Below are 140,958 nucleotides of genomic sequence, written 5' to 3'. Positions count from 1 at the left end.
ATACTGGGGTGGGTTGCCATTACCTTCCCCAGGGATCGCATTTAGTCTGACCTCTCTGTCATGACCTTCCCGTCTTGGGTGGCCCTTCACGGTTTAGCTCATGGCATCATTGAGGTGCTCAAGCTCCAGCACCACGACAAGGTAACGATCCTTTGCTGAAGGAATTTATTCTAGCATGCATATTTCCCTTCTTGAGAAACCCTATTGTAGGGCAAGTTGAGATCATTGAGATCATTCTATCGTTTTTGGGATTGTATCCAAGCACATATCTCTGGTTGTACTGATCCATTTAGTTTTCACGGCAAGAATACTGGGGTGGGTTGCCATGACCTTCCCCAGGGATCGCATTTAGTCTGACCTCTCTGTCATGACCTTCCCGTCTTGGGTGGCCCTTCACGGTTTAGCTCATGGCATCATTGAGGTGCTCAAGCTCCAGCACCACGACAAGGTAACGATTCTTTGCTGAAGGAATTTATTCTAGCATGCATATTTCCCTTCTTGAGAAACCCTATTGTAGGGCAAGTTGAGATCATTGAGATCATTCTATCGTTTTTGGGATTGTATCCAAGCACATATCTCTGGTTGTACTGATCCATTTAGTTTTCACGGCAAGAATACTGGGGTGGGTTGCCATGACCTTCCCCAGGGATCGCATTTAGTCTGACCTCTCTGTCATGACCTTCCCATCTTGGGTGGCCCTTCACGGTTTAGCTCATGGCATCATTGAGGTGCTCAAGCTCCAGCACCAGGACAAGATACCTTCTGGCAAAAGAAGGAGAGAGAAAGGAAAAGCTCAGAACAGAATTTCAGGAAGAAGCTTAGCATAGAACCAGCAGCCACAGAATCCCTTTTTCATTCCCGGTTTGAGCCTGGAAAACAAAGCCAAGCCAAAATCCAGAGTCTTGGCAGGGAATCTCAGCATTTCTGGCAAAGGTGCTTCCCCTGGCTTGCTACCGGATCTGAGCTGGGAATGCCAAATGCTGAACCTGACTCACATGTGCTGCCAAGCAGGGGAATCTGGGCTGGCAGGGAGCCCGGAGGTCCTTCCCCACACCAAGGCCAGACAGCAGTGCTCCTGCAAAAAGTCTCTCGGTGCCTGTTGTGGCTTTGCACAGAGTTTTACAGTCTACACAGAAGGGCGTGCCTTCCCCATCCCAGGCTGGTAGAAGGTCAGCATTAAATTTAAACAGCGACTTCCTACCTAGATTAGAGGAAGCCACCTTTCTGCTTCCCTATGGCCAACACACCCACCCACTGAAACATTTTGCAGAGCAAAAACCAAACAGCACTTCCAGAACAGCTTGTGATAGCTATCGTAGACCATTCAGGTGAGAGGATAATTATTTTCATTTCTTGTTGATGTTTCCTTCCCCCACCCCACCCCCACTCTATTTTCCAGGCTTTAATGGAAGGGAAGCTACCAAAAAGAGCTTAATGCTAAGCCAGAAGCAGGAGAGGACCACCAAAGGAACACAGGGAGCTTAGATCCACTGGATTCAAACCTACATCTTCCCCACCTAGTTATAGGGATCCCACAGGGAAGAGAATTATGCCCAGAGAATCCACCCACCCCAAGTGGGTCTGTCCCAGCAAGGAGTCTCCTCAAATATTGGTAGACTGCTCACTATCAAGAGGAGCTCATGGCAAACGTCAGGACCAGGGTTACTTGCACAATTCACAGTAACATACTCAAAGCACCTGTATGTTTAGATTGTACAGGAAATGGAGGCAGGAAAAACAAGTGAAGATAAAATTGCCACTGATTCCCAGCAGGAACAGGCTGGCTGGAAAACTGGATTTTAAAAAAAAATTGAAAAGGTTTTTAATAATATCCTTTTTACTTAAACCAAGGAGTATTAGGTATGTTCACCGCCTTGAGTTATTTATAAAAACAATAAAGGCGGGATAGAAAATGAATAAATAAGTAAATAAGTAAGTAAGTAAGAAAGAGTCCCCCTTTGGGGGGAGATGGGCGGTGACAGAAATTTGAAATAAATAAATAGATAGATAGATGGATAGATAGATAGATAAATAGATAGATAGATAGATAAATAAATAAGAGAGAGCGAGCGAAGTTTACTGCAGCCGTGTGCTACGTACACATAAAAATGGGCGAAGCTTCAATTACACCACTGTGGCCACCATCTTTATTTATTTATTTTTTTTACCATACCCTGCAGACCCCTGCATAGCAGACACTGGACAGGGGGGTGTTATGAGCTTTGCTCCCAGCCCAGTACAGCATGTGGAAGGGCCGCAGAAGGGAGCTTTGTAGCCAGAGGCAGACGTGGCAGCCCCTTCATTTTTCTTAGGCATTACGGTTCCTTTTAAGATCTTTATCTGATCTCCAACATCTCTGAATAATAAATTGATGGGGGGGTATGAGAAATAAACGAAAAAGTGTTCAAGAGTTCACACAATTTGCACCCGATTCTTGAAAAAGCTCACTTTCTGGGTTCCCTAAATATGTTGACCCGTAAACTAATGAAACAAGCTGGATCCATGCAGCCTATTAACCACCACCTCCCCCAACTAACCTAGTTTCACAGTCACCAAGCTTCACAGGTTGCACAAAAACAGCTGCCCAGTTGTGAACCAACAAGTGGTACTTGCAAACCAACAAATGCTCAGAGTCCCTCGTTGGGGGGAGATGGGCGGTAGTACAAATTTGAGAAGTAAATGAAATAAATACTTAAAAATAAACAAATGCTGTTCAACCATTTATGTCCTATATACACATATACAAAGTATCTTGCAGAAGACAGATTGTTCATGGCCCGTGGCCAAGTCTGCACAAAGATTTGGCTTAAAGAACGCATCTTTCTGATCTCCTTTTCCTAAGGTTTAATTTATGTCAGGGGGGTGAAGAACTTATGCCTTTCTGGTAGGACTACAGCTCCCATGTTCAATGACTATTGGCAGTCTTGGCTGAGGTCCATAGGATCAGAAGTTCCACAGCATATTTTATTTTATAGTTTTTATATCCCAACCAACTCAAAAGACTCTGGGCAGATTACAAATCACAATTATAGAGGCAAACGAAGAAATATGTCTAAATGGTCAAAACAACAGTAACAATAAATCAGGGTCCCTAAAGTGGTCAATATTGACCCCTAAGGGTCAATGGGACTATCCAAGGGGTCAGTTACTATTATTATTATGAGTAATACTATTAGTTCAAGTAGTATTTATTAAATTATTTTCATATAATAAAAGTTTGGGGGTTGATGAACAATTTGAAACTTCAAGAAAGGGGTCAATGAGCCAAAGAGTTTGGGGACCCCTGCAATAAATCAATAATAAATCAAGCGTCCCAACAATGGGTACCAAGAAAACTGCTAGCGTTCATGGGACAATGCAATAAGATCTTCTTAAAACGAGGGAAGGAGCTTTATGGACTTCTGGGGGGCAGGGAGTTCCAAAGCATGGGGGCCACCATGGAGAAGGCCTGTTGTCCATGTCCCCCTCCCTTCAGAGAGAGGTGGCCCTCTTAATGGGCCTACGGGCAGATTCAATTCCCCCCAGGCAGTGCCTGATGTAAGCGGGTGTGACATCTTAGTGAGTGAGGCTTGCTCCTTGAAGTTCGAAGGCCTCCAGGGGATGGAACTTCACTCCAGATGTGGACTGCTTTTCTCCCAACCTCAGTTTCTTCTCTATAAATCAGGTATAAAAAGTAAATGAAATCTCCTGGTGACTTCAGGGCCACGTCTGTCCACTTTTCTTGGCAACAGAATGGAAGTCGCCCGCCTTTTTTCAACGTCTCAGGCTAGTCCTGGGATTCCCTGGTGGTCTCCAGGGAATCCTGCAGATGCCAAGGTCATCTAGCTGCTGCTGTAACAGCTGGGCAAGAAGGGGACTCTTAGCGTGAAAGAATGGATGGCCGAGGCGAGATTTGCTCTCAGCCATTCAACTCTCCTGAATCCAAAGGTCTTCCGGACCAACCACCTCCCCGCTTCGCTGGCGAACTTCCTTCCTCTCCGGCGCCACGTCCCCGCTTCTCCTCTACTCCCGCTGCAAAAGTCTGAGGGTCCCTTGAGCTGACTCCGTCCGTGCACAGCCACTCACCCCGGTGCTGATCTTCGTTACCCCGCGATGGTCCATAGCGGCTCCTTCACATGAAGCGTCTCCGCGCGGCCCCCGGGTCGAAAACGAAAGTGACAGCGGCCAGAGGACAGAACCCTCTGGCCGCAGCGCCTCCCGTGGCCTCCAGAGGGCGCGCCAGCCCGACAATCTGCCCCGGGAGAAGCGCCGCGACGGTGGACGCGGAGCGGGAGTGGGACTACAGCCGCCATTATCCCCAGCCAGTTTACCCGAAGGGAGGGGGCGAGGCGCGGGGAGGGTCGCGTTGCTACGGCTGAGGCGTCGGTTCCCCCCGCGGCTTCCTCCCGCGCTGCCTTGGCCGGGAGTCCGCCTCTGGGGCGCACAGCCAGAGCCTGACCCCGCGCTCGGCTGTAGAAGCCGGTCCCCTTCCGAGACCGGCCTTTCCGACGCGCGGAGGAGCGGGAGCCAAGGAGCGCTTTGCGTTGGGGGGGCGCACTTTCCGACCGCTGGGAAACGCGGCGCGCCTCGCGTCCTGCCCCGGAGCGCAGAGCCAGAGCGAGGCTCCGGGTGCGCGGCTGGGAGGTTGCCAAGTGCCTCCACGGCTGGACTAGAGAGGCCGGCGGGGCGCGGTGGGGGCGCCGATCCAGCAAAGAAACGCTCAGCGGTGTAACCGGTACAGCGTTTCTCAAACGTCGCGACTGTAAGACGGGTGGACTTCAAGGGAGCTGAAGTCCACCCGATCTTAAAGTCGCGACGTTTGAGAAACGCCGCGCCACGTGGACCGGCGACTAAAATGCCCCCCCCGTGCCCCCCCCCGGCTTCTCCCCACTGTTCCCCGACAACGTTCCTGCAGAGCTTTCACGGGCGCCAGGCCACGTTTTTGGTGCGGTGAAGCCTCGCCGGCTCAGCGACCGCCTGCCCGGCAGGCAAGATCCAGAACCGCCCCGCCCCCCTCCCTTTCGCCGCCGCCGCCGCCGCCTTTCGCTTTCGGATTCCCGGAATCTCCCCGCCTTCTGCGAAGCGCCGCGGCCGAGGTGCTTCCCAGGCGGGCGAGCCCCGCCCTCCGGGGCGGCGCCATCAGTGCAGAGTAAGCCCGCCAGCCTGCGAGAAGGCGCCGGGCGGCTGGACTCTCCAGAAACTCTGCCGCCGCCGCCGCCGCCGCTCCTAGCACAGCCGCCCGACTTGGACGCGGCTTCCCGCCGCGCCTCTTTCCGCTTTGCTAGCCGTCCTCTCGTTCGTTCTCCTCCTCGGCCGGCTTCTTCCAGCACGAAGGCGCGGCTCGCGGGGCGGCGCGATCCCTCGCGCGTCTTGGCGGGTTGCGCTAGAACCGGACAGCCGCCTGCGCGATGAAGCCCGGCTGGGCGTGCTGCTGGGTCGCCCTGGGGATGCTGCTGGACTTCCTGGCCCTCCACCTGGCCTGGAAGTGGCGGCCCGCGCTCTGGGGGACGCCCCTGGCCTTCTCCTGGGCCGTCGCCGGGGGGCGCTACGTGTCGCTCGCCCTCGCGGCTTGCGCCCTTGCCCGCTACGGCGGGGGCAAGCTTCGTGCGCTGCTGCTGCAAGGCGCCGCGGTCCTCTCCTCCCAGGTGCCCGTGTACATCAGCCTGCAGTGCCTCTTCCAGCCTACTGGGGGCGCCCCGGAGCTGGCCTACAGCTGGGGCAGGAGCGACGTCCTTGCCCTCAACTACCTGGTGGCGGGGCTTGTGACTCTGCTGTGGCATCTGCTCCTCCCTGGGGGGGGCAGAGGATCGGAGAAGAGGTCCTCGGCTTCCTTGGGGCGCCTGGTCTCCAGCATGAGGCCAGAGGCGCTGCGCTTTGTGGCCATCACTGTGCTTATGGTGCTCTCATCCATGGGTAAGTGGACCCCGTCCATGGGGCTTACAATGTGGTCCTCCCCCTAGCCCTCCAAATCAACCTAGAATTTTGACAATACCTTGTAGTAAGGATTTGTTGCAGGGGGGTCAAGAAAGTCAAAATGGTGGCCACGGCCATATGATCAGAGTTCTGCCCCTTTTTTAATGTGTGTTGCATGAACAGCATCTGTGAAAAAGGGGCAGGGCTTCAGTGTTCTGGCCTTCATCTTGACTTTTTTGACCTCTTGGCAGGTGCCCCTCCTTGCATTAGATGTCTTGCTGTATCTACTTAAAATCCTAGTGAAGGACGTCCCAATGTAGACATTCACAGAAAACTAAAAATTCTCTTCTAAATTGACTTCAGCCCTCCTGTTATATGGCTGCATCTGCTGTTACTTTCATTAGATTTCAAAGAGTCATGTTTTGCTTTTCCAAATACAAAATCAACAGGTGTCATCATACAGATCTCTCTTCTGTGGGTATTTAGGAATGTCAAAGAATCGTGGGGAAAACTGAAGAAATGGGTTCTTCTGAAACAATCAAAAAGGGGCTAGAGGGTTACTGGAGCTACGCAGTGAGGGCAGAGGTGTCTGTCACGTTGTGACTGAGACTTTTTAGGCCCCTCATTTTGGTTTTTTTTCCTGTACCGTAATGGATTGTGGATTTGCCTTTGTTTTCATCTTTGTTGGCTGCCTGGAGTGCCTTGGTAGATGAGCAGCCATATAGATATGCTTAATAAATACATCAATAAAATTAAAAAGTGGGATTTGGAAGAAAAAGGTATTAGCAGATTCTTACAGTCCACTCCGAAGTAAGAGCCACGTGCTGTTTTAGCTCAGACTCCTCTGCAGAAATGTCTCAGGATCTGATGGTTTCATCAAATGAGAAAAACAGCAGTGCCCCTTTACAGTGCAGGCCCTGCGGCTTTCGCTCACGCAGGTAATGTCGTAAGGCACATATAAAAGGGACAGCATTTGCATTGTGACGGGTGCAATGCTGCTGCTGTTGTTTGATTCCCCCGCCCAGACACCTCTGCTTCTCTTACATGGGACCCTCCAAACATGGAGACTACAGTTCGCAGAGTCCACAGCCCACCCTCTTCATTTGTTGGTTGTGTGGATGACTTTAATCCAGAGCCCAAAAAGCTCCTGATGAGAAGGGCAGCCATACAAATCAGATAAATAAAAATAAACACAACCAGGGAGAATTGTAGCTGCAGCATGATATTTACTTAGCACATTAAGAGTCAGAAAAGGCACCTACAATTACGCACAGTTAAGACAAAGGTAATAGAAAATGGTTTTGCTCTTTTTAGGCTACGGAGCAAGGGTGTCTACAAAAGTCAAGATGGCGGCCATGACGGTGTGATCAAATTTTGACTTTTTTTTTTTTTTTTTACAATATATGTGCAGGCATCCCTGCACATATATGCCGAAACTTGGTATAGGGTATTCAACGGATGGCTTTTGTTGTGTTAAATTGGGAAAATTGTGTTTTTTAGGTGTAGCAAAACTGAACATTCTGACACATGCAGAAATCACTCAAGGTCCCTTCTAACAGTTGTCCTTTGTATCTGGCTTGTAATCTTGTATGCTTGTAATGTGACCCTCGCTATCTCTGACCTCATTCCTGTCTGAGAATATACTAAGGAAAAGAATGGGTAGCATATTTGCACAGACAGGACTTGGTCCTAAAGACCAGGGGATGGGTGGCTGAAGTGGGCCCAGAAACTTTGGAATAGCCAGCTTGCTAAAATGGATCTTATGGAGGAAGAGGGTTTTATAAAGAATAGTAAGGATTTTTGTAAAGCAAAAGTTCTTTCCTCCCCAACGAGTGCTTCAGGTCCTCAATTCCCTTTGAGAAAAGGTCAGCTGCCATCCCAGCGTCTTGGGGGTGGGGGGATAGGTTGATTATTTATGGCGATGCCGTTGCAGTCATCAAGACTCTGCGCAGCTTGCTGCAACAACTGAATATGCAATAAAACAATAATCCTATAAATCAGAATAAATAGTGACATGATTAAACTGTCACTGCATTCTGTGTTTCATAGGATAATTGGAGAGCATGCAGAGTAATACTTTTTTTCTTCCCTGTTCCTCTTCTGTTTTCATTTTTCTGGTACTCACCACCCCTGAATTTTTTAATACATAAATGACCAATGTCCTCCATATTCTCATTTCAGGCATTTTTCCTATATCAAATTACTTCCGAAGGCACCACCATTGGATTCCACAGGACCTCATTTAGAGTGGACCTGTTTTATTTATTTATTTTATTTGTTATTCAAATTTTGTTACCACCCATCTCCCCCAAAAGAGGTACTCTGGGTGGTGTACAGGGTTGTGTCACTTGTGATTTCCTTTTTATTCCAAACTGGACTTTTGGAATATGATTTTGGGTGTTTTTCAATCTTAGCAATTATAACTAGTGTGGACTTCATCTCCCAGAATTCCTCAACTAGCATGCTGGCTGGGGAATTCTGGGAGTTGAAGTCTACCCATCTTAAAGTTGCCGAAGTTGAGAAACACTGGTCAGTTTTTTGGATTTCTTTCAAAGCAACATTTGAAACAGAAAAAAAGCACTGGTATTTTTACAGGGATTTATTTCTGCTTTTGTTGGGAAAAACAAAGGAAATACAACTGTAGTTTGAGCAAAACTAATAAAAATAGCAGTGAAATTTTCAAGGTATCCATAGCAGGCTGGCAGGAAGCTACATTTTTAATAAGGCGCTGCACATTTCCAGAAGGGTTTTTAAAAGTGCTTTGGACCTCATACTGTACGTGGGTGAGTCCAGCCCCATTTTGTTATTAATTAAAGCGGCCTGACATTTTTCCACCTGCCGCTTCTCAACCCTGAAAACCATACCGCAGTTGCCTTAAGCAATCTTCACAGCTCATTCCTTGGTCTTTGCTTAATATTGTTTTTATTCAGGATTGCTGGTTTTTTATATTGTGCATGGATTTATTGCATTATTTATTCTGTGTAAGGCACCAAGGATCCTTTTGATTCCTGTGGGATAGAAATGTGTTAAATAAATAAAGGACTCTTAAGCCAGGTGCAAGATTTCTTTTCAGGCTGGTGCAAAAGCCTGATAAATGACCCGTTGCTTTAATGAGGAGGAGGGACATCTTGGAATTGTGAGAGGGCCACAGCATTTTTCCTAATTGTTGTTTTTTTTAAAATAATAACTTGAGATGGCCTGTTAGGAGAATGCGCTTGCTTGCAATTCTCTCCTCCTTTCCCCGCCCCGGGTCTTATCTCTAGTTTTCATTGTACTTTATTACAAACAGAAAGCAAATATGCTGTTCACGTTGCTACTTGGGACGGTCCAACCTGACTGGTTAGCTTCTGCTGCAGCTCCCGGTGCTGACATCTCTGGAGTCCGTGGTGCTCTCTGAGCTTGGTTGTTTGCTTGCAGACATTTTGTCGCCCAACTACTAACATCATCAGTGGTAGTGAGGGTAGGGGTGGCTCCCTTTTTCTATACTGCAGCTTGCCCTGCCAGCGTTGGTGTGGTTGTGGTTTTCTCCTTGGTAATTCCTCGATCAGGGTATTGTTGTCTGCTTGATTGTTTGTCTGGTGTTAATCCCTGCTTATCTGGGTGTTGGCTGCCTACACCCAGATAAACAGGCATTAACACCAGACAAACAAGCAGAAAAAAATACAGGTAGTCCTCACAATGACCACAATTGGGACTGGAATTTAGATCACTAAGTGATACGTTCGTTAAGCGAGATGTCATGGGACTGCTTCGTTTAGCAACCACAATTCCTACCACCGAGGGCTGCTATGCAGGGTGGCCAAAAGGGTGTAGATTGGGGGGGGGATAGGTGGGGGGAGCGCTCCTGCAGGCATAGGTGCGGGCGGGCAGCCAAGTGCCTGGATTTCGATTGCGTGACTGTGGGGGAGCTGCAGCAGCCCTACCTTCAGGCACGCATCATAAGTCCATTTTTTCAACACCATCGTAATTTCCAACGGTCACTGAACGAATGGTCGTTAAGCAAGGACTACCTGTACCCTAACCACGCAGACAGACAGACACCCTACTCAAGGAACTGCCAAGGAGAAAACCACAACCCCACCAACATGGGCAGGGCAAGCTGCTGTATAGAAACAGGGAGCAAACTCCACCTTCCCTCGCACTGACGATGGTACCTAGTCTGGCCATGAAATGTCTGCAAGAAACCACGAAGATCAGAGAGCACCAAGGACTCTCCACAGTTCAACCCTGAGCTACAGATGTTCTCTTTGATTGGACCCAACATATCTCTCTCTCTCTCCCCCCCCCCCCCGGGTCTTTCAGGGGAGATGGCAGTTCCGTATTACGCCGGGCAAGTGACAGACTTGATTGTAAGCAAGAAGGAAGCCTCGGCCTTCAAGCGGGCTCTGTGCCTGATGTCTTTTTTCACTGTGGCCAGGTATGAAGTACAGATGAGGAGAAACTGGCTGGGTTTGTTTTTAAATACAACTTACACTGACCTAATTTTGCATGTCCAAACCTATGCATGAATCAACCTGCATTATCATTTGAAGTTCACAAATTTTGCAGTGCATTTTAGTAACAACAGTAGGGGAAAATTTGATCAAAAATTAATGCACTTGGAAATGCATTATATGTCTGTGTCTCTTTATATATGAAGAGAGAAAGTGAGAACAGTATCATATTATTAATAATTTATTAATAATACTTATAAGCATATTAATAATTCTGTTATACTAAATTCTGTTAGTATTTCCAAGATTCATAGCGTGTTAGGCAAGAGCTAGGCAACAGGAAAGTTATGTTTGAAGTAGTGTGCACCAAAATGCATAACCTTTTAGCGCAAACTAAACCCAAATCTACTGTTGTGAGAAAAACGCCCACTTAAAATTAGGACCCAAAGCCATTGGAGATGGGTGCAGCGAAGTATCTTTTATTGGCATGTACAACTACGATAATTACTGGGCTCCTCACCAAAGGCATGCAGAAGAGGCCTGAAGCCTTCAAGGTTGCAGGTTATATTTCCCCTGAAATGATACATAAGGTTGACACATTATAGCCAGAATATAGCATCTGGTAGGAACATGAGGTCACCTTAAAATGGCCTGACCTGGAGCCTCTAAATCAGTGTTTCCCAAACTTGGCCACTTTAAGACATGTAGACTTCAACTCCCAGATTCTGGGAGTTGACGTTCTCATGCTTTAAGTTACCAGGTTTGAGAAACACTGCATTAAATTCTGTTTCTAAGGAGGCTCCAAGCCCTTCTGGTAGTAGCACTTTCTAACATAATGTCTTTCATTATGCCCACCCCAAGGAAAAAACAAAGACCTGGATTCTGTTATCTATCGCCTTCCCCTCCAGGGTCATTAGGCAGTTTCAGCTTGCCTGCTCCTTCTGCTGTGCAATTCAGAATCCCTCACAGCAACCACGTATGTAAGGATAGAATATTATTTGTCCCCCACTTCTACATATTTGCAGAAAATGTGACCCTGGGATTGCAAAAAAACAGAAACGGAAACCGAGGTTGCCCTTCTCTTGCACACAGGAGGGGATGAAATGTGGTGCATGAGTGGGGGAGTGGAATGAAAGGCATGGCAGGTAGAAGAAAAGGATTGAGAGGCCTAAAGATGGGGTTGTGATGCTCCCTTTCTGATTCCTGCCAGTGCTGCAGCAGAGTTACTCTGCGACTACCTGTTCCATACTGTTATGAACCGATTTCACGCCTGCCTCCAGGGCTCTGTCCTCAGGTCCATTCTACGCCAGGAGATTGCGTTCTTCAGCGGTAACGGAAAAGGTAAAGGATCCTGGTATTTAATTCATTATTTCTCCACTTAGAGCCTGTCTTTCCGATCCAACCTCCCAAGGCTACAAACAAAAATACAAGAATAAAAATGTTATAATGTATTCAAGTATATGATATAATATGATTCAGTTGATCTAGCTATGATTTAAGAGTTAGGGCATTAAAGCATCTATTAAAAGCCATTTGAAAGAAAAGGATTTTGGGGGAGGGGGGTGCAGTAGATTCAGGAACCTGTAGGCTAACTGGAGATTCTTAGTACTCTCAAAACAAAAGCTTGATCCTCTCCACTGAGAGGCAGAGGAGTGGGATTCGGGGTTGGGGTGGAGTTAGGAGAAGCAAAAAGTTTAAGGAACAGATTTCATTTGATCAGGCCTAGGGATTCCAGCTGTTTCAAATTTGAAATGGTTGTTTTAGGTTCCAGCCATTCTGGAAGCCTTTTGAGCTCTGCACTGTTCTCCAAGAGTGGGTGGGGCCTCAAAAAAGACCCCAATCATGGTTAAAACTAAGCTTAGCATGTTGTATGAATGTGCCTGCAAGGTCTTTCATTGACTTGTTGAGTGCAGAGGCGTCCCCGGCATCTGATGCTTTTGTCAAAGTGATGCTATGAGCATTGCACAGCCACGCAAGGTCCATTCTTTTGTATGCATGTGTAGCCTCATGACACATGTATGAAAGGGGTGGAGCTTGCATCATCATGGCACAACATCTGTTTCTTGACACCCCCCCCTGCAGTCACCTCTGTGTGTGTGGTGCAAGTCCAGCCATGCAGAGGACACCAGGCCGGGAGCGCTGCTTTCAGTACTGAGGGTCAGTTGACCTCTCCATACTCAAGGTTGGCCCAGGAGATGGGGCAGTCAGTCCTGTAGTTCCCATTCTACAGATGGACACCAAAAGGACTGGGAAGTCAAAGAGCACAGTTAGTTTACACTTCCCCCCAATTGATTTCAAATAGGCTTCTTCTGGTTGTCATCCTTTCTCCCAGGTGATATAACTTCTCATGTCTCATCTGACATCGATGCCATGAGTGAGGCCCTCTCAGAGCAACTGAGCCTTCTGATGTGGTACCTGTTCCGGGGCCTCTTCCTCTACGCCATGATGCTGTGGCTCTCTGTGCCCTTGACCCTCTTTGTCACCATGACCCTGCCCTTCATCCTGCTGTTGCCAAAGCTCTCCGGGACGTTCTACCAGGTGACCAAAGGGTGGGATGGTTCAAAGGTCCCTTCCAACCCAACTCTAGGATTCTTTGGTGGATTAGGCCCGAGGCCCAAAGGCCTGAGGAGTACCCCATCTTCATTTCTACCAAGCAGATCAGACTTTCCTGGAGATGAAAGCCCAGTGCATCTGGTGGGCACCAAAGTAGGGGAAGATTCTTGGGGATCTTCTCGGATCTTCTTGGGGATCTTCTTGGATCCCTATTGAAGAGGGTTTTTTTTTCACTGCTCTGAAATGTATGGAGAAATTAGCTTTCCACTGAGGACAATGCAGCTGTGACTTGTCATCAAAGAATGAAATCAGAATCTCTAAAGATGGAAAATCAAGTTTGGCATTTCATCTCACTCAGAAATGCAGCACTTTTGGGGGGAGTCAAGGAGCAGGTCTGGTCAGAGTCATATTTTGTGAGATGGGTGGCTATCTATCTATCTAAATAAATAAATACAAATAAAAACCTTTATTTATTTATATATATGCACCAGGGATTCCACCCCAAAGTGTGGGTCCGGGAAAGAATCCAAGGATGATTTAATTTAAGGAGAATTATATAGGTTATATTGTTGCTAAGGACTTGTTCATGTAGACACCAGGAGCTGAGCCCAACTGAAGGGGGACTTTTATCTTATTTAACTGTGATTAATATGGTTTTAATAATTTTCCCCTTTGGTCACATCCAAAGTTGCCTCCAGAATTTAATTTGTATATAGAGTCTATATACAAATTTGCAGGGGGGCGGGCAGATTGAGCACCTTCTGCCTAACCCATATCTGACATAGTTACCTTTCCTCTTTCTCTTTCTCTTTCTCTTTCCTCTCTCTCCCTCCAGAACTTGGCCACTCAGGTCCAGCAATCCTTAGCCAAGGCTGATGAAGTCGCAATGGAGACCTTCCAGGCCATCTCCACAGTCCGCAGCTTTGCAAACGAGGATGGGGCTGCTCAATGCTATGAAGAGAAGTTGCAGGAGACCTACCAGCTCAACAAGAGGGAGGCCGTGGCCTATGGTATCTTCACATGGATCCCTGAGGCAAGGAATCAAATGTGGCTTAGTCAGATGGTGGACCTGGAAGAGAAGTTGAGAGCGCTGCTTTGGGCTCCTGGGAGGAGATGGTGGTGCGGGCTGCAGGGATACACAACTTCCATCAGTGCAAGGATAATGCCAGATTTTGTGTGGCACATCAAGCGTTGTGCTCCCAGAGTGACTGGGGCTGACCATTTTGGCCTGATATACGAGATGTTTGGGGCAGGAGTGTCTGCAGCATATGGTCAGAAAAGTCGAGAGTGCCGCCAGAGCTCTGTGTGTTAACGTGGTTCTGGCCACCATCTTGACTTTTTTACCACACCCTGTGGACCTGCCAGTGAGGATTTCCTTAAGACGCTTACTTTCCCTCTTAAACGCACCAAGCCATGCTAAAATCTTTGGCGCTGTCTATGGTGCAGTGGCTTAAGGCACTGGGGTAGAAATCAGGAGAGAGTGAGTTCTAGTCCCACCTTGGGCATAAAGCCAGCTGGGTGGCTTTAGGCCAGTCCCCCTCAATCGGCCTTAAGGCGCAGGCAATGGCAAACCACTTCTGAAAATGTTGCCACAAAAACGGCAGGGGCTTGTTAGTTGCCAGGAATCAAGGCTGACTGAAAGACACACACCAAAACCGCTAGAATGGTGTGGGGGCCTCAGAACGTATGGAGGCAGGCCACATAAAACCACAAGTGACATATTAGAGTTTCACACTAACCCCCATTTTTTCTCCTCCAGGTCTTAAGACTGGCCCTCAAAGTGGGGATTCTCTATTATGGGGGACACCTAGTCACTCAAGGGAATCTGACCAGTGGGGCTCTTGTTACCTTTGTCCTGTACGAGAAGGAGCTTTCTGAAGTAGTGCAGGTAAGTTTTGGGGCAGGCCCAGTTCTGGGGGCAGAAACCCAGCCTCTGCCTGGAAACCCAGAGCAGTGTGAAGACTCTTCCCCAAAATCTTTCCCTCCTCTCACAGTGCCTGTTTCCCATGTCTCCCAGGTCTTCCTTTCTTCTTGCCCCCGTGTGCAAAAAGCCATAGGTTCATCACAGAAGGCTTTTGAGTATATGGACCGGACACCCCAAATCATGCCCTCGGGGACTTTGGCACCCACACATTTAAGAGGACACATGATGCTTCAGAATGTCTCATTCTTCTACCCCAACAGTGGCAATTCTCTGGTGCTGAAGGTATGTGCTGGGAATTGGATTCTGAGAAGGGAATTAAAATCTCACGGTGGGGATGGGACCGGGAATGGATATGAAGAGAACTATCCAAGACTGAGCGCCTGCCATCCTGTGACCACTTAACTCTGTTACTGAAGAACCCTGATTTTCTGGGTTTGCACAATACGTTAAACCACAGACTAATCTAATGGGTTGGGTTCACAGAACTTATTAAGCCAAGCTTAAAGGTAACCAAGCTTTTCATCTTGTGGGTCGTTCACTGACTTGGTCAAGTATGTTGTGTGAATGCAGCCAGAGAAAACCAACGTGTAGTGCTGATGTCAGGAGGTGAAACTCCATTCTTTCTGACTGGACTATTGAGTGAAACCTGTATGGAAGTCTAGAAGGTCTTTAAAAAATAAAGCTTCCTTAAAGATGAACATAACTCATAGTTACTTTATAGATACTTTCAGACTGTTTTCTTGGCAACAACATGGATGTGGTTTGCCATTGCCTTCTGGGATACTTTTTCAGCTTTCCAGTCTAGTCTACAGCCCTGGGATTTCCTAGTGGTCTCCTACCCAAGTACTGACCAGGTCCAGCCTTTTTGAGATCAGCCAAGGTGGGCTAGGTGACGCCATCTAACTTGGCCTAAGGGGATTTAGCTCAGTTTAAATGGTCAGAGACACACAATGCCCAGTCCTGCGCCCAAGACCACTCCAAACCATTTTGTGGTCTTGCCTATCTCCATGTTCAGATGCTGGCCAAATGGCTCCTCCGCTAATGCTGGCCAAAGGAGAGCACCAAGGAAGGCAAACCAAGGCCAAGGACTAACTTAGGAAGTAAAGGGTGGGAACTGTGTGGCATCTACAGCTCTGGCTTCACACACTGCTCCCCATTTCCAAGATTTAGCCATTTGAAGCATCTCTTGCTTGACCTAATGGTAGGGCCAGCCCTATATGGACCCCCCAGGCTCTTGTGCCTTTCCATTGCAAGTTGTTTCCTTGCTTGGAGAGGGCCAGAGGGGAAGGGGGAGGGGGAGGAGTTTGATAGAAGGTGGTATGCAGTGGTCTCTTCTTCCAGTAGACAAGATCCGAGGTGGCTGATGGCCTTCTTTCTCTCCAGGGAGTGTCTCTAGAGCTGCTCCCTGGTAGGGTGACTGCCCTGGTGGGCCCCTCGGGGTCCGGGAAGAGCACGGTGGTGGCTTTGCTCCAAAGGTTCTACGAGCCTCAGCAAGGGCGGGTGCTGCTGGACCACCTAGAGCTGAGCGACTATGACCATCACTTCCTGCACCGAAAAGTAAGGGATGCGATACAACGAAGGCGCATCGTCAACGCTTGTTTCCAAACTTGGGGGAATGAATGTCGCTCTTGATTGGGATCCCCATAAGTTCTGCTTGGAATAACAAAATGTCCTGTTATTTTGCCTTCCTGGTAGGTCGTGGTGGTGAGCCAGAATCCAGTCCTCTTTGCCCGATCCTTGCATGCAAACATTGTGTACGGCTTGGAGGAGCAGAGTCAGGAGAAGGTGGTCCAGGCTAGTCAGCGAGCGGGAGTTGATCGATTCATCTCCAGAATGAACCACGGCTACGATACAGGTAGGAGTCTGCCTCCTCCAGCAGAGCCATGCTTCTGGCAGCAGCTTGATTACAGGGGGTCCAAGGTTCAGTCCTGGCATCGCTGATTAAAGGGTGCCACGTGGCAGATGATAGGAGGGAAGAACGCTTGTCTGGGCTCTGCGGAGCTGTGACCATATGGAGGAGGTGGGACTAGGCTGAGTTTCCGTGTTCCACCACCTGCCAGCTATCGGACGGGATGCTGAAAAGGTTGTAAAGGAACAATGATCTGATGTAAAAAGGGATCACTATTCCAGACTTAAGCTACTGAGGGATTAACGAAGCAAAAGCAGAATTAAAATGGATAAGCAGGGCCAGGGCCTGACTGCTGATAGGAGAGTTTGGAAAAATCTGAATTATTGAAGAATTCCTCCATGTCTGTCTGTTCCTGCAGATGCTGGGGAAGCAGGGGGCCAGATTTCGGGGGGGCAGAAGCAAGGGATAGCTCTTGCCCGGGCTTTGATCCGAGACCCCAGAGTGCTGGTTCTGGATGATGCCACCAGTGCCCTGGACACAGAGAGTCAGCAGCAGGTGAGAGAGCTGGGCGCGAAGGGAAGGACTTTTCTGAGAGGCTGAAGCTAGAATTATGGATGGAATTTAAGAAGCAGATGCGGCAAAGGGAAGAGAAAATGGCACAAATGTCGAGGAGAATTTCTTTTGAGCCACTTGAGTTGTGAAAATCTAGAACCGGAGAACTCTTTCTGCTTGGCCCAACTGGAGTTGGGGTAGCAGGTGGAATTAAGTCAGACCCCCTTTCCAATTTCCCTAGGAAGATCTTTATTGGGTGGAGGGAAGGGAGCGGGGTGGATTGTGCTTGCCAGGAACTGCAGGAGCTGCGCCCCAATGCACCTGAAGCCCCCAATTTGGGGAAAGCAGAGCTTTGCTTACTCTTACCTGGCTTAAGTTCAAAATGAAACTTCCTCATCTTGATTTTCTTTACACCAGGAGAGTGATACCTTACCTGCTGTAGGAGGGCTGGGCTGCCTTTCCTCTTTCAAGGGCTGCCTTCTCCCAGGGTCCTTCTACATGGAGGGCATATGGGAGGAAGGGTGAAGCAAGCATGGGAGGAGCCAGGGTTATAAGTGGGTGAGATCAGTTTTTTTTTTTCTGATGCCCAACTTCTTCACTTTCTCTCTGACCCAGCCCAAGTCTCTGTGGTTCCCCTTTTGTCTGCCTCTCTCTCTTTCTGACACCCCATTTTTGGCCTCCTGCAGCTGGAGGAAGAAATCTACAACGGAGCAGCTCGCCGCACACGCTCCGTTCTCCTGATCTCGCACCGGCTTCGCAGCGTGGAGCGGGCTGATCGCATCCTGGTCATGGAAGATGGGGAGATTTGTGAGGAGGGGACTTACGAGGAGCTGGTGCAGAAGAAGGGACTCTACTGGCAGCTCTTGCAGAAGCAGCAGAATGGGGCAGAGGGGGGTAGCAACGGCATCCTCAATGGGAACAGTAGGCATTGATAACGGGGCTCAAATCAAGCGGGCATCCTGGCCTGGGTCCCAGTGTACCACCTGTTGCTCCCTGCTAGCTTGGCACGGTGGAGGGAAGTCTCAGAAATACAGAAGGTCTAAAGAAATGTACAGGTAGTCCTTGCTTAACAACCACAATTGGGACCAGAATTTCAGTTGCTAAGCGAAGTGGTCATTAAGCGAATCACTGCGGTCATTCAGCAAGCCATGTGGTCATTAAGCAAATCACATGGTTCCCCATTGATTTTGCTTGCCAGAAGATGACTGGGAAGGTCGAAAATGGTGATCACATGACCACAGGATACTGCAATGATCGTAAATGCAAACCAGTTGCCAAGTACCCAAATTGCAATCATGTGACGGGGGGGACACGGCAGTGGTCATAAGTGTGAGGACTGGTCGCAAGTTGGTTATTCAGCACTGTCGTAAGCCTGAACCAAATGAATGGTCGTTAAGCGAGGACTATCTGTACTGTATTTTCTCTCATTTATTGACAGTTTAGCATTCCAAAAATTCTAAAATGCTGTTCAGAAATCTTGCTTTAAATGATGTGCCCATCTGTGCCAGGAAAAAGGCTTTTGGGGGGAGGTTCACAGTTTAAGCAAATGGCAGCATCGAGCTGACCTTGGCTGGAGCCAAAATAAGTTACTCTGTCCTGGGGCTTTGGCCAAGACTGTGAAGTCGAATCCACGTTGCAGAGGAAGGCCATGGCAAACCACAGTGTTAGTACTGTCGCCCATAAAACTCAGGCACCCAAGTTGGTGTGGAGCCGGAAAGAACCTAGTACCTGAATTTGAGAGAGAAACATCCAATACCTTTGCAAAGTGGCTCCCACCCCCCAACAATGTGAACCGCAAGTACTTCAGACAAAGCAAAAGGCCTTTATTAAGGGGGCAGTCAAGTCTTTATATAGGGTACAGAAACAAATTTGATATATGAGATACATCAGAAAGCAACAAATCAAAGACATTGATTAGATGAACGCCCTTAAAGTATATTGCATCTCTTCCTTTCCCACCCAGACTTGCTTCTTTAACACTTGCAACACTCAAGGACTTCAGAATACAGCCCTGTTGCTTAGTTTCTTAATATGCTGGTTTTTGCACATGAAAGGAAATGGCTTTGTCTGGAAGGAAAAACATGGTTTCCTAAACTTCAAAAGGAGGCATGGATGTCATGCTAGAATGCTGATAATCACCTTTATTCAAATGCTAATAATAAAGCATAAAATTCTATGTAACAATACCATTGCAAACCCCGTGAAGTCCCCAGGAGTCAATCTCATAGCACATGGTTTACTTGGAAAAAGTGCATACAGATTTGGAAAACTATAACGATGAGCATTTTTGGAAGAACGGGAAAAATGTGCAGATTCAGGCAGACTTCAAGAAATCCATGCGCTGATAGGAGTTTGAGATGGAAGCTAAAAAAAGTCAAGGAACTGAACACAATTTTAATCTCCAATGCCAATATTTATTGTAAGGGGCAGCCATCTTTGCAAGTCCCCATGGGGACATCAGAACCCCCCCTAACTTCATGAGGTGTCAGGATCTCCATCCTGATATTAAATGAGATCTTGCAAATGGCTAGCCCAAACCTGTGAAATTTTGGTGATCCTTTGAGAGTGCTGTCATTTTATTGTATTATTTTTTAATATAATTTGGGGGAGTTGAAGGTGCTGTTTTCTGGAACAATGAGAGGCCTGTGGAAGCCCATGTGCGCTGTCGTGCTTAGCCCTTCTTTAGCGTTCCTTAGTGAACAGACCTTGGTGCTATGACCCTGGGAGGTAAATGCCTCCTTGAGATCAGCTTGGACAGAATATGTCTTCTGGGAGACACCAGACAGGCTCCCACTCTTGTGGGTTTGCATCTAATTCAGGGCTGGCTCTACTGTTAGAGGGAGACAGCTTCCTGAATTGAAAGATTCGGCAAGGCAAGATGTTAGAGGACTTCGCTGTCGAGCCAGGCAGTGGTGTCTGCTGGGAAGATGAAAAAGTCAAGATGGCATGCACATATTTGAAGCCCTGCTCCTTTTCTTTCCTTGTGGCGTGGATGCCACTGAAGCTGGGTACGGCTGGTCCACTGCCACCTTCAACTCTGGCAGAAGATGCTGCTGCTGGACTTAAATCCAGCTACCAACTTCACACTTAGACCGCGTTGTTCTCTGCCTCAAGTTGTGAAATGTCTTGGATTTTTGCTTTCCTCCCCGCCCCCAGCTGACCAATTCATATGTGGCTGCCTTGGGACCTCCCAGTCTCTGGCTCAGGGATGGGAGTTGCAATTCAAGCCAAGCCATCTGGAGGGCCTCGGGTTGAGGAAGAGTCTTAAATTGGTCCAGATTTTTGGGTAGATGATACAGCGATGAAGTGGCTGAGCTGGGCTTAGACTTAAATAAGTCCACAGGTTCACAATTGCTTTGTGAAAGATTCTACTGTTTTTTAGAAGCCCTGTACGCAGAGGCAGAAATGTTTGTGATTGTATATATTAAAATAAATGCATAGGTAACATTTGCCCTTTCTTTATTGGCTCCATCGCCTCCTTGGACACAATGTTTCTACAAACTAATGGGACAGTTGATTACACAGTTTCTCCAGCCAGATAACCACCCAAAAACATTAGAAACTGTATCCTAAAATGGAAGCACCAAGCTGTCTGGCTTTCACTGTTGGCAATCACCTTGTAGTTGAATCTTGTATAAGCACCAAAAGGAGTATTGACAATACTTTAGGGTCGCTGGGCTGGTTGGGGATAATGGTAGGTGTAGTCAAACGGCTGGAGGGCACACTGGGCGCTTTAGGGCAGTTCAGTGTTTCTACCATACAGGTAGTCCCCACTTAAAGCTAATGGGGACCAGAAACTCCGTCTTTAAGCAACACAGTTGTAAGTCAAAAAACTACATGACTGTGCTGCTAAGTGATGGCAGTTCAGGCAGTCCTGGTTGCCCTCATTAAGTGAGGACTGCGGGGTTCTTAAGAGGGCCTCACGTGACTGTACTTGCAACTTCCAGCTGGCTTCCCCATTGACTTTGCTTGTCGGAAGCTGGCAGGGAGGGTCACAGATTGTGACCACAGGGATGCTGTGATGGCCATAAGTACAAGGACCAGTGGTAGCTTCCACTCATTCATCACCGTCATAAGTTTGAACAGTTGCTGAAAAAGTGGTTGTTAAACGAGGACTACCTGTATTCTACCTTCCTGAGCACTTGTAATCAAACACAAGTGCTTGCTCCCTGCAGCAAAGGGATGATAAATAGATCCTTGCCTTGAGTATCTACGCCCTTAATTGTTATATGATAGGAGAATTACCCCTGGTGTAACTGTTCAAGCAACTGCGAGCCCTTTATTTTCTCTCTGCGATAGTGAAAAGGACGGGAGCTCACCTTGGCAATCCTCTGATAACCAAGGTGTGGGTGCAGATACTATACGCGAAGGCTCTCCAATGTACAGACTGAGCCAGAAATGCCTTCTGTTCAGCAATCAGATCTGTTCATCACAGATTGCTTGTAACACTGAATATATACAGGCAAGTTTTTGAAGGATAGCTTATACAGAGGGGAGATTAGTTCCTTACGCTAACATACGGGCAAGGGGTGGCTGGCAAGTGCACTGGGTGCACATTGATTGATTGATTATGTGCCATCAAGTTGTTTTCAACTCCTAGCAACCACATAGATAGATCTTCATGATGATCGGTCCCCGACCTGTTCTTTCAAGCCTCCCGATGGTGCACTCATCACCTCTGAGTCCATCCACTTTGCTGCTGGTCATCCTTTCCTTTCCTTCCACCTTTCCCAGCATTAGGACCTTTTCCTGAGAGCTGGGTCTTGGCATGGTGTATCCAAAGTAGGATAAGTTGAGCCTGGTCATTTGTGCCTCGAGTAAGAACTCTGAGTTGATTTGTTTGATGATCCGTCAGTTTGTTTTCTTGGCTGTGCAGTATTCTCAGGAGACTTCTCCAACCTGAAAGTTCAAAAGCATCAAACTTCTTATCCTGCTTCTTCAAAGCCCAACTTTCGCTTCCACAGAGTGTCACAGGGAATGCCATGGCTTGCATGATTCTGATCTTTGTAGGCATAGATACATCACGGCATTTGAATATCTTTTCCAAGGCCTTCATGGCTGCTGTACCGATTGGTAGTCTGCAGCGTATCTCTTGACTGCTTGTTCCTTTACTGTTGAGGGTTGATCCTAAAAGGCAAACGCTGTTGATATCACTTTGATATCTTCACTGTTAATTCTAGTGGTTAAGGCCACCAGACTAGAAACCAGGAGGCTGGGAGTTCCAGTCCCACCTTAGGCACGAAAGCTGGCTGGGTGACCTTGGCCCAGTCGCGCACTCTCAGCCCAACCCACCTCACAGGGTTGTTGTGGGGAGAAGAGGAGGAGGAAGGAGTATTAGGTATGTTCGCTGCCTTCAGTTATTTATAAAAATAATAAAGGTGGGATAGAAAATAAAATAATTCTAACACTGGTTGTTCTACCTATTTTCATTAGTTTGGTGGTCTTTATAATTAATTTTAATCCCATTTGTTCACTGTGCTCCTTGACTTTTATTACTGGAGCTTGCAGATCATTTATATTTTTGGCTATCAGGATAGTGTCATCAACGTAGCACAGGTTACTAGTGTTTCTTCCTCCAGTTTTAAAACCAGACGCATCTTCTTCCACGGTGCACTTTGGCACCAGAGAAACGGAAAAACCAGATCTTAGATCACTGAGGATCGAAATCTAGAACTTAAATCACTGAGCCAATGGCTGAGGAGGATATCATATTCGTCATCAGTTGCTAAGTAGATTCAGTTACGGAGGTGTAATAGCTGGCAGGGATTCCCGCCAGCTCTGTGGGGAAGCTTAGTGGCGCCCCATGGAGGTGAAGAGGTGCAACGAGTGGCAATGGCTGGAATTTGCTTTTCGTAGGAAAGATGACCGCCAGCAAGGTGGATGGACTCAGCTACAGTGGTGACGGGGGTGGGGGCACCCTCGGAAGAGCTGAAAGTCCAGGTTAGGGAGGGATCGCCATGGAGAAAATCTGTCTATGTGGTTGGTAAGAGTTGATAACAACTTGACGACACATAATCTATCAATTTCTCAATCAAACCCTTCCGGCTCCAGCTTTGTGATGGAGACTGGAGAATAGGTGCCTCTCCCTTTTTGGGTTGGAGACAATTACCCCCATTTTAAAATTATAAACTCTGGTAGTGGGGCTTTATGTGAATGGTGAAGTCTCTGTCATGATGGATGGATGATATTCTAGAGGTGACGGACTCGTCCCTGGGGGAGCTGGGGGTGTTGACGACCGACAGGAAGCTCTGGCGTGGGCTGGTCCATGAAGTCACGAAGAGTCGGAAGCGACTAGACGAATAAACAACAAACTGTCATGATGCTCCTGCTTTTCCACAGCAAGAAAAACTTAACCAGCTCCGGGGGGTGGGAAGGATGCGGAAAAGCAGAGGACCCCGTATTCTCCCCTCCATCGAGCTCAGCTGCATGGCTAAGGCCTGCAGCAGCCATTCCCAGATGCGTCAGAGTATCGTTCGCAGCCAGGGCAGCATCATATCCCTATCGCCATCCTATGCAGGTCTTCAGGATTGACTCGTGACACGCAGGGATGGACAACCGTGAGGATCTGCCTGGATGCAGGGCGCGGGCTTACACGCAGCCCCGGGGGTTCCGGCCCTCCCCGGGTAGCCCCTCACTTTGGCTCACCCGCCCCCTGCCTCTTTCTGCTTCTGGGGCGTAGCCAGCCCTGTCCCCGAGGACGGCGGGGAGAGCGCCCGTCCCCCGGGCAAGCTAGCCCGCCTCGGTTCGGGCGTCCTCCTAGCGGGCCTCTCCAGGGGCCCCTTTGCCCGGCCCCGGCGTGGGGCGCGGGAAGGCGAAGCCCCGGGCAGGAGGCAGGCGCCGCCGTCGCTTGCTCTGCGCCGGGGAGGGAGAGGCGGCGAGGGCGCCCCTGGGTGTCTGCGGACGGCCCTCCGGCGCCCGGGACGGGACTCTGCCGCGAGCAGCGGCGGCCGCGGCCGCGTCCCCGCTTTCCGGGCGCGGGAGCCCCAGACCGCTGTGCCCCCGGGCATTCAGGTGAGGGCGCGGGGGCCCGGCGAAAGATGGAGGGGTGGGCGCGCCCAGGGACTAGCTTTTGAGAAGCGCGACGAGGTGCACCTGAGCATATGCAAAGTGCTTTCCCACCTCGCCCACCTCGCCGCATCGTTTGGCCTGCTTCCCAGGAGGTGAGGTCAGCCTCCTCGGTAGTATTTTTCCGGCGAGAAATTCCACACAGAAATTTTAGCACCGGGATGAAACAGCAGTGGGGTGGGGGAGGAGGCACGTCATCCATCCATCCATCCAGCCATCCAGCCATCCATCCAGCCATCCGAGAGAGCAACTCGGCCTGATTCTGAGCACTTGGGGGCCTTTCCTTGGCCACCTCCCACCCTTTTCCCACTGAAGGCAAAGGGAGGCCTGAATGCCTTTGGACCTGTGTGTGTGTGTGCAGCCAATGCCTCCAGTACCCGCCTCAGTCCTCCTGGGGCCCTTTCTCTCCTGCCTGGCCTTCCCTCCCCAGAGCCCACCAAATCCCTGAAGACCGAGGCGAGGGGAGGCGAGGCAAGGGAAGGGAAGGGAAGGGAAGGGGACTTCTTGATGCTTAGGCATCAGCTTTAGAAGAGAGGGTTGGGGGTTATCTGGTAAGGCAGAGGTCCCAAAAGTCTGGCCCACATGTAGCCCACGTGATCATCCCTTATGGGCCCTAGAGCCTCCCAGAGCGAGGGGGTCCAAAATTAAACCTATTTCCATTTTGGGAGGGGAGTTACAGGGTTTTTAGAGGGTTGGGGTGCCTTGTCCATGTTGCTGTCTTGGCAGCAATACATAAATGGTTTGCCATGGTCTTCTTCTGGTCTGTTACTTTTACTTCTTAGTCTAGCCTGGGAATTTCTTGGTGGTCTCCCATCCAAGAGCTTCCCCATCTAAGAACTAAACAGGTCCAACCAAGGATCAGCCCCAACTGGCTAGGCACTGCTGTGGGTTATTTTTAAAATGCGGTGTGTCCTGCCTATGCTCAAACACCCCTTGGAGCAGGGAGTGAAGATGCTGCTATCCAGCCAGAGCTCAGCTGTACAATCTATCAGGGAGGGCAAACAAAGGCAGAGCTGCTGGGAGTCACGATTCTGTCCCTTTTCAGGGTCCTGGTCTTTACTACATTGATGATAGAGGACTACGGCTGAGAGGCCCCCTTTTTTTCAGAGGAAGCAGAAACTCATGTGCCTGTGGAGTTTTGGACAGTGGCCACCAGCCTGACCTCATCGTGGATGAAGCTTACAACCTTGGCCAAAGGGCCATCTCCTGTGGAGCAGAGGCTAGTTTTGCACCATTCCTGACTGACGTTCTGCTGGTGTCGGTATCCTCCAGCGTATCGCAGGAAGGAAGACGGCTGGATCCAGGTTGGACGGACGGACACCAGCAACCTGCTCCACCAGTATTCGGAGGCCAAGGAGCGAGACAGGCAGGTGGCCACAGGCATGGGAGGTCTTCTGACACTCAGGGCTCGAGGAGAGAAAAGGGACAGGGACGTCTCCACTGTCTTTTCACAGGGCAACAATAAACACATCTGAGCTAATCGTTCTTTTGGCTCTGATTTGTAATTTAAAGGTTGGTTGGATGTCTGCAATATAGGAGAACATATTATGGTGGGGAAAAAAAAAGACTGAGATGGTGCTGTTATTAGAAATTCCTGTTCTGAATCTTCGGAGAGAATTTTGGAGGAATTTTCAAGGGCTACAAATCTCTCTTTACAGGTTTAATCTTGTATCAGTCTCCCCACCTCATCAGGCAAGATATTCAACTCGGATTTTTATTCTTACCAACCACCCCACCCCCAACTGCACTAAACAGAGTTTTCTCCACCGATTCTACCTCCAAGCGTTTCCTGGCAAGTTGCTCGAGAGTCACTCCTGATGAATTCAAGCAAGCAAGTAAACACTGGATTGCAAATTAGAATCATTCATTCTTAAAAACTGAATGCAGCCTTGCAGATGTTGGTGGCCAGAGGATGAAAGGAGAGGATCGCAAGTGTTCCAGGAACAAGAAACGGAGAGCAGGATTCTCTCCTTGGGGAGAAGTAAATGGGGTCCCTCGAGGATCATGATAAAGATGTGTTTTTTAATGGTGTATAATTGGTTCACCGCTTCCTACTCTTTAGAGGTTTCAAGGGTTCGTGCTTCCACCCTGAGTTCTGCAATTCCCTTGCAGGAACCTCAACTGCAGATCTGCTAAGGAAATACCAGGGAGACTGTCACTTTGGCTTGTGTCGGGATATATAAATAGAGCAAATAAATACATAAACTGGGGCCCTTTTTTATGTTTGGAATTGTAGAAGGTTTTAGTTTAATTAAGGGGTACAACGCATGCCTGAAGCACAGTAAATGTCCCGCTTCCCCCTTAGAACTCCTGAGCCCCTCCCCAAATTGGCTTTGGCTCCACCTAATTTGGGAAAGCAAGTCCCCCATGACACGCAGCCCCTGCTGTACTACACAATTTGTAATTTAAATGGAAGAGCAGGTGCAACCCTTGAAGACAGAGTCCCCCCATGTGGGGGAGATGGGCAGTAATGAACTTTGATAAACAAACAAACCTTTGAAGACACCCACAGAGGAGCCAGGATGATGGAATTTGGAAGAAATGGAAGCAAATCTGGAATAACAGAAGAGCTGGGTGAGAGAAGGCGGGCAAAATTTTTCATGCATGCATGCATGCATGCATGCATTCATTCATTGGATTTCAAGGCTGCCAATTCCAAAAAGATTCTGGGCAGCTTACAACATTTAAAAGACAATTTAAAAGAAACATGACTGCCCAGACAAAACTACATAAATAACATCCAGGGGAAAAAAATCAACAGGGGTTCCACAGACACCCCAACCCCAGGCCTGGGAACAGTGTCAGATCTTAAGAGAGCATTTGGAGTGTGGGCCCCATAAGTATCTCTGGGGAGATGCTGTTCCAGAGGGCAGGGGCTGCGACCGAGAAGGCATGCTTCCTTGGTCCCACAAGATGATACCATTTCTCTGAGGGGATCTAGAGTGCATCCACTCTTCCGGAACGCCCTGGATAGGCAGAAGCAACTGGAGACAGGGGGTCCCTCAAGGAGCCAGGCCCCCTGCTATGAAAGGCTTGATAGGTGACGACCAACACCTTGAATTGCCCCAGGAAGCCCATCAGTAACCAGTGCAGCTCATAAGAAATCAATGACACATGGACATAACAAAGAAGCGCATGTGACTGGCCAGGCCACTGCATTTTGGATCAGCTGTAGCTTCCGGGTGGTCCTCAAGGGCAGCCCACGTAGAGTGCACTGCAGTAGCTCACCGTGAGGTAACCAAGGCACGTGTGACTGTCCAACTGGCATGTGGAAGCACAGCAAGTTGTGCTTTCTTCGACAGATCCTGGTTAAGGAAGCCATGGGATAGAACGATGAACAGCACGACATATGAATCAGTCACAGCCAGGGTTTAAGGCTCAGTATGATTCGTAATGATCCAAGGCTGGAGTTAAAATCTCTGGAAGAAACATTAACAAGCTCAGATATGCAGATGATACCACTTTGATGGCTGAAAGCGAAGAGGAACTGAGGAGCCTTATGATGAAGGTGAAAGAAGAAAGTGCAAAAGCTGGCTTGCAGCTAAACCTCAAAAAAACCAAGATTATGGCAACCAGCTTGATTGATAACTGGCAAACAGAGGGAGAAAATGTAGAAGCAGTGACAGACTTTGTATTTCTAGGTGCAAAGATTACTGCAGATACTGACTGCAGTCAGGAAATCAGAAGACGCTTAATCCTTGGGAGAAGAGCAATGACCAATCTCGATAAAATAGTCAAGATCAGAGACATCACACTGACAACAAAGGTCCGCATAGTTAAAGCAACGTTGTTTCCCGTAGTAACATATGGCTGCGAGAGCTGGACCATAAGGAAGGCTGAGAGAAGGAAGATCGATGCTTTGAACTGTGGTGTTGGGGGAAAATTCTGAGAGTGCCTTGGACTGCCAGAAGATCAAACCAGCCCATCCTCCAGGAAATCAAGCCAGACTGCTCACTGGAGGGAATGATATTAAAGGCAAAACTGAAATACTTTGGCCACATAATGAGAAGACAGGACAGCCTGGAGAAGATGCTGATGCTGGGGAGAGTGGAGGGCAAAAGGAAGAGGGGCCGACCAAGGGCAAGGTGGATGGATGATATTCTAGGGGTGATGGACTTGTCCCTGGGGGAGCTGGGGGTGTTGACGACCGACAGGAAGCTCTGGCGTGGGCTGGTCCATGAAGTCACGAAGAGTCGGAAGCGACTAAACGAATAAACAACAATGATGCGTAAAGAAAAGCCAGCTGTGCCTTATTCAACAAATTGATTCAACAAATTACGAGTAGGAAGCGAACTTACTCTTCAGCCACTGTAAAAATAAAAGTAATCGGTCGCCTCTCGGTCCGCCAGCAGCGACCCCCAAAGCGGAACGCGGGCGCCCTCTGGCGGTCACAGTGGAGGAGGAGGAGGAGGAGGAGGAGGGGGATGGAAAACGGGAGTTCCCGTCTGAAATCGAAAGCACAAGTGCCGCGCTGGGGATTTTGACTCCGCGGAGCCAGCGGCAGCGATCTTTTGTGGGAGAGAGATCCCGGCCCGGGCGGAAAGAGGCATTGAGATCGAGAAGGACCAAGCGCTCGCGATCTGAAGGACTTTCCCGGCCGCAGCAGGAAGGTAAGGGACTCGAGAAAGGACGAAGGGCTGCATCGATCTGGAAGACAGAGCTGCTCCGGAGGGGCGAGGACCTCCACTCCACTCCACTCCCCGTCATTCCCATCCAGCCCGGCTGCTCATGTTGGCTGCGGATTACGGGGAGTGTAGTCCACTGCCTCCTTGAGTAGTCGGGGCACGGATCTCCGATTTCCTGCCCTCCCAAAAACGTCCTGCCTTACCGGCGACCTAACCATTTTGGTTTCTCTTTCGCGTCGTGGCTCTACTCCAGCCAGCCTAAGGAACCGATCTGCCAAAGCTCTGGCGTTTCTTCCCAAGGGAGTCCCTTGATTTTTCGGCCTCCACGATCCGGGCTGGGGTGCCATTGGGACTGGAAAACGCTTTGTGGCGGCTAACAAAAGCAACCAAAGCTAGGGCGAATTTGATCTTTCCCGAAATTGCCACGAGGCTTGCAGCTCTCCGAAGAGGGATATTTAGGCTGCAGCCATGGAAGCCTCTGTGGGGAAGTCAGCTGATTAGATCCAGCAGATCAGCTCCAGGATCTTGGGAGGTCCACTATTGGGAGGCAGTTTCGTTGAATTAAGCGGACCAAAGGGCTTCTGCAGCTCTCCCCCTCTTAAATCCATAATCCCCTGATTCCCGTGACCGGTAATCCCTCCCTCTCTTCCCAGAGCCGTCAGCAAGATGCTGGTCCCTGCTGTGTTCCAGGCTGCCCCCCTGATTCTCTGTGACCGAATCCTACTCTCCTCCCTGGATGGATGGTGCCCCTTCCTGGCCCCCCTGGGGGTCCCAGCAGCTTGGCTGGAGGCTGCCCTACGCCTGCTGGTCCTCTGGGGGCTCAGGGGCCTGCTCTCTGTGGGTCGCTCCTCCCTGATGCCCTCTTCCACTGTGGCTGCTGTCAGCATCCTGCCCCCTCTGTACCTGTTGGTGGGACACTGGCTTGGAAACCCTCCCCTCCTGCTCTCTTCGGCCCCTTGGTCCTGGTGGCTGGTGAGCTACGGGGCGGTGGGTTTCTCCCACTTTCTCTGGGGGATCCTGGTGGAAGGACGAAGCCCAGAAGAATCCCAGAGAGAAGACAAAGCCACCCTTGGGAAGTTGCTGAGCCTTTTCTGTCCGGACAAGCTGTATCTCGCTGGCGCTTTCTTGTTCCTCATCCTGGCAGTGATTGGTGAGTTGGTGCTGAGTTAAGCCATTCTCTGCATTGCAAAATACACTGAGCCAGAAACAGTCGACAGGGCCGGGTTCTCACCATAACGCTAAAGAAAACTAAAAGAAACCAAGTGGTGAGATGGCCACCAGAAGGTCTTAGTGGACCTGATTTCAGCCTTTGAAATCCTGCTGCACTTTTGACATCCTCCCCAAATCTGTCTGATGCCCTTTTGGGTTGCCTCCTGCCATGGAGCAGTTACAGCCCACGTAAAATGTGGAATTCTGGGAGGCTTCGGCCCCTTGCTCTGAGCTTGCTTTCAGCGTGGTGTGTCTTGTGTCCCAGGATGAAAAGAGACCCAGGCCCTGGATCTTCCAAATGTTCCCACTCAACCCCTTTTTGTGTCCAATTCGAGCGTCTTTTCCTTATCTCCCACTTTTCTTCCATCCTGAGGGGCTGCCCCATTCTTTCCATAGCTCGCTCTGGTGGGGCCGGAAAACTGAAGCACAGTCCAAGGCCTCTTTGCATTTCACAAAAAGGATGTTCAGAGAAAATTTGCAGTGGAGTGGGGGGGCTGAGCTTACGTCTCCCCCTCTGTTCTTTGCATTCCTGCAGGTGAAACGTTTCTGCCCTATTACATCGGGTGTTTGATTGACATCCTGGGCACTAAATATGACCCGGAAGCCTTTTCTGCAGCCATCTTTCGTCTCTGCCTGGTCTCATTTTTAAGGTGAGTTTATTCCAGCTCCACCCGCCTACTGCTGTGGTTGTCCTTCAAGATATAAAGAAGACCCAGGATTACGATTCTATTATTGCCTGGCATCATGATCACAATGGGGTAGTGTGGCACACTGGATGAGGTTGTCTTCATGGAGATACTGGGGCGCTTTTTTTTTTTTGCCAACTCTAAGGAAACAGTTGACCGTTGCTTTTTGACTTCCCAGTAACCTCTGCTGTGGGATTTCCTAGTGGTCTCCCATCCAGATGCCAGCCAGTTTCGATGCTGCTTAGCTTTTTAAGATCAACCAAGCTCAGCCAGATACCTGCTGTAGATGTGGCTTTGATCCTGGCTTCACCCATTTCTTGGCTCTGGAGCTGCCTACTTTGGGGAAGATGCCTCTTCCTTCCCGGCTCACCAGTCGAAGTCCAGGTGGGGCCCAAAAGAAGCTGCACATGCCTGATGTCAACACTTCAGGAAAGGTCTGAAATCAGTTTGTTCTCTGGAGTCCTCCTGAAGCAAAACTTGGTCCTTGGTTCCTCCTGAAGTCACAGAGAATCATAGAATCATAGGGTGGAGGAGACCTTGGAGGTCTTCTAGGCCAGAATGGAGCCTCCTCTCCCTTTTTCTGGTGTGAGAAATGTATCTGCTGAGTTATGGCTCCTAAATGCACACGCCTCAAAGTCCCTTTGGTTCTCGTCCTCCCAGGAATGGGGTGATGATAGTTACTATTGTAACTGTCCTTTGCATCATGCTTTTAAAGGAGTGCAGAACTTTGCACCAAAGAACAAGAAAATAATCTGCATAAAAGACCCGTAAAGACCCAAATAAATAATGAATTTAAGCTAAGGTATATTAATATTTTGGAAGGTAGTTTGGACCCAGAGCTGTTTCTTCCCCATAGATGTCCAAGTAAATGAGCTTGTCACAAATCATGACAGGAAAAGAATTCCAGAATTGGGGAGGAACCACTCAGGAGGTCCTGTGCCACATCACCGCAATCCAGGCCAAAGCCATTGGCCTCCCCACTGATTTTAATGGATGGGCTGGGTGATATTCCAGGAAGCAGGCATTTAAGGATTGGGATACTTGGGGCTTTATAGGCTAATATATTCTCCATTCTTATTATAGCCTAATGTCGATACCTTGAATTGGTACCAATCGAAGCAAATATTTGTAGCTCAGGGTTGAACGGTGGAGTCCTGGGTGCTCTCTGAGCCTTGTGGTTTTCTTGCAGACGTTTCATGGCCAGACTGAGCAACATCTTCCGTGCAAAGAGGGAGTGGGCCTTGCTCTCAGTTTATATACCGTGGCTTGCCCTGCTTGTGTTGGTGGGGGGGGTTGTTCTCTCCTTGGGAGTTCTTTGGGCTGTTGTTGGCTGCTGGGTTGACTGCCTGAGTTAATAGTTCCTTGATTAGGGTGTATATTGTGCTGTTTGATGGTTCATCAGACCCACTCCCTGTTCACACTGAAGATGTTGCCTAGTCTGGCCATGAAGCATCTGCAAGAAAACAACAAGGCTCAGAGAGCACCAAGGACTCCACAGTCTTCAGGCCTCTTGGGCAACTAATGCTGGGCTGGTGTTAAGGGAACCCATTTAGCTGTCCTGTTTTGCAGCCTGGCAGCAGTGCAACCAATTGTGATCTGTACCTCTCTTTCACTGAGATATGAATCTCAAAGAAAAGCTTTCTTAAGGAACATCCATTGTTGGTGGATTAACCCGTTAATTAATGATACCTTTGGGGGCAGGCAGATGAAGTGTGCTTCATCTGTCTCAGAGCTGGGACTTGTATCAGAGATCCTGCTGCTGCTTTTAATTCAAAACAAAAGCATTCCTGTGCTTTTTCAAAATGGGGGAATAGCACCAGTCAGAAATCATTTCATCTCAAGCAGCTGGGGTAGATTTGTCCTGTGTGAATATTTCTTTCCCTTTGCACCCTAGTCAAATCCAGTATGTTCTCATACATGGAGCTGCCAGTTTCCATTTGTGGGCAGGAACTAACTCCTCTGCCATTTCCCATCTAGTTCCGCATTTGCCAGCTGCCGTGGGGGGCTCTTCACATTCATCATCTCCCGGATGATCATCCGGACTCGTAACCTGCTCTTCTCTTCTCTGGTGCGGCAGGACCTGGCCTTCTTCCAGGAGGTGAAAACAGGTGAGGCTCCAAACAGGCAGCTGCTGTTTCTGTAATTGTGTAAAGGAAAAGATTCTCTCAAGTCAAGCTTGGCTCTGATGACTCCACAGATCATTCATTTGACATTCTTGGGAAAAAGATGGAAATGCCACTGCTGCCTTCTTTTTTCACTTTCCCCCCAACTGGGGATTTCCTGGTGGCCTCCAATCCATATACTGACCAGGTCTAATTTTGCTTAGCTTTCCAAGCAGAACTAATGCCATGGGTGGGCTTTCCTTTGTGATGCACCCTGCTCCTGGGGAGAACGTGGTCTTCCCTCCAAGTACTACCCAGGCCTAAGCTTGCTTCATTTTTTTCAGAATTGGCAGAAATTGGCTGAGAGGGAATCTTTTACCTGCCCAAGAGAAGGCAGCCCTTTTCTGATTTCAGAAGACTCAGCTCAGAGGTTCCTTGGATGGGAGGCTGTCAAGAAACCCTAGGGGTGTAGGCTGGACTTAGGTGGGCATGGTGGCTCTAAATATAAGAGTCAACTTAACTGATACTTTAAAAATAGGATACTCTTTGGTATCATTGGATCTCCTGAATCCCCAAGGTCCCCTATTTTTCTGTCCCCATCATGAGATCCTTTTAGCATTCCAGAGGGAATCTTGGACCTTGCACAGAGCACATTTGCCATGTCAATGATTTTTCCCTCTCCTTCCTGGGGAGGATTATCCCCTGTAATCCCACAGTAGTGGAGCAACTTTTCCTGTGTGGCCTGTGTGGCATTTGTCGAGCAATACCTCTTTGCCCGCAGGGGTGCTGGCCTCCCGCCTCTCTGAAGACATAGTGAAGATGAGTGAGTCAGTGCCATTGAACGCCAACATCTTCCTGCGCAGCCTGATCAAGGCCGTCGGGCTCTACGGATTCATGCTTGGCCTGTCCTGGCACCTGACGCTGCTGGTGCTGGTCGAGACCCCATTCAAGATGGCCATCCAGAAGGTCTATGATGCCCGTCGCAAGGTAGGGACCATGGAGGCAGATGGTAGCCTAGAGGGAAAGGCGGCCACTTCTCGGTTTCCAGGACCAGTTGCATGTGGGGAAGGAGCCCCAACTTGCCTGAGGGAGGGAATGGGCCAGCCTAGAGAAAGGAAAGGCAGGCTGGAAAGGGGAAGGAAAAAGAAACCACAAGAGAGCTGAGCAGCGCTGAACACAGTGGCATCTCCAGAAGGTCAGAAAAGGCAAGATGGCAGCTCTGCGATCAAAACCCACTCCTTTGTCTGTGTCGCTTATACAAAAGGATGGGCTGTTGGTTGTGTGGCCTGGTCTCCCCTTTTCCTGGGCCCAAAGGGAAAGGATTGTGCGTTTGTGTTCATGTCCATGTCCTCAGGTGAAGAGTGGAAAAGGGGGACGAGAGATCCACCTGCTGGCAGCTGCAAGGAGAGACAGAGAAGGAGCTGGGAAAAAGGGTGACAGGCCAGCTTGAAGGCAGAGACCACCAGAAATACAGGGAAAGAGCAGGTGGACGTCCTAATAGGATTACGGAAATGGTTCTGAGAAGATAGGCATGAAAATAGGAAGGATTAACAGAGTGATTGGCAGGCCAATGGTGGAATCGGAGAGGCATAAGACTCAGCCATAGGACAAGAGCTGCATAGACTTCGGTGAATTTCAGGGATGCAGAAATAAGATGAAGAGCAGGGTTTCTCAACCAGGGTTCTGTGAGAGTCACTACATGTTCCCTGGGAGATCACAATTTATTTAAAAAATTATTTCAAATTCAGGCAACTTCACACATTAAAGAGGTAAGTTTCATTCTTTATGTTTAGTTTAAGAACACTCTTAATGCACGTATACAGGCCTACCCATGAAATGAATATAATAATTTTGTACCTTCTGGCCCATATTTGAGCCTGAATGTGCAGGGGTTCCCCAAGGCCTGAGAAATATTTCAAGTTTCCTCCAGGGTCAGAAAGTTGAGAAAGGCTGATCTAGAGCAAAGCTTGTTAGAAATAAATGTAGGGCTGTACAATGAGCAGGACTATAATTTTTTATTTATAAAGGCAAAACTTCATTTTGTGTAATAAAATTCTCCCTCCCTCTGAAGGGAGAGAAAATGAAAAACAGCTGATGCCTGAGACTGTCTGGGTTTCTTTGACTCTTGGATCAACCCAACTCTTAGAGTAAAGAGTTATTTAATTAGAGTAAATAAACCCCCCTCCCTGGAAATAATAGTGGGAGGGTACACCTCCCTCTTCGGCTTGCACTCTGACAGCTGGTTTGCTGCAAGTGGATAAATGGAATAATATGGGTGAAGTGGAGCAATCTAAGAGGAGCATTTTCGGGGTTTCCCCCCAATGTGAAGCCACTGGGCTTTGCTTTGGGTACCCCACCACCAGCAAGATGCCTGGTCCAAGGCAGCTTCCAGAAGGCTCACTTTGCTGCTTCCTTCGTGGTCCATCCAGGCTTTGCTGAAGGCGATCCAGGACTCAATGGCGTGCTCAAAGGAGGTGGTACGTGAGGCAGTCTTTTCTGTGGAGATGGTGCGCAGCTTTGCCACTGAGCAGAAGGAGTCACAGCGCTACGAGGCATCCTTGGAGGAGATCTGCCGGCTGAGGAACCAGAGGGACTTGGAAACAGCTGTTCATCTGATCATCATACGGGTAGGTCCTCTGGGTCCTCTAAATCAGGGGTCCCCAACCTGTGGGAGTTCCTGTTGCAAGTGTCAAAATAAAAAATAATTTCAAAAGATGGCTCAAATTTCAGGAGAGTACCATGTCTTGCAAGTTTTTCTCACCTTGCTCCAAAGGTTGTGAGAATTTGGTGTCTTTGTCCTCAGTCTTGCAAGTTTTTATGTACTCCATGTCATAATAACAATCCTTAGCATTAACTTGACATGTTTTGGGTCCTGTCAGCTGCCTTTGAACGCCTGTTTCAAGGTTTTCCAACTGAAATCTCTTAATTGCCAAAGGTCAAAGAGCAAAGAGCAAGTGAATGCCAAAGGTCAAAGAGCAAGTGAATCTCCAACCCAGTGAAATCCCAATTTTAGATCGTCTGTCACGGTTTTTTTCTTTGAACCCCCAATAACCAGACTGATTGATTGATTGATTGATTATGTTCCATCAAGTCATTTTTGACTCCTAGTGACCACATAGATTTTTCCAGGACAATCTATCCCTATCCTGTTCTTTCAAGTCTCCCAGTGGTGCACTCGTTGTCTCTGTAACTGAGTCCATCCCCCTTGCTGCTGGTCGTCCTCCTGTTCTCTTTCAATTTTTTAAACAGTGGATCCAGGAAACTACAGACCAATCTGCTTGACCTCAATACCTCATGGAAAGGTTAATCAAGCAGTGGGTTTGTGAGCACCTAGAAATGAACAAGGTGATTACTAGAAAGCAGCGTGGGTTTGGTAAGAACAGGTGAGGCCAAACAAATCTTGTTGCCTTCTTTGATAAAGTGACTAAATTAGTGGACCAGGGAAATGCTGTGGATATAATGCACTTAGATTTCAGTGAGGCATTTGATAAAGTAGACCACAGCCTGCTTCTTGGTAAGATGGAACAGTGTGGGATGGACAGTACCAGATCTGCAGTTGGCTGACCAACCGCACTCAGGGTGCGGTCCTTAATGGAACTACATCTACGTGGAGGGAAGCATGCAGTGGGCTGCCTCAAGGCTCTGTCTTGGGCCTGGTGCTCTTCAACAGCTTCATTAATTCAATCCCCTCGTAGATGAGGGAATTGAAGGGGTGCTCATCATATTGCGGGGTCTTGATATTTTCCTTCGCCTTTTCTGCTTCTTTGTTCTTGGCTGGGCTTCTTGATTCTTCTCCTCTTTTTCTTTAGCTCCAACTGGCCAGAAGAGCTTTTCCCTCAGGCCAAGTCTGTGGGAAGGAAATGGCGCCTCTCTTTCTCTGCTGCCTGCTTTCCTGTTGCCTCTCATCCGGGCTATCTAACCTCTAGGTTGCCTCTTCTGTTTGACTCCTGGGCTTTGGCTTTGTTTTTTCAGCCTATGCTTCATGAAGCCTGTGGTGGCAGAGCCACCAGGCAGCCAACTTGTCCTCCTTCCTCCTCCCTCCTGCCCAACACTGTTGTTTGATTGGCAGCTGGGTCCTCGTGACAATGGGGGAGGGCCAAGAAGGCAGGGGGAGGAAGGAGCACCGAGGTTTATAATCTGCTCAGGCAGCCTGTCCTTCCACCTAGTCATTGTTGCATTTCCTGTTCATGCTTTTCTTTTTGGATTGGTTGTGCAAGATCACTGTTCCCCTTTCCACATGATATATGGGCTTGGCAGTCAGTAATTGCCCTCCAGAGCTATTTGCTATTGTCAGCTTTTAGTACACCGCTTGCTCTGTGTATGCAGGTACTGTGAAGTACCTGCATACTTCAAAGATTCAGCTTTCAGCCCTGATCCATTTTCATGAACTGGCTGACTGATGGTGGATGCAGGGACGTGGCGGTGGATCACCTGGGGTGGACATCTGCTCATCCCAGGTGGTCTACAGGCCACATGAAAATCGCTGACATAAAGGAAAGGTGGAGACTGTTGCTGTAAAGGAGAGAGATCCCATTGTTTCTAGCATGTTGGAAGGCACACCTGTTCACAGGTGACACAGCAAAACAGCTGAACGCTGCAGGCACCTCCACCATCCAAGGCCCTTTAACTGTCTTTTAAGTGGAAGGTCCTTCAGGGACTCTGGGCCCAGGGCCACAACTGGGGGTGGGGCTAGCGGGGCATGTGCCCAGGGCGCCGCACTGGGGGGGCGCCAAAATGGGCGCGGAATCCATGTTTGCTCTGGGTGACACAGACCTTAGTTGCGGGCCTGTCTGGGCCAGTCCCTTCCTCTCAGCCCCAGAGCCAGGCTGGGGTTCTGGGGAAGGTGCAGATGGGAAGTGGGGAGGCCCAGGCTTTTGCTCCCCGATGGGTGTTCTTGGGAGGAGGGGGAATGTTGTAATGCTGCCTTGAGCTCCTGCATGAAAAATAAGAGAGAAATTCATAATGGGCTGGTGCTATTGCTGTGCGGACCCTATTCTGATTTTTATTTTTCCTTTAAAATTGAAATGAAATCCCCTTAACCTCGAGATACCTCTCCAGGATTTGTTGGCTTTGCTTGCAAACCCTCTTCTGGTCCCCCCTCAGCCATGGCAGCTCCTGGGGGACCCTGGGCCAGTCCCTTTCTCTCGGCCCAACCAACCTACAGAGTTGTGGTGGGGGCCAAAAAGAGAACAGACTATAATATATACCACCCTGAGCTTCCAGAAATAAAATGGAATAGCCAACAAATAAACAAACTGTTGAGTTTCACCCCCATAGAAGGAGGCAGTAAAGGAAGGGTGTCCTGCCCCATTCCAGGCTATAGAGGGCAGGGGTGGGAAGGAAAAAAAATCCCATCCCCGCCAAAAGCAAGGAATGAAAATGCATAAAACGTTCCGTATTTGAAATGAAAAGGGCTCCACATTAAGTAGGGAGCCCCCTCAACCCATCCAGAAAAGAGAGAGGAGAAAATGGTGCCCCAAAGGAAGGTGCACATCTCATCCGCTGTCCTCTGTTTCTCTCCCTCTCCAGCTCTTCCGGTTGAGCCTGACCCTGATCCTGCTCTACTGTGGGTACCAGCAGATCTGTGCTGGCCTCATGACCAAAGGAAACTTGGTCTCCTTCATTCTCTACCATGCAGATGCAGAGCAGTACGTGGAGGTCAGTGAACACTTAGATTTGAAAATGACTTTTTCTGTAGCACTTCAGGTTCTTTGGCGTCTGTGACCTTCCATGACCCTCTTCGTCTGACCCATCCTGCATTCATCACAGCCTGAAGTTGGATTCCTTCTTGATTTCTTTTTTCTCACTCTCCTTTTCTAGAGCTAAAGTGCATTTCCTTCCAGCAGTTCCATTCACTACTTGGTGCCTGAATTTTTGTGTTGACTATATTTGATTTTATTGATAGCTCTAGGCTGCAATTCTGGGCCTATTTATGGGAGTAAGACCCATTTCACTTGATGGAAATTACTGGTGTTTGTATAGGATTGTGCAGTATATATTGAACGATGTGCAATGATTGTTCTAATGGCATTTGGACAACATTTGACGTGCACTGGAGGTATGTATTTGCAGCTGTTGTTGAAAAGGGATTGAGATGGAGCTGCTGGTAAACACCCAATTGTCACTTCCTTTACAGTTTTTAAAAGTTTGCTTTGATTTTCTTTGGATGGAAGAACACTGGATGTTTTGCAGAAAGATTTGCATTATACATAAATCAACAAGTAGCAAATAAGTGGAAATGAGAAGAAACAAGTCCTTTACAGACATGTTTTTAAAATGCTGCTTTTCCTTTGAGGAAATGGCTGCCGCACATTATCAATATGGTTGGTGCTTCTGGTTTCATTCAAATCATTCCCTCCCCTGTAAGTCATTTGCCCTCAGAATGCTGTTTCCCAAAAATAGCCCTTTGGAGGGGCATCTACAAGGTGAAGGATTTTGTTGTTGTTGTTCTGAATTTCCATAAGGAGTATGAAAACATTCCAGATTTCAAATTGGATTCCCATAGCTTCTCGTTTAGAAAGAAGTGTGGCCACTTTAAACCATGGTGAACTGAAACCAAGAATTTGCACAGAGGTTGGTTCAAAGTTGCAAGGTGGACGTGGCTGAAACTGGAGGTGCATCCCCAGGGAGCAAAACAATTTGTTTTCTAAGATTCTGTTGCTTTCAGAAGGCGCTTGAAACAGTTATAAGGTACACCATGAAAAACACTTTTTCCCTTTTTGTTTTGTTTTGTTTTTTTCTTGGACTTTCCATTTCTTGTCCAGCAGGAGGCAGCATCTGCTCTCTGGTTTCAGAAAGCAAAGCTGGGCCTGGTTAGTTGGATAGGAGACCACCTGGGGATCCCTGAGGAAGTAAGCTGAACTGGGAAGTCATAAAAACCGTCCACAGAAGGCACAGGCCAAGCTCTTCTGCGTTGTTGCCAAGGAGACAGCAGGGACACACCTGCATGCTCAGCAAGAGTCCAGTTGGACTTGGGCGTATTATTAATCTTGATCCTATCCCCAAAGCAGCTTCCTTCAAACACACGAACAGACTCCAGGCTTACCTTTCAAAGGAATCATTAATATCCTTAAGATATTCTATGTATAATGCTCCCGACAAATGCACTGAGAGAGATTTCTGACTGTAAAGAAGTTAAATTTCTCATTCAAACAGGGCTTTTGAGTGTTGCCGTAGACTTTGATACTCACAAGTGGAGTCACGAGCTGCATTCCATTCTTTGCAGATCCTGTCATGTCTTAATGCTGCTGTCCCTTTGTTTTCCTCCCACAGAACGTGATCAGGATGTATGGGGATGTCTTGAGCAACGTGGGAGCTGCAGAGAAAGTCTTTGAATACCTTGACCGGGAGCCGTCCATCCGCACAGAAGGGATGTTGTCTCCGGAATTCCTCCAGGGACGCATCTCCTTCCAGAATGTTTCCTTCTGCTATCCCTCTCGCCCCAATATCCAAGTCCTGAAGGTATCTTCTGGGAAGCTGAAAAGCACACGGGCTGCTTTGCATAGCACCCTAACAGTACATCACTGAAATGCAGTTCCTAAGGCTCTAACTATCTTGGTTAAGTCAGTTGTACACACCTAACCAGAATCTTTTCACTTTCATAAAAAACATTGGAACGTAGAAGGTTGAGTCTTTAAAAGGTCTTTAAGACGAAGCAAGTTTCTGTACTGAACCAGACTGAGGCTGTAGGAGCTAGATCGGCATTAATTAACATTGCATGTTCCTGCTTCATTTTGCATCCCTTTGCGTAGAATGTCTCCTTTGAGCTCTGCCCTGGAAAAGTGACGGCGCTGGTGGGCCTGAATGGCAGCGGGAAGAGCAGCTGCGTCAACCTCCTGGAGCACTTCTACGAGCCCCCGTCCGGGGAGGTCCTGCTGGACGGAGTCCCGGTCAGGGAGTATGGGCACAAGTATTTCCACAGGCAGGTGAGTGGGGGAGCAGCCTGGTTGGGAGCAGCAGGGCAGGCGGGCAGCCTCCAGTTCTCTCCTCTTCTGGACTGAAAGCTTTGGGGCTCCTGGTGCCAGAATGGGGGACCCGTTCAGGGAGAGAGGAAGAGAAGACGGTTGGGAGACTGAGGGGGAAGAAACGTTCGGCCGCTCAGTTTGGGTGAGACATCCGACTTCCATCGTGGTTGTTATCACCTGAAGGATGAGGCCAGGGTACCTTTGGGTGGTTGAAGGACTAGACTTGGTGATCTTGGGGATGGTGCTGCAGAGTGGCCAAGGCCACATGAGGTAAGAGGAGATACAGGTAGTCTTCGCTTAACAACCATTCGTTCAGCGACTCTTTGAAATTATGGAGGTGCTGAAAAGATGGACTTCTGATCTGTGCCCAAAGTTACAACTGTTGCAGCACCCCTGCAGTCACCCCTGCGATCAAATTTTGGGCACTTGGCAGCAGGGCCGCAACTAGGGTCTGTGTCACCCGGGGCAAACATGGATTCCATGCCCATTTTGGTGCCCTCCCAGTGCGGCGCCCAGGGCACATGCCCCGGTTGCCCCCCCCCCCCCCAGTTGCAGCCCTGCTTGGCAGTGCTGCTCACACTTAGGACTGCGGGGCTGCCTCACCTCCCCCCACCCACCTATCTTCCCCCCCGCCAAATCTGCCTTTTTGGAAGCCCGGCACCCCGCCTTGCGGGGCAGCAAGCCTAGCCATGCCACGTGAAGCTGCCCAGCCACACTGCATGAAGCCTCCATAGCAAGCTCCAGCCTCCCCAGCCTCTGAGGAAATAGCGTAAGCTTCCCAAGACAGCATTCCGAAGGGAGCCACATGGAGGAAATGTTTGCCGGAGAAGCTGGGTCCAAAAAGGACTCAGGAAAGGCAGCCAGGCGCTTCTGCTCCACCCATGGCGGCTGGGTGAAAAAGTCAAAAGTTGGGAACTGGCAGCTGGGTGAACGAATGTGGGCTGGGAAGGCTGGAGCTTGCTGTGGAGGCTTCACGCAGCACAGCTGGGCTGGGTGGCTTCGTGTGCAGGGCTTCCAAAAGGGCAGAGGTGCGGGGGAGATAGGTGGGTGGGGGGAGTGGAAGGCAGTGTTCAGGGCTGGGAGGGACCAAGCCCAGAACGGCTTAGATTGGGGTGGGTGCTCAGGCTAACGACTGGTAAGATTCACTTAACGACAGCAAGGGCAATTACCAGGACTGCCGTCACTAAGTGATGACATCTCGCTTTACAACCGCATTGCTTAGTGATGGAAAGTCTGGGCTCAATTACCATCGTTAAGTGAGGACTACCTGTAGTTGGAATTGTCTGGGGTTTGGGAGGCATTGCAGTTTTCTTTGTCTGCTTGTTTCAAAATTCTAATCCTTATGGCATACATTATGCATTTCCTGCCTCAAAACAGCAGGAAGAGCCGCTAATTTTCCGAGATCGTGCTGCTGACATCCAAAACTGCCCTTAGAGAAATGTGAATGCAGTGCCATTAAGGCAACTTCGGGAGCCACAAAATTGGGGCTTGGAGTCCCCAACTCTGCAGTAGGTAGCAAAAGTGCGTGGAACGAAAGCCCTTTGCTTTCTTTGGTTCCTTGATGGTTAAAATGGTGCTGCCTTTGGGAAATTCTGCACACATGATTCATATCCTGAGATAGAAGATAGAGTCCCCTTTGATTCTTGCCAGAGAACCGCGAATGTGGCCATACAGTTTCTCTGGCAGCAGTGTAAAAGCTGCCTACTTGTGTGATTTTTTTTGGTGACCTTCCTGTCTAGCTGCAGACCTGGAATTTCCTGGTAGTCTCCCATCTAGGTACCAACAAGGTCTGACCCTACTTAGCTTTTCAAAATCAGGCAAGGTTGGCTGGGTGCTGCCACTTAGCCTCCAAAAAGAGCCAGTTTGGTGTAGTGGTGAAGGCACCGGGCCAGAAACCAGGAGACGAGAGTTCTAGTTCTGCCTTAGGCACGAAAGCCGGCTGGGTGACCTTGGGCCAGGCCCTCTCAGCCCAAGAGCCAATCAGGCACAGTAGGAGAGTTCTAGTCCTGCCTTAGGCACGAAAGCCGGCTGGGTGACCTTGAGCCAGGCCCTCTCAGCCCAAGAGCCAATCAGGCATGGTAGGAGAGTTCTAGTCCTGCCTTAGGCACGAAAGCCGGCTGGGTGACCTTGGGCCAGGCCCTCTCAGCCCAAGAGCCAATCAGGCACAGTAGGAGAGTTCTAGTCCTGCCTTAGGCACGAAAGCCGGCTGGGTGACCTTGAGCCAGGCCCTCTCAGCCCAAGAGCCAATCAGGCATGGTAGGAGAGTTCTAGTCCCGCCTTAGGCATGAAAGCTGGCTGGGTGACCTTAGGCCAGGCCTTCTTTCTCAGCCCAAGAGCCAATCAGGCGTGGTATGAGAGTTCTAGTCCCGCCTTAGGCATGAAAGCTGGCTGGGTGACCTTGGGCCAGGCCCTCCCTCTCAGCCCAAGAGCCAATCAGGCATGGTATGAGAGTTCTAGTCCCGCCTTAGGCATGAAAGCTGGCTGGGTGACCTTGGGCCAGGCCCTCCCTCTCAGCCCAAGAGCCAATCAGGCATGGTATGAGAGTTCTAGTCCCGCCTTAGGCATGAAAGCTGGCTGGGTGACCTTGGGCCAGGCCCTCTCTCTCAGCCCAAGAGCCAATCAGGCATGGTAGGAGAGTTCTAGTCCCGCCTTAGGCATGAAAGCTGGCTGGGTGACCTTGGGCCAGGCCCTCTCTCTCAGCCCAAGAGCCAATCAGGCATGGTAGGAGAGTTCTAGTCCCGCCTTAGGCACAAAGCCAGTTGGGTAACCTTGGGCCAGGCCCTCTCTCTCAGCCCAACTCACCTCACAGGGTTGTTGTTGTGGGGAAAATAGGAGGAGGAAGGAATATTGGGGGTGTTCACCGCCTTATTTCTAAAAATAAAGGGATAAAAAATAAAATTAAAAAGAGCAGGAAACCGCTCAACATCTACAGTTGGGAGATGTAGTGAACCTTACGCCTGGAACAGCTGCGCCTCGAGTGTCGCCCAGCCCCAACCTGGAAAGGTGCTTGATGAGGAGGATCGACGGAGTTTCTCCCTCAGCCCAGCCCTGTCCTGACGGGCCTCCCCGTCCAATTGCAGGTGGCACTGGTGGGCCAGGAGCCCGTCCTGTTCTCTGGATCCGTCTGGGAGAATATCACCTACGGCCTGCAAGGCTGCAGCGAGGAAGACGTGAGGAGAGCAGCCGAGGAAGCGGATGCCTTGGGATTCATCCGTGAGCTGGAAGGAGGTTTTGTGGCAGGTGGGCAAAATCCATCCCCCTCGGTTCATCCCATAAAGGCCCACTTTCCTTGCAGGAAACCCACCGCTCTTGGTTCTCGGCTCCCCTGAAGTAAAATCCTGCTTGCCTCTGTTGCCGCTTACAAAGCTTCAGGTACACTGGTGGTTCTAACTTAACGGTATCACTAAAACACTAGTGCGGCAGAGAAGATTCAGATGAAGCTTATTGCACTGGTGTGCCGTTTCACAAAACACCGGTCCTGAAATCTCCCCCACAGCTGTTAAAGGCGCAGGGGGCTTCTTCCCTCCTCCAGACCTTTTGCACTGAAAGTAAAAGTTCCCCTCCTCCCAGTTTGGAGAGCGCAGGGCTTCGGGGTCCGCCTCTTCTTGTCTGCCCCCATCCCTGTTTCTCAGCTGATGGCTTTGCCGACCCTTTGGGGCAACGAGGTTTAGGGGTCGGCCTTGACTCCACTCTTGCTGCCCCCGTCTTTCTTGCCTGCCTTCCTGCAGACGTGGGGGAGAACGGGGAGCTGCTCTCCGTTGGGCAGAAGCAACGGCTGGCCATCGCCCGGGCCCTGATCCGCAACCCCAAGGTCTTGGTGCTGGACGAAGCCACGAGCGCCCTGGACCCCAACAGTGAAGCCGCAGTGAGTGTGAGGGACCTGGGGAGGGGCGGGAGGGGCGCAGCTGGTCCACGCTGGGATGAGTTCTTCAGGAGCCCTGATAAAACTTAATCTGGGTCTTTGTGGCAGTGCAGTGAAACTAGGTTTATTCAACCAGCAATGGCGTAATTTCTTCCAAGTTTACATTGGTGGTAAAGAATGTTTAACATCTAGCTGTTGCCACCCACATATGATAAATTTCAAGTTCTTAGACTGATGTTATTTTCCCTTTTATTAGCTCATCTTCTGGGGGTTATTGTGATCTGTCTCAGTTCCTCAGAGGGCTACTGGCTTATGGACAGTGAAAACTTTATTTAACAATACCACTGTATGGACAGATGATATGGATCTAAGGGAACGTTGTGCCTATTTCCACAAGAATCGTTTATTTCCACAGATACAAATATATTTATTGATTTCACCAGCCTGACATGCCGCTCCAGTTGTCAGCCAACTCTGAGCAGCTGACAACCCTACCATATGTACACGAAACAGCAAATATAACCAAGCAACAAACAGTATTACAGGATGAAATAACATCAAATATTTTTGATATATAATATTCCTGGCCAGTGGCCCCCACAGGATTGTGGTCCTGGGGAGGGAGGTGGAAGTGGTGGGGAGCTCTCCTCTGTGCCAGTTACAGATTATTGACTACAGATTACAGATGATGGCTACAGACTCCCTTCCCTTCCCTCTGTCCCCTGCCTCTTTCCTTTCCAAGAAAGAAAGTTTGGGAAACGAAAAAAGACTCCAGATGAGGCAGTTGCAAGCCACTTCCATCCTCTTGCCAAGAAAACCACAAAGGGTCCAGAAAAAGGAGTTAAGAAACAGCTGGTGATAGCACCCAGGGACTTGGCTAATCTGGAAAAATGCGAGGCAAAATTGGGCCTGGTTGGAATTTGGATGGGAGACCAGCAGGAAATGCTAGGGCTCAGGCCATACTGATGTGTCACCAGGAGTCAAGCTGACTCTGGAGAACCTTTGCCTTTCCTAGCCTGGTTTTAGTGCCATGAATGGAGGGGCAGCTTTTATTGTTTGCAGACCACCAAGTATTGGGGGCCAATCCTCTCTGCAGCACAGTTGACTCTATTGCAGAGCAGGAGAAGCGCCTCTCTGTGGAAACGGGAGGGAGCTTCTCTGGTGCTTCTAAGGAACCCACCCAGGATCTCCTCCAGATCGTTGCTTCCTTCCCCAGATCCAGCAGTCTATACGGAACGGCCAGGGCCGGACGGTGCTGGTGATTGCTCATCGGATGCAGACGGTGGAGAATGCAGACAAGATCGTGGTGCTAGAAGGCGGGGAGGTTGTGGAGGAGGGGACCCACGCCAAGCTGATGGGCCAGAGGGGCCCCTACTACAGTCTGGTGGAAAGGACCCCGGTGGAGTGACTTCTGGAGCTGCAATGGAGGAGATGCTCAGCCACAGGATCAGTCGCTCTTGTAGATGCCAAATGCATGATTGGCCAGGGAGGTGGACAACAGCGCCCTCCTGTGGAAAGAGGGTGACCCAAGAGGAGAACGTGGCCTGTCTAGCAGCTCTCAGGCAGTCAAGAGTTGCTGAATTGCAGCCATTTGCAGGGAGTGGTTGTCCTTCCCATCGTGACATAATTCTTGTGGGGTTAAGTAGCAACTTGGGCACTGGAAACTCCACTGTGGAAGGTGTAAAATCCTGTTTCAAGCAACTCTCTTGTTTGGTAAATGCACAAATACTCCATTTTTTCACTTTGTTTAAATGAGCATGTGAGAACTTTATATAGAACCTGCTCTTTTATTAAATATTTTGATAATGATTGCAGCAGATTGGCCTCTTCTTTATTTCATAAAAGAAAGTCTCTGTGTGATCACTTTTAGCTCTACCAAATCTGTATTTGAATGAAAGTCACAGTAGTGGTTCCACAGGGTAATTATTACATGTTAATCGTGCAAAATTAAATGTTAATATCACCTTCTCTGGTCAGTAATTATACCTTTCTTTGGGAGAAAATATACAGCAACAAATGGCGCTGCGGGTTAAACCGCTGAGCTGTCGATCGGAAGGTCGGCGGTTCGAAACCGCGCGGCGGGGTGAGCTCCCGTTGCTCGTCCCAGCTTCTGCACACCAAGCAGTTCGAAAACATGCAAATGTGAGTAGATTAATTGGTACCGCTTCGGCGGGAAGGTAACGGCGTTCCGTGAGTCATGCTGGCCACATGACCCGGAAGTGTCTATGACAACGCCGGCTCCAAGGCTTTGAAACGGAGATGAGCACCGCCCCCTAGAGTCGGACACGACTGGACTTTACGTCAAGGGAAACCTTTACCTTTACCTAGAAATGCCTTGTCCATGACTTAAGCAGGAAGCTATTAACTAATGGGGCAAAAGCTACTTGAAAAAAGAAACATAGTACAGAAAAAACTACTAATTAAAGAGGGAGGCTTTCTTAAGATTTGGCCAGTTCAGCTATCACTGCTAATTTTAACTTGTTAGTTACATTTCCTAAAAATTATTTTAAAAGGTCAAGACAACACAAATTTCATGGGAAGGAAAAACAGGAAGACTATACAGAAAACCCTGAGATGAAATGGATTGGTACTTAACATGGTGTTGCTGCTAATTTGTGTGTCAACACTTAATTGATGGAGTTTTGAAATGTTAACGCTGTATGCCACCCAGAGTCATGTTTTTGTGAGATGAGAAGCTATATAAATATGCCAAAAAGTAAATAAATTTAGGTTTTGCAGGATGGATACCAAAGAACAAGGGAGATGCCAGGATGGTGACAAACTTTGAAGAACATTTATTAAGAGATTGTCCCCAGATTTACTCAGAGCCAGGGGGTCCATCCTCAAATGGCTGGGTGGGCCCAAACAGCAAGGACGGTCTCTAGAATTTGGCTCACAAGGAATCTGGCTTTGCAGGGCAAATGTTCTAGCCGTTTTCTCCACTTCCCCACTCTTTGGAATGCCCTGGCACTGGGATGATTAGCAAGAAGGAAATTAATATTCCTATATCCATTGATTGAGGAGGAAGGGATTATGAGGGAGTAAAGAGGCCCATAGTGGGGCACAGACATTAAGAGGAATGTGCCAGTGCCTGCCGCTTGCCTAGCAGCGTGTAGCTGACTCAGTTTCAGGCAGCAGCGGAGGTGGGCAAAGGGTACTGATCACTTAATGAAGGTCACAGAGCTGAGCTTGTTAACTTGCGCTTAGCCCTTGTTAGGGAAGCCCTGCGCCACAGAGGAAAACGGTTCAAGAAGAGAGAGCTGTCTAAGCAGTCCTTTTGCTCTGCAAGGGGGAAAAAAGAAAAAGAAAAGACGGGTCAGGCACAGGACACATGGGGATTCTCTTTAACACAGCATAAAAATACTGTGTCCTTTTTGTCCATGGCCCCCAAGCACCATGAATGGCTTGAGCCCAGCCACATGAAAAAGAAGTCAAAATTCTCCCAGACATGAGGAAAAAGGTTTCCCTGCCTTCAAACAAGGAGCAACAAGACCTTCAGCATCCATGAAAGGGACCCCTTTGCCCAACTGGGGCACAGACTGTTTTCCTCCCGGAAGCTCTAATTCACTTGTCCCTCATGAGGACTAGGAGGCTGTTCTCTTTTGCTCCTTCTTTAGGAAGTAGCCTTTGGGGTGGTGGAGGCTGCTCTGTCTCCCCTCAGCTTCCTCCCCTTCCCTAGGGACAGGCAACCTCTGATTGTGTGTGTGTGTGTGTGTGTTGTTTCCACAGGGTGAGTGTGAGGAGGCTCAGCCTGTTCCTGCCACCTGGTGCTGCAGAAGCGAAACTTGAACCCTCCTGCAGCGTCCTCAGTCTAGTTTGAACCCTTCTTCATGGCTCAGATAACCCTTTAATGAGGCGAATGGCAGACAAGCAAGACTAGATGGCTGTTTCACGCACTGAAACTAGGTTAATAAACTGCAAGGGCTTACAACACCCAACAGGCAAGCAGAGCAGCCACCTTCCGACCAAAGAAATGGCTCTGGCTCTGGCCCTGGGCCCCCCAGGGTTCCCCTCCATCCTGCCACAAGGGCTGACTCCCGCCCGCGACCCCAGATACCAAGGCCCTTCGCTTCCCGTTTGGCCCGGAGAAGTGCCCAGATCGTCTCCCCGGCTTTTCCAGCAAGGATCCCCCCTTCCGGGATTGCAGGGGTAGCTGGACCCCAGGGATCCCTCTACCCGCCCTTCCCGGGCCTGACTGGGGCTAGAGGACGCCCACAGACCCCCGAGTGCCTCCCTGGCTGTGGGGCTGCACCTCCCCACCCGTCTGCACCCCTCTCCAGGCTTAGACCCAGGTGCTGCTCCTGGGTGCTTCCTCCCTTTAAGTCCCCCACTTCCAGCCTATGCCCCACCCCCCCAGGGACCACCCCCAGCTCAGCTAGAACCCAGGAGAAGCCCTGGACCTCTGGCCCTGCTGGGTCTTGTCCAGAGAAGGACCAGGCGCCCCTTCGGAGTCCGGCAGCCACAGCCTGGAGTCCCCCACCCCACCCCACCCCACCCCGGGGCCTGAAGAAGGCTTCAAAGGGCATCTAGTCCACCCCCTACAGGCACGCAAAGAAAAAGCCTGGCTGAGAGTTGTGGGGAGAGCAAAGGACGGGGAGGTCCCCTCTGGAGCTGGCAGGGACACCCCCTAGACCTGCAGCCCCCCAAGACCGAAAGGATCCCCCTCCCTCCCCCTTTCTCCACTTCTTTCTCTGCTCCGAACTCTCTCCTCCACGGAGCAAAATCAAGAGAGACTCCACCCAGAGACTGATGACGCTTCAGAAGGGAGACTTCCTATTGGTCCTTCTGCCTTTCTGGGTAGTCCCAACTCCAAAGTCTCAGAAAAAACGCTTCCTCCCCCCAGTCCCATTTAGTTTTCACGGCAAGAATACTGGAGTGGGTTGCCATTACCTTCCCCAGGGATCGCATTTAGTCTGACATCTCTGTCATGACCTTCCCGTCTTGGGTGTCCCTTCACGGTTTAGCTCATGGCATCATTGAGGTGCTCAAGCTCCAGCACCACGACAAGGTAATGATCCTTTGCTGAAGCATATCTCTGGTTGTACTGATCCATTAGAAAATTAGAAACATCGGAGGTAAATTCCAGGCAAAAATGGGTATGATCAAAAACAAAGATGGCAAGGACCTAACAGAAGAAGAAGAAATCAAGAAAAGGTGGCAAGAATATACGGAACACCTGTATAGGAAGGATAACAATATCGGGGATAGCTTTGACGGTGTGGTCAGTGAGCTAGAGCCAGACATCCTGAAGAGTGAGGTTGAATGGGCCTTAAGAAGCATTGCTAATAACAAGGCAGCAGGAGACGACGGCATCCCAGCTGAACTGTTCAAAATCTTGCAAGATGATGCTGTCAAGGTAATGCATGCTATATGCCAGCAAATTTGGAAAACACAAGAATGGCCATCAGATTGGAAAAAATCAACTAACCCATCCTCCAGGAAATCAAGCCAGACTGCTCACTTGAGGGAATGATATTAAAGGCAAAACTGAAATACTTTGGCCACATCATGAGAAGACAGGACACCCTGGAGAAGATGCTGATGCTAGGGAGAGTGGAGGGCAAAAGGAAGAGGGGCCGACCAAGGGCAAGGTGGATGGATGACATTCTGGAGGTGACGGACTCGTCCCTGGGGGAGCTGGGGGTGTTGACGACCGACAGGAAGCTCTGGCGTGGGCTGCTCCATGAAGTCACGAAGAGTCGGAAGCGACTAAACAAATAAACAACAAAGGTTTCATGAGCTGCAGCTTTCCCAACTATCAAATTTTATTGAAAGGCCTAAGATGTCATGAGCTGATGGAGGATTTAAATTGGGATGAGGTGCGGGTGGGTCAGGTCAGGTACAACAGAGTAATTACAGCCACCCCGCCCATCAGGTTCACACTGCAGGAAGCAGGGGAGCGAACAGGTTCTTCATGTGCTTTACAGACAACTTCATTGTCCGAAAAGTGATGGAGTGAAGTAGGGGATCAGCTATACTGGACTTAATGCTTAGTAACAAGGAAGAAATGGTTAAGAAAGTGGAAGTTGCAGGTATCTTGGGAAAGAGTGAGCCTGTCTCATCCTAGAATTCACCGTACTTATCGCAGGCACATTATGTCCTAGATTTCCAGACAGCTGTCTTCAGCAAGCTGAGGGAAGAAGTTCAAAGGATTCCATGGATGGAAATGTAGAAGGGAAAAGCAGTTCAGGAAAGTTGGGAAATTCTGAAAAATGAGATAATTAAGGCTCAAACACAAACAATACCAAGGAGAAAGAAAAATGGAAGACACTTGAGGAAACTGGCATGGTTACATAAAGAGCTCTCTGATAAACTGAGAAACAAACAACAAAAAAAGTTTAAAAAATGGAAGGAAGCGCATATACCAACCCCCCCCCCCCAATTATCAGCAAATACCCTGAATCTAGAACAAGGAGGTCAGGAAGGCTACAGCTCAGAATGAGAGGCGGCTTGTTAAAAATGCCAAAAAGAATAGAAAAGTATTCTTTGGGTGTGTGTAGAAGAAGAGGAAAGTCAAGGAAGCTATCAGTCCTCTGGCTGGAGATGATAGGTAGTCCTCGACTTACGATGGTTTTTGGCACAGGAATTTCCATCGCTAAGTGATGCGGTCATAAAGCACAACTGCTTCACTTAGCAACAGCAATCCCTTCAGTCCCAGTTGCCATTGCATACTTTACATCTTCACCCCGGGTTGAACACAGGATGATGTCCAAGCCATTCAAATCCTGATGTGGGAACAAATTGGGGCTAAATCCCAGGAAAATGGAGTGGCTCTAGGTGCAGGAGCCATCTCATTTCAGAGACTCGGTATTCATTTCTGGATGGTGTCACATGAACCTGCACTGAACTGGATTGTACATTGGGGATCCTTTTGGACTCCCAGCTCATTGATGAGCAGACAGCAGTTAACTGCCTCCTCTTCCCCCACCATCCTATTGTCTTTCTTTCATTGATGAAGTCGTTTTCCAGTTCTTCCCCTCCATCTTTTACCCAAAAGGAAAAAACAGCTGCATGTCACTGACACTTTTTCAGAATCTGCATCTTTCGTTTTGATGGTCGGAGGGCAGGGCCGCTGGTGGGAAGGATGCTTCCAAGTGGCTGGATGGGGTTCCTTTCATCCCCCCAGTCTTCCTTCCCCTCCCTCTAAATATGCCATGGGGATTTGACTGTCCCCCCAGCCTTACCAACCCATTTCCTGCCAGGTAAGGTGAAGATCTCTATTTGCTTCATGGACACAACCAGGAAGGTTTCTTCGCAATAGTACAGAAGTGGCAAATCATGCCTTCTTTCAGGATGTTTTTTGAGTGCCAGCTGTCATCTGGAATTTTAGGATTATTACCTTCTTAATACAGGTAGCATTTTAGCATGGCATCCATGCCTCCTTTTGAAGTTCAGGAAACCATGTTTTCCTTTCTAACCAAAGCCATTTCCTTTTTATATGCAAAAACTAGTCTATTCAAAAACTAAACAATATGTATTCTGGAGTCCTTGAGTGTTAAAAAAACAAGCCCGGATGGGAACGGAGAAGATGCAACATATTCTAAGGGTATCTGTCTTTTCTCATGTCTAACAAAACAAAGCCTTTATTGCATATCATTGTCTTCCATTGTTTGGACTTCCAGTGGGAATGGCGGCTTGAGCAGCATCTCTTTGCAATTTCGCTCCGCAAGTAGACGTAGCAGGCATCTTTAGGGTTTGGGCAGGATTCCCTGGAGCCCAGAAGTGTTCCCTAGATAAAGGAGAACCCTAGGAATTACCCCATGTCCTCTGGACGACTGGTCATAGCCAGAAGATTATAAAAGGAGTTTATAGATCGAGCAGTGAGTGATCAGCTGGGAGGTGGGGCTGTCATCCTTTCCCAAGCTGTGCTGCAGCCATTTGAACAGACTTTAAAACTGACCACACCATTTCTTAATGCATCAATTTGTTTCCCTTTTCTTTGCTTAAGAGAGGCTTTTTCCAACACAGAGATGGGATTTCTCTTGGTAATTTTTACATTACTTTTGAAACTTAACTGTTGAGCATTTGAACTTGGTTTTGTATTTTAAGTTTTGGGCAAAAACACCCCTAGTGACAAGACTTGCTTTTGAGTGATCTCAGTCTCTAGTATTTTTCCATTGATGTTAAGATTTGGCTGTATTGGCTGATTTTAACCACTAGAGGGAACTAATTATGGCTTCTAGGAGGCCCCCTCATCGTGGTTCTGATGATGTGGAGCTAATGAGAAATATGATTGATGAAATTACTAATACCTTTAAACAATCTTTTGATGCCTTTGAAAAGATTCTTAAAGTGGACTAACAATTGAAACCAGAGCTGTTCCTCTTGGGATTGATGGATCAACAGTTTGAGAAGCAGCATGGGCCCCTGTTCTTATATAGTAGACTCTCAGTTAACCAGAACTCAAGCAACCGGCACAAAAATCGAACCAGAAAAAAATCAGCTCTCTCAAGCAACCAGGAAAAAAAAACCCGGCACTCTCAAGCAACCAGCAAAAAAAATCTGTATCTCGCTGCTGCCATCTAGTGGGCATTAGCTATACATCTTTTATTTCCCAAGCTCAGGCTTGCTTTCTAATCTCAGCAGCTTTCTAAAGATCCAAGCCTGTAACTAACCACGTGCAACTAATGGGGCAAACCCAGCTCGGGGGTCAGCTTCTGGTTCAGTAGGTTGTGCAACCTCTCAAAATTGGACTGAGTAATCTGGGAAGACCGCTGCATGGAAAAGAAGGGAGAAACAGAGAAACAGATGGGGCCAACAAGGATGAAAGCAAGAAAAAAGACAGGAAGGTCTCCTTTACAGCCTGTTTTTCGCAGTGCTCTGAGCTTAGGGCAATCGGCACCCAAGCACAAATCATGTTTTCGCCTTCTGTTCCAGCAAGGCTTGCTCAGCACAATGGCTCAGACGAGGGAATCGTTGTATCCACAGACTGTGCGTAATTTGAACTCTGTGGGGCTGGTCGATTAGAAGCTTCTTAAGAGGTATCCACTGACTGCACGGAGGAAGCCTTGCTAGAACGCCTTAAGCTCAGAGAACTGAAAAAAAGGTGCGTATGATGGACCCACCATTATCCCCAGAGATCCTTAACAACAACTTTCTCTTCCAATGTGAATTCCTGACCCCTTTTCTCTGATTGACTGCCAGGACAGAGGAAGCACCCAGGTGCTTTTGAGAAATTTAGGAAGAAATTTATTTTATTATTCAAATTTCTATCACCACCCATCTCCCCCCAAACCGTATATACAAACCAAAGATCTTTGCAAGTTCCATGCAATAATAAACTTCCTCCCATGTCCAGATCCTTAGATGATGAATGAGTTGAATGTTTCAAATTCAGCTCATTCCATGGATTTATATGGTTCCTCCTATGTGCATCCTTTGATGAGAAGTAAGTGCACTATTCTCAATAAAGACTGTTCCACATTCCATGCATTTATATTTTTCTCCAATGTGGATTCCCTTATGGCAAATAAAGCTCCTGTAGTCATTAAAGCTTTTTTCACACTCTGTGCATTGATAAGGTCCCTCTCCTGTGTGGATCCTTTGGTGGCGAGTAAGGTCTCTGTTGTCAATAAAGCTTTCTCCACACTCCATGCACTTATATGGTCCCTCTCCTGTGTGGATCCTTCTATGAGAATTAAGTTTTCCTTTCTGAGTAAAGCCCTTTCCACACTCCAGGCATTTATATGGTCTCTCTCCTGTATGGATACTTTTATGAGAATTAAGTTTTCCTTTCTCAGTAAAGCTCTTTCCACACTCCAGGCATTTATACGGTTTATCCTCTGTGTGGATCCTTTGATGACGAGTAAGGTCTTTGTTCCCAAAAAAGCCCTTTCCACACTCCAGGCATTTATATGGTCTCTCACCTGTGTGGATCCTTTGATGGGAAGTAAGTTCTCTATTCTCAATGAATCTCTTTCCACACTCCCTGCAACAATATGGTTTCTCACCTGTGTGGATCCTCTGATGGCGAGTTAGATAAGAATTTCTACTGAAGCCCTTTCCACACACTGTGCATTTATAAGGTTTCTCCCCTGTGTGGATCCTTTCATGACAAGTAAGATGTTCTTTCTGAGTAAAGCTTTTTCCACACTCCAGGCATTTATATGGTCTCTCCCCTGTGTGGATCCTTTGATGAGAATTAAGTCGTCCTTCCTCAGCAAAGCTCTTTCCACACTCCAGGCATTTATATGGTTTCTCCCCCGTGTGGATCCTTTCATGACGAGTAAGATGTCCTTTCTGAGTAAATCCCTTTCCACAGTCCAAGCATTTATATGGTCTCTCCCCAGTGTGAATTCTTTCATGATGAGTATAGGTGCTATAGTCAATAAAGCTCTTCTCACACTCCATGCATTTATATGGACTCTGCTCTGTGTGGATCCTTTCGTGGCAAGTATGGTCTCTGTTGTCCATAATGTTCTTTCCACACTCTGTGCATTTATGTGGTTTCTTCCTTGTGTGGATCCTTCTATGAGAATTAAGTTGTCCTTTCTGAGCAAAGCTCTTTCCACACTCTGTGCATTTATATGGTTTCTCCCCTGTGTGGATTCTTTCATGATGAGTAAGATGACCTTTCTGAGTAAAGTGCTTTCCACACTCCGTGCATTTATATGGTTTTTCCCCTGTGTGGATCCTCTGATGGCGATTAAGATTACTCTTGCTACTGAAGCTCTTTCCACACTTCATGCATAGTTTCATCTTTCTGCTCACACTGAAACCCTTCCCAAATTTTACAAAGGTATGTGGTTTGTGTTTCCTATACAGTTTTGTAGGCAAAGCAAGAGAGAAGAAATGATTGACGTATTTTCCATACTGTCTGGAGCGAAACTGTTTTCCTTTACTCTGGCTTCTGCCATATTCATGTAAATCAAATTCATTTTTCTCTCTTTTGCCATATTTTCTCTTTCTCTTCCCTTTCTGATCTTGCTGAGTCAGGAGGCCATGGATTTCAACAGGGAGAGAAGTGGAGGACTTCTCCCCTCCATCTTCTGACTTGCTTCTCTCTTGCCTTTTTGGATCCCCTTGGTGGTGAAACATCGTTTCTTCTACTTCATGCTTCACAATTTTCAGTGGCATTAACCTGGCCTGCTTGTCATTCTCATTCTCTGGCCCATCACCTGCTTGCAAAAAAGAAATAGAAATTCTCATTAGAATTTGGAACGTGAAGGGGGGAAGTTCCCCCTCTGAAAAACATTCACATCAAAGTTTCAGGTTTGGCACCAGCCATGTGTCTAGCTAGGTGGTATCAGGTGCAAATTGCTATCTAAGCGACTGACGATATCCAAGGGATTTTTCAGCTGGGAACCAGATTAAGGCTTTGCTGTTGATGGTCAACCTGCCCAGGCACTTTCATGAAGTGCTTAGGGCGTTTCCCAAAGCTAATGGTGATCATTTCTGTCCAGGCCTTTGTTGTCTGCTGGAAGACAGGCTGTGATGATGCCTTTGGACAAAATTGCCCCTTTAGTGCCTCTGCTGGTTCATGATCCAGTGGAGCTGTTGCAGCTGAAGGGAATCACGAGAAAGTGGATGGTGGTTTTTGCAGCAGTGGCTCTGCCATTGGATATCGGCTGAATATTAAACATGTCTGATCCTGATATCTTCCCTGTTTACCTCCCTTTGAAAAAAACCTTCCCCAATGACCAGAACCCAGAGCAGAGAGCAGCCTTACCCAGAGTGGCAAAATTCCTAGAAACCTCCAGCATGACTTCCCTGCACAAGGCCCTCTGGCCAGAATCCAGCAGTGCCCACTCCTCCTCCGTGAAGTCCACAGCTATTTCCTCAAAGGAACCAGAGCCCTAAAGAAGGAGAAAGAAAATGTTCCTTAGCAGGCAATCCCAGGAAAGACTTGTAAGTTTTCTCTCTCAATGCACAAAACAGAAAACAGAGCTTTGCAAGGGACCGGATGGACATTTTTTTGCAGGGCAGGTTTATGTCTGCATGTCCAGATAGTCCTTATGGCTGTGAAGCCACCTCCCTCCCTGGCTGGTGCTGTAACTGCACAAATCATGGCTTAGGTGCTGCCAAGTTGTACAATGGCAAAACATTATCCCATTATCTCAGAATAACTTAACAAGGAGGTTTGGGAAGCAGAATCCACTGCCATCACCTGCCTGAGCAAATTCCAAATTCCTTAGAAAACAGGACACACCCACTACAGATTCCTTTCCTGACCTATATCAAAATGTTGGCAATGAGCCTGCAAATCCCAAGTCACTTGACCAACAGTCTTACTGTTGCAGCCACTTAGCGTTGACTTAGGGGTTCTTACATGGGAAATCTGTCCTTCATATGATTAATTTTTAAGTGGATAAGCTGGCATATTTCTGAAACAGTTTCTATGCTATTCCTATTATTTCAATTCATGGGTTTCGTTTTTTAACTGGTTTTCAGCACTCTTCTGAAAAGTATTAAGGAGGATTACACTCATTCAACAAATAAATTAATTTCCTAATATAAGCCTCTCAGGTTACCCTATAAATTGTCTCTCGTTTGTATCTCCAAAACAATCTTGAAAGCTGGGTGTGACTCAGTGGGTCATTCTGCGGGGACACCGTCTTCAAATGCACACAGACTCAGCATTTGGTTGCAAAAGCAGCTCATGAACAGAAGGAGCTTGAACTCTACTGCTCTCAGAAGAAACCTACACTTACCTGGTGAGGTGGCCCCAGTTGGATCCTCCTGAAAAGCAGCTCCTTAGAAGGACTGGATCGATCTCCTCTTTCCTGGAGCTCTGCTGAGATCTCCCCCATGAATGGCTCCTGCACCTGAAAGAACAGCCTGGTTTATGATCCACTTTTGGATGGCCGTAACCGTGTTAGTTCCCTTCCTTAACATTTTCCCTCTCCATCTGAACTTCCCCAACCCAAGTCAAACTGATACAACTTGGGGGTCCTGCTATGTAGGTGGCTGCAATTGCTGGGTAAAGGCCTGCCATTTTTGTGAACTGCTTCATTGCCTCTTGTTATTTCCTCTTTTCATTCTGATCAGGAGTTCCTTCTTTCTCTTCTCCCCTTCTCTTGATAGGTGTGGCCTTTCCTTCTTTGTGGATGTACTTATTCCTATCTCTTCCTCCAGGAGTATTTTCCTTTAGATTTAGGGACCGTTAGCTCTTGGGAGGATTGATCTCCTCTTCCTTTTGCTTTGGTGTCCCTTTGCCTCTTACAGTGGGGAGACCACCAGCCCGGCAGTTCAGGGACAGACCCTGGGATCAATGCTGAGATGCTTTTGTGGGGAAGACACACACCCTGCAATATTGTGACTGTGATTAAAGGGCAATTTGGATACTTCATTCTTTCTCACCACTAATTCCAAATCAGGTTTAACTTTTAGTTATACATCTTTCAAAGTAATTTTGAGTATATAGAAACCAAGAGCGGAACCAGAGAGAATCTCTGTTTGAATGGAATGTAACCTCTTGGCAGATTTGCCCAGCAAACCACTTTTGCAAGTGATTGTGATGGATAGTGGACTTAAAGAGCCCTCTTACAATATTTATTCAAGTTTAATGAATTATGTACACTCCATTTGAACCCATATGTACATGTAGAATGCAACAACGTCCTAGGGTGGGTTAAAACCATGACATGCCACAAACTGGAAGAAGCCTAGATTATAACTGGTCGGTAACAGTAATGAAAATCAGGACATGAACTCCCATTACCAGTAACCTCTCAGAGATAGACCATTCCCTAAACTGCTTCATAGAACAATATTCTGTGACCTGATTGATAAAAACTGACAGGTCACAGTGCAACATTTTTGGGCAACAGTCAGAAACAAAGGGAAGTTAGGACAGCAAGCTGTGGTCATGTGCCTAAAATATAAAGGCGTGTTAATTTGTTGTTTTCTCTCACTATTCTTTCTACAATGGGTACTCTGCTTAAAACCAAGGAGCTACAAGACTTGTGGGAACTATCTACAGGTAGTCCTTGCTTAATGACGGTAATTCAGACTGTAAAATCCATCGCTAAACAATGGGGTCATAAAATGCAATGTCGCTTTATGACCCCATCACGCTACGTAATGACAGCAGTTCCAGGAGTCCCCGTTGCTATCGTTAAGCAAATCATCATGGGTTCTTAAGCGAGCACCTCACATGACTGTGACTTCTGACTTCCTGCTGGCTTCCCCATTGACATTGCTTGTTGGCAGCTGGCTGGGAAGGTTGCAAATCGTGATGACGGGACTACACAATGCTGCAAGATCGTAATTGTGAGCTGATCGCCAAGTGCTCAAATCACAATCACAAGAAAGCAGGGACGCTATGACGCTCGCAACTACAAGGACCAGTCGTAAGTCCCACTCATTCAATGCCATCCTAACTTTAAGCCAGGACTAGGTGTAATTATCAGACTCTCTGCTTACATTAGTTGGGAAAGTTATGTAGGCTTGGGATCTCCACTTTAGTTTGTTGTCCTGAAACCCAGAAAAGTACTAAAGAGACACTGATATTTAAGCTGTGATTTGATGATGCATTGTGCTGTATACTGTTGCTTTCTGTGGTGACTGTGCTCAATATAGCCAAAAATCTTGAGGGGGTAAAGCGCTTTCCATCTTTTCACCTCCTAACATTAAGCATATATTTTCAACTATGTAAGCTAAGTTTTATTTGGTCCATCTAAAGACAATTTTTATCTTTAATACTTTTTTTTTTAATCCTCTGTCCATTTTTTGTACCAATTTCCAGCTGTGTAATATACCTGTGCTTCCTTGTTCCCTGCTTCTTGCCTGCCTGCCTATCTAGGAGAAGAAATATAACTTTCCAATATCCTGTTTGGTTAACAGGTTCCGTTCATGAGAAAAAGGTTGAATTGTCTTGACTAAGTTCAACGCTAATGATACCAACTAACATTTCTAAATGGATCACAGAACTGGGATGCCCCAACTGAGACATGGACACATGCTTTTGTTTGTGGGGGGAGGGGTGTTTGGGAAGGGATATCGTTGTATCAAGCCCTCCTGGATTCGGGGTTGGGGTCTGCACCCTTGGTCTGGGAACCGTTTGTCAGCCCTTTGAGGTAGTTCAGACAAGAAGCATGACACTGAATATTAGCTCTATCTCTATTGTAAGGCCAGATTAATAGAATCTTGCAAGGCTGAAAGTATTTCTCCCCCTCTTCTCCTCTTACTCTCCAGAAAACTAGGAAGGGCCCCTCCTGAAGTGCTTCCTATGTCCCCTCTGCTTCTGTGGACTGAGATACCTTGTGCATGACGGTTATCTAGTCTGCCTCTCTTCCTCCTATCTCCCAAGGCTATAACACCATCCCAACAGTATTCCCCAGATGCCTTCTCTCGGTGACTGTTTGCAAAGAAGAGAAACAGAGGCACATAAGACTAAGGTGTGCTATAATGGTGATGAGAATGAGTAATTTGAGTAATGTCAGCTGAAATGGAAGAACTGCCTCAGTTAATTCCTACAACAGAGGAAAGAAGAAGGGGAGGTCGGACAAGGAATCCCTCAGACTCTGGAGCCTCTCTTACATCCGGGGGGGGGGGGAGGTTGTGGGGTGTTGAAATAGGCTTGAATTTCTCCTTCTTCCCACAGAGTTAACCCCAAGAGGAAACAGAAGCATTTGCCTCAAGAAGAAAGGAGTTCTCAAAACATTAGGAGTCCCAGAAAAGGCTGCACAGAAACGTCCCCACTTTCTGGGACTTCCTCCAGACACGGCTAGATACCTTGCAGGCCCCCGGACGAACCTCCTTCTCACCTGCTGCGTTCCCAGCGCGTCGCCCGCCGCCTGGCTCAGCAGGAAGCCCTCGGCCAGGGCCACCGCCTGCGAGCAGCTCTCCGCTCCGCACTCGCCCACCCAGCGCGCCATCTCCGCGGGCAGCAGGGCCAGGAACTGCTCCAGCACCACCCGGTCCAGCATCTCCGCCTTGCTGCTCCGCTCCGGCCGCAGCCACTGGCGGCACAGCTGGTGCAGGCGGCTGCACAGCTCCCGGGGCCCCCGGGCCCCCGGGCAGCGGAAGCGCCGCAGGCGCCAGCGCCGGGCCCCCGGGCCGAGGCCGCCCTCGGCGGGCCCTGCCGCCGCCCCCAGCCGCGGGGGATCCCTCCGGGCCGCCATCTCGCCCTCCGCCTCGGGGGAGCGCTCCGCGAGGCCGCCCCCGTCCCTAGCAGCCCACCCGCCCCGGAGACGCCTCGGCAGGCCCCGCGCCGCCCTCTCGGACTTCCACCTTCCGGAGCGGCGCGGAGCCCCTTCCGGGCCCAACCGGGCAGCGCTTTCCCAGCCCCCGGAGCCCTCGACGCCCCCGGCCCCTCCCCGCCTTCCGGGGGGCGAAGGGGGCTCCGCTTCCTCGGGGCTTCTGCGCCCGAGAAGAGCCGCCGCAACTCGCTCCCGCCAGAACTCCCCGCGCCCGCCTGGCCTGCGGGAGGCTCGGTCAGAGAGCGCTCCTTCCTAGAGGGGCAGAGCGCTGTAGGCGACCCTCCTTTCCTGCCCTTGGCTAGAGCGTCCTCCCAGTCAGAGAGCGCTCCTTCCTAGAGGGGCAAAACGCTGTGGGTGACCCCCTTTTCCTGCGCTCTAGCTAGAGCATCTCCTCGGTGCAGCCCACCGCCTCCCCTCCCCTCCCCTCCCCTCCCCTCAACTCTCCTCTGCAGCGAGTGCTGGCAAGGGTCTTCTGCGCATGCCCAGTTCCTAGAAAGCCGCCCGAACTCCGGTGCTGGCGGAGCGTTTGGCCGGGCGGCGGGAGGGGATGCGGGGGCGTGGAGGAGGGCGAGGGGTCGGGGATGATGGGCACGGCGGAGGCTGAGCGGGGGCTGGAGAGAGCGAAGCGGCCTCCCTCGGAAGCGCCGGGCCGGGCGGGCCATCCGAGGCAGGCGCCTCTTCTCCGGCGAGGCTCCGGACACGTTTCTCCAGCGCGTCCCTGGGATGGGAACGGGCGTAATCGTTGCTTCTCTGCACCTGGGATTTCCCTTCGCCCGTCCCAGAATCCTCTTCGAAATGCGGCTGTGCTGCTGGGAGAGGTGGGGGAGAAGTGGCGGGGGGGACTTGATGGGGGGCGCTGGAAATGGGGAAATGGGAAGAGGAGCCCCAGGGCAGGCGTCCAGCGAGTAAATTTATTCCTTAATATATTTAATGAAATTAAAATTAAAAAATAAATTTACTTACTAAGTAAGTAAGTAAGTAAGTAAGTAAATGTTCTCCGGATTCCTTCAGGCCAATGTGGCTGACCTCTATGTTCTCTTTATCCCTGAGTGAGAGCCAATTTGATGTATTTTCAATTTGTTGAGGCACAGGACTAAGAACTGAGAGACCCTGAGTTCTTGTCCCTCCCGAGGCACAAAGCCAGCTGGGTGACCTTGGCACAATCTCTCTCTCTCAGCCTTAGGAAGGAGGCAAGGGCAAACTACTTCTGAACATCTTGCCAAGAAAACTGTAGGGACTTGTCCAGGCAGTTTCTGATAATCAGCCATGATTGGATTTTAAGAAAAACAACCTTCGTGTCCCTATCGTCACTCTCTATGGAGGTATGCTCCCTTTTCTACCGAGTTCGATCTGTCTTTAAGTTTCTGTTTTCTGCTTCTGGTCTGTCCAAGTCTTGATTTTTTCCTTTGGCTTTTCTGCTTCTTTATTCCTGGCTGGTAGATTCTCAGACCCTTGATCTGGTTTCCAGGTGCACTGCAAAGGAATGGAACTAGGAAGAGCTGCTTATCTAACCAGTCCTGTTTTCCAGGTGTTAACTAAAAATGCATGTCATTCACAGGATACTCAGACAAAGAAGCCTAACTTTAACACTAACTAACCCCCCCATTAATAGGCGGTAATGCTTGGGAAGGAAGGTGGCAGCACTTTGGGGCTTCTTAGCTGAGAAGGTACAGTAAATGTGGGGCTGGAGATAATATACCCTTCTTGGTTATGAAAGCAGTGCCATTTCTTCTTTGTTTCTCATGTCCTGAGTAATAAACAGTGTGATCTTCTGACCAAAAGAGTCCAACTCCAGTCCACCTCAGTTCACTGATGCCAAAGATGTCAGTGTTTAGTTGCTTCATTTCATCTTTCACTGCGTTGAGCTTTTCCATGTTCATGCTTCCTATGTTCCAGGTTCCCACAATAATTCTGTCTTTGCAGCTTTGGATTTTCTTTTCCTGCATGGCAACATCAACAACTAGACATCCTGAAGGCTTTAATCTAGCAATCCTTGGAAAGCAAACTCTTTTCACACTCCAGGCATTTATAAGGTTTCTCCCCTGTGCGAATTATTCATTCGTTCATTCCTCAAATTTATATAGCCGCCCATCTCCCAAAATGGGATTCTGGGCAGCATACAATAAAAAACAGGCCATAAAATAAACAATATTGAAAACCTTCTACAATTTATAGAAAATCAATATTATTATTAAAAGACTAGGAGAAAGGATTCGGTATTTTAAGGAATGCATCCACCTCACTAGTTCACCAGTTCCTTGAGATCCCCAAGCCTGTTCGCACAGCCATGTTTTGAGGGACTTCTGGAAGGTTATCAAGGACGGCAATTCACCTCACAGGGTTTTTGTGGGGAAAACAGGACAGAGTATTTAGGTATGTTCCTTGCCTTGAGTTATTTATAAAAATAATAAAGGGATAAAAATTCTAAAAAACAAAAGAAAACTGGCAACCAATGCAACTTGTGGAGCAGAGGTGTTACATGTGCCGTTCTAGGAACTCACATAACTGCCTATGTTGCCACATTTTGTTCCAGCTGAAGCTTCCAGATGCTCTTCAAGGGCAGCCCTATGTAGAACGTATTACAGTAGGGCATGAGTGATTGTGAGCAGAGCCTTCTGATCCAGGAATGGGCACAACTGGCACACAACACGAAGCTATGCAAAGGCCCTCCTAGCCCCCGCTGTCACTTGCTCTTTGAGCAGGAGCCGTGAGTCTAGGAGGACCCTCAAGTTGCATATCAAGTCTTTCAATGGTAAGTAAGGTTACTCTTGGAATGAAAGGATTTTCCACACTCCCTGTATTTGTATGGTTTCTCACCTGTGTGTATCATTTGCTTGCAAGTAAGAATACTGTGTGTAATTAAGTTCTTTCCACAATTTACATAATCTTTATATATTTCCTGTCTGTGTGAAACCTTTCATTGGAATTAACATAATTCTTAGATTGAAATGCTTTCTGAACTTTATAAATGTATGCGATTTCTGTTTCATATGGAGTTGTTTAGGTAAATTAAGAGGTAGATCAAGGAAACCATCAGTCCCCTGGCAGAAGATAGTGAGATGGCGATGGGCAATGGAGAAAAGACTGAACTGCTTAATTCCTATTTTGCATCTGTCTTCACACTGTGGGGTGGCAGAAGAAAATTGCAGGTCAAAATTGGCAAGGGAGTGGTAAGAGAAGACCTTGCTTCTCTGAATGTATTCAAGTATCTGGGACCAGATGGATTACATCCCAGGTGCCAAAGAAACTGGTAGATGTGATTTCAGAAGCACTGACTGTAATCTTTCAGAATTCCTGAAATACAGGGAAAGTGCCAGAAGAGTGGAGAAGAGCTAAAGTTCCAGTCTTTAACATAGGGAAAGAAGTGGAGCCATGAAACTACAGACCAATCTGTTTGACATCAGTACCTGGGAAAATCCTAGAAAAGGTAAGTTGTTCAAGCAATCAGAAAGGAACGCACAAAGGGACTTCCGGTGGGGAACATGGCCGACTGAACAGCCTTGTCCACAACCTCCGTGGACAGAACTTACGTGGTTTTTTTGGGTGGGGAGCTCAGGCTTTTACCTGAAGCCCAGAGCTTTTTCAGGAGTTAAGAAAAAGCTTGGAATCATCCCATTTTGTCCTCCAAAATGTCACCTTGCAGCCTGAGAATCGCAAACAACAAAGACTTGGTAAGAGATGACGGGAGGCCAGGAAGCCATCATTTCCAACCTGCATTTGTAGCCTTAAGGGACATTAGGTTGAGCCCTCCCCCATTTCTAAATCACTCAATTTATATTTTAAAGTTTTCTAACCCTAAGAGAGGCTTTCTACAACAAGAAAAAGCGGAGTCTCTTGGTACCTATTGTTATTTCTGGATACCTTCAAAACCTTTTTTTTTAGTCTTTGGCTTACTTCCAGTCTAAATTTTAAGGAGGACTGAGAATAATTAATCATCTCCCTGTTACTAAGCCGAAGAGCCGGTGTTGTCCGTAGACACTTCCGGGTCATGTGGCCGGCATGACGACACGGAACGCCGTTAACTTCCCGCCGAAGCGGTACCTATTGATCTACTCACATTTGCGTGTTTTCGAACTGCTAGGTGAGCAGGAGCTGGGACTAGCAATGGGAGCTCACCCCGCCGCGCGGTTTCGAACCGCCGACCTTCCGATCGACAGCTCAGCGGTTTAACCCGCAGCGCCACCGCGTCCCTTCCCTGCCAAGCTATTACACAAGATATTCGGGATATTGTAGAAAATATCAGTTCTAAAATGTGTCAACTGGCTGAAGATGTTCTGTGAGGGGAGATAGAAGTTTATCGAGAGGGAGATATTTTTCCTGGCAATAATGGACTCTTTGGAGAAATGCCGGGCAACAAACATATTTTGATGAAGAAGGAGTTAAAGTATGACCAGATACTGGCCAGGCTGTTTTTCTTAAAGATTATTTTGGGAAGGAAGCTATGTTATGTGGGAGGTTTTCTACTGAGGAGTTTGATTTATTTATTTTTTTAAGGGGGACAGTTGGGTTAATTTTTTTTTATGAAAAATGCCTTATGTGTAATATGGAGACAAAATGCTCTGGTATATTTCAGTGTGGGATAAGAAATTAAGAATATGTATTTGGATTAATATTAAGGCTTCTATGATTCCATTTTTCTTTAATGATTTAAAGTTTGTTTGATCTTTTAAGGTTTATAAGATGTAAGTGTTTGGTTTTAGGCTTAATAGGGTTAAGCTTGTTATAGTATTATTAAGCAGAAAAGTAGACAATTCGAATGTTTTTATAATTTGATTTTTATTATAGTGGCCAGAAATATATAGAATAGTAGTAGGAAGGAAATATCTAAATAAATGGGTTCTTTTGGGGGAGGGAAGTTGATTTAGAGCAGGCGTGTCCAACCCACGGCCCATGGGCCGCATTTGCCCTGAACAGCTAGTAATGTGGCCCCCCAAGATCGTAAACTTTTAACATTATCTTGCAATCTTTTGGTGACTTGATCGCATGGTGCTCGAGCACAGACTACGTAGGTAGAAACAACGGAGTGCTGTGTAGGGGAGGGGGTAGTGCGGTGCTAACGCCGCCACCCACTACACATGTCAGCTTGTGGCGACTTGGTGTTATATTTAATATTTCAACCTACCTACACGTGTTCTGTGACAACAGGCATTTATTGTTGTTGTTATTAAGTAGACATGTAAGTTTTCTTACTTGATTATTAAACTTTGCTTTATTTTTCTAACAATTTACTTTGTTGTTTATTCGTTTAGTCGCTTCCGACTCTTTGTGACTTCATGGACCAGCCCACGCCAGAGCTTCCTGTCGGTCGTCATATTTATTCCTAAATAAGTTTATTCCAGCATGGCTTCAGTGTCATTTCAACAGAAAACAGAACAGAATACTCTGAAGGAAGAGTAGGTAAAGGTAAAGGTTTCCCTTGACGTAAAGTCCAGTCGTGTCCGACTCTAGGGGGCAGTGCTCATCTCCGTTTCTAAGCCGTAGAGCCGGCGTCCGTAGACCCGTCCGTGGTCATGTGGCCGGCATGATGACACGGAACACCGTTACCTTCCCGCCGAAGCGGTACCTATTGATCTACTCACATTTGCATGTTTTCGAACTGCTAGGTGAGCAGGAGCTGGGACTAGCAACGGGAGCTCACCCCGTCGCGTGGATTCGAACCGCCGACCTTCTGATTGGCAAGCTCATCAGCGCAGCGGTTTAACCCGCAGCGCCACCGCATCCCTGTCGAAGGAAGAGTATTCAATGAAAAATGGACAGATGAGTACTTCGAGGCAATACTAAGGCACTATGCTTAATTTGTAGGGAAAATGTGTCAGTTTTCAAAGACTACAATTTGAAAAGGCATTATACGGAAAAACATGCTGCCAAATTTGAAGTGTACTAAGGAATTTGTCGTAAAGACAAATTAGTGGAACTGAAAAAAAGTCTGTCTCAACTTTTTTTTTAAACGTCACAACTCAAAAGGACTCTATTATAAAAGCTAGTTATTTGGTAGCAAATCTGATTGCAAAAAAAATCAAAACCATTTACTGATGGTGAGTTTATTAAGCAATGTATGGAAGGCATGGCAGATATAATTTGTCCTGATAAAAAAGGCGATTTTTCTAAAATCAGTTTGTCTCACCGGACTATAGCCAGGCGAATTGAAGAAATAGGAAAATCTATTGAAAGAGGTTTAAAGAGTAAAGCTGCTAATTTCAAATGTTATGCTTTGGCGATGGATGGAAGTACTGATGCTACAGATACAGCTCAACTTGCCATTTTTATTAGAGATATTGATAACGAATATAATGTCACTGAAGAAATGGCTTCTTTGGTGCCATTAAAAGACACAACTAAAACTCTTGATTTGTATGAAGCAGTAAAAATGACATTAAAGCAATTTTCTTTAACCATTGTCAACATATCTGGTATATCTACTGATGGCGCCCTGGCGATGGTTGGTAAAAGTGAGGGACTTACAAAATTGATAGAAGACGATGCAAGTGCCGTTGGCAACTCATGTTTGATGAAGTATCACTCCATTCTACATCAAGAAAATGTATGTGCGAAAGCTTTAAAAATGGATAATGTCATGCAAATTGCCATCAAAGCAGTGAATTTCATAACGGCCAAGAGATTGAATCATCGCCTATTCCAGGAGTTCCTTAAAAGTATGGATGCTGATAATGGTGACATCATTTACTTTTCTGAAGTATGGTGGCTAAGTCGGCATAAAATGCTGAAAAGATTTTATGATTTGCGAAATGAAATCAAATTGTTTATGGAATCAAAAAGAAAATTTGCGCCAGAACTTGAAGATGAAAAATGGCTCACAGATTTAGCATTTTTGGTGAATTTGACCACTCATTTAAATGAGTTAAACATGCGCCTTCAAGGTGAAAACTGACTTATCACTGCAATGTTTCAAACCATAACAGCGTTTGAAATTAAACTTAAAGTATAGCAAGCTCAGGTTATGGGAAGTAATTTTATACATTTTAATATGTTGGCTAAACATATTAAATTGGGAGAGATGGGCGGTGATATAAATTTAATAAATAAATAAATAAGCACAGTCCTGTGAACAGCGAGAAATATGCAGCCTTGCTTTTCAGTTTGATACAGGAATTTGAGAACAGGTTTTAAGATTTCCGGAAAAATCAGTATTTTGATACGTTTTTAAGCCCGTTTTCAGTCATCATAACTACATTACCTCCAAATTTTCAAACGAAATGCACAGAGTTGCAACTCTGACGTTCAACTCAAAAAAAAAAATTTGATCATTCTCTCTACTGGATTTTTATAAGACCTATCTTCCCAGAGAAAAATACCCCTCGCTTCACAATCATGCCTTATTCATGACATCACTTTTTGGCAGCACGTACATTTGTGAGCCTTCAGCAAAGGATCGTTACCTTGTCGTGGTGCTGGAGCTTGAGCACCTCAATGATGCCATGAGCTAAACCGTGAAGGGCCACCCAAGACGGGAAGGTCATGACAGAGAGGTCAGACTAAATGCGATCCCTGGGGAAGGTAATGGCAACCCACCTCAGTATTCTTGCCGTGAAAACTAAATGGATCAGTACAACCAGAGATATGTCGGTATACCATCGGAAGATGAGACCCCCAGGTCGGAAGATGGTCAAAATGCTACTGGGGAGGAACAGAGGATGAGCTCAACTAGCCCCAGACGTGATGACGCAGCTAGCTCAAAGCCGGAAGGACGGCTAGCGGCCGACGGTGCTGGTGTTGAACGGCGAATCCGATGTTCTAAGGATCAACACACCATCGGAACCTGGAATGTAAGATCTATGAGCCAGGGCAAATTGGATGTGGTTATTGGTGAGATGTCAAGATTAAAGATAGACATTCTGGGCGTCAGTGAACTGAAATGGACTGGGATGGGCCACTTCACATCAAATGACCACCAGATCTACTACTGTGGACAAGAGGACCACAGAAGAAATGGAGTAGCCTTCATAATTAATAGTAAAGTGGCTAAAGCAGTGCTTGGATACAACCCAAAAAATGACAGAATGATCTCAATTCGAATTCAGGGCAAGCCATCTAACATCACAGTGATCCAAATATACGCCCCAACCACAAATGCTGAAGAAGCTGAAGTAGAGCAGTTCTATGAGGATCTGCAGCACCTACTGGACAACACGCCTAAAAGAGATGTTATTTTCATCACAGGAGACTGGAATGCTAAGGTGGGCAGTCAAATGACACCTCGAATTACAGGTAAGTATGGCCTGGGAGAACAAAACGAAGCAGGACACAGGCTGATAGAATTTTGCCAAGACAATTCACTCTGCATAACAAACACTCTCTTCCAACAACCTAAGAGACGGCTTTATACATGGACTTCACCAGATGGACAACACCGAAATCAGATTGATTACATCCTTTGCAGCCAAAGGTGGCGGACATCTGTACAGTCGGTAAAAACAAGGCCTGGAGCTGACTGTAGTTCAGATCACGAACTTCTTCTTGCACAATTTAGGATCAGACTAAAGAGATTAGGGAAGACCCACAGATCAGCTAGATATGAGCTCACTAATATTCCTAAGGAATATGCAGTGGAGGTGAAGAATCGATTTAAGGGACTGGACTTAGTAGATAGGGTCCCGGAAGAACTCTGGACAGAAGTTGGCAGCATTGTTCAGGAGGCGGCAACAAAATACATCCCAAAGAAAGAGAAAACCAAGAAGGCAAAATGGCTGTCTGCTGAGACACTAGAAGTAGCCCAAGAAAGAAGGAAAGCAAAAGGCAACAGTGATAGGGGGAGATATGCCCAATTAAATGCAAAATTCCAGAGGTTAGCCAGAAGAGATAAGGAATTATTTTTAAACAAGCAATGCGCGGAAGTGGAAGAAGACAATAGAATAGGAAGGACAAGAGATCTCTTCCAGAAAATTAGAAACATTGGAGGTAAATTCCAGGCAAAAATGGGTATGATCAAAAACAAAGATGGCAAGGACCTAACAGAAGAAGAAGAGATCAAGAAAAGGTGGCAAGAATATACAGAAAACCTGTATAGGAAGGATAACAATATTGGGGATAGCTTTGACGGTGTGGTCGGTGAGCTAGAGCCAGACATCCTGAAGAGTGAGGTTGAGTGGGCCTTAAGAAGCATTGCTAATAACAAGGCAACAGGAGACGACGGCATCCCAGCTGAACTGTTCAAAATCTTGCAAGATGATGCTGTCAAGGTAATGCATGCTATATTCCAGCAAATTTGGAAAACACAAGAATGGCCATCAGACTGGAAAAAATCAACTTATATCCCCATACCAAAAAAGGGAAACACTAAAGAATGTTCAAACTATCGAACAGTGGCACTCATTTCACATGCCAGTAAGGTAATGCTCAAGATCCTGCAAGGTAGACTTCAGCAGTTCATGGAGCGAGAATTGCCAGATGTACAAGCTGGGTTTAGAAAAGGCAGAGGAACTAGAGACCAAATTGCCAATATCCGCTGGATAATGGAAAAAGCCAGGGAGTTTCAGAAAAACATCTATTTCTGTTTTATTGACTATTCTAAAGCCTTTGACTGTGTGGACCATAACAAATTGTGGCAAGTTCTTAGTGGTATGGGGATACCAAGTCATCTTGTATGCCTCCTGAAGAATCTGTATAACGACCAAGTAGCAACAGTAAGAACAGACCACGGAACAAAAGACTGGTTTAAGATTGGGAAAGGAGTACGGCAGGGCTGTATACTCTCACCCTACCTATTCAACTTGTATGCAGAACACATCATGCGACAAGCTGGCCTTGAGGAATCCAAGGCTGGAGTTAAAATCTCTGGAAGAAACATTAACAATCTCAGATATGCAGATGATACCACCTTGATGGCTGAAAGTGAAGAGGAACTGAGGAGCCTTATGATGAAGGTGAAAGAAGAAAGTGCAAAAGCTGGTTTGCAGCTAAACCTCAAAAAAACCAAGATTATGGCAACCAGCTTGATTGATAACTGGCAAATAGAGGGAGAAAATGTAGAAGCAGTGAAAGACTTTGTATTCCTAGGTGCAAAGATTACTGCAGATGCTGACTGCAGTCAGGAAATCAGAAGACGCTTAATCCTTGGGAGAAGAGCAATGACAAATCTCGATAAAATAGTTAAGAGCAGAGACATCACAGTGACAACAAAGGCCCGCATAGTTAAAGCAATGGTGTTCCCTGTAGTAACATATGGCTGCGAGAGCTGGACCATAAGGAAGGCTGAGCGAAGGAAGATCGATGCTTTTGAACTGTGGTGTTGGAGGAAAATTCTGAGAGTGCCTTGGACTGCAAGAAGATCCAACCAGTCCATCCTCCAGGAAATAAAGCCAGACTGCTCACTTGAGGGAATGATATTAAAGGCAAAACTGAAATACTTTGGCCACATAATGAGAAGAAAGGACACCCTGGAGAAGATGCTGATGGTAGGGAGAGTGGAAGGCAAAAGGAAGAGGGGCCGACCAAGGGCAAGATGGATGGATGATATTCTAGAGGTGACGGACTCGTCCCTGGGGGAGCTGGGGGTGTTGACGACCGACAGGAAGCTCTGGCGTGGGCTGGTCGATGAAGTCACGAAGAGTCGGAAGCGACTAAACGAATAAACAACAACAACATTTGTGAGCAACTATTTTCAAGGATGAAGCACACGAAGAGTAAAATTAGAATTAAAATTTCTGACCAGCACCTTCACTGAGAATTGCAACCACTTTCATTGAACCAGACATTGACGCATGTTTCACAAAAACAAGGTCAAATATCCCACTAGATTTATGTTGCCCTCTTTTTTAAAATATAATTTTATATTAATATTAATAAAATTTTATAATAAAATATAATTAAAAAATTAAAAAATAAATGAAGTTTTATTACTTATATACATTAACTATATTATGTGTTTTATGTGTGGCCCAAGACAATTCCTCAGTCATTGTGGCCCAGGGAAGCCAAAAGGTTGGACGCCCATGCTTTAGAGGTTCGTATATTTATTTTTCTTTATATATAAGGGGAAGGAGTAATTGTTTTTAGTGATTTTTATAATGTATCTATAGAATGATTTATAGAAATAATGTGATCTTGGTTAGATTTAGAGTAAGGGATTAATTATGGAAATTGCTGTATATTCTTGTTGAAAGTTGGAAGTCATCTTGTAATTTCTTAAAAAATCTTTTTTTTTTTCATTTTGTTTTCACTTTTTTTGTATTTTTTTTCTTTTTTGTGTTTTTTATCTTTGCTTTACACTTAATAAAATTCTTATTAAAAAAAAGGAGCACACATAACAGTAGTCCTGCTATGCTGCTGTTCTAGAAATTCCCCCAACAGATCGTTTAAAATGGGTAGCTGTCTATGGAAGCACAAATGTTTTGTTTTGATATTGGAGGCAGCAAAAGCCAGCCTATAGGGGATGCAAGCTTTCCATACAGAATTATGCAAATTAGAACCTACATATGATTGACCAATGTTGTTTATTCGTTTAGTCGCTTCCGACTCTTCGTGACTTCATGGACCAGCCCACGCCAGAGCTGCCTGTCGGTCGTCAACACCCCCAGCTCCCCCAGGGACGAGTCCGTCACCTCTAGAATATCATCCATCCACCTTGCCCTTGGTCGGCCCCTCTTCCTTTTGCCCTCCACTCTCCCTAGCATCAGCATCTTCTCCAGGGTGTCCTGTCTTCTCATTATGTGGCCAAAGTACTTCAGTTTTGCCATTAATATCATTCCCTCAAGTGAGCAGTCTGGCTTTATTTCCTGGTTTGATCTTCTGGCAGTCCAAGGCACTCTCAGAATTTTCCTCCAACACCACAGTTCAGAAGCATCCATCTTCCTTCTCTCAGCCTTCCTTATGGTCCAGCTCTCGCAGCCATATGTTTCTACGGGGAACACCATTGCTTTAACTATGCGGACCTTTGTTGTCAATGTGAGGTCTCTGCTCTTAAGCAATAGGATTGACCAATAGGACTGGGTTAAGAATACACTGGATTGGGACACTGGTTAGTGAGGTCAGATATACCCACCCAGAGTCACTGGAAGTCAGGTGGCATATAAATTTAATAAATTACTATATAGGCAGGAATCTGAAGCACTGAGGGTGCCATTAAAAAGATACAGTAATGTTTTTGAGATGATAAAAGGGGCAACATTTCACAAACCCAGTTGCTTTCTAAGCAGCAGCTTTTTATTTTATAATGGCCTTGTGTCCCTCTTAGTACCTTCTCCTGGCTTTTTAAACATTCTTTGGCTTTCTAAGTGTTTTATGGCCAAGTTGACAAGGTTTATTGCCTAGGTCCCTGGGAAGGGAATTTAATAGGATATTTTCCTTTTCCAAACCAACAAGTGAAGCATTCCAGGAGTGTCAGGGTCAGCCTAGCTCCGAACAAGACACGGACTCACTCAATAGGGATTAAGGATATCTGGTTTATTGGAACGGTGCTTGACAGAAAGAAAAACGGGAATGGAGGTGCGGTGGCATGGTATCCTGTTTATACCCTCTTGCCGGACCCCGTGCTCCTCCACCCTCCATTGTCCCCATTCCCGACCGGATGGGAGATTTAGATGTTGATGGGTGTTTGGGCGTTTTCCCGGCTGCCGTCTTTGTCCTGTGGGTGCAGATGCGTCCTCCGGGGCACAAGGCGTGAATCCTCCTGTGTCATCGATGCTTATCTGAATTACCTTGTGATGCCCTTCTATTAAGCTGTAGATCAGTTCATGGGTGTGGGTGCTTGGGTGATTAGTTGAGCATTGATTTGATTATATCCTTCCTCTTTCCTGATGATCATGATCCACATTGTGAGGCTCTTTTGTGCCTTGCAACGGGGTCATGACAAGGAGCATCTGCTGAAGAGTACGTACTCTCGCAGAGTCCCTCAAGGTGAGGTGGTCATCCCAGCTGCCCAGTTAAAGCAAGCAGGCACCAATATCAGGCAGCAATGGTATACAAAGATGTTTTGAGGGTCGACTGTCAACAGTAAAGGAACCGAAAAGAAAAAATACGCCTCAGATTAGCATTTGGTAGAAGAGGGATGAAGGTCTTGGAAAAGATGCTCAGATGCTATGAAGATCAGAATCTGGCACGCAAGTTTTCTCTGTGAAACTTTATGGGAGCAAAGGTTTAAGAAGCAGGATAGAAAGAATATTGACGCTTTTCAACTTTGGTGTCGGAGAAGACTCTTGAAAAGACCACAGGCGGACAAGAAAACCAAGAAACGGATCAAAAAGGAAATCAACCCACAGTTCACACTTGGGGCGCAAATGACCAGGCTCCATCACATCTTGGGAACGTCACAGCATGTGAAGACCCGACTCCGTTGAGGAATCCATAGAACTGGGAAAGATGGGAGGAAGAAAAGAACAGCGACAAGGCAGATGGATTCCATTGCAGCAATGAGTCCTGGAGGGCTAGCCTTGTTTTGCCCCAGCCAAGGGTGAGGAAGAGATTCAGGCAATTCACACACAAACCGGGTAAAAACTGAAATAATTTATTGAGTGAAGCAAAACAATAACCACTCTTAATTACACAATGTGATGTAGACAAGAAGCTAGTCACAGTCAAGGCAACAAAATTAGTAGCAGCTACATTCCGGGGGGGGGGGGGGCGCGTGGTGGCTCTGGTTAAGATGCCAGGCTTGTCGACTGGAAGGTTGCAAGTTTGGCGGCTCGAGACCCGAGCGCCCCGCGATGGAGTGAGCTCCCGTACTCACCCCAGCTCTTGCCAATTCGAAAGCATGTCAATGCAGGTAGATAAATAGGTACCGCTTCAGCGGGAAGGTAACAGCGTTCTGTGACTGTCATGCTGGCCACGTGACCGTAAAAGCGTCTTCAGACAACGCTGGCTCATGTCGGACTTGACTAAACGGGAACCTTTACCTCTTTTTTTTTTACATTCAGGGGAGGAACACCTGAGGAAAAGAATACAGAGCCAAAGATGGACTCTTACATCCTTCAGCTTCATTCTGTCCTCCTCAGACAGCCCTACGGGCCTTCAGTCTTGGAATTCCTGGTGGTCTCCTATCCCATCTCTAACCAGGGCACACCCTGCTTATCTAGACAAGGTTGGCCGGGTGCCAGAAATTACCCAATCCCGTTTTAGTCTCACCTGAGGTGTTACAGGAACCCATTTGGTGTGTCTCTCCATCCAGACTCTTCCATGTTGAATTCTAGCACTGTAGATCCTTCCTTTGGATTCTTGTTTTCTCAGGGAGGAAGAACTTATTATCAGGCTCACCCACCCAGGCTTTCATATCTCCGTTTCCTATTTTTCCTTTTATGTTTTTGTAGTTGTTTAATCGTATGTAAAATCTTCTTTTATTTAAAATTATGTTTTAAAAAAACCACCTTCCCCAATGAATGGAGCCAGAGCAAAGAGAAGCCTTATGCAGAGTGTCCACATTCCTCCCACCTCCAACACGACTTCCCTGCAAAAGGCCCTCTCACCAGAATCCAGTCGTGCCACTCCATTTTCGTCTAACCTGATGTGTTACAGGAACCCAGTCAGCGGTCTGTCCACCCAAATGTTCACCTAGTGGATCCCTCATTTGGGCTCTTGTTTTATCAGGCAGGGAGAATTTATCTGATCTTTCTACATCAGACAGAAGTGTACATCTTTTACTTCCCAACCTCAGACCTCCTTTCTAACCTTAGTAGCCCCAAATACTCTCTTTCTAGAGATCCCAGCCTGTTACTAACCACATTTCAGTGCAACTAATGGGCAAACCCAGCTCAGGGGCAGTTTGTGGTTCAGGAGGTTGTGCAGCCCCTCAAGATTGGACTGAGTAATCTGGAAAGACAGCTGCATGGAAAGGGAGGGAGGAGAAACAAAGATGGGGTCAAAAAGGATGAAAATAAGGAAAAAGACGGGAAAGTCTCCTTTACAGACCTTTTTTGGAGTTCTCTGAGCTTAAGGCAATCAACAGCCAAGTGTGGATCTTGTTTTCTGCAGACCTTTTGTCTTATGTTCCAGCAAGGCTTCCTCAGCACAACAGTTCAGACCTGGTGACTGCCTGGCTGTATCCACAGCGTGTGTGGAATCTGAACTCTATGGGGCTGGTTGGTTAGTGGCTTCTCAGGCGGTATCCATTGATCGTGTGGAGGAAGCCTTGCTAGAACGCCTTAAGCTCAGGGAACTGCAAAGAACGCATGTATGATGGACCTGGGCTACCATTATCCCCAGAGATCCTTGACATCCTTCTCTTCCAATCTGAATTCCTAAGCCTGTTCTCTGATTGGCGACTGCCCAGGACAGCCGCTTTCGAGAAATATGGAACAAATCCATTTATACAATTTGGAAAATTGTAAGATCAATGTAGCTCGCGGTTACAAAAACACAGAGTTTGTCGTTACATTTAGTTCTGTGAAAACACTGCAGCTGATCTCGTCTGAAGTCAGTCCTAAAGACTTACATGAACCTCCCTCCTTGATGAATGTTTTACACACACACACACACACACACACACCTCTTCACCTCTTGTCTTCCTTTAGCTGTACAGCGTTCTCTTCTCTTCCTGTTCCACCTTCCATGGCTGCTGCATTATCACATCCAGCCCTAACTTCCTTTGATTGCAGACTCAGCAACCAAGCCCTACTGTGGTAACCACCTTTCAAAGAGAGGTGTTCTCCATTATTTGGGAATATAGTATATATAGAACGTGCAAGATGAATGAGACTGTGGTACACTTCCACTGACTTGCCCATTCTCTTGTAAATTTCTATGGTAACTGTCCTGTATGGGTCATTCTATGACAAGTAGGGTCACTGATCAACCTTCAGCTCTTTCTACATTTGAGCGCTTATAGCATTTCTCCTGTGTGGATGTTTGAGATGAAGCTGGGATTGCTGTCTGCGCTTGTGAAAAGAAGCTGCAGTGAGGCAGAAACGCTTCCCACCCCATTTCCCACAGGCTCAGCACAGCTCATGCTTTTTTCTAAAGGGCTGTAAACGTTTACTGCCCCAAAAACCTGAGAGGTGGGCTCATGCAATCATGCATGGATTCATTCCCCCATTCACTGTTTACTTACAAGCAAGCATCCATGTCAGTGTTCCAGCTGCCTGGCTAGTTGAGCCACATCCTGGTGTTTTCAAGGACTTGTCGTCATCCAGAGGTAGCCTCACCCACCCAGGCCCTTAGCTTAAGAAACCAAACGCTAAGACAGAGTGTGGGTGGGTGTGTAGGAGAAAGGAGATAAGGAAACAGCAAGCAGACAGGGAAGTGGAGGTGACATCTGGAGAATGACAACTGTTACAGGCAGGCAAGGGGACTACCAGTCAAGTGCCAGGATCACAAGTTACAGTAAGCAGCCTAAGAGCCAGTTTGGCCTAGTGGTTAGGTGCTGGGCTAGAAACTAGGAGATTGTGAGTTCTAGTCCCGGTATAGGCATGAAAGCCACCTGGTTGACCTTGGGCCAGTCCCTCTCTTGCAGCCCAACTCGCCTCACAGGGTTGTTGTGGGGAAAATAGGAGGAGGATGGAGTATTAGGTATGTTCCCCGCCTTGAGTTATTTATAAAAAATAATAAAGGCTGGATATAAAATACTAATAAAAAAAATATCCTGGTGGGATCCTGCCTGGAGCTTGGCTTGGGAGGTCAGCTGGAGTGCTCAAAAGCAACCCTGCTTCAGAGCAGAGCTTGACCTTGGCAGCAGCAACCAGAAAAGGAGCAACTGGGTTGCATTGCCCCAGATAGACCTGGTGTGTAACTTGGGGGTCCTCTTGGACTCACGACTCCTGCTCGAAGAGCAGGTGGCAGTTGTGGCCAGAAGGGCCTTTGCACAACCTCATGTTATGCACTAGTTACGCCCCTTCCTGGAGTGAGAGGCCCTTTGGTCACTCATGCCCTGGTCATCTCCCATATAGACTACTGTAATGCACTCTACATGGGGCTACCCTTGAAGAGTATCCGGAAGCTACAGCTGGTCCAAATGCAGCTGCGCGGGTGATCTTGGGTACTCCAAGATCAGCACATATTACTCTGTTGCTGCACAAGCTGCACTGGGTGCCAGTTTGCTTCCAGGTCCAATTCAAGGTGTTGGTTATCACCTTTAAAGCCCTACATGGCACGGGTCCAGGTTACCTCAGGGACTCTCGCCCGCTCACGCAGGGAGGGCCTGCTGCGGGCCCCGTCTGCATGAGAATTCCATCTGGCGGGGTCCAGGAGGCGGGCCTTCTCTGCAGCAGCTCCTGCCCTTTGGAACACCCTTCCACCTCTCTTTTGGATTTCAGGAAACGACTGAAGACCTGGCTTTGTCACCATGCTTGGAGTGGGGAGAGGAAGAGCCATGCTTGGGGTTGGTTGGCTCCCTAGTACTGCCGAGGCCGGTCTTGCTCCCCTCTGGGTGGTATTAGATCTGCCATTACTTGGATCTCACTACATTTTATATTTATTTGATATTGATATTTATAGATTAATGATATTATGATTTTATCAAATTTTAAACTGTTTTATTGTGAACCGCCCAGAGTCCCCCGTATGAGGGAGATGGGCGGTGATAAAAATATGATAAATAAAATAAATAAACTAGTGTAAGGCAGCCCCTCATCCCTACTACTGCAAGAACCCGCAGAGGGAGGCAAATACTGTATGCCGCTATACAGACTTTGAGACTTTTTTTGCTTTAAGGACTGAGTATTAAAGAGATATTTACGTGGCAACATCAACTTGCAAGACCTAGAAGGGTAGAGTTAACCCAGAGCAACAGCCTGTTGTTAGGGAAGGTGTGTGCCACAACAAAACACTGTGTACGTATCTGCTACGCCATGGTCTGTCCAGTCCTTGGAAAGGAAAGAACCCTCACAGGGTGGTAAATAAGATTCCAGGGCAAACCAAAGAACTTTGCACGTTCCACGCAGTGATAGGTTTCGCCCATGTCTGGATCCTTTGACGAGTGAGTCGACTGTTCTGAATGAAGTTCATTCCATCTAACTATTTGGTTTCTCCTGTGTGGATCCCTTTAGGAGAAGTAAAGGTGCTGTAATCATTAAAGCTCTTTCCACACTCCATGCATTTGTATGGTTCCTTCCCTGTGTGGAACCTATGAGAATTAAGTTTTCCTTTTTGGGTAAAGCTCTTTCCACACTCCAGGCATTTATACGGTCTGTCCCCCATGTGGATCCTTTGATGGGAAGAAAGGTCACTGTTCTCAGTGAATCTCCACACTCCCTGCAACTACAGGTAGTCCTTGCTTAACGACGACAAAGGAAGGAATCAGGCACCGGCTTGTGGACGGATTGAGAGGCGCAGCTTGGGGAAGGAACGAGAGGTGTGGCTTGGGGAACGGAGCAAGATGGCGAAGGCCAGGCTTGAGGTGGCATTTCCCAGTGGCAGTGGTGCTGAAGTAGAGGTCTGGGGGCACTGGCAGCTGGCTGAGACTGCTGAAGGGCCTGGGCCTCTACTTTAGCCACAGCCTTGGCACTGCCACTGATGAGTGAAGTTGTCCAGGGTGGTCAAAAGGGCATAGGTGGGGAAGGAGATAGGCATGTGGGGGGAGTTGCAGCGCCCTTGCAGTCGTAAGTGCCGCTGGGGCAGCTACAGCTTTGCACCACATTGCAGCATCCTCCCAACTCACACAAAGCCTGCACCAAGCTTCCCAGGGCCTCCCCCACCCCGAGGCTCCCCCGTGCTTCTTACATGGGACCCACATAACGAGCCACGATTCTTGCTTAATGATGGCAGCCGGGAGTGTGGTCGCTAAGGGAAGCGGTCATGTGATGTCTCACTTAACAACTGCATTGCTTAGCGACCTAATTTCCGGTCCCAATTGTGGTCGTTAAGCGAGGACGACCTACATATGGTTTCTCCCTTGTGTGGATGCTCTTATGGCAAATTAGGTAAGAGTTTTGACTGAAGGTTTTTCCGCTCTGTGCATTTATAAGGTTCATTTCCTGTGTGGGTCCTTCATAACCAGTAAGATGTTCTTCCCCAGTAAAGTTATTTCCACACGCTATACATTTATATTGTTCCTCACCTGTATGGATCCATTTATGAGTAAAAGTCTAGTGGTTGTTAAAGTTTTTTCCACACTCCATGCATTTATATGGACTTTCCCCAGTGTGGATGCTTTCATGATGAGTAAAGGTCTTGTAATTGTTAAAGCTTTCTCCATACTACGTGCAATCATATGGTCTCTCCCCTGTGTGGATCCTTTTATGAGAATTAAGTTGTCCTGTCCGAGCAAAGCTCTTTCCACACTCTGTGCATTTATATGGTTTCTCTCCTGTGTGGATTCTTTCATGGTGAGTAAGATGTCCTTTCTGAGTAAACTGCTTTCCACAGTCCATGCATTTATATGGTCTCTCCCCAGTGTGGATCCTTTCATGATGAATAAGTTCTGTGCTCCAACGAAAGCTTTTTCCACACTCCATACACTTATATGGTTTCTCCCCTGTGTGGATCCTTTCATGAGAATTAAGCTGTCCTTTCTGAGCAAAGCTCTTTCCACACACTCTGCATTTATATGGTTTCTCCCCTGTATGGATTCTTTCATGATGTGTAAGATGCCCTTTCTGAGTAAACTGCTTTCCACAGTCCATGCATTTATATGGTCTCTCCCCAGTGTGGATCCTTTTATGATGAATAAGTTCTGTGTTCCGACGAAAGCTTTTTCCACACTCCATGCATTTATATGGTCTCTCCCCTGTGTGGATCCTTTGATGGGAAGTAAGATCACAGTTGTCAATAAAGTTCTTTCCGCATTCCATGCATTTATATGGTCTCTCCCCTGTGTGGATCTTTTTATGAGAATTAAGTTTTCCTTTCTGAGTAAAACTCTTTCCACACTCTAGGCATTTATACAGTTTATCCCCTATGTGGATCCTTTGGTGGCGAGTAAGGTTACTGTTGTCAAAAAAGCTCTTTCCACACTCCATGCATTTATATGGTCTGTCCCCTGTGTGGATCCTCTGATGGGAAGTGAGGTCACTGTTCTCTATGAATCTCTTTCCACACTCCCTGCAACTGTATGGTTTCTCCCCTGTGTGGATCCTCTGATGGCGAGTCAGATTACAATTTGTACTGAAGCCCTTTCCACACTCTGGGCATTTATAAGGTTTCTGCCCTGTGTGGATCCTTTCATGACGAGTAAGATGTCCTTTCCGGGTAAAGCTCTTTCCACACTCCATGCAGTTATATGGTTTCTCCCCTGCATGGATCCTTTGATGATGAGTAAAGGTGCTGTAGTTATTAAATCTTTTCCCACACTCCATGCATTTGTATCGAGTCTCTCCAGTGTGGGTCCGTTCATGGTGAGTAAAGGTGCTGTAGTCATTAAAGCTTTTTCCACACTCCATACATTTATATGGTCTCTCCTCTCTGTGGATCCTTTGGTGGCGACTAAGGTCTCTGCTGTCAATAAAGCTCTTTCCACACTCCAGGCACTTATATGGTTTTTCCCCTGTGTGGATCCTCTGATGGCGAATAAAGTCTCTATTCTCAATAAAGCTCTTTCCACACTCCATGCATTTATATGGTCTCTCCCCTGTGTGGATCCTTTTATGATGAATAAGCTGTGTGTTCCGACAAAAGCTTTTTCCACACTCTGTGCATTTATATGGCTTCTCCCCTGTGTGGATCCTCTGATGGCGATTAAGAGTACTGTTGCTACTGAAGCTCTTCCCACACTTCATGCATAGTTTCATCTCTCTGCTCACACTGAAACCTTTCCCAAATTTTACAATTGTATGTGGTTTGTGTTTTCTGTACAGTTTCTTAGGTAGAGTAAGAGAGAAGAAATGATTGATGTATTTTCCATACTGTCTGGAGCCATGCTGTCTTCCTTTACTCTGGCTTCTGCCATATTCATGTAAATCAAATTCATTTTTCTCTCTTTTGCCATATTTTCCCTTTCTCTTCCCTTTCTGATCTTGCTGGGTCAGGAGGCCATGGATTTCAACAGGGAGAGAAGTGGAGGACTTCTCCCCTCCATCTTCTGACTTGCTTCTCTCTTGCCTTTTTGGATCCCCTTGGTGGTGAAATATTGCTTCTTCTACTTCATGCTTCACAATTTTCAGTGGCATTAACCTGGCCTGCTTGTCATTCTCATTCTCTGGCCCATCACCTGCTTGCAAAAAAGAAATAGAAATTCCTGTTAGAATTTGGTATATGCTTCCTTGGCTGAGGGGCTGCTCTCCTTCTCCTTGAAAAAGGCAGTGGTGTCCCCTTCTCAAAAGCCATCACTCAGCCTGGCCACTCTGGATAACTACACATAAGTCTCCGTCTCTTCTGGCAAAGGCTGTTGAGAAAGGGCTGGGCTATAGCCGCAGAAGACTCTGCGTGGAGAAGATTATCTGGACCAGTTTCAGGGGAGTTTCAGGTTGGGGTTACAGACAACATTGATTATGCTTGTGGGTGACCTTTGGAGGAACTGGAACACAAGTATGATCCCCCAAATCTTGCTTGCTCTCTCTGTGGCTTTTGATAAGATTGAAAATGGTTTCATTCTGGACTACCTCCAGGGCCAGGAAGTGAGAATGCTGTTTTGCAGAGGGCAGGGGGAGATCGGGCCCAAGATTTCCTCCAAGCCTGACATCTCCCTGTTCCTATTTAACATGGACATGAAGCTGTTGGATGAGATGATCCACCAAAATGGGGTTAAGTAAATCATTCTGCTGAGGATACTACGGTGTATTTTACATCTTCACCCTGGGTTGAACACAGGATGATGTCCAAGCTATTCAACTCCTGATGTGGGGAGGAACAAATTGGGGCTAAATCCCAGGAAAATGGAGTGGCTCTAGGTGCAGCAGCCATCTCATTTCAGAGACTCGGTATTCATTTCTGGATGGTGTCACATGAACCTGCACTGAACTGGATTGTACATTGGGGATCCTTTTGGACTCCCAGCTCATTGATGAGCAGACAGCAGCTAACTGCCTCCTCTTCCCCCACCATCCTATTGTCTTTCTTTCATTGATGAAGTCCTGTTTTCCAGTTCTTCCCCTCCATCTTTTACCCAAAAGGAAAAAACAGCTGCATGTCACTGACACTTTTTCAGAATCTGCATCTTTCGTTTTGATGGTTGGAGGGCAGGGCCGCTGGTGGGAAGGATGCTTCCAAGTGGCTGGACGGGGTTCCTTTCATCCCCCTAGTCTTCCTTCCCCTCCCTCTAAATATGCCATGGGGATTTGACTGTCCCCCCAGCCTTACCAACCCATTTCCTGCCAGGTAAGGTGAAGGTCTCTATTTGCTTCATCGACACAACCAGGAAGCTTTCTTCACAACAATACAGAAGTGGCAAATCATGCCTTCTTTCTTTCTTGGACTCATGACTCCTGCTCGTAGAGCAGGTGGCAGTCGTGGCCAGGAGGGCCTGTGCTCAACTTCGAGTTGTGCACCAGTTATGCCCTTTCCTGGATCAAGAGGCCATTCAAATGGTCACTCATGCCCTGGTCATCTCCCATATAGACTACTGTAATGCACTCTACATGGGGCTACCCTTAAAGAATAACCAGAAGCTACAACTGGTCCAGAATGCAGCCGCGCAGGCAATCTTTGGTGCCCCAAGGTCGGCACATGTAACACCTTTGCTACACGAGCTGCACTGGGTGCCAGTTTGCTTCCGGGTCCAATTCAAGGTGTTGGTTATCACCTTTAAAGCCCTACATGGCTTGGGTCCAGGTTCTCTGAGGGACTCTCTCATCCACATCACATTGACCTGTCCCATCCAGTCATGCAGAGAAGGCATGTTACGGACCCCATCTGTAAAAGAATTCCATCCGGTGGGGTCCAAGAAATGGGCCTTCTCTGCCACAGCTCCCGCCCTCTAGAACATTCTTACCCCATTGCTGAAACAAGCCCCCTTCCTCCTGGACTTCCATAAAAAATTAAAAACCTGGTTTTGCCAGCATGTCTGGAGTGGGAAGGGGAATAGTCATTCCTGGGGATGGCTAGTGCCCTAGATTGGCCCTAGGATGGCCCTTTATACTCACAGACTGATAGAGGGCCTTCAGCCATCTGGATTTTATTACATTTCATATTTTTATTGCTTATTTATATTTATATTTATTGTATTTATAATTGCACTGAATTTTAAACATTGCTTTTATTGTAAACCAAGAGTCCCTCCTTTAGGGGGAGATGGGTGGTGATAAAATTTGATAAATAAACAAATAAAATAAAAATGTGTTTTGAGGGCCAGCCTACATATCTGGCATTGGATACCAGCAAAATACTAAATATCTCCCACTGAAAAAACCTTCCCCAATGAATAGAACCCAGAGCAAAGAAAGGGCCTTACCCAGAGTGGCCAAATTCCTAGAAACCTCCAGCATGACTTCCCTGCACAAGGCCTTCTGGCCAGAATCCAGCAGCACCCACTCCTCCTCTGTAAAGACCACAGCGACCTCCTCAAAGGGACCAGAGCCCTAGAAAAAGACAGATCTTCCTTAGCAGACAATCCCACAGAAGACCTGTAAGTTGTCTCCCTTATTGCCCGAAAGAGGAACAGAGCTTTGCAAGGTACCAAATGGGCATTTTCTTGTAGGACAGATTTATATCTGGATGTCCACATAGTCCTTGTGGCTGTGTAGCTGCCAGCCCCCGCTCCCCAGTGGTTGGTGCTGTTAAGTGCACAAAACATGGCTTAGGTGCATCCAAGCTGAAGAATGGCAACACAGCCCCCTCAGCCAGCCTGACTGGCAAATTCCAAATTCCTTAGAAAACAGGACACACCCACTACGAATTCCTTTCCTGACCTATATCAAAATGTTGGCAATAAGCCTGCAAATCCCAAGTCACTTGACCAACAGTCTTACTGTTGCAGCCACTTAGCGTTGACTTAGGGGTTCTTACATGGGAAATCTGTCCTTCATATGATTCATTTTTAGGTGGATAAGCTGGCACATTTCTGAAACAGTTTGTATGCTATTCCTATTATTTCAATTCATGGGTTTCGTTTTTTAACTGGTTTTCAGCACTCTTCTGAAAAGTATTAAGGAGGACTACACTGTCATGTGCGCCGTTTCAATGTATTTGATGCATCGTAACGTTTCGCATGTCATTAATTGGATGCGTGTTTCATTTGTCTAGGGAGGATGGGAACGATTATATTTTGGCTTTGCTTTGGAATGTATTTGTGTTATCTACTGCGCTCAAGGTTACTTTCCCAGGCTAGCAACTCTGACGATTGCTGGCACCTGTGCCGGGCGGGGCTGTTACGAGGGAGGCGGGATACGTTTGAAGCAAGGGTTTAAGTTTGTATTTGGCGCGCTTTTGCTCATTCTCAGCTTTCTCTGTACTTGTCTTTAGTACTCTAATAAATCAGATTTCATTTAGCATCCTCTTGTGAGTCTGAGTATTTGGGGCTAGGGCAATCATTACATAAAGCTGAGAATCTCAGTTCCTAACTCCGCTGGCCCCTGTCCAGGAAAGACAAGCGTCTAACCTGTGAGGGAGAGAGCCCGCGATGACCGAACCCGACATCGTGATGATGGAGGAAGGGGAACCGGACTCGACCGTGAGGCCGTCCGGCCGACCGTCCCAAGGTGGGGAGCTGTCCGCCATCAGAGAGGAGGTGAGCTCCGGGTCGGAGAGCGAAGCCGGGGAGCTGAAAACGGCCCCGGAGACCACCGTGAATTCTCCGGGCGAGCTGCTCACCTGGGATGAGACCCGAGGAGATGCCACAGCAGCGGGGGGCCCATCCTGGAGGCAGAGATACCCCTTATCCCCCAACGTGGTGCAGGTACAGCCAACGGAGGGCTCACCCACTCCGGATCGGATCCGAGTGCTGGAGTCGAAAATGGATTCGTTGGAGGCTATCCTGAAACAGCTGAGCTTGGATGTAACCTCGATGCGAGAGGTCCGGGAAGAATCAAGCCAGAGGCATTCAACCCCTTCTTCCCAGGGGCTGACCCCGGAACGGCGACGGGTGGTGCGGAGGCGCGAAGGGGACCAGTCGGTCCAGATGGAAATCGCAGCATCGCCCGGGCGATCGCCCCGGGGCCCCGTGCCGCCCCGAGTCAGGGAAGCACCCGCCGCAGCAGCCCTGGTGGTGGGGCGCAGCCCGGCGGGAGGCGGCATGCGAGACTTCCCTGTCAAGTTTGATGGGGACCCGACCAAACTCTCGTTCTTCCTGACGAATGCGAAAGCCTATATGGAGGAATGGGGGGCGGTTTTCCAATCGGAGAAGGCAAGAATCATCACCATTGCCACCAAACTGAAGGGGAGGGCGGCAGACTGGTATGTCCAGATGTGCCAGTCGGAAGCGCCTGAACTGGAAAATCTCGAGGAGTTCCTCTGGGCGTTGAAGCAACACTTCGAGGACCCCTTAGCAAAGGAGAGAGCAAAGCGAGCCCTGAAGGAACTCAAGCAGGGGTCCCGATCAGTGGCCGATTATGCTTTGGAGTTTAAAGCGCTAGCTGGGAAGGTGGATGACTGGTCCCAAGCAACCATTATCGAGCTCTTCAAAGATGGCTTGAATACAGAGGTGCTGCGCTGGTCCCTGGGGAGGGACGACCCATACACGCTGTATGAGTGGATCCTGCTGGCAGGAAGGGCTGAACATGCCCAAGAGATCTTTGCCCAGCGGAAGACCGCCAAGTCGGGGCGGGAGGTGAAGCCCAGCCGCCCATCGACCACCGGGGGGAAACCGGGACAACGACCCTGGGACGAGGAGCGGGAGAAGCGGTACGCAAAAGGCTTGTGTCTGAGATGTGGTAAGGAGGGGCATCGAGTGGCAGCATGCCCGAAGGCAAAGGTAGAGGAACGGCCCGGAAAACCGCCGGCGAAGTCCCCTGCGTTGCCGAGGAAACAGAAAGCTGCGGTGGCTGAGACCGAGGGAGACGATGTGATGTTCTACGAAATTGAAGGGGAGACCGAAATCCCGCAGCCGGTGGGAAACGCCAGCCACCTGCTCTAAAGGGCGCCGCTGGGCAGGTGGTAGAGGACGGGCGCGAGCCTCCATCGGTGAGTGGCACTTACCGCATACTCATGGTGAAATTGAAATTGGGTTCCCAAGTCAAGACGGTGGAAGTATGGGCCATGATTGATTCGGGGTGTTCCCGGTGTCTGATGCACCCCGACGTGGTGGCAGCTTTGGAGCTCCCCACTTTCCCTCTACAAAGACCCATTGCATTTACTCAATTGGATGGGTCCATGGCAGGGGGCAAACCGGTCACCCATTTTACAGGGCGGGTAGCCTTGCAACTGGGCAGTCACCAGGAAGGGTTGTCTTTTGTCGTGGCTCCCGTAGGGGGGCCATTGGTGGTGTTGGGGGTACCATGGTTGGTGCAGCAAAACCCCCAAATAAACTGGGTTTACCGGACCATCACATTTAGGGATGGGTTTTATCAAGCGGCAGAGGGGAAGGGTGCCCCAGAGGAGATGGTGGGGGTTGCGGCAGCTGCGACTCCGCCTTACCCGGCCTCTCCTCTGGAAGGCTTGCCGGCCGAGTACAGGATGTTTGCTGATGTATTCGGTGAAAAGGAAGCTGACCAGTTGCCCCCCCATCGAAAGACGGACTGTGCCATAGAACTGCTGCCCAACACTCAATTGCCTAAACCAAAAATTTATTCCATGACGCAAAAGGAACTGACTCTGTTGAGGGAATTTGTGGACAAAAATTTGGCGCACGGATTCATTGAGCCGGCGAATTCACCCGTGGGGGCGCCGGTTCTTTTTCGCCCAAAAAAGGATGGGACATTGAGACTTTGTACGGATTTCCGCGGATTAAATGCCGTCTCAATTTCCAACAAATATCCCTTGCCATTGATAAAGGACATGTTGTCACATCTGGCCAAAGGCAAGATCTTCTCTAAACTGGATTTAAGAGAAGCCTACTATCGTGTACGAATCAAGGAGGGTGATGAGTGGAAAACTGCATTCAATTGCCCGTTGGGAGCCTTCCAGTATAAGGTGTTGCCGTTTGGGTTGGCTGGGGCCCCTGGGGTATTTATGCAATTAATCAATGAAGTTTTGCATGAACATCTGTTTAAAGGTGTACTGGTGTATTTGGATGATGTGTTGATTTATACGGAAACCATGAAAGAGCATGTAGCTCTGGTAAAGAAAGTCTTGTGTAAACTCAGATCTGCTGAATTGTATGCAAAGCTATCGAAATGTGCCTTTCATCAGACCCAAATTGACTACTTGGGGTATAGGATTTCTGATAAAGGTATAGAAATGGACCCTGCCAAGGTGCAGGCTATCATGGACTGGGAGAGTCCCCGTACCCGCAGGCAACTTCAAAGTTTCCTGGGGTTCAGCAACTACTACAGATTATTCATAAGGGGGTTCGCTGAGATTGCCTTGCCCCTAACGGACCTGCTTCGAACAAAAGGGGTGGGAGATACTAGGAGAGTCAAGAATCCCGGAGCGCTGTTGAGGTGGACGCCTGCTTGTCAAACGGCGTTTGAGCGGCTGAAAGCAGCTTTCGTCAAAGAGCCCATTTTACAACACCCTGATCCCTCAAAGCCTTTTGTTGTACAGGCAGATGCCTCCGATTATTCTATTGGCGCATTGTTGATGCAAAAAGACGAGGCAGGATGCCTCAAGCCCTGTGCCTATCTATCCCGCAAGTTCTCTGAGACTGAGAGGCGTTGGCATGTTTGGGAAAAGGAGGCATTTGCAGTAAAAGCTGCATTAGAAGCTTGGCGGCATTTGTTGGAAGGGGCAAATCATCCCTTTGAGGTATGGACTGATCATAAAAACTTGGAGGCACTTAGTACCCCTCGAAAACTGAGCCCTAAACAGGTTCGTTGGGCTCAATTTTTCAATCGATTCAATTTTCAGTTCAAATTTATTCCAGGGAAAAAGAACTTCTTGGCTGATGCCTTGTCAAGGCAACCTCAAGACTCTGGGGCGGCGCCAGATGTGGTAAGCACCCTATGGTCGGCGCCCCAATTGGGCATGCAGGCTGTGACGCGAAGCCAAACGCGCGCGCAGCAACCGCCCACCACAAGCGCTGCTCAGCCAAGCACTTTGTCAATTCCCTCCCAGTTGCAACAAAAGTTTTTAAAAGAACTAAAAACGGATACTTGGTTGCTTGCGAATAAAGACAATGTTACTTTTGACAGAGGCTTCGCTTGGAAATCCGACCGCCTCTACGTTCCTGAAAACCTCCGAAAAGATGTGTTAACACGTTCACACGATGACAAACTCGCAGGTCACTTCGGGTTTGTAAAAACCTTGCACCTCGTTCGGAGGCAATTCTGGTGGCCCACATTACGTAAAGATGTCAAAGACTATATTGCTTCATGCACTGTCTGTGCAATGTCCAAGCGCAAGGTGGGCAAGCCCCAAGGGCTGCTGCAGCCGGTAGCAGCCCCCTCTTCCCCTTGGGAAGAAATCTCCATGGATTTTATTGTAGAGCTACCACCCAGCCAACGCAAAACCGTCATTTGGGTGGTCAAAGATTATTTCTCCAAACAAGCTCACTTTATCCCTTGCGTGTCCATTCCGTCAGCGCGTCAATTGGCCCGCCTATTCCTTGTACACGTGTACAGGCTACACGGATGTCCCTCCCGCTTGATTTCGGACAGAGGTACACAATTTACCTCGCAGTTTTGGCGGGCGTTTCTCAAGCTGTTAGGCACGAAGCAAGCCCTGTCCACGGCTTGGCATCCTCAGACGGACGGGGCCACTGAGGCGGTTAACTCTACTCTAGAGCAGTACCTCCGCGCTTTTGTGAATTATCAGCAGGACAATTGGGTAGACCTCCTACCATTTGCTGAAGTGGCTTACAACAATGCAGTGCATCAAAGCACTGGGCAAACCCCGTTTCGGGTGGCTCAGGGTAAAGACTTTGTACCTATCACTGATCTCCCACAACCTCCTGCAGGTGCAGTCACTACAGATGATTGGTCAACACAACTGGCTGACTCTTGGCCAATGATTCAAAAGGCATTGGCTGATGCACAGGCAGATTATAAACTGTATGCTGATCGGAAGCGAGCCCCACAACCTGCGTTCCGAGTTGGGGACTCGGTATACCTTTCTACCAAGTTTATCAAGTCTGCACAACCTTCAAAGAAACTGGCGCCTAAATTTGTGGGTCCTTTCCCAATTGTCGCTCAAATTAACCCTGTGACTTTTAAACTTGACTTGCCTCATAACCTTAAACGCTTACACCCTGTTTTTCATTGCAGCTTACTCAAACCGACTATTCCTTCTGATCGCTGGCATCGGCAACCTCCACCTCCCACCCCCATCATGATTGATGGTCAGCAACACTTTGAAGTTAAGGAAATTTTGGACTCTAGACGCCTTCGCAATACTTTGCAATATTTAGTTCGTTGGAAGCATTTCCCTCATCCTGAGTGGGTCGCTGCACCAGATGTGGCTTCCCCGGTTCTGGTGGCCCATTTTCACTCCGCTTATCCCTCGAAACCAGGTCCCTAGGGGTATTTTAGGAGGGCGGTATGTCATGTGCGCCGTTTCAATGTATTTGATGCATCGTAACGTTTCGCATGTCATTAATTGGATGCGTGTTTCATTTGTCTAGGGAGGATGGGAACGATTATATTTTGGCTTTGCTTTGGAATGTATTTGTGTTATCTACTGCGCTCAAGGTTACTTTCCCAGGCTAGCAACTCTGACGATTGCTGGCACCTGTGCCGGGCGGGGCTGTTACGAGGGAGGCGGGATACGTTTGAAGCAAGGGTTTAAGTTTGTATTTGGCGCGCTTTTGCTCATTCTCAGCTTTCTCTGTACTTGTCTTTAGTACTCTAATAAATCAGATTTCATTTAGCATCCTCTTGTGAGTCTGAGTATTTGGGGCTAGGGCAATCATTACATACACTCATTCAACAAATAAATTAATTTCCTAATATAAGCCTCTCAGGTTACCCTATAAATTGTCTCTCGTTTGTATCTCCAAAACAATCTTGAAAGCTGGGTGTGACTCAGTGGGTCATTCTGCGGGGACACCGTCTTCAAATGCACACAGACTCAGCATTTGGTTGCAAAAGCAGCTCATGAACAGAAGGAGCTTGAACTCTACTGCTCTCAGAAGAAACCTACACTTACCTGGTGAGGTGGCCCCAGTTGGATCCTCCTGAAAAGCAGCTCCTTAGAAGGACTGGATCGATCTCCTCTTTCCTGGAGCTCTGCTGAGATCTCCCCCATGAATGGCTCCTGCACCTGAAAGAACAGCCTGGTTTATGATCCACTTTTGGATGGCCGTAACCGTGTTAGTTCCCTTCCCTAACATTTTCCCTCTCCATCTGAACTTCCCCAACCCAAGTCAAACTGATACAACTTGGGGGTCCTGCTATGTAGGTGGCTGCAATTGCTGGGTAAAGGCCTGCCATTTTTGTGAACTGCTTCATTGCCTCTTGTTATTTCCTCTTTTCATTCTGATCAGGAGTTCCTTCTTTCTCTTCTCCCCTTCTCTTGATAGGTGTGGCCTTTCCTTCTTTGTGGATGTACTTATTCTTATCTCTTCCTCCAGGAGTATTTTCCTTTAGATTTAGGGACCGTTAGCTCTTGGGAGGATTGATCTCCTCTTCCTTTTGCTTTGGCGTCCCTTTGCCTCTTACAGTGGGGAGACCACCAGCCCGGCAGTTCAGGGACAGACCCTGGGATCAATGCTGAGATGCTTTTGTGGGGAAGACACACACCCTGCAATATTGTGACTGTGATTAAAGGGCAATTTGGATACTTCATTCTTTCTCACCACTAATTCCAAATCAGGTTTAACTTTTAGTTATACATCTTTCAAAGTTATTTTGAGTATATAGAAACCAAGAGCGGAACCAGAGAGAATCTCTGTTTGAATGGAATGTAACCTCTTGGCAGATTTGCCCAGCAAACCACTTTTGCAAGTGATTGTGATGGATAGTGGACTTAAGGAGCCCTCTTACAATATTTATTCAAGTTTAATGAATTATGTACACTCCATTTGAACCCATATGTACATGTAGAATGCAAGAACGTCCTAGGGCGGGTTAAAACCATGACATGCCACAAACTGGGAAAAGATCAAACCGTAATTTATTTTATTTTAATCCTGCCTTTATTATTTTTATAATTGATGGGTAACAGCAATGAAAATCACAACATGAACTCCCCTTACCAAGATCTGCCCAGAGACAGACCATTCCCTAAACTGCTTCATAGAACAATATTCTGTGACCTGATTGATAAAAACTGACAGGTCACAGTGCAACATTTTTGGGCAACAGTCAGAAACAAAGGGGAGTTAGGACAGCAAGCTGTGTACCTATGCGTAAAATGTAAAAGCATGTTAATGTGTTGCTCTCTCTCCCTATTGCGTATATTCAAGCCTAGACGTTCCATTTCATTTATTAGGTATAGCACCATACGTTATAGAGATCGATAACATTATAAAAGTACAGCCTAAAACCTAGTGCTGTGGCCCTCTACCAGAGGCAGTTCATATAATCCAGATGCTTGTCCTTATTCCGCTAGAATTAGGTAACAGGAGATCACAATGTAAACACTGATCTTTATGGTACATGCTAATATCAGGAAGGATATACAAGTGTGTAAAGTAAGAGAAAGGTCAGTTCAGTAGCTTATCAAAACATTCGAGAGGAAAGGCTGTTGTGTAATTGCATTACTCCTTTTATCTTTCTCTTATCTTTCTCTTCTAAATGCTAATGACAATAAGTATCTAATTTGAAAAGTGGGTATGCTCAGGCCTCTCTTCTGCTATCCCGTGCTAGGGAGTCCAGTGATCAGCTTAAGGGTCTATCAGAAAAGTATACTTTGTTGTTTCTCTCTAAAAGCTTTGTTTTTGCTTTAGGGAGCATTTTTCTCACAACACTATCCTATCTATGGGAAGTCTGTTTAGAACCAAGGAGCTACAAGACTTATAAATATGTTACCATACAATCTTTCTGCTTACATTACTTAGGAAAGTCATGTAGGTTTGGGTTCTGCACCCCTAATTAGTTGTGCTGATTTAGTACCAAGAAATGAACTAAAGGGACACCTATATTCAAGTTGTGATTTGATAATGCATTGTATTTCTATGGTGCTTGTGCTCACTGGAGCCAAAAACCTTGAGAAGGGGGAAAAAGGGTTTTCAGTCTTTTTGCCTCCTTACATCAAACATATTTTTTCCAATATGCAAGCTAAGCTCTATGTGGTCCACCTAAACACAATTTTCATCTTCTGTTTAATAAGTTTTTTCCAATCCTTTGTCCATTCTTTGTACTAATTTGCAGCTGTGTAACATAGCTGGGCTTCCTTGCTTCCTGCTTCTTCCCCACCCCCCAAAAGATCTACCTAGGAGAAGAAATATAACTCCAATATCCTGTTTGGTTAACAGGTTCCGTTCATGAGAAAAAGGTTGAATTGCCTTGACTAAGTTCAACGCTAATGATACCAACTAAGATTTCTAAAACAATCCCAGAACTGGGATGCTCCAATTCAGTGTGGGGGAGGGGTGTTTGGGAAGGGATATTGTTGGGTAACAAAGCCCTCTTGGATTCGGGGTTGGGGTCTGCACCCTTGGTCTGGGAATCCTGACTGGAGGAACCATTTGTCAGCCCTTGGAGGTAGTCCAGACAAGCAGCACGACAATGGACATTTTGTTGTTATTCGTTCAGTCGCTTCCGACTCTTCGTGCCTTCATGGACCAGCCCACGCCAGAGCTTCCTGTCAGTCGTCAACACCCCCAGCTCCCCCAGGGACGAGTCCATCACCCCTAGAATATCATCCATCCACCTTGCCCTTGGGCGGCCCCTCTTCCTTTTGCCCTCCACTCTCCCTGGCATCAGCATCTTCTCCAGGCTGTCCTGTCTTCTCATGATGTGGCCAAAGTATTTCAGTTTTGCCTTTAATATCATTCCCTCAAGTGAGCAGTCTGGCTTTATTTCCTGGAGGATGGACTGGTTTGATCTTCTTGCAGTCCAAGGCACTCTCAGAATTTTCCTCCACAATTAACATTAGCTCTATCTCTATTGTAAGGCCAGATTAATAGAATCTTGCAAGGCGGAAAGTATTTCTCCCCCTCTTCTCCTCTTACTCTCCAGAAAACTAGGAAGGGCCCCTCCTGAAGTGCTTCCTATGTCCCCTCTGCTTCTGTGGACTGAGATACCTTGTGCATGACAGTTATCTAGTCTGCCTCTCTTCCTCCTATCTCCCAAGGCTATAACATCATCCTAACAGTATTCCCCAGATGCCTTCTCTCGGTGACTGTTTGCAAAGAAGAGAAATAGACGCACATAAGACTAAGGTTTGCTATAATGGTAATGAGAATGAGTAATTTGAGTAATGTCAGCTGAAATGGAAGAACTGCCTCAGTTAATTCCTACAACAGAGGAAAGACGAAGGGGAGGTCGGACAAGGAATCCCTCAGACTCTGGAGCCTCTCTTACATCCGGGGGGGGGGGGAGGTTGTGGGGTGTTGAAATAGGCTTGAATTTCTCCTTCTTCCCACAGAGTTAACCCCAAGAGGAAACAGAAGCATTTGCCTCAAGAAGAAAGGAGTTCTCAAAACATTAGGAGTCCCAGAAAAGGCTGCACAGACTTTCTGGGACATCCTCCAGACACGGCTAGATACCTTGCAGGTCCCCGGACGAACCTCCTTCTCACCTGCTGCGTTCCCAGCGCGTCGCCCGCCGCCTGGCTCAGCAGGAAGCCCTCGGCCAGGGCCACCGCCTGCGAGCAGCTCTCCGCTCCGCACTCGCCCACCCAGCGCGCCATCTCCGCGGGCAGCAGGGCCAGGAACTGCTCCAGCACCACCCGGTCCAGCATCTCCGCCTTGCTGCTCCGCTCCGGCCGCAGCCACTGGCGGCACAGCTGGTGCAGGCGGCTGCACAGCTCCCGGGGCCCCCGGGCCCCCGGGCAGCGGAAGCGCCGCAGGCGCCAGCGCCGGGCACCCGGGCCGAGGCCGCCCTCGGCGGGCCCTGCCGCCGCCCCCAGCCGCGGGGGATCCCTCCGGGCCGCCATCTCGCCCTCCGCCTCGGGGGAGCGCTCCGCGAGGCCGCCCCCGTCCCTAGCAGCCCACCCGCCCCGGAGACGCCTCGGCAGGCCCCGCGCCGCCCTCTCGGACTTCCACCTTCCGGAGCGGCGCGGAGCCCCTTCCGGGCCCAACCGGGCAGCGCTTTCCCAGCCCCCGGAGCCCTCGACGCCCCCGGCCCCTCCCCGCCTTCCGGGGGGCGAAGGGGGCTCCGCTTCCTCGGGGCTTCTGCGCCCGAGAAGAGCCGCCGCAACTCGCTCCCGCCAGAACTCCCCGCGCCCGCCTGGCCTGCGGGAGGCTCGGTCAGAGAGCGCTCCTTCCTAGAGGGGCAGAGCGCTGTAGGCGACCCTCCTTTCCTGCCCTTGGCTAGAGCGTCCTCCCAGTCAGAGAGCGCTCCTTCCTAGAGGGGCAAAACGCTGTGGGTGACCCCCTTTTCCTGCGCTCTAGCTAGAGCATCTCCTCGGTGCAGCCCACCGCCTCCCCTCCCCTCCCCTCCCCTCCCCTCAACTCTCCTCTGCAGCGAGTGCTGGCAAGGGTCTTCTGCGCATGCCCAGTTCCTAGAAAGCCGCCCGAACTCCGGTGCTGGCGGAGCGTTTGGCCGGGCGGCGGGAGAGGGTGCGAGGGCGTGGCGGAGGGCGAGGGGTCGGCGATGATGGGCACGGCGGGGGCTGAGGCGGGGTGGAGGGAGCGAAGCGGCCTCCTCCGGAAGCGCCGCGCCGGGCCGGGCGGGCCATCCGAGGCAGGCGCCTCTTCTCCGGCGAGGCTCCGGACACGTTTCTCCAGCGCGTCCCTGGGATGGGAACGGGCGTAATTGTTGCTTCTCTGCACCTGGGATTTCCCTTCGCCCGTCCCAGAATCCTCTTCGAAATGCGGCTGTGCTGCTGGGCCGGGGGGGGGGGGAGAAGTGGCGGGGGGGACTTGATGGGGGGCGCTGGAAATGGGGAAATGGGAAGAGGAGCCCCAGGGCAGGCGTCCAGCGAGTAAATTTATTTAATTATTATTAAGTAAGTAATTGCTCTCCAGCTTCCTTCGGGCCAGTGTGGTTGATCTCTGTTGTCTTAATCCCTGTGTGTCCCTTTTGCTACAGAGTTCAGTCTCTCCTTTATCTTTCTTCGTTTCTGTTTTCTATTTGTTCAAGTCTTGACTTTTTCTTTGCCTTTTCTGCTTGGCTGTTCCTGGCTGGTTGATTCTTGAAGAGTGGATCCTGTTTCAAGAGGCTGCAGTACCAAACAACCAGAACTTGACCCGCGGGCTGGGTTTGACCCCCCCCCCCCTTTTCCTTTTGCTGTTCAATTGTTTCCCAGTCTCAGTGACTGCCAGGACAAGTCCCTGCAGTTTTCTTAGCAAGACCCTGCAGTTTTCTTAGCAAGATTTCAGAAGTGGTTTGCCATTGCCTCCTTCCTGGGACTGAGAGGGTTGACTGGCCCAATGTCACCCAGCTGGTTTTGTGCCCAAGGTGGAACTAGAACTCAGTCTCCCAGTTTCTAGACTGATGCCTTAAGCACTACACGTAGCTCGGCTTAAATGTGGGGCTCAGTACTGCCAGTTCTGATGGCTGGGGTTCAAATAGCAAAAGAATACACTAACCAGGAGCTCCTGTTCAGGTATGGACACGTGCTGGTGGGAGGGGGATGTGTTTGGGAAGGGCTATTGTTGGGAATAGAAGCCCTCTTGGATCCTGGCTTGGGGTTTGTCTCCCTGGTCAGCCCAAAACGTGTTCTCTATACATATTTGTTGCTGTAAAAAGGAAAATACAGGCATCAAGATGCCAGACGGCAAGTCTTTAAAATGTTTGCTGGGGGTGTTCAATACTTTGAATAATAGGAGCTGATATGGAGAAGGCGGCAGGAGAAGGGCATAGGGGAGGGGGGGATTCTTGTCCCCTGCCTAACCAATCTTTTAAAGGGCATAAGGTTTCATGAACTGCAGCTTTCCCAACTATCAAATTTTATTGAAAGGCCTAAGATGTCATGAGCTGATGGAGGATTTAAATTGGGATGACGTGCGGGTGGAGAGGAGACGACTAGCTATAGCCATCCCGCCAAGTCTGGCTCTGAGACATTTTGGTGCCCTAGATACTGTCATATTGTGCCACCTCCTATGGTTTGGCTCATCTTCTGATTTTGTTAGGAATTTCAAAAAGGTGACCTCATTTCTTGTGTTTCTCAGCTTTATAGCCCTGGACAATTTTCCCGTTGCTGCTGAGCTCCAAGCCAAGCTCCAAAATCTGGTCTTAAGCCGGGTTGCTTTTGAGCACTCCAGCTGAGCTCCCAAGCCCAGCTGCAGGCAGAAATCCACCAGGATATGCTGCTCACTGTAGCTTGTCCTGGCAGTTGACTGATAGCCCTTTTGCCTGCCTGTAATAGTTGTCAGTCTCCAGACGTTGTCTCTGCTTCCCCATCTGCTTGCCAGTTTATCCTTTTCTCCTACACACCTGCCCACACTCTCTCTTAGCATTTGCTTTTGTAAGTTAAGGGCCTGGGTGGGGTGAGGTTGCCTCTGAACACCAACCAGTCCTTGAAAACATCGGGATGTGGTTTAATTAGCCAGGCAGCTGGAACACTGACATGGATGCTTGTAAATGAACTATGAGTGGGAGAATGAATTAATGCATGAGCCCACCTTTCAGGTTTCTGGGGCTGTAAACTATTACAGCCCTTTGGAAAAAAACATGAGCTGCACTGAGCCTTGGGGAAGCAGGGTGGAAGCGTTTCTGCTTGGCTGCAGCTGCTTTTCACAAGCACAGATGGCAATCCCAGTGCCAGGCCTAGCCCAAGAACATAGAAGCAATCCAGTTAAATTTCAATTCTTTATGTAGTTACACCATAGACAGAATCTTGCCAGACTAAACCTGTACTGGTGAAAGGTCCCCTGTGCAAACACCGAGTCATGTCTGACCCTTTGGGGTACTGCTCTAACCTAGAAGATATTTTCCTTTCCAAACCAACAAAATATTTTCTCTTATTCTGCCTCATCCTGGCAGAGGCCATGTTCCTGGAGGGATAACTGAAGCATTCCAGGAGCATCTGCCGAAGAGTACATACTCTCGCAGAGTCCCTCAAGGTGAGGTGGTCATCCCAGCTGCCCAGTTAAAGCAAGCAGGCACCAATATCAGGCAGCAATGGTATACAAAGATGTTTTGAGGGTCGACTGTCAACAGTAAAGGAACCGAAAGGAAAAAATATGCCTCAGATTAGCATTTGGTAGAAGAGGGATGAAGGTCTTGGAAAAGATGCTCAGATGCTATGAAGATCAGAATCTGGCACGCAAGTTTTCTCTGTGAAACTTTATGGGAGCAAAAGCTGAAGAAGCAGGATAGAAAGAATATTGACGCTTTTCAACTTTGGTGTTGGAGAAGACTCTTGAAAAGACCACAGGCGGTCAAGAAAACCAAGAAACAGGTTAAAAAGGAAATCAACCCACAGTTCACACTTGGGGCGCGAATGACCAGGCTCCATCACATTTTGGGAACGTCACAGTATGTGAAGACCCGACTCCGTTGAGGAATCCATAGAACTGGGAAAGATGGGAGGAAGAAAAGAACAGCGACAAGGCAGATGGATTCCATTGCAGCAATGAGTCCTGGAGGGCTAGCCTTGTTTTGCCCCAGCCAAGGGTGAGGAAGAGATTCAGGCAATTCACACACAAACCGGGTAAAAACTGAAATAATTTATTGAGTGAAGCAAAACAATAACCACTCTTAATTACACAGTGTGATGTAGACAAGAAGCTAGTCACAGTCAAGGCAACAAAATTAGCAGCAGCTACATTCCAGGGAGGGGGCGTGGTGGCTCTGGTTAAGATGCCAGGCTTGTCGACTGGAAGGTTGCAAGTTTGGTGGCTCGAGACCCAAGCACCCCGCGATGGAGTGAGCTCCCGTACTCACCCCAGCTCTTGCCAATTCAAAAGCATGCAAATGCAAGTAGATAAATAGGTACCGCTTCAGTGGGAAGGTAACAGCGTTCTGTGACTGTCATGCTGGCCACGTGACCGCGTAAGCGTCTTCAGACAACGCTGGCTCTTCGGCCATGAAACGGAGATGAGCACCGCCCCCTCGTGTCAGACTTGACTAAACGGGAACCTTTACCTTTTTTTTTTTTACATTCAGGGGAGGAACACGTGAGGAAAAGAATACAGAGCCAAAGATGGACTCTTACATCCTTCAGCTTCATTCTGTCCTCCTCAGACAGCCCTACGGGCCTTCAGTCTTGGAATTCCTGGTGGTCTCCTATCCCATCTCTAACCAGGGCACACCCTGCTTATCTAGACAAGGTTGGCCAGGTGCCAGAAACTACCCAATCCCATTTTAGTCTCACCTGAGGTGTTACACGCACCCATTTGGTGTGTCCATCCATCCAGAATCTTCCATGTTGAATTCTAGCACTGTAGATCCTTCCTTTGGATTCTTGTTTTCTCAGGGAGGAAGAACTTATTATCAGGCTCACCCACCCAGGCTTTCATATCTCCGTTTCCTATTTTTCCTTTTATGTTTTTGTAGTTGTTTAATCGTATGTAAAATCTTCTTTTATTTAAAATTATGTTTTAAAAAAACCACCTTCCCCAATGAATGGAGCCAGAGCAAAGAGAAGCCTTATGCAGAGTGTCCACATTCCTCCCACCTCCAACACGACTTCCCTGCAAAAGGCCCTCTCACCAGAATCCAGTCGTGCCACTCCATTTTCGTCTAACCTGATGTGTTACAGGAACCCAGTCAGCGGTCTGTCCACCCAAATGTTCACCTAGTGGATCCCTCATTTGGGCTCTTGTTTTATCAGGCAGGGAGAATTTATCTGATCTTTCTACATCAGACAGAAGTGTACATCTTTTACTTCCCAACCTCAGACCTCCTTTCTAACCTTAGTAGCCCCAAATACTCTCTTTCTAGAGATCCCAGCCTGTTACTAACCACATTTCAGTGCAACTAATGGGCAAACCCAGCTCAGGGGCAGTTTGTGGTTCAGGAGGTTGTGCAGCCCCTCAAGATTGGACTGAGTAATCTGGAAAGACAGCTGCATGGAAAGGGAGGGAGGAGAAACAAAGTTGGGGTCAAAAAGGATGAAAATAAGGAAAAAGACGGGAAAGTCTCCTTTACAGACCTTTTTTGGAGTTCTCTGAGCTTAGGGCAACCACAGAGGTATCCACTGATTGCGTGAAGAACACCTTAAGCTCAGATAACTGCAAAAAAGGTGCGCATGATGACTTCTATTATCCCCAGAGATTCTTAATATCTCCTTTCTCTTCCAATCTGAATTCCTAATCCTTTTCTCTGACTGTCCAGAACAGATGCTTTTGAGAAATCATGGCACAAATTTATTTACACAATTTGGAAAACTCTAAAATCAGTGTGAATACATTGCAGCCCATGGCAGATCTCACCTGAAGTAAGTCCTAAAGACTTACATGAACCTCCCTCGATGAATGCCAAAAAATAATTAAAAAATTATATACCTCCTCTTCACCTCTCTTCTCCTTTCTTTAGCTATGCAGTTTCTCTCCTCTCCTTGTTCCAACTTCCACAGCTGCCGCACTGTCATGTCCAGCCCTAACTTCCTTTAACTGCAGACCTGGCATTCACGCCCAACTGAGCTAACCACCTTTCAAAGAGATTATGTTCTCCTTATCTGGGAATATTTTATATACAGAAAGTGCAAGTTGAGTGAGACAATGGTGCACTTTCACTGACTCACCCATTCCCTTGTACATGGAACTCTCCTGTATGGGTCATTCTATGACAAGTAAGGTCACTGATCCACCTTCAGCTCTTTCGACTTTTGAGTGCTTACAGTTTTTCTGCTTGGATGCTTGGATGGTAAATAAGATTCCAGCTCAAACCAAAGGTTTTTAATGTTCCATGCAATGCTAAAAATTTCTCCCATATCTGGATACTTTGATAAGTTGACTGTTTCGAATAAAGTTCATTCCATCCATTTATATGGTTTCTCCTGTATGCATCTTTTTATGACAAACAAGCACACTATTCTCAATGAAGCTTGTTCCACATTCCATGCCTTTATGCGGTTTATGCTCTGTGTGGATTCTTTGGTGGCGCATAAGGTCTTGGTTTCCAAAAAATCTCTTTCCACACTCCAGGCATATATACGGTCTCTCCCCTGTGTGGATCCTTTTATGAGAATTAAGTTGTCCTTTCTTAGCAAAGCCCTTTCCACACTCTGTGCATTTATATGGTTTCTCCCCCGTGTGGATTCTTTCATGATGAGTAAGATGTCCTTTCTGAGTGAACTGCTTTCCACACTCCATGCATTTATATGGTCTCTCGCCAGTGTGGATCCTTTTATGAGAATTAAGTTGTCCTTTCTGAGTAAAGCTCTTTCCACACTCCAGGCATTGATATGGTTTATCCCCCGTGTGGATCCTTTGGTGACGAGTAAGGTCTTTGTTGTCAAAAAAACTCTTTCCACACTCCAGGCATTTATATGGTCTCTCCCCTGTGTGGATCCTCTGATGGCGAGTCAGATTACAGTTTGTACTGAAGCCCTTTCCACACTCTGTGCATTTATAAGGTTTGTCCCCTGTGTGGATCCTTTGATGAGAATTAAGTTGTCCTTTCTGAGTAAAGCTCTTTCCACACTGCAGGCATTTATACAGACTCTGCCCTGTGTGGATCCTTTGATGGGAAGTAAGGTCTCTATTCTCAATGAATCTCTTCCCACACTCTCTGCAACTATACGTTTTCTCCCCTATGTGGATCCTCTGATGGCGAGTCAGATGACCATTTGTTCTGAAGGCCTTTCCACACTCGGTGCATTTATAAGGTTTCTCCCCTGTGTGAATCCTTTCATGACAAGTAAGATGTCCTTTCCGAGTAAACCCCTTTCCACACTCTGTGCATGTATATGGTCTCTCCCCTGTGTGGATTCTTTGGTGGCAAGTAAGGTCTCTGTTGTCAATAAAGCTCTTTCCCCACTCCATGCATTTATATGGTATCTCTCCAGGGCAGATCTTTTTATGATGAATAAGCACTCTATTCTGACTAAAGCTTTTTCCACACTCCATGAATTTATACGGTCCCTTCCCTGTGTGGATCCTCTGGTGGTGGTGAAGAGTACTGTTGCTACTGAAGCTCTTTCCAGACTTCATGCATAGTTTCATCCCTCTACTCAGACTGAAACTCTTTCCATATTTTATAAATGGTTTGTATTTCCTATACAGTTTCTTAAGTAAAGTGAGAGAGAAGAAATGATTGATGTATTTTCCATACTGTCTGGAGCCTTTAGTCTGGCTTCTGCCATATTCACGTAAATCAAATTCATTTTTCTCTCTTTTTCCATGTCCTGCATGTTTTCCCTTTCTCTTCCCTTTCTGATCTTGCTGGGTCAGGAGGCCATGGATTTCAACAGGGAGAGACGTGGAGGACTTCTCCCCCCTGTCTTCTGAGTGGCTTCTCTCTTGCCTTTTGGGATCCCCTTCATGGCAAAACATCACCTCTTCGACTTCTTGCTTTGCTGTTTGCAGTGGCACTAACCTCACTAGCATGTCGTTTTCATTCTCTGGCCTATCAGCTGTTTGGAAAATAGAAAATAGGAATTCCCATTAGAATTTAGAATGGTTAAGGAGAGAGGTTTGCCCCTCTTAAAAACAAGCCTATCCCTGTTCCAGGTTTAGCACCAGCCACATGTCTGGCTAGGAGATGTTGGCTGCAAATTATTATCTAGGAGACTCTGATGGCATCCAAGGGATTTTTCAGCAGGAACCAGATTAAGGCTTTGTTCTTGATTGTTCATTCTACCCAGGCACGTCCATGGAATGTGTGGGCCCCAATGCTATGGTAAGCATTTCTGCCAAGGCTTACTTGTATGCTAGAATATGGGATGGGATGATGGCCTTTGGACAAAACTGCCCCTGAAGTGCCTGTGCTGGTTTGTGATTCAGTGGGGCCTTGGCAGCTGAATGGGTTTGAGAGGAAGTGGATGGGGCTCTTGGCAGCTGTGGCTTTGCCCCTGGATATCAGCCAAATGCTAAACATGTCTGACTCTGATTGTTTTTTTGAGATTAGGAAAGGTTTGAAGGGAATGCTATCGTTCGTGTGGTGGCCAGATAGGAGTCATGACCACCTTAAGCAACTGAGTGAAGGTATCTTCCCTGCTTACCTCCCTTTGAAAAAACCTTCCCAATGAATGGAGCCCAGAACAAAGGGGGTGCCTTACCCAGAGCAGCCAAATTCCTAGAAACTTCCAGCATGACTTCCCTGCACAAGGCCCTCTGGCCGGGATCCAGCAGTGCCCACTCCTCCTCCGTGAAGTCCATAGCCACCTCCTCAAAGGGACCAGAGCCCTGGAAAAAGGAAGAAAATCTTCCTTAGCAGACAATCCCACAAAACACTTGCAAGTTTTCTCCCTCATTGCACAAAACATAAAACAAGGGACCGAACGGACATTTTCTTGCAGGACAGACTGGTGCTGTAAGTGCACAAAGATGACTGCATTCACATTTTAGAATGGCAACACAGCCCCCCTGGGAGAGCCTCCCACTGACCCAGAATAACTCAGCAAGGAGGTTTTGGGGAGCAGAATCCCCTGCCCTCACCTGCTTGACTGAGCAAATTCCTTAGAAAACAAGACACACCCACTAGGAATTTCTTTCCTGGCCTATTTCAAAATGTTGGAAATGAGCCTGGAAATCCCAAGTCACTTGACGAACAGTCTTACTGTGGCAGCAATTTTTTATTTATTTATTTATCAAATTTGTCACTGCCCATCTCCTCCGAGCGGAGGGACTCTGGGCGGTTTACAATATAAAACAATAAATATATAATAAAACTTCAACATAAAACACACTATAAAACAATTTCACAGAACTACCAAATATAAAATAGTCCCAGCTCCTGCTCACCTAGCAGTTCAAAAACATGCAAATGTGAGTAGATCAATAGGTACCGCTTCGGCGGGAAGGTAACGGCGTTCCGAGTCGTCATGCCGGCCACATGACCCGGAAGTGTCTATGACAACGCCGGCTCCAAGGCTTAGAAACGGAGATGAGCACCGCCCCCTAGAGTCGGACACGACTGGACTTTACGTCAAGGGAAACCTTTACCTTTACCTTTTTACCAAATATAATAAAATCCAGATGGCTGTGATCTCAGTCATTGTATAGGAGGGGCACTTCAAGGCACTAGCCAGCCCCAAGTATGACTATTCTCCTCCCTACCCAAGCCTGGTGGCAGAGCCAGGACTTCAACTTCCTCCAGAAGGCTAGGAGCGATGGGGCTAATCTCACCTCTGGGGGCAAGATGTTCCAGAGGGCGGGTGCTACTGCAGAGAAGGCCCGCCTCCTGGACCCCGCCAGATGGAATTCTCTTATCAATGGGGCCCGTAGCATGCCCTCTCTGCATGCTCGGGTGGGACGGGCTGATGAAACGGGGAAGAGGCGGTCCCTTAGGTAACCTGGTCCCATGCTATGTAGGGCTTTATAGGTAATAACCAACACCAAGAATTGGACCCGGAAGCAAACTGGTATCCAATGCAGCTCGTGTAGCAAGGTGTTATGTGCGCCCTTCTAGGAGTGCCAAAAATAGCCCAAACAGCCGCATTCTGGACCAGCTGAAGCTTCCAGATACTCTTCAAGGGTAGCCCCATGTAGAGCACATTGCAATAGTCTATATGGGAGATAACAAGGGCATGAGTGACTGTCCGAAGGGCCTCCCGATCCAGGAAAGGGCGTAACTGGTGCACAACACAAAGCTGTGCAAAGGCCCTTCCAGCCACGGCTGCCACCTGCTCTTCGAGCAGGAGCCATGAGTCCACAAGGACCCCCAAGTTATGCACCGGGTCTGTCTGGGGCAGTGCAACCCCGTCCAGAACCAAAGATGACAAAGTCCTGGATACGGCAGAGCCCTTAACCCACAGCCACTCCATCTTACCAGGGTTCAGCTGAAGCTTGTTCCCATCCAGGCCCCTACAGCCCCCAGGCACCTGGAAAGGGCAGCTACGGCATCACTTACCTCACCTGGGATGGAGATATACAATTGAGAATTGTCAGCATACTGATGATACCTCATCCCATGGTGATGGATGATCTCACTCAGCGGTTTCATGTAGATGTTGAATAGGAGAGGAGAGAGAACCAAACAATGCGGCACCCCACAAAGGAGGGGTCGAGGGTCGGATCTCCTCCTCCCTATCACCACCAATTGGGACTGGCCCTGGAGAAAGGAGGTGAACCAGCGTAGAACCATGCCACCCACCCACAACTCCGAGCCAACCCAAAAGGATACCATGGTCGATGGTTTCGGAAGCCGCTGAGAGGTCAAGAAGAGCAAGGATGGATGCACTACCCCCATCCCGCTCCCGCCAGAGGTCATCCATAAGTGCGACCAATGCCATTTCCGTCCCATATCCGGGCCTGAATCCTGACTGAAAGGGTCTGTTTCCTCCAGAACCCTCTGGAGCTGTAATGCCCCCACCTTCTCAACCACTTTCCCCAAAAAGCGGAGGTGGGAGACTGGACGAAAATTATCCAGTATAGTAGGGTCCAGTGATGGTTTCTTGAGGAGGGGATGTAATTTAGGATTCCCTATTGGAGTTTTTACATAGGAAATCTTCAATCTTCAACTTCATATGATTCATTTTTAAGTGGATATTGTAACATATATCTGAAGAACTTTTTGTTGTTCCTATTCATTCAATTCACAGGTTTCATTTCTTTACTGGTTTTCTGCACTCTTGTGAAAATATTAAGAAGTATTAAACTCTTTCAACAAATACAGGTAGTCCTCCAGTTATGATGGGAATGGACAGGAATCTCCATCGCTAAGCGATGCCGTCATAAAGTACGACCGCATAGCTTAGCAACAACAATCCCTGCAGACCCAATTGCCGTCATTAATCAAATCAAATCCCATGGTTGTTAGGCGAGGCAACCTCCTTCTGGCTTCCCATAACCAAAGTCAGTGGGGAAGCTGGCAGGAAGTTGCAAGTCCTAGGTTGGCAGGCATGCGTGTGGCTGCTGTCAGGTTGAGGAGGGAACGAGGCGGTGTACATGGGATTCCAGGGAGGACTTGGGAGGGGTTGGGGAGGGTGTGCAAGTGTTAGAGTGTGTGCATGAGAGGTGCAGTGCAGGCCGGGGAGGGTGCAGAAAGGTGCACATGGGTGTTCTGGAGGTGTGGCACAGGTTGGGTGCACAAGACGTGGCGAGGGTTGGAGAGGGTTTGCGGAGGTGCACCAGTGGCTGGCGAGTGCATAGGTGGGGGAGACTTACTGCAGCGACTTCCAATCAACCCCAACAGCTTCCCCATTGACTTTCTGGGGAAGACGGCAGGGAAGGCTGCAAATGACAATCACGTGATTGTGGGGCGCTACACCCAGTTGTAACTGAACTGGTTGCCAAGTGCCCAGATCGCAATAACATAACTACAGGGGTGCTGGGACGGCTGGAACTCCGAGGACCGGTTGTAACCACCTTTCAGTCAGCATTGTCTTAACTTCAAAGGATCACTGAACAAATGGTCATAGATTCAGGACTACCTGTAAATTACATTTCCTAATATAAGCCTCTCAGTTTACCATTTAAATTGTCTCTCATTTTTATTTCCAGAACAATCTTGAAAGCTGACTCAGCAGGTTATTCTGGGGGGTCACTATGTCCAAATGCACATGGACTCAGCATTTGGTTGCAAAAGCAGCTCATGAACAGAAGGAGCTTGAACTCTACTGCTCAACCTAGACTTACGTGGAGAGGTGGCCCAAGTTGGATCCTCCCGAAAAGCAGCTCCTTAGAAGGACTGGATCGATCTCCTCTTTCCTGGAGCTCTGCTGAGATCTCCCCCATGAATGGCTCCTGCACCTGAAAGAACAGCCTGGTTTATGATCCACTTTTGGATGGCCGTAACCATGTTAGTTCCCTTCCCTAACATTTTCCCTCTCCATCTGAACTTCCCCAACCCAAGTCAAACTGATACAACTTGGGGGTCCTGCCTTGTCGGTGGCTGCAATTTCTGGGTAAATGCCTGCCATTTTTGTGAACTGCTTCATTGCCTCTTGTTATTTCCTCTTTTCATTCTGATCAGGAGTTCCTTCTTCCTCTTCTCTCCTTTTCTTGATAGGTGTGGCCTTCCCTTCTTTGTGGATGTACTTATTCCTATCTCTTCCTCCTGGAGTATTTTCCTTTAGATTTAGGGACACAGATAGTGAACAATTCAAAGGAGATCAAAGGAAGACGGAAGAAGTATACTGTGAGGTTTTTATTTTAAGGCCTAATTTCAGAAACTCACAGTACAAGCCACGATGGATATGTGAAGTTCTTTATTAGGTCTTTACCTCAGACTGTCAAAGCCACAACTGGCTCCACTTCCTCCTGCCTCCCTCCTTGGTCTTCCCACCTTTTCTTTGTCCTGCCCCTTCCTCTGCGTTGACAGCTTGCATGATGGTGGCCTCTCAGCCTCTCAGTTCTGAATGGGGTTGCTGCCATCTGCTCTCTTCTTATCCCTTGCCCTTCATTGCCTGTAGTCTCTCCTCTATCCTTCCTTCCCTTTGATGTGTAAGGTTAGAGCACCCAGGTGCAATTAACCATTGCCCCTGGGTTCTCCATCCTTACGTATACTGAAACACCGTACAGCAGAGATGTCAACATCCAAAATACCTTAGAAGGTATTACCAAGTCAGAAGGCTACAGGACCTGGTGAAATACCCACTGAAATACAGCAACCAACAGAAAAGAATCAAGCAAGGTTCTAACCAAGCTATTTTAGCAAATCTGGAAAATGATACAGTGTCAATCGATTGGAAGAGATCAATCTACATTCCAATAACAAAAAAAAAAGGAGACTCAACAAGAGTGTTCAAATTATGGTACAATATCCTTAATTTCATACGCTAGCAAAATAATGTTTAGGATCATCCAATGCAGATTAGAGCCCTAAATGGAAAAAGAGATGCCGGATGTTCAAGCTGGCTTTAGAAAAGGCTGAGGAACACGAGACAGTATTGCTGATGCACGCTGGATAATTGAGAAAGCCAAAGAATGCCAAAAAGAAGTCAGTACGTGCTTCATCAATTATAGAAAGTCCTTTGAAATGGGTTGATCAGGCCAAGCTGTGGAAAGTGCTCAGAACAATGGGAATCCCAGAACATCTTATTGCCCTCATAAGAAACTTACATACAGGTCAGGAAACCACAACACAGATGGAACATGGTGAATTAGGCTGGTCAGTACAACCAGAGATATGTCGGTATACCATTGGAAGATGAGACCCCCAGGTCGGAAGATGGTCAAAATGCTACTGGGGAGGAACAGCAGATGAGTTCAAGTAGCCCCAGACGTGATGACGCAGCTAGCTCAAAGCCAAAAGGACGGCTAGCGGCCGACGGTGCTGGTGGTGAATGGTGAATCCGATGTTCTAAGGATCAACACACCATTGGAACCTGGAATGTAAGATCTATGAGCCAGGGCAAATTGGATGTGGTTATTGGTGAGATGTCAAGATTAAAGATAGACATTTTGGGCGTCAGTGAACTGAAATGGACTGGAATGGGTCACTTCACATCAAATGACCACCACATCTACTACTGTGGACAAAGAGGACCACAGGAGAAATGGAGTAGCCTTCATAATTAATAGTCAAGTGGCTAAAGCAGTGCTTGGATACAATCCCAAAAACGATAGAATGATCTCAATTCGAATTCAGGGCAAGCCATCTAACATCACTGTGATCCAAATATACGCCCCAACCACAGATGCTGAAGAAGCTGAAGTAGAGCAGTTCTATGAGGATCTGCAGCACCTACTGGACAACACGCCTAAAAGAGATGTTATTTTCATCACGGGAGACTGGAATGCTAAGGTGGGCAGTCAAATGACACCTGGAATTACAGGTAAGCATGGCCTGGGAGAACAAAACGAAGCAGGATATAGGTTGATAGAATTTTGCCAAGACAACTCACTCTGCATAACAAACACTCTCTTCCAACAACCTAAGGGACGGCTTTATACGTGGACTTCACCAGATGGACAACACCGAAATCAGATTGACTACATCCTTTGCAGCCAAAGCTGGCGGACATCTATACAGTCAGTAAAAACAAGACCTGGAGCTGACTGTAGTTCAGATCACAAACTTCTTATTGCACAATTGAGGATCAGACTAAAGAGATTAGGGAAGACCCACAGATCAGCTAGATATGAGCTCACTAATATTCCTAAGGAATATGCAGTGGAGGTGAAGAATAGATTTAAGGGACTGGACTTAGTAGATAGGGTCCCGGAAGAACTCTGGACAGAAGTTCGCAACATTGTTCAGGAGGAGGCAACAAAATACATCCCAAAGAAAGAGAAAACCAAGAAGGCAAAGTGGCTGTCTGCTGAGACACTAGAAGTAGCCCAAGAAGGAAGGAAAGCAAAAGGCAACAGTGATAGGGGGAGATATGCCCAATTAAATGCAAAATTCCAGAGGTTAGCCAGAAGAGATAAGGAATCATTTTTAAACAAGCAATGCACAGAAGTGGAAGAAGACAATAGAATAGGAAGGACAAGAGACCTCTTCCAGAAAATTAGAAACACTGGAGGTAAATTCCAAGCCAAAATGGGTATGATCAAAAACAAAGTTGGCAAGGACCTAACAGAAGAAGAAGAGATCAAGAAAAGGTGGCAAGAATATACAGAAGACCTGTATAGGAAGGATAACAGTATAGGGGATTGCTTTGAGGGTGTGGTCAGTGAGCTAGAGCCAGACATCCTGCAGAGTGAGGTTGAATGGGCCTTAAGAAGCATTGCTAATAACAAGGCAGCAGGAGACGACAGCATCCCAGCTGAACTGTTCAAAATCTTGCAAGATGATGCTGTCAAGGTAATGCATGCTATATGCCAGCAAATTTGGAAAACACAAGAATGGCCATCAGACTGGAAAAAATCAACTTATATCCCCAAACCAAAAAAGGGGAACACTAAAGAATGCTCAAACTATCGAACAGTGGCACTCACTTCACATGCCAGTAAGGTAATGCTCAAGGTCCTGCAAGGTAGACTTCAGCAATTCATGGAATGAGAATTGCCAGATGTACAAGCTGGGTTTAGAAAAGGCAGAGGAACTAGGGACCAAATTGCCAATATCTGCTGGATAATGGAAAAGGCCAGGGAGTTTCAGAAAAACATCTATTTCTGTTTTATTGACTATTCTAAAGCCTTTGACTGTGTGGACCATAACAAATTGTGGCAAGTTCTTAGCGATATGGGGATACCAAGTCATCTTGTCTGCCTCCTGAGGAATCTGTATAACGACCAAGTAGCAACAGTAAGAACAGACCACGGAACAACGGACTGGTTTAAGATTGGGAAAGGAGTACGGCAGCGGCTGTATACTCTCACCCTACCTATTCAACTCGTACGCAGATCACATCATGCGACATGCTGGGCTTGCGGAATCCAAGGCTGGAGTTAAAATCTCTGGAAGAAACATTAACAATCTCAGATATGCAGATGATACCACTTTGATGGCTGAACGTGAAGAGGAACTGAGGAGCCTTATGATGAAGGTGAAAGAAGAAAGTGCAAAAGCTGGCTTGCAGCTAAACCTCAAAAAAACCAAGATTATGGCAACCAGCTTGATTGATAACTGGCAAATAGAGAAAGAAAATGTAGAAGCAGTGAAAGACTTTGTATTCCTAGGTGCAAAGATTACTGCAGATGCTGACTGCAGTCAGGAAATCAGAAGACGCTTAATCCTTGGGAGAAGAGCAATGACAAATCTCGATAAAATAATTAAGAGCAGAGACATCACAGTGACAACAAAGGTCCGCATAGTTAAAGCAATGGTGTTCCCCGTAGTAACATATGGCTGTGAGAGCTGGACCATAAGGAAGGCTGAGAGAAGGAAGATAGATGCTTTTGAACTGTGGTGTTGGAGGAAAATTCTGAGAGTGCCTTGGACTGCAAGAAGATCAAACCAGTCCATTCTCCAGGTAATAAAGCCAGACTGCTCACTTGAGGGAATGATATTAAAGGCAAAACTGAAATACTTTGGCCACATAATGAGAAGACAGGACACCCTGGAGAAGATGCTGATGCTAGGGAGAGTGGAGGGCAAAAGGAAGAGGGGCCGACCAAGGGCAAGGTGGATGGATGATATTCTAGAGGTGATGGACTTGTCCTTGGGGGAGCTGGGGGTGTTGACGACCGACAGGAAGCTCTGGCGCGGGCTGGTCCATGAAGTCACGAAGAGCCGGAAGCGACTAAACGAATAAACAACAACCACGTTGGCAAGGTGCGATAAGGCTGTATACTCCCCTTATTTATTTGACCTATATGCTGAATATATATTAAGGGAAGCTGGATTGGAAGAAGATGAGTGTGGCTTTAAAATTAGAGGAAGACACGTCTATAACCTGTGCTATGCTGATGACACTACCCTGATAGTCGAAAATGGAAATGATCTGCAAGCCCTAGTACTAAAATAGCACAGTGAAGAAATGGGACTAAAATTGAATATAAGGAAGACCAAACTAAGGACAACAGGTAGGACAACTAGGCTTGAATTGGCAGTAAAAATTTCAGAGTGGTGGGTAGCTTCTGCCTTTTAGGATCAACCATCAATACTAAAGGAACAAGCAGTCAAGAAAATACGCCACAGATTAGCACTTGCTAGAGCTGCCATGAAGGCCTTGCAAAAGATTCACATGCCATGATGTGTCTATCCCTACAAAGATCAGACTTGTGCAAGCCACGGTATTCCCTGTGACACTCTGTGGAAGCGAAAGTTGGACTTTAAAGAAGCAGGATAGGAAGAGTATTGATGCCTTTGAACTTTGGTGTTGGAGAAGACTCCTGAGAATACCATGGACAGCCAAGAAAATAAACCGATGGCTCATCAAACAAATTAGCCCAGAGTTCTCATTCGGGGCACAAATGACTGGGCTCAAATTATCCTATCTCGGACACATTATGCAAAGACCTAGCTCTCTGGAAAAGGAAGTAATGTTGAGAAAGATGGAAGGAAAGAGAAGAATGGGACAACCAGCAGCAAAGTGGATGGACTCAGTTATAATGGTGATGAGTGCACCGTTAGGAGATCTGAAACAGTGATGATGAACATTTTGGACTTGGCATGTCAAAAATTCAGAAAATGCCTAACTGGACTCTGCTAGCATGTCACACACGCACCCCCAAACAAAAGATCAACAATTCTTTACATATGCATTTATTTTTTGAAAAATACAATCCAATCACGTGTGGTGCTATGATATAAACGTCAAATAATTACAAAAAGCAGCAGCGTTCACTCGCACCAACCTTTCTGAAGTTTCACACAAATTACAAGTGGCCTGTCCAGGAACCAGTGTTGGGGCAATAATAATAATAATAATAATAATACGAATTTACGTCCCTTCACACAAATTGCAAGCGGCTTCTCCAGGAACCAACTTTACATGAAGGGGCAATAACTATTAGTAGTATTATTATACTGATCTGATATTATCTTATATGATAATATAAGATATGATATGACATATTGTTAATAGTATTGCCCCCTCATGTGAAGCCGGTTCCTGGAGAAGCTGCTTGGAAATTGCGTGAAGGGGCGTGCCTTGACGCGAAAGGGTGTGAAGGGGCGCCTTTGAGTGAAGGGGTGCGCTTTTGCTGGCTTCAAATTGCAAGTGGCTTCTGCAGGAACCGGCTTCACGCAAGAGGGAGCATGAAGACAGTAAGGTGAGCTGGCGCGGTGGAGGGCAGGGCAGCAGGGGTCTTGGAGGTGGCAAGGGCGACTGGCTGGGACTAGGCTGGGGCAGCTGGGCCTTCCTGAGGTGTGGCAAGCAGCCCCAGAGCTGTGTGGAACAGAGATGGGGAAGGGGAGAGGTGGGTGGGTGGAGTTGCATTGCCATTTTTTAGTTCAGTTTCTTTGGTAACTCAAACAGGGAGAATAGGTGTCAGGTGTCGATGAACACCGGTGTGTCACCCAAAATGTTGTGGTGTGTCACCTTTGACACCCGTGTCATAGGTTCCCAATCACTGACCAAGTTAGGGATAGATTGCCATGGAGAAAATCTATCTGATTGCTCGGAGTCACAAACCACTTGATGGCACATAATCAAGCTCTTGAGAGGAATGGGACTATCTCCCTTTCTGTTTGGCCTCCTTTTGCCTCTTGAAGCGGGGAGACCGCCAGCCTGGAGGTTCAGGGACAGAGACCGTGGGATCCACACCAAGATGCTTTTGTGGGAAAGAGGCACACCCTGAAAATATTGTGACTCTAATATTATTACATTATTATGTAATTATCCGACAATCTCTCTGCTTACATTAGTTGGGAAAGTCTTGTAGGCTTGGGATCTCCACCTCTAATGTATTGTGCTGAAACCAAGAAATGTACTAAAGGGAAAACTATATTTAAACTGTGATTTGATAATGTATTGTACTGTATACTGCTGCTTTCTATGGTGCTTGTGCTCACTGGAGCCAAAAACCTTGAGAAAGGGGAAAAAGGGTTTTCAGTCTTTTTGCCTCCTTACATCAAACATATTTTTTCCAATATGCAAGCTAAACTCTATGTGGTCCACCTAAACACAATTTTCATCTTCTATTTAATAACTTTTTTCTAATCCTTTGTCCATTCTTTGTACTAATTTGCAGCTGTGTAACATAGCTGGGCTTCCTTGCTTCCTGCTTCTTCCCCACCCCCCAAAAGATCTACCTAGGAGAAGAAATATAACTTCAATATCCTGTTTGGTTAACAGGTTCCGTTCATGAGAAAAAGGTTGAATTGATTTGACTGAGTTCAACACTAATGATACCAACTAAGATTTCTAAAACAATCCCAGAACTGGGATGCTCCAATTCAGTGTGGGGGAGGGGTGTTTGGTAAGGGATATTGTTGGGTAACAAAGCCCTCTTGGATTCGGGGTTGGGGTCTGCACCCTTGGTCTGGGAATCCTGACTGGAGGAACCATTTGTCAGCCCTCGGAGGTAGTCCAGACAAGCAGCACGACAATGGACATTTTGTTGTTATTCGTTCAGTCACTTCCGACTCTTTGTGACTTCATGGACCAGCCCACGCCAGAGCTGCCTGTCGGTCGTCAGCTCCCCCAGGGACGAGTCCATCACCCCTAGAATATCATCCATCCACCTTGCCCTTGGGCGGCCCCTCTTCCTTTTGCCCTCCACTCTCCCTAGCATCAGCATCTTCTCCCGGGTGTCCTGTCTTCTCATGATGTGGCCAAAGTATTTCAGTTTTGCCTTTAATATCACTCCCTCAACTTCAGCAAAGGATCGTTACCTTGTCGTGGTGCTGGAGCTTGAGCACCTCAATGATGCCATGAGCTAAACCGTGAAGGGCCACCCAAGACGGGAAGGTCATGACAGAGAGGTCAGACTAAATGCGATCCCTGGGGAAGGTAATGGCAACCCACCTCAGTATTCTTGCCGTGAAAACTAAATGGATCAGTACAACCAGAGATATGTCGGTATACCATCGGAAGATGAGACCCCCAGGTCGGAAGATGGTCAAAATGCTACTGGGGAGGAACAGAGGATGAGCTCAACTAGCCCCAGACATGATGACGCAGCTAGCTCAAAGCCGAAAGGACGGCTAGCGGCCGACGGTGCTGGTGGTGAACGGCGAATCCGATGTTCTAAGGATCAACACACCATCGGAACCTGGAATGTAAGATCTATGAGCCAGGGCAAATTGGATGTGGTTATTGGTGAGATGACAAGATTAAAGATAGACATTCTGGGCGTCAGTGAACTGAAATGGACTGGAATGGGCCACTTCACATCAAATGACCATCAGATCTACTACTGCGGACAAGAGGACCACAGAAGAAATGGAGTAGCCTTCATAATTAATAGTAAAGTGGCTAAAGCAGTGCTTGGATACAACCCAAAAAACGACAGAATGATCTCAATTCGAATTCAGGGCAAGCCATCTAACATCACAGTGATCCAAATATACGCCCCAACCACAAATGCTGAAGAAGCTGAAGTAGAGCAGTTCTATGAGGATCTGCAGCACCTACTGGACAACACGCCTAAAAGAGATGTTATTTTCATCACAGGAGACTGGAATGCTAAGGTGGGCAGTCAAATGACACCTCGAATTACAGGTAAGTATGGCCTGGGAGAACAAAACGAAGCAGGACACAGGCTGATAGAATTTTGCCAAGACAACTCACTCTGCATCACAAACACTCTCTTCCAACAACCTAAGAGACGGCTTTATACATGGACTTCACCAGATGGACAACACCGAAATCAGATTGATTACATCCTTTGCAGCCAAAGGTGGCGGACATCTGTACAGTCAGTAAAAACAAGGCCTGGAGCTGACTGTAGTTCAGATCACGAACTTCTTCTTGCACAATTTAGGATCAGACTAAAGAGATTAGGGAAGACCCACAGATCAGCTAGATATGAGCTCACTAATATTCCTAAGGAATATGCAGTGGAGGTGAAGAATAGATTTAAGGGACTGGACTTAGTAGATAGGGTCCCGGAAGAACTCTGGACAGAAGTTGGCAGCATTGTTCAGGAGGCGGCAACAAAATACATCCCAAAGAAAGAGAAAACCAAGAAGGCAAAATGGCTGTCTGCTGAGACACTAGAAGTAGCCCAAGAAAGAAGGAAAGCAAAAGGCAACAGTGATAGGGGGAGATATGCCCAATTAAATGCAAAATTCCAGAGGTTAGCCAGAAGAGATAAAGAATTATTTTTAAACAAGCAATGCGCGGAAGTGGAAGAAGACAATAGAATAGGAAGGACAAGAGACCTCTTCCAGAAAATTAGAAACATTGGAGGTAAATTCCAGGCAAAAATGGGTATGATCAAAAACAAAGATGGCAAGGACCTAACAGAAGAAGAAGAGATCAAGAAAAGGTGGCAAGAATATACAGAAAACCTGTATAGGAAGGATAACAATATCGGGGATAGCTTTGACAGTGTGGTCGGTGAGCTAGAGCCAGACATCCTGAAGAGTGAGGTTGAGTGGGCCTTAAGAAGCATTGCTAATAACAAGGCAACAGGAGACGACGGCATCCCAGCTGAACTGTTCAAAATCTTGCAAGATGATGCTGTCAAGGTAATGCATGCTATATGCCAGCAAATTTGGAAAACACAAGAATGGCCATCAGACTGGAAAAAATCAACTTATATCCCCATACCAAAAAAGGGAAACACTAAAGAATGTTCAAACTATCGAACAGTGGCACTCATTTCACATGCCAGCAAGGTAATGCTCAAAATCCTGCAAGGTAGAATTCAGCAGTTCATGGAGCGAGAATTGCCAGATGTACAAGCTGGGTTTAGAAAAGGCAGAGGAACTAGAGACCAAATTGCCAATATCCGCTGGATAATGGAAAAAGCCAGGGAGTTTCAGAAAAACATCTATTTCTGTTTTATTGACTATTCTAAAGCCTTTGACTGTGTGGACCATAACAAATTGTGGCAAGTTCTTAGCGGTATGGGGATACCAAGTTATCTTGTATGCCTCCTGAAGAATCTGTATAACGACCAAGTAGCAACAGTAAGAACAGACCACGGAACAACAGACTGGTTTAAGATTGGGAAAGGAGTACGGCAGGGCTGTATACTCTCACCCTACCTATTCAACTTGTATGCAGAACACATCATGCGACAAGCTGGCCTTGAGGAATCCAAGGCTGGAGTTAAAATCTCTGGAAGAAACATTAACAATCTCAGATATGCAGATGATACCACTTTGATGGCTGAAAGTGAAGAGGAACTGAGGAGCCTTATGATGAAGGTGAAAGAAGAAAGTGCAAAAGCTGGTTTGCAGCTAAACCTCAAAAAAACCAAGATTATGGCAACCAGCTTGATTGATAACTGGCAAATAGAGGGAGAAAATGTAGAAGCAGTGAAAGACTTTGTATTCCTAGGTGCAAAGATTACTGCAGATGCTGACTGCAGTCAGGAAATCAAAAGACGCTTAATCCTGGGGAGAAGAGCAATGACAAATCTCGATAAAATAGTTAAGAGCAGAGACATCACACTGACAACAAAGGCCCGCATAGTTAAAGCAATGGTGTTCCCTGTAGTAACATATGGCTGTGAGAGCTGGACCATAAGGAAGGCTGAGCAAAGGAAGATCGATGCTTTTGAACTGTGGTGTTGGAGGAAAATTCTGAGAGTGCCTTGGACTGCAAGAAGATCCAACCAGTCCATCCTCCAGGAAATAAAGCCAGACTGCTCACTTGAGGGAATGATATTAAAGGCAAAACTGAAATACTTTGGCCACATAATGAGAAGACAGGACACCCTGGAGAAGATGCTGATGCTAGGGAGAGTGGAAGGCAAAAGGAAGAGGGGCCGACCAAGGGCAAGATGGATGGATGATATTCTAGAGGTGACGGACTCGTCCCTGGGGGAGCTGGGGGTGTTGACGACCGACAGGAAGCTCTGGCGTGGGCTGGTCCATGAAGTCACGAAGAGTCGGAAGCGAATAAACGAATAAACAACATCACTCCCTCAAGTGAGCAGTCTGGCTTTATTTCCTGGAGGATGGACTGGTTCGATCTTCCTGCAGTCCAAGGCACTCTCAGAATTTTCCTCCACAATTAACATTAGCTCTATCTCTATTGTAAGGCCAGATCAACAGAATCTTGCAAGGCTGAAAGTATTTCTCCCCCTCTTACTCTCCAGAAAACTAGGAAGGGCCCCTCCTGAAGTGCTTCCTATGTCCCCTCTGCTTCTGTGGACTGAGATACCTTGTGCATGACGGTTATCTAGTCTGCCTCTCTTCCTCCTATCTCCCAAGGCTATAACACCATCCCAACAGTATTCCCCAGATGCCTTCTCTCGGTGACTGTTTGTAAAGAAGAGAAACAGAGGCACATAAGACTAAGGTTTGCTATAATGGTAACGAGAATGAGTAATTTGAGTAATGTCAGCTGAAATGCAAGAACTGCCTCAGTTAATTCCTACAACAGAGGAAAGAAGAAGGGGAGGTCGGACAAGGAATCCCTCAGACTCTGGAGCCTCTCTTACATCCTGGGGGGGGGGAGGTTGTGGGGGGGGGGAGGTTGTGGGGGGGGTTGAAATAGGCTTGAATTTCTCCTTCCTCCCACAGAATTAACCCCAAGAGGAAACAGAAGCATTTGCCTCAAGAAGAAAGGAGTTCTCAAAACATTAGGAGTCCCAGAAAAGGCTGCACAGACACGTCCCCACCTTCTGGGACTTCCTCCAGACACGGCTAGATACCTTGCAGGCCCCCGGACGAAATCCTCCCTCTCACCTGCTGCGTTCCCAGCGCGTCGCCCGCCGCCTGGCTCAGCAGGAAGCCCTCGGCCAGGGCCACCGCCTGCGAGCAGCTCTCCGCTCCGCACTCGCCCACCCAGCGCGCCATCTCCGCGGGCAGCAGGGCCAGGAACTGCTCCAGCACCACCCGGTCCAGCATCTCCGCCTTGCTGCTCCGCTCCGGCCGCAGCCACTGGCGGCACAGCTGGTGCAGGCGGCTGCACAGCTCCCGGGGCCCCCGGGCCCCCGGGCAGCGGAAGCGCCGCAAGCGCCAGCGCCGGGCACCCGGGCCGAGGCCGCCCTCGGCGGGCCCTGCCGCCGCCCCCAGCCGCGGGGGATCCCTCCGGGCCGCCATCTCGCCCTCCGCCTCGGGGGACCGCTCCGCGAGGCCGCCCCCGTTCCTAGCAGCCCACCCGCCCCGGAGACGCCTCGGCAGGCCCCGCGCCGCCCTCTCGGACTTCCACCTTCCGGAGCGGCGCGGAGCCCCTTCCGGGCCCAACCGGGCAGCGCTTTCCCAGCCCTCGGAGCCCTCGACGCCCCCGGCCCCTCCCCGCCTTCCGGGGGGGCGAAGGGGGCTCCGCTTCCTCGGGGCTTCTGCGCCCGAGAAGAGCCGCCGCAACTCGCTCCCGCCAGAACTCCCTGCGCCCGCCTGGCCTGCGGGAGGCTCGGTCAGAGAGCGCTCCTTCCTAGAGGGGCAGAGCGCTGTAGGCGACCCTCCTTTCCTGCCCTTGGCTAGAGCGTCCCCCCAGGGCGACCCACCTCCTTTCCTCTCCTCTGCAGCGAGTACTGGCAAGGGTCTTCTGCGCATGCCCAGTTCCTAGAAAGCCGCCCGAACTCCGGTGCTGGCGGAGCGTTTGGCCGGGCGGCGGGAGAGGGTGCGAGGGCGTGGCGGAGGGCGAGGGGTCGGCGATGATGGGCACGGCGGGGGCTGAGGCGGGGTGGAGGGAGCGAAGCGGCCTCCTCCGGAAGCGCCGCGCCGGGCCGGGCGGGCCATCCGAGGCAGGCGCCTCTTCTCCGGCGAGGCTCCGGACACGTTTCTCCAGCGCGTCCCTGGGATGGGAACGGGCGTAATTGTTGCTTCTCTGCACCTGGGATTTCCCTTCGCCCGTCCCAGAATCCTCTTCGAAATGCGGCTGTGCTGCTGGGAGAGGTGGGGGAGAAGTGGCGGGGGGGACTTGATGGGGGGCGCTGGAAATGGGGAAATGGGAAGAGGAGCCCCAGGGCAGGCGTCCAGCGAGTAAATTTATTTAATTATTATTAAGTAAGTAATTGCTCTTCCTTTGGGCCATTGTGGTTGATCTCTGTTGTCTTAATCCCTGCGTGTCCCTTTTTCTAGAGTTCGGTCTCGCCTTTATCTTTCTTCGTTTCTATTTTTATTTGTTCAAGTCTTGGCTTTTTCTTTGCCTTTTCTGCTTGGCTGTTCCTGGCTGGTTGATTCTTGAATAGTGGACCCTGTTTCAAGAGGCTGCAGTACAAAAAAAAAAAAACCAAACGAACAAATTGACCCCCCGAGCTGGGTTTGGCCCTCTAGCTGGGCTTAAATGTGGGGCTCAGTATTGCTGGCTATGATGGTTGGGGCTCAGATACCAGGAAAAGAATACACGGAAGGAGACACCAGGGAGATTACGGTGCATAAGAGTTTATTAATAAAGTCCCACTGCTTGCGACGTTGAAGAGTTTCTTCCCTGAGATGCATCGGGAAGCTCCAGTGGTGAGGAATAATTGCCATGGCAAGTGCTCACAAAGGGGTTGCCTTTATGGGGCAGATCTGATATCCCCTCACTCCTGCCCCCCACCCGAGGAATGCTCACCCCGCTCAGGAGAGGACAGACTTCCCAGCTGCTGCTTCCCCAGAAGTCCCCTCTGCTCCCAGGCTGAGTGGCAGGAGGAATTTTTGCTGCCCCCAACAGGGAACTGAAGTTTTTCCCCAATGGTTCTTTTAATAAAAATCCCTCCAGAGTGAAATTCTAGGCAGGCGGTCTGCAACCAGCAGTCTTTTTAGTTGGGACACCACTCCCCACCCCCCTGCAAGGCCTCTCCTTTCCCCTGGAAGGTTTTTCTGGTGGGGGAGGCAGACTGAAGAGGTTGGAACAATGGAAGAGAATTTAGAATGCAATTGAACTACTCTTCTGTTCTTACACGGGGAACCTGCTGGTCCTAGAGTCTTCATAAAGAAGATCAAAAGAAGAAAAAAAAGACAACAACTGAGAGGATGAGCTTCAGAGGAAGCTGAAAGGGGGAAATCCAGACTTCGGTCTGAGGTGTTGGGATCAACACCAATCAGCTGAATGCAGGAGCAGAAGCCACAGCTTGGTCCCCATCAAATTTTCCAAGTTACAAGCAGGGATGGGGCAGTGCTGTGAGTGGCTGCTGGGGCGTATGGATAGGGAAGTCTTTCAAAGGACACCTCATCCTGATTCTAATCCATATTATTTTATCCCCCCCAAGCCAGGGGTAATGCATTTCAGGGCGTTCAGAGAGCCCAGCCTTCCATAAGCATTCGAGAAGGGATAGGATTTCCAGAGGACACGAGGAGAGAACCCTTTTCTTCCACAATTTCAGAGCGTGCAGCTGTGAAGCTCACAAATGGCGATCACACGATCGCAGGACACCGTGACAGTTGTAAATGCCCACCAGTTGCAAAGTGCCCACATCTCAATCACATGACTGCAGGGACAGTCTTAACTGCGAGGACTACCTGTAAAGCTACTTTTTCAGCACCATTAACTTCAACGGTAACTAAACAGAGCAGTTGTTAAGCAAGGACTATTTGTAATGCAAGCAAGATACGTTTCTCAAAACCACACATGCGCCCAGTCAGATACGGAAATAAAACTTCTATTGTAGAACTAATTACAACTGAGCACCAAGGGTATCATTACTTCATCAAAAAATCCTGTGCCCTGTGTTCAATATAGACCTTTGGGGATATAAAAAATGTTCCAACATTGGAGTCATCTTTTGGAAGGCTCCCCACACCCCATCCATGTTTGGTCTGATTGCAAGTCCCTAGAACATCCACAGACTTTGCAGAAACTCAATCAGGTGGGCACTTTTCATATATAATCTATATTCCTTGCTCACAAACACAGAGAGAGGCTTTTTTTCACAAGCCTGAATAGTGTGTTCCCTATGGTCCATCTCAGGTCACCAATCTGAAACTTGAGAATTTTGCCACCTCCTGCTGCATTTTGATTACTGAAACCTTCCTGATTTTAATAAATGAGTGCATTTGCAACAGCAAAACCCATATGTGTAAGCTTGGATGGATGATCTTCAAAGAAAGAAATTTCTTCCCATTTTCTTAGAATGGGGGATAACATGATGCACATTTCACCTTTTCCAGGAAATGTAAATCTTACCCAAAAGTGTTTAGAGTTGATGCCCAAAGATTTGCTGAGTAAAGATAATAAATCCTGCAAATACAATATTCACATCAGGAATAGTATGTACTATTCTGCATTTAGAAAGATCAGTAAACGAAATGAAATTATTCTTTTTATCTTAAAAGAGATTTTGCAAGGACATAAAAGTACATAAAAACAGAGCATATTAAATTGATTGTATAAAAAACACGTACTACCAAATCCTAGACATTCTTTCCTCTCTATCTTAAGAGGGTTGAACAGAGAGAGAATCTACTAATCTAGCATCAGCTTTTCTATAGTTAAATGAACACTCCTCTCAGCCAGCACATTTCTAATTATTTATTGCCAAGTCAAAGAGTCACCCGGGTCTACACGGTCATGTTTAACACACAAAATTACAGAAACAATGAACTTTTGTACTCTAATTCCTATCTTAAGGTACTGCTTGTACATGCCGCCACCTCTCAGCGAAGATGTCCTGATCCTCTAGCACGGTAAACAAAACTGCAGGTTATTTTGCATTTTTAAAATGATGCACCCTTTATTTTGGGATTTTTGGGCCTCACATCATAGCAAATGTAAAACGTGAGTTTCCTCTTCACAGTTGCTGTTGAGTCAAACCTTTAACTACCAACTCTGACAGGTGGTTATACCCTGTCTGCTCTTGGGATTTCACTACAGATTTATCTCCTGAGTATCAGAAATCTGATGGCTATTTCTGTAGTCTTAGATTTGTTTACAAAAATGGTTCGTTTAATTCCTTGTAAGCATCTCAGCCAGAAATTGCCAGGCTGTTAATTGATAACATATTTCAGTATAGTTACACCATTTTGAAAAGAGGGGTCCAATTTACAGTATAAAATAAGACTTGGAAAGTCTTATTTGAATTCTTCAGCTTTCAGACTCATTCATCTTCCACCTATTATTCAGTCAGCTGGTATCACAGAATGGCCTAATGCAACTCTAGAGTAATACAGGTGTTCCTTGCTTAACAACCACTCATTCAGTGACCGTTCAAACTTGTCACAGCACGGAACGAGTGGTACTTAAAACTGGTCCTCGAACTTAACGACAGTTGCAAGCCCCACAGTCATGAGATTCCATTGTGGGCACTTGGCAACCATCCTGCAATTACAATGTAGCAGCATCCCACAGTCACACGATTGCCATTTGCAACCTTCGCTGCGGGAAGCCAGCAGGAGGTTGCAAATGATGATCATGTGACAGCACGCTTAACAAAAGCACAGGATTCGCTTAACAATGGCAAATGGAACTACTGTCACTAAGCAGCACAGTCGTGCAATGTTGCGCTTTGTGATAGTGTTGCTTAGCAACAGAAATTCCGCTTCCAATTACCACTGTTAAGTGAGGACGACCTGCACCCTCGTTGGTCTTCAACCAGCAGCAGGACAATTGGCCCGGCTTCCTACCTTTGAATGAGGCTGCATCTAACACTATAGTGCACTCTACTGCCACACTGCCTTTTGGGACTTACTCGACTGCTTCCTGCTAGTTTTGGATCACTCTCTCTATCCCTTGCGCTCCAATGACCCTCCACCTCCACCCATTTCTGGCCAGGGAGGGGGGAGGATGGATTCAAGGTGGAACATATTTTGGATTCCTGACGCAGGGCGGGTTGGAGTATTTAATTCGCTGGAAAGGCTGCCCTAACAGGTCCCGGAAAGCTGTAGATGTATGACGACCCTGACTTCAGTGCCAATTTCATTTGCAATAGCTATATAAACAGAAGCCCCCCTCCTTCGTTACCTGACACACCTACAAATTCATTGGACTCTTATGGAATTGGAACTCAGAGGCAGGGGTGACATTTCCGGTGGAGGCACGGCGAGCTAAACACGTCTCCAGGAGAACAGAGATGACCACGGCGAAGACGGAAGAACCAACAAGCAGACGCTTTTCCACTCCAACCTGGTTTTGGATCAGCTGCCTGCCTCTGCCCCTGATTTGGACTCTTGTCCCGTGATGTTATGTCTGTGGGGAAGCCTCACCCCAACTCTGAGCAGATGGACTCTGATTTGGCCCTTGACAGGTAGGGAAGCGTACATTCCCTTCAACAGACTTCTGGCAGGAAAAGAAGGGCTACTCTTTGGCTTCCACCAGAACTGCTGCAAAACTGTTGCCCAGGATGATGGGGCCTCCAGATACCGAGATTGCGACAGGAGGCCAGCTTAATGGGGGAGGCCACATACTGCTATGTTCACCACCCAGGAAAGATTCATAGCCTGTCTGCCTGGACATTCCTCTTTTATCAACCAAGGGAACAACTTTCTCACCAGTTCACAGTGTGTGAGATTCTCTACTGTAACAGACTGGGGGATAACAGGGTTCCAAAAGCAACAGGATCCAATTGTTTATATATCTGTAACTTTATTAGAGTGTCTTCAATAAATCTTGTTCAAAAAAAACCAGAGGTGGTCTTGCTTCTTCTTGAATTGGGCTGCCAACAGCTTGACAATATACTTTCACCTCGTGTGAATCCTTTGATGGGAAGTAAGGTCACTGCTCCATCTAAAGCTTTCTCCACACTCCTTGCATTTATATGGTTTCTCCCCTGTGTGTATTCTTAGATGGTTGGTAAGGGCACTGTTGCTACTGAAGCTCTTTCCACACTCCAGGCATTCATATGGTTTCTCCCCTGTGTGGATTCTTTGATGATAGGTAAGGGCACTGCTGCTACTGAAGCTCTTCCCACACTCTGTGCATCCATATGGTTTCTCCCCTGTGTGGATCCTTCGATGATAGGTAAGGGCACTGCTGCTACTGAAGCTCTTTCCACATTCCATACATTTATATGGTTTCTCACCTGTGTGGATTCTTTTATGTCTGGTAAAATCATGGTTCAAAATGAAACTCTTTCCACATTCCATACATTTATATGGTTTCTCACCTGTGTGGATTCTTTTATGTCTGGTAAAATCATGGTTCAAAATGAAACTCTTTCCGCACTCAATACATTCATATGGTTTCTCTCCAGTGTGGATACTTTGATGGAAAATAAGGGCAGTGTTCTGACAAAAGCTCTTTCCACACTCCAAGCATTTATAGGGTTTCTCTCCTGTGTGGATCCTTCGATGGCAAGTAAGCTGAGGGCTTGTATTAAAGCTCTTTCCACACTCCATGCATGTAAATGGTTTCTCACCTGTATGGATTCTTTTATGTACTACAAGATCACTGTTCAATCTGAAGCTTTTTCCACACATCATGCATTTATATGGCTTCTCTCCTGTGTGGATCCTTTGATGTTGAGTAAGAAAAGTGTTTCTACTGAAGCTCTTTCCACACTCTATACATTTATATGGCTTCTCCCCTGTGTGGATTCTTTCATGTGTCATGAGGCTACTGCTCTCACAGAATCTCTTCCCACACTCCACACACTTATATGGTTTCTCTCCTGTGTGGATTCTTTTATGTTTCATAAAAATACTGTTAAAACTGAAGCTTTTTCCACACTCCATACATTTATATGGTTTCTCTACAGTGCAGAACATTTGATGAGATGTAAGGGTACCGTTCTGATGAAAACTCCTTCCACCGTCAAAACGATTACATGGATTCTCTGCTGTGTGAATCCTTTGATGGCAAGTAAGCTGAAGGTTTGTACTGAAGCTCTTTCCAGCATCTATATACTCAAATGATTTCCCTCTGGTGTGGATCTTTTGGTGGGAAGTTAGGGCACCACTCTGACGAAAGCTCTTTCCGCACTCCAGGCATTTATATGGTTTCTCTCCTGTGTGGATCCTCTGGTGGGAGATAAGGGCACCATTCTGACTAAAGCTCTTTCCACACTCTGTACATTTATATGGTTTCTCCCCTGTGTGGACTCTTTTATGTACTATAAGATCACTGTTCAACCTGAAGCTCTTTCCACACTCTGTGCATTTATATGGTTTCTCCCCTGTGTGGACTCTTTTATGTACTATAAGATCACTGTTCATACTGAAGCTCTTTCCACACTCCGTGCATTTATATGGTTTCTCACCTGTATGGGTCCTTTGATGGCGAGTAAGAATACTGTTCCTACGGAAGGTCTTTCCACACTCCACACACTTGTACAGTTTTTCACCCATGTGGGTCCTTTGATGGAAAGTAAGGGCATTGCTGCTACTAAAACTCTTCCCACACTCAGAGCATTTATATGGTTTCTTTTCGGTGTGAAATCCTTCAGTGGGAGGAGGAGGACTGCTCAGACTGAAATTCTTCCCAGTCTTTAGAAAAGTATGTGAATTATTTTTCCTATAGAGTTTTTCAGGTAAATTAAGAGGGAAGGAAAGAGTGATACTTTCCTCATGCTGTCTGTATTTATATTGTTTCCATTTAGTCTGGGTTTTGCAATACTCATTTAAATCAAATTCATTTTCATCTCTTTTGCCATATCCTGGATATTTCCGCTTTCTGTTTCTTTCTGGATCTGCCTGGATTGGGAAGTTATGGAATTCAGCACGCAGAGGAAGAGGAGATTTCTCCCCTCCACTCTTTGAGTAGATTCTGTCTTGCTTTCTTTGATCCCCTTGATTTTCAACCATCACTTCTTCCAGCTCACGCTTGGTTGTTTGCAAGGGCACTACCCTTGCCTCCTTGTCATGCTCATTCCCCTGACCACCACCTGCTTCGAGAGAAAAGAAATTCCTGTTATAAATTTTATGCAGAAACTGAAACAGCCATTAGGCAACATGATCCACTAACTGCAGCTGTTACCTCATAATTGTTAAGATTTCCCCTGTTCAGTCTTTCTATACTTTGTTCAAAATAAGTAGGCCTAATTAATGTTGAAAAAAGTCCTTCTGATGCTTCTTGCTTTTAAGGAGGTCCTTCTCTCTCAAGAGGAAGAAATACATCAAACTTTGCTGGCATCTATGGCAGGAGGGAAGGGGGGAATGTTTCCCAGCCTCTGCATGAAAGGAACTAGCAACCCTCCTTATGCTAAATAATATTAATATGCTGGCCAGGTTTTCAGAAAGAACCTGTGAGCGGAATGTGGAACGGTAGATGTGTACATCTACTGCATGGTTGAACGTACATTCAACTCCTTTGTTATTTATACCCAATATATAATTTATATTATTTGTAAGGTGGAGTATAAGCAAAAGGAAAGTTGAAAAGGAACTAAAGGAGGTAAGAGAAAGGAAAATAATTAGGTATTGCATAGTTAGCCTTCAATACACGAACTGATACAGGTGTTGGAATGGTTATTAGTACATCTGTTGTACGCAGACCTATGAAAGCATTCGGAGGGTAGAAAGTGGGGTTTCTGCCTGTTCTAGGTCCCCTGCTCCTTGTTCAAGAACAGATGAAGGCAGTGGGGGGACAAAGAGGGTCCAGTAAAGGGAAAGAGTCTACAGACCTGGGAAATACTGGAATCAACAGCTGCCTGACTTTAAGCTTTCAGGCAAAATGATGCGTAAACACAATGAAAGGCAAGATTTCAAATTGTAGAGTTAAGTTTGCGGTGGTCTCTCAATATAGGAGGTTTAGGAAATACAATCAAATGTACAAGAATTGCAAAGTATCTGAAATCAATCAAGTCACCTCTAATAGTAATGTTGCAAAATACAAAATTAAGTCACAAGTACTTAAGCAAACATGGCGTCCAGAGAGAACAATTCTGGGAGTGCAAGGTACAATTGAAAGCCATGCCATTTTTATGGGATGCCTATTTCGCAGCTGGCTTGCTATGTATTCAAGAAATTACCGTTCCACGAATGGATGCCCCTAGTTAGAGTCAGATGCAAGATACCTATCTGTAAAGTAAGCTGCTGGGAAGGCCAGAGTCACAACCTCCTCAAGCCATTGATTAACTTGGTCTTGATGAGATTAGAGAGAACGTGGAAGCCTCACTTAGGACATCCTCACCTCCCAGATGGGAAAGGATCCCATCACACATCTCAGGGGGGATCTGCTCATCTCTTCCCTTTCTTAACACTCCAGATATTTCTTTTATCCAGATGTTCCCTAATTACCTCTGACTACAAAACACCCTAGAAGGGACGCGGTGGCGCTGCGGGTTAAACCGCTGAGCTGTCGATCGGAAGGTCGGCGGTTCGAAACCGCGCAGCGGGGTGAGCTCCCGTTGCTCGTCCCAGCTCCTGCTCACCTAGCAGTTCGAAAACATGCAAATGTGAGTAGATCAATAGGTACCGCTTCGGCGGGAAGGTAACGGCGTTCCGTGTCGTCATGCTGGCCACATGACCCGGAAGTGTCTACGGACAACGCCGGCTCTAAGGCTTAGAAACGGAGATGAGCACCGCCCCCTAGAGTCGGATTCGACTGGACTTTACGTCAAGGGAAACCTTTACCTTTACTACAAAACACCCTGCCTAGTTTATTGAATCTAGAGCAAAGAGGGCCCTTACCGAGAATAGCCACATTCCTAGAAATCTCCAGCATGACCTCCCTGTACAAAGATTTTTGGCTAGAATCCAGCAGTGCCCACTCCTCCTCTGTGAAATACACAGCCACCTCCTCAAAGGACACGGAGACCTGAAAGGAAAGGAAATAATCCTTAGCAGACAGTCCCACGAAAGACTTCTAAGTTCCTTCTCTTCTTTCACAAACCAGAAAAGCAGAGCTTTGCAAAGCGTGAATGGATCTTTTATTGTAGGAAGCTCCACTCGGCTTTCTCTCTGGATGCCCAGTTAGTCGCTGTGGTGGAGGGCTCTCCAGCGGTGATACCGGTGCTGAGCGTACAAAACGTAGCATCCAGGTTGGAGAAGGGACAAAGCAGAGCGCCATTCGGAGGGTCTCCTGCTGGTCCAGAATGATGCAGCAGAGATCCTGGGGGGTGAATATTCCCTTCCCCCACCTGCCTGGGCTGAGCAAATTACATCAGTCTTACACAACAGCATCCATATGCTTGGAATTTGCTTCCTACAAGAATTCAGCATTGGAGATGGTGTTGGAAATCCTAACTCTCTCACAGCTTCAATTTCTCTTTTATATTCTATTCTACTCTAAAAAATAACAACATTTTTACTGTAGCAGCCATTTAGCCCACGACTGTATGGGGTTTTTTTACATGGGGAATCTGTACTTGACAGTTAATTTAAATGTGCCTGCGTATGTCTGTAGCAGCTTGTATAATACCCATATTGTTTCAATTATCTGGTTTTATTTTTTGTTTTGAGCACTCCTGTATCAGCAGAAGAATTTGCTATTTTTACCCATGTTGCAGACATATTTGTTACTATAAACTACCACACAGGAAAAGTACTCAACTCTTTCAATTAATTACTGTACCTTTCCCAGTATTAGTCTCTCAGGTTAGCCTATAGGTTTTCCCCCTCCTCTTTGTATCTCCACAACAATCTTAAAAAGTAAACCAAGCAAAGTAAGCTTGAGCTCTCCATATTGCTAAGGAAGTGGCCACGCAGAGTCCTCTAACAAGATTTTGAGCCCCCAAACGGTCCCCTGCTCTTCTGAAGCACCCCCTACCTGAACTGGAGGCCCAGCTGCAGTTTCTGCTCCATCCCAAAGACCAGGCGTTTCAGGGATTTCCATCGATGCCCTTCTGTTCCTGTGAGCGAGAGGAAAAAAATAAAGGGGGGCGGGGGAGGCTATCTGTCGGCTCCTTCCCGGAAGCCAGGCGGGGAAGCGCTTTCCAAGCTCCCTGGATCGCTGCAGGCGCCGAGAGGCAGCCGGGAAGCTGCGGCGAAGCGCCCAGGCGGCGCCTCCCTCCCGTTTCACCGCCGGGGGCAAAACAGTCCCGCCTCCCCCACTCACCGGCCGCTCCCTCCCTTCGGCTCGCGAGAAAAGCCGCCGCCGCCGCCGCGCATTCCCGCCTCTCCGTCCCGGCGGAACTTCCCGCGGCCCCCAGGAGGCTCGGAACGAGGGAGAGCGAGCGCGTCTTCCTAGAGAGGCAGCACTTCCTGCCTCAACCCGCTGCGTCCCGTCCGCGGGGCGGCAGCGGCTGGCCGAGTTCCCTCGCGCATGCTCTGTTTCATTCGGACGCTCAGCAGCCGGCCGGGCTCCGTGGACTGGATACGCCGTTATTCCTGTGGGGAATCGCGGTGGGACCAGGGCCGGTTGGGGGGAAGTCGTGGTCGTTGGCCGCTTCGTGCGAAGCATAATGTTTGCTCCTCCCGCGAGCAAAAGCAGCGGGGAAGCGAAGCCCCGAAACTCCCAAAGGGACTTTCCGAGACATCTGCCTTCCACGCTCCTTCCTTCCGAGCGACCGCAGAGGACTGTGGGTGGCAACGGGTGTGTTGTGCGCATTCGGTGGTGCACGGAGGGGAGAGGCCGGAAATACCCCCGCTGCAGAAACTGGAGTGCTCTTGCTTCTCGTGAGACCTTCCGTTCTGCTCCCGCTGCTCTCCTACCCTGCTTGTGGCTCAGACCCGAATGCATCCTCTCCACTATATGCTTCCCCGTGAATGGTAGGACTGCGTCAATCCCTCTCACAGCCACCCACATCCTAAATCCTCTGGTGATGTCCCAGCAGATACCGTACTGCCATCTTCCTTGCAGCTTTTCTTCATGTACTTGAGCACAGTTCCTGTATTTCCCTCCAGTCCCTTCTGCAGATTGAACTGTCCTTCCCGAGGATGTGTTCCCCACCACTCTTGTGCTACCTGGGAATCTGGAAGGAAGATCCTGTTGCTTTGGGCATGTTTCGTACAGGGAAAGTGGATTTTGGGTGGGTGGGTGGGTGAAGGTGGGCACCTTGGAACAAAATGCTGGAAATGGAGGTGGGAGTGTTTGAGCACAGGACAAGCGGCTGCACGGAAATCTGTCTGCACCTCCCAACCTGTGCAAAGGACACTTTGGGTCACACGATTGCTGGTGTAACAGATTTTGCACCCTTGGAAACTGTGGTTGCACAGTCTCAGAATAAGGGGAGAAATGTTTCTTTGACCCCATTATAGCTAAGGAGAATCAAAAGCTTGTGGGGACCATGGTATTCACAGCACTTATTATTATTATTATATCCCACCTTTATACAATTCATAATGCTCCCAACTCATATTTTCCTCACACCAACAGCCCTGTGAGGCAGTTTGGGCTGAGAGGGACTGGCCCAAAGTCACCCAGCTGGCTCTCGCACCCAGGGCCGCAACAAGGGCACCAAAATGAGCACTGGAGGGGCGCCAAAATGGGCATGGAATCCATGTTTGCCCCGGGTGACACAGACCCTAGTTACGGCCCTGCTCCCAGCTAAGAGAGGACTAGAACTCATGGTCTCCTGGTTTCTAGTTCAGCACCTTCACTGCTGCACCAAACTGGTCCTCTGGGTTGGTTTTCTTCCAGCAGAAATTTCATTTCCAGGCTGGCTGAGATGGAGTGGAGGTCAGAGAAAGGCAGCGTTGAGAAAAGGAAACGGTTGTCAAGACAGGATGGGGAGCATGGCCTATGTCCCCCCTCTTTCCACCACTTCATTCCTCCAGACTAGTGTTTCTCAAACTCAGCAATTTCAGGTTGCTGGCTGGGGAATTCTGGATGTTGAAGGCCACGCAAGGTAAAGTTGCTGAGTTTGAGAAACACTGCTCCAGGTCAACCCTCTCTGGGCTCAGATTCCCGCTTGCCTCCTCTTGAGCCCTCATGGGCACTGGAGGGCTCAATCCGCCGTTCCTGCGGGCCCCAAAACACTAATATAAAATGACATTTGCTTTGGGGAATGTTACGTTTTACTAGCCATGGGCAATCAAGGTGACAGTCATGTGAATCATTAGACGGGCAACCACATACTGTCTGAGAACCAAACTGATTAAAGTCCAATTACAGTGTTACAGTCTGTGTTATCTCTGCGGTCGTCTTCCATCTGTTTCCAGCTTTTCTGAAAGAAACAGCTTGAAGCGAAGAAAATAAACTTCCTCCAGCATTTCCTTAAATCAACTTATATCCCCATACCAAAAAAGGGAAACATTAAAGAATGTTCAAACTATCGAACAGTGGCACTCATTTCACATGCCAGTAAGGTAATGCTCAAGATCCTGCAAGGTAGACTTCAGCAATTCATGGAGCGAGAATTGCCAGATGTACAAGCTGGGTTTAGAAAAGGCAGAGGAACTAGGGACCAAATTGCCAATATATGCTGGATAACGGAAAAAGCCAGGGAGTTTCAGAAAAACATCTATTTCTGTTTTATTGACTATTCTAAAGCCTTTGACTGTGTGGACCATAACAAATTGTGGCAAGTTCTTAGCGGTATGGGGATACCAAGTCATCTTGTCTGCCTCCTTAGGAATCTGTATAACGACCAAGTAGCAACAGTAAGAACAGACCACGGAACAACGGACTGGTTTCAGATTGGGAAAGGAGTATGGCAGGGTTGTATACTCTCACCCTACCTATTCAACTTGTACGCAGAACACATCATGCGACATGCTGGGCTTGCGGAATCCAAGGCTGGAGTTAAAATCGCTGGAAGAAACATTAACTATCTCAGATATGCAGATGATACCACTTTGATGGCTGAAAGCGAAGAGGAACTGAGGAGCCTTATGATGAAGGTGAAAGAAGAAAGTGCAAAAGCTGGCTTGCAGCTAAACCTGAAAAAAACCAAGATTATGGCAACCAGCTTGATTGATAACTGGCAAATAGAGGGGGGAAATGTAGAGGCAGTGAAAGAGTTTGTATTTCTAGGTGCAAAGATTACTGCAGATGCTGACTGCAGTCAGGAAATCAGAAGACATTTAATCCTTGGAAGAAGAGCAATGACAAATCTCGATAAAATAAGAGCAGAGACATCACACTGACAACAAAGGTCTGCATAGTTAAAGCAATGGTGTTTCCCCTAGTAACATATGGCTGTGAGAGCTGGACCATAAGGAAGGCTGAGAGAAGGAAGATAGATGCTTTTGAACTGTGGTGTTGGAGGAAAATCCTGAGAGTGCCTTGGACTGCAAGAAGATCAAACCAGTCCATCCTCCAGGAAATAAAGCCAGACTGCTCACTTGAGGGAATGGTATTCAAGGCCAAACTGAAATATTTTGGCCACAAAAGGAGAAGACAGGACACCCTGGAGAAGATGCTGATGCTGGGGGGAGAGGAGGGCAAAAGGAAGAGGGGCCGACCAAGGGCAAGGTGGATGGATGATATTCTAGAGGTGACGGACTCGTCCCTGGGGGAGCTGGGGGTGTTGACAACCGACAGGAAGCTCTGGCGTGGGCTGGTCCATGAAGTCACGAAGAGTCGGAAGCGACTAAACGAATAAACAACAAAGCATTTCCTTTCATGTCACTAGCGTTTTACTAGCCATGGGCAATCAAGGTGACAGTCATGTGAATCATTAGACGGGCAACCGCATTTGACTTACTGTCTGAGAACCAAACTGATTGAAGTCCAATTACGGTGTTACAGTCTGTGCTGTCTCTGCGGCCTTCTTCCATCTGTCCAGCTTTTCTGAAAGAAACTGCTTGAAGCGAAGACAATAAACTTCCTCCTGCATTTCCTTTCATGTCACCCATGATCAGGCGCCGTTCTCCTGAACCTGATTTACCCTCAGCCGAGTCAGCAGTGCCCCGCCCACTCCCGCCAAGCCACGCCTCCCCCTCCGCGGCCCGACCGCGGTTCTGCTTGGCTTGCGGAGCGTGAGATCGTTTCTCGTTGAGCCTCCAACCGGCCGCACCTCCGGCGACAAGTGCCTGGACCGTGACCGAAGGTGACGTTCTTTGGGGGCGTCGAGAAGCGTCGCCGATGGGGGTTCTGGCTGGGCTGGCGTTGGTCCTCACGCTGGTGGGGTGCTCAGGTGAGTGCGGGGCTTCCAACCTCCTGTACTGGACTGCAGGTCCCATCTTCCCAGCCCCGGCGTGTTAGATCGGGACGGTGGGGTGCGGCGCACCCGGCGGCTGCGGGTTGAATGGGGTGTGCTTGTTTATGTATGCCCTTCCGAGGTAAACGCAAGTGCGGTTTCCGGCAAGCCCCCTTCTGCGTGCACGCATCCAAACCCGAAGAAAGGCGTCGGGGGAACTCATGGAAGGTCCGTTCGGCTGCATTCGCACAACACGCAAAGCCAGGTTGATTTTAGCCTTGGATCGTTTCTGTGGCTTAGCGTATAGGGCGAACCCAGCCCGTTCGATTTGGTGACGGTTCACATACGGGATAACGGGGAGTTAGGTCCGGTTCTGCGTATTGTGTGGACGCAGCCCTTCACGGACTTCTCCCCCTCCTCCTCTGTTAATTCGAGTCTTGGCACGGGCGCGGGCGGCGGGCGGAATTTCCCGAACTCCGGTGAACTTTCGCTTTCGGTGGCTCCGCGTTTGGCGCGAGGCCCGCCTAGCAACCGGCGATGCAACCGCAGCTGCTGCTTTTCCCTCCGTTCACCGCGAGGAGCGTCGGCAGTTTCCTGGTGCGCGGCGGAGAGAACCGCCCGGAAAGAAGCGCGAGAGCTGCGGGGCTCGAGGGGGTGTCTGATTGTGGAGGGGGGCGCGTGGGTGCGAGGGCTGCCGTACCTGGGTGCCGAAGCTCGGGCGGCCGCTGGATGGTAGCCGGGCGTGTGCGTTTCGTGTGCACCTTGTCGGCTTGGGCTGCTCAGATCTGCCTGGAAGAGGAAGATTTTCGGGCAGCCTCGTTGGGGGGGATCTTCTGAGGGGAGGGGAGACCTTGCCGGGCTCAGGCCCTCTGAAAGGGAAGCAGCAGCTGCTCAGCCTCTTCCTCCCACTCCACTCCCCACTTTAATTGCTGCAGGAGGTGGGGAGGGGCGCTCAGTGCTTAAGCTGCTGGTAGTGGTGTGGGCTTTCCCCCTGGTGTCTGCTGGGCAGCGTTGGGCTTCGGGGTTTTGTGACCTGGTCTAGGGAATAGATGTCCTGACATTTTGCCAGCAACTGTAGCTGGCATTTTCAGAGGCCAAGCGGTCTGCTACATGACCACAGTATTAGAAGAAGGGGGGAAATGACAGCCATCACAGATGCGGATTAAAGCATCCCAACCAACATCTGTCTAGCCCAGCCCTTCTCAACTTTTTGACCCTGGAGGAACCCTTGAAATATTCTTCAGGCCTCGGGGAACCCCTGCACATTCAGGCTCAAATAGAGGTCAGAAGTTACAAAATTATTATATTTGTTTTGTGGGTAGGCCTGTGTATATGCCTTAACAATGTTCTTAAACTAAAAATAAAGAATGAAACTTACTTCTTTAATGTGAAGTTGCCCGATTTGAAATAATTTTTAAAATAAACCGTGATCTCCCAGGGAACCCCCAGTGACCTCTCATGGAACCCTAGGGTGCCAGGGAACCCTGGTTGGGAAACCTCTTGTCAAGAACACATCCAACGAAAGGGAGCTTATCACCTCTCTGGGTCAATGGAGCCATTGAAGAATGGAGTTACCAAGTTTTTTTCCCTAACATTCAGTCAGAGTGTGCTGTTCCTATAAGTTGACTCCATTATTCTGTATCCTGCCCTCTGGACTGAGAGGTAACAGGGAAAACCTCTTCTCAAGGCTGAACACACCCAGTTCCTTCACTGTCATCCCATTCAAATCATGGCCAAAGTATTCCCAGTTCAGCATGAAGGGCCAGCAAGAGATGGTGATGTGGAAAATTCAGAAGTAGGGGAAGAGCCATGCCCATTGCAACAATCATTGCATGCCTGCCTTAGGAGAAAGAGGAACTCTGGACAATGGGAAAGCAAATATTTTTATTTTGATAGAAGTTGAGCATTGCAAGACAGGAAATCCTAGGGAATCTGATTTGCTGGCCAGTTTGGGGAAGCTGGGCAGGTCCTTATCCCTGTTCCTGCGGTTACTGTTAGGCGGGGTGGCCCTTTCAGGCGGGCAGAAGAGCTGGGGAAGGAGGTGGAACGTTGGGATAATGGGGGCCGTGTCCTGGATTGAGGATGGAAAGTTGGGTTTTCTCAGATGGTTATTATGTTGCAATTCCCTTACTAGGGCTGCCCTTGGGCTGTACGGGTGGTCCTCATTTAACGACCACTTGTTCGGCAACTGCTCAAACTTACAACCGTGCTGAAGGATTCCTTGATTAGAGAAGAGAAGATCTACATTTATGACTGACTGGAAACCCCTTATACACTTTCTGCATGAAACAAAAAAAAAATGCACTTATGACTTGTGGTTTTGATGATTAGGAAAAAAAATTAGATAATAGAAAAAAGTGAGGGTTTTTTGGAATCCCAGAGTAAGAGATAACTTTGTAATCACACTTGTATTTGCTGCAGAGGAAATCGGAAGCTTCTTTCTATTTCTGTCTTTTCTTTCTGCACTTTTGTCTTTGCCTCTCTTTTTTCTTTCTCTACTTTCTTTGCCCTGTATTAGTTTTTGTTAGTTTTTATCTTTTTAAAGCTTTTAATAAAATTTATATATAAAAAAAGTGCTGAACGAGTGGCAGTTATGACCAGACCTCGTACTTACAGCCAGCGAAGCATCTCCACAGTCACATGATCACCATTTGCAACCTTCCCTGCCAGCTTCCCACAAACAAAGTCAATGGGGAAACTGGCAGGAAGCTGGAAGTTGTGGTCACGTGAGATCCTTGCTTAACGGCCCATGCAGTCCCCGTTTAACGATGGCAACTGGGACTGCTGGAACTACCGTCGCTGAGCCGCATGGTCACATGTTTTTTTGACTTACGACCGTGTTGCTTAATGACGGAGCTTCGGGTCCCAATTAGTGTAGTTACACAAGGCCTACCTGTACTGTGAGCTGGGGGGGAGGCTTCTATTCTTTGGTTTAGATGGGGATTGCAGGGGGCTTTGTCTGGGGGGCAGGGAGGGTCCATTTGTGTCTGGCAGGAGATTAGCTTGGTTTGAACCTGGTCACATGTAAAAGACAGGGAGGAAAAAGGGTGCAGCTTCCATTTTGCTACGTTTATTTTCTCCACACAGCTGATTCCTAAACTCTCCTGATAAGGAGGCCTCCGCACGGATCTGGCCATTCAACAACATGAACTACAAGAGGGAAAGTTCCTTGAATGGCTTTGAGACAGACCCAGTTGCAGATGGCCTCGTCACTCTGCCCCTCTGTCTTTCCCAGGCTCCCGCTCCCACACTCTGCGCTATTTCTACACCTCAGTTTGGGAACCCAAGCAGGACGTCCCCTGGTTCACTGCCGTGGCATGCCTGGATGGCCAGCTTGGCGGTTACTATGACAGCAAGACGAGGCGGGCTGTCCCTCGACTGCTCTGGATGAGGAAAGTGGAGGAAGAGGACCCCCACTTCTGGGAATGGAACACGGAGAGGGCCCGCAGTGATGAGCTGAGGTTTTGGAGGGAGCTGGAGAGCCTCCGGAAGCAATATAACCAAAGTGGGGGTGAGTAGATACCCGGAGGCAGCTGCCGTTTACCTCCCCTTTGCCCGTTGGTTGTAGAAGACCGTCCAAAGCTACTGAAGAATGGGAAGATGGCTGGAAAGCCAACCCTTTGAACATTTCACATCTCCCTCTCTTAATTCCAAGGTCCTGAATACAATGAGCAGATTGAGGAGTGGTAACACCAGCAGGAAGTGCAAGGGGTGTGTGTGTGTGTGTGTGTTGGGTGCCCAACACATAGAAGGTTGTAGACCAGTTGAAACAGATTCAGCAGACGATGAAAATGCATGAAGTGGGGAAAGGGGGGGCTTGTGGGACAGGTCTAAAGAACTGAAAGGACCTGCGGAGCTCACTCTGGGTCTAGCAGGCAAAATCTGACTTTTTGCTGGCCCAGCGATCAAGTCTGGATCTGAGAGGCCTTAAGAGGGTGGACTTGGGTGGAAGTCATGAGCTGGGCAATGGAGGTTTTTCAAGCAAGGCCTGATGACTGTCAGAACTTGGGAGAGTCTCAATGCGTCTTTCAAGAAGGACAAGGTGGCCTCTGCAGCTCTTTCTGCAGTCCAAGGATGTGGCTTTTGGCAACCTACTGGCAGAATTTTATGCATGGCTCTCTCATACCCCCTCTTTTAGTGACTTCCTAGTGGAACCCATTGTCTTAAAATATCTGTCTATAAAGAAAACATTTAAATTAGGTTTCAATTCCTAATTGAATTGAATTGAATAGCCTATATTGTTTTTAGTACTCTTTTTTGTGCCCCATTCTGGACTGCCTTCAAAGAGGAAATTAAATAACTACACTGTGTGAAACTAATAATGATTATAGTAATAATGGTAATGTTTCCATAGGGGAGATTTGGTGGAGGTGCTTGATGGGAGAGAAAGGTGGGTCAGTTGTTCAAAAAGATCTAAGTAGCTTAACAGTTTGTGTGCAAGAAAGAGCGAACGAGTGCACAGAATGCATTTAATACTTTTATACATTAGATCCATCCAAGTCCGTCTTGATTCCTAGCAATGCCAGTCCATGCAGTTTGCTTGGCAACATTATCAGAAGCGGGTTGCCCTTGCCTTCTCCTTCCTAGGACTGGCCCAAAGTCACCCAGCTAGACTAGAACTCACAGTCTCCCAGTTTCTAGTCCAGCACCTTCACCAAACTGGAATACAAAAATAACCAAATCACCCAGTTCTATCCTGTGCAGGAACAATTCTGGAATGGAGAGGGGATGCTGTAGTCATCCTTACTGAGCCCATCCATTTCCACCTTCTGATTCTAGAAGCCTCCTCTTCCCAAATTCCTGTCCCTGGTGGGAGGGGTAGCCCAGAGTGGAGGCTGCTCCCCATTTCCCCTGTGATTTTGAGCCTGTTGCTTCCAGGGCTTCACACCTGGCAGAAAATGTACGGTTGTGAGCTCAGGGAAGACGGGAGCAAAGCGGGTCACGACCAGTACAGTTACGACGGGAAGGACTTCCTCAGCTTCGACAAGGAGACCCTCACTTGGACAGCAGCTGAACACGAGGCCCAGCTGACCAAGAGGACGTGGGAGGCTGACCTGGACAGGCTCAGGCGGAACAAGCTCTTCCTGGAGGAGATCTGCATCGGACTGCTGCGGAAGTTCCTGGAATATGGGAAAGAAGCATTTGAAAGGACAGGTGAGGCCAACGCCCCTGAAAATGGACCGAGGGGGAAATTTGGTTAGTCCCCTTGCGTCGGAGAAAACCAGAGGTGGTCTGAAAGTTAATTTGGCTTGCTAAAAAGTGGTAAAAAGTTCACCCTTTAGCATATGTATGAACATTGGTGGTGCAATACCCAAGGAACGGGGGTGTGAGCAAAATCCTTACCAGAGTATAACCATGCCCAAAATTGCATTTAGGTGGAAGGAAATGTACGAGAATGCTGACTTGGCTCACTTTTTTTTAGCTATGCTTAGGGAAGAATGTGCCCACCTGAGCTGCCTGCTTCATCCTTGAGGCAGGCACAGCCCACAGCCCCGAATGTTGTCCGCTGCCCAGGAGAAATAAGGGCCCTGCAGTCAGGCAACAGAGTAGCCCTGACTAACCAAGTTACTGTATGTAGCAATTGAAAAAGTAGCCAGTAGTGGCAAGTGGCCAAATTAGTTACTAAGCATAGAATCCTATGAATCATCAAAACCACAGAGGTCATCTAGTCTAACCCCTCAGGAATCCACTAAATCACCCCTGACAGTTGGATGCTTGCTTGAAAAACTAGCAAGCGGTGTCTGTGGCTGTTCTATGCAAACTGTCCCACTGCTTAAAAGTTCTTCCCAACAGGATATCCCTACTAAGATTCAGCCTGAATCTCTCTTTTTTCCTACTCTTAGTTTAAACCCAGGACAGGACAGGTTGGCTACCCCATGCACACAGCAGCTTTTTAGACAGGTCCTATCTCTCCTCTGACCTTTGACTGCTTCTTCCTAAGGCTGAGTTTCCCTGCGCTTTACCATCTCGCTGGCTGTCCTCTGAACGTATGTTAACACATACAATATTTTTAAAGGAAAAAGGGAAAAGAACTAAATGTGTTATATTAAATCATCCTTCTGGGCACCATCCAGATTTTTTTCTCTTGCAGAAGCTCCCACTAAAAGTTTGCTCTTTGGCCAAATCTGCTCATATAAGAAAATGTCCCCCCCACCCACACACACACACACAAGCACACAAAGGTTGGTGAGCCTTTGTGGATATTTCATTTCTTCCCTGGCTGTTTCCTGTTCTTCCACCTGGATGCTCAGGCAGTGGAGAATGGAAGGAGATGGAGGAGATAAGTTCCTAGGTCTGTCTCCCCCTTTAAACCTAGTGAGACCCAAAGCTGTAGCAAAAGCCTACAATTAATTTCATCCCTTTGCAGAGCCCCCAACAGTGAAAGTCACCCGTTCAGTGGGTCACTCCAGGCTGCAGGAGACGCTTGTCTGCCAAGCCTTCGGCTTTTACCCCAAGGAGATTGACGCCAGCTGGAGGAGGGACGGCACCATCTGGGAGGAGGAAACATTTCGAAAGAGCGTTGCTCCCAATGCAGATGGGACCTACCACGCCTGGCTCAGCATCCAGATTGATCCCAAGGAGAGAGACCGCTACCGGTGCCACGTGGAGCACGCCAGCCTTGCAGAGCCTCTGGATGTGGGCTGGGAGGAGAAGCCAGGTGAGAGGCAGAAGTGGGGAACATTCCAGGGAACGAGCAGCCGCAAACTTCAGGGATGCCACAACAATCTTGCCTAAAATATCCTAGTGGAAGTTGTGTGTATTTGCTACTGCAATGCAGGAAATACACTTCTGCATGGAGGGGGGGTGGGATTTTAGTTAACTCATAAGTACATTAATTGGTAAAGCCTCCATCAAGTCAAGCTTGACTTGACTCTTGGTGATTTCCTGGATTCCTCCATGTAAACTGTGGGGGGTGAACAGATGGGGCGGGCAAGATAGACATGATTTCCCATTGCCTTACAGGACTTTTGTTTAACTTCCTTGTGAAGTTGGCAGCCGTGGGATTTCCTGGTGGCCTCTCATCCAAGTAGTAATCATGCCCAAGCTTGGAAAACCCCATGTTGTTTTCAGGGCAGATGTGGTTTGTCACTGTGTTCTGCTGGGCTGTTTTTTTTTCTTCTCACTGCAGCCTTAAGAATTCTTGGAATTCCCCAGCTCCAGCCCTAGTCAGCTTTCTGGAGATCAGCCCAGATCATTTTGTGCTGCCCCTAGCAAGAGAGCCCCTGGGTGTAGTGTGTGCAATAGCCTGGGCTCCCAGGGAGCAAAGGGGAGGAAGGTTTTATTTAAAGGGAAGCTCTGAGCCTGCTGCTCTCTTTTCCCCTTGCAGCCACTTTCCCTGTGAGCGCCATCCGGGGAGGAGCACTGGTCGCTTCCCTACTGGCATCGGTCGGGTTCATCATGTGCATCAGTAAGTCTGACCTGCTTCTGGAAGAGAGAAAGTCCTTCTGATTTAGGATCTGGAGAAGGGCTGGAACCAGAGGCTTCCAAAACCAGCTGGTGCCCTCCAACTTATCCTTTCCTTTTGCCTAGAAACCATCTCTGTCATGACATTTCATCCCCCAGCGTGGAAGGCTGGGAAACGCACAATTGCCTGGCAGCTTTTGATTTCTTGAAAAGTCAAGAGGGGATAGACCCTAAGTTCAGCAGTACGTGCCCTTTGACTCGGACGAGCCTGCCTTAAATTGCCACCCCACAAATGCTATCGTCCTTGTCTCTATACATGGGGAAATAAAAACATGGCTACGCATTCCAAAAAAGAGGCTGTCTTCAGCTTTTTAAAGCAGCCATGTCTTCTCCTTCCTGGGAGAAGTGTCTGCTTCTATAGGTGCAAGGAGGTGCTATATTCTTGCCCCTTTGGGCAAGCCATGTGGGTTTTACTTGAAATCTCAGCAGCATTTGTAGACTGGAGTTTACTGAGCGAGAAAGGTGAACGGTGAAAGGTCCCCTGTGCAAGCATCGAGTCATGTCTGACCCTTTGGGGGGATGCCGCTTTTGTGAGGTTTTCT

At 47.8% G+C, this 140,958-nt stretch overlaps 6 protein-coding genes across 7 annotated transcripts in view; 2 read left to right on the top strand and 4 right to left on the bottom strand.

Moving 5' to 3' along the window:
• Nucleotides 1-4,142, bottom strand: part of PSMB9 (proteasome 20S subunit beta 9) — an 18,807-nt gene extending 14,665 nt beyond the window's left edge. Inside the window, exon 1 of the mRNA XM_063296132.1 lies at nt 4,066-4,142. Within this exon, the coding sequence (XP_063152202.1) occupies nt 4,066-4,101 (36 nt within the window). The 5' untranslated portion in view covers nt 4,102-4,142. The remainder of the gene's footprint in view (nt 1-4,065) is intronic.
• Nucleotides 4,143-10,190: 6,048 nt separating this feature from the next.
• LOC134488856 (antigen peptide transporter 1-like) lies at nt 10,191-14,190 on the top strand. The gene is made up of 4 exons (XM_063291187.1): nt 10,191-10,309; nt 11,536-11,666; nt 12,658-12,863; nt 13,714-14,190. Exons 1-4 carry the CDS (start codon nt 10,200-10,202, stop codon nt 14,188-14,190), a joined length of 924 nt encoding a protein of 307 aa, XP_063147257.1. The 5' UTR covers nt 10,191-10,199.
• Nucleotides 14,191-14,634: 444 nt separating this feature from the next.
• Nucleotides 14,635-46,576, top strand: LOC134488854 (antigen peptide transporter 2-like). The gene is made up of 23 exons (XM_063291186.1): nt 14,635-14,766; nt 14,896-15,084; nt 16,186-16,359; nt 16,498-16,657; nt 17,070-17,206; nt 17,890-18,132; nt 23,543-23,669; nt 23,883-24,363; nt 24,699-24,739; nt 25,541-25,648; nt 28,618-28,878; nt 28,986-28,998; nt 29,547-30,043; nt 30,638-30,752; nt 32,766-32,896; nt 33,672-33,877; nt 35,320-35,517; nt 38,420-38,548; nt 40,163-40,351; nt 40,642-40,815; nt 43,935-44,094; nt 44,583-44,719; nt 45,933-46,576. The coding sequence occupies exons 2-23, from the start codon at nt 14,962-14,964 to the stop codon at nt 46,122-46,124; spliced, it is 3,996 nt and encodes a 1,331-aa protein (XP_063147256.1). The 5' UTR covers nt 14,635-14,766; nt 14,896-14,961; the 3' UTR covers nt 46,125-46,576.
• A 7,362-nt stretch (nt 46,577-53,938) lies between these two features.
• On the bottom strand, nt 53,939-61,106 carry LOC134491924 (zinc finger protein 260-like). 2 transcript variants are annotated; one of them, XM_063296005.1, is made up of 4 exons: nt 60,424-61,106; nt 57,367-57,480; nt 56,385-56,511; nt 53,939-55,836 (listed from the first exon to the last, which is right to left on the bottom strand). In XM_063296005.1, exons 1-4 carry the CDS (start codon nt 60,778-60,780, stop codon nt 54,068-54,070), a joined length of 2,367 nt encoding a protein of 788 aa, XP_063152075.1. In that variant the 5' UTR covers nt 60,781-61,106; the 3' UTR covers nt 53,939-54,067. The 2 variants fall into 2 exon arrangements, with proteins under 2 accessions (XP_063152075.1, XP_063152074.1); XM_063296004.1 differs by having other exon boundaries at nt 53,940-55,833; nt 60,424-60,795.
• Nucleotides 61,107-78,756: 17,650 nt separating this feature from the next.
• On the bottom strand, nt 78,757-118,154 carry LOC134492042 (zinc finger protein 420-like). Its single transcript, XM_063296163.1, has 6 exons — nt 117,879-118,154; nt 106,376-106,489; nt 102,856-102,982; nt 100,783-102,210; nt 89,299-89,315; nt 78,757-81,437 (listed from the first exon to the last, which is right to left on the bottom strand). Exons 1-6 carry the CDS (start codon nt 118,038-118,040, stop codon nt 79,935-79,937), a joined length of 3,351 nt encoding a protein of 1,116 aa, XP_063152233.1. The 5' UTR covers nt 118,041-118,154; the 3' UTR covers nt 78,757-79,934.
• A 5,487-nt stretch (nt 118,155-123,641) lies between these two features.
• On the bottom strand, nt 123,642-128,780 carry LOC134491926 (zinc finger protein 420-like). Its single transcript, XM_063296008.1, has 3 exons — nt 128,698-128,780; nt 127,620-127,746; nt 123,642-125,875 (listed from the first exon to the last, which is right to left on the bottom strand). Exons 1-3 carry the CDS (start codon nt 128,761-128,763, stop codon nt 123,732-123,734), a joined length of 2,337 nt encoding a protein of 778 aa, XP_063152078.1. The 5' UTR covers nt 128,764-128,780; the 3' UTR covers nt 123,642-123,731.
• Between the last annotated feature and the right edge of the window lie 12,178 nt (nt 128,781-140,958).

Source organism: Candoia aspera, chromosome 2 (genome assembly GCF_035149785.1).
Source record: "Candoia aspera isolate rCanAsp1 chromosome 2, rCanAsp1.hap2, whole genome shotgun sequence".
Taxonomy (NCBI): Eukaryota; Metazoa; Chordata; class Lepidosauria; order Squamata; family Boidae; genus Candoia; species Candoia aspera.
This window is presented reverse-complemented; position numbering and strand designations above follow the sequence as displayed.

Bases quoted from the DNA above. Each gene is read 5' to 3' on its own strand.
- LOC134488856 (XM_063291187.1), top strand. From the start codon at position 10,200: ATGGCAGTTCCGTATTACGCCGGGCAAGTGACAGACTTGATTGTAAGC. The intron at 10,310-11,535 runs GTATGAAGTACA...GATTCCTGCCAG, and splicing joins TCTTTTTTCACTGTGGCCAG to TGCTGCAGCAGAGTTACTCT. The intron at 12,864-13,713 runs GTGACCAAAGGG...CTCTCCCTCCAG, and splicing joins TCTCCGGGACGTTCTACCAG to AACTTGGCCACTCAGGTCCA.
- LOC134488854 (XM_063291186.1), top strand. From the start codon at position 14,962: ATGGACCGGACACCCCAAATCATGCCCTCGGGGACTTTGGCACCCACA. The intron at 24,364-24,698 runs GTGAGGTCAGCC...TTCCCTCCCCAG, and splicing joins TTTGGCCTGCTTCCCAGGAG to AGCCCACCAAATCCCTGAAG. The intron at 32,897-33,671 runs GTGAGGCTCCAA...CTTTGCCCGCAG, and splicing joins CTTCCAGGAGGTGAAAACAG to GGGTGCTGGCCTCCCGCCTC.
- LOC134491924 (XM_063296005.1), bottom strand. From the start codon at position 60,780: ATGGCGGCCCGGAGGGATCCCCCGCGGCTGGGGGCGGCGGCAGGGCCC. The intron at 57,481-60,423 runs GTGAGAAGGAGG...CTGTTCTTTCAG, and splicing joins ACGCGCTGGGAACGCAGCAG to GTGCAGGAGCCATTCATGGG. The intron at 56,512-57,366 runs GTAAGTGTAGGT...CTCCTTCTTTAG, and splicing joins AACTGGGGCCACCTCACCAG to GGCTCTGGTTCCTTTGAGGA.
- LOC134492042 (XM_063296163.1), bottom strand. From the start codon at position 118,040: ATGCTGGACCGGGTGGTGCTGGAGCAGTTCCTGGCCCTGCTGCCCGCG. The intron at 102,983-106,375 runs GTAAGTCTAGGT...TCCTTTTTCCAG, and splicing joins AACTTGGGCCACCTCTCCAC to GGCTCTGGTCCCTTTGAGGA. The intron at 102,211-102,855 runs GTAAGGCACCCC...TTTTCCAAACAG, and splicing joins TAGGAATTTGGCTGCTCTGG to CTGATAGGCCAGAGAATGAA.
- LOC134491926 (XM_063296008.1), bottom strand. From the start codon at position 128,763: ATGGAAATCCCTGAAACGCCTGGTCTTTGGGATGGAGCAGAAACTGCA. The intron at 127,747-128,697 runs GTAGGGGGTGCT...CTTTCCTTTCAG, and splicing joins CAGCTGGGCCTCCAGTTCAG to GTCTCCGTGTCCTTTGAGGA. The intron at 125,876-127,619 runs GTAAGGGCCCTC...TTTCTCTCGAAG, and splicing joins TAGGAATGTGGCTATTCTCG to CAGGTGGTGGTCAGGGGAAT.